At 41.7% G+C, this 123,860-nt stretch overlaps 1 protein-coding gene across 1 annotated transcript; it reads right to left on the bottom strand.

Moving 5' to 3' along the window:
* Window positions 1-8,433: 8,433 nt before the first annotated feature.
* On the bottom strand, window positions 8,434-82,155 carry cntln (centlein, centrosomal protein; the record flags this gene model as incomplete). Its single annotated transcript, XM_083909380.1, has 26 exons — window positions 8,434-8,544; window positions 18,421-18,495; window positions 21,855-22,052; window positions 26,298-26,483; window positions 27,065-27,199; window positions 27,331-27,481; window positions 30,233-30,330; window positions 31,669-31,887; window positions 36,076-36,341; window positions 36,690-36,762; window positions 37,824-37,905; window positions 40,626-41,155; window positions 42,295-42,392; window positions 44,866-44,966; window positions 52,943-53,059; window positions 56,296-56,417; window positions 59,169-59,288; window positions 64,039-64,179; window positions 70,292-70,528; window positions 70,639-70,801; window positions 71,682-71,815; window positions 73,221-73,400; window positions 74,320-74,442; window positions 77,005-77,089; window positions 78,568-78,656; window positions 82,069-82,155. The coding sequence occupies 26 exons, from the start codon at window positions 82,153-82,155 to the stop codon at window positions 8,434-8,436; spliced, it is 3,921 nt and encodes a 1,306-aa protein (XP_083765506.1).
* Window positions 82,156-123,860: the final 41,705 nt, after the last annotated feature.

Here is a 123,860-nt window from a genome sequence, read left to right as displayed (position 1 = left end):
CCTCCTCTTTACTGGACTAAACAGGAGGCTGAGATTCTTCTAATCTGAAGAACGAGAAGACTAGAGGCAGGGTTTCTTTCTCTCCATATTTGAACGTAAATCTGACACCGAGAAAGAACATTCTAGGCCACTACGATCATCATCATCAGTCTGTGGGTCTGATAGAGGCTAAAAGACAGCGTCAACAAAGAAACAAACAAAGACATCCTTAGTAGTGCGCTCATAACACATATCAGCACCCTGGACAGCGCCCACCAACGAGAGAACACCAACACAGACATTTACACAACTGCTCTTAATTTTAATGACAGTGTGGAGGAACCAGGTAACAATAATTTTGAAACTACATGCAATATGTGTGTGTTTTATTAGTAAAACAGATTATAAACAAAATATACTAAAAGGAAACTGAACCACAAAATAAGCCTCCAGCTCTCAGGTTACCTGTAGTGTTAGGATTGGGGTTAGACTAGGGTTAGACTGAAACGTAAGTGAACTAGAGAAGGATTTTGTTGTCTGTTAAAAATGACTAATACTGGAGATCAGGGCTTATAAACATAATCATCTGCTGCACCCTACGAGTAAATGTAACATGTTTAACTTGCTTATACTGAAATAATTTAAGGGAAATGCAATAGAATTCAACCCCAAACCTCAAGTGACCAATCAAAGACTTGAGTAACAATAGCATCAGTGGTTTGGATGATGGCTTGACCAGAAACACAGAACATTGTGGCCACCACAGCTCTGGTCAAAGACTCTTAACGATCACCAAAAAAGGCTCTTAAATGCAAACATTTCACATGACCATGTTACACCAAGAGCACGGTGCACGATGTAGACAGAATTCACAAGCTTTTCACCAACATCTTTCTTCCCATCCTTAACGTAACTTTTCTTTATCTGATCATTGTAACTCAGAAAATGACATGCCCGGCCTCCTCAGAAGGTGAACACGTAGAACACATGAGGTTTGAGTGGATATCAAAGTACGTGCACGTGTCTGTGCACTCTAAAATTCTACTGTGAGCTAAACTTGTTTTCCAGACTTTCGCAAGGCTTTCAAGACCTTTGCAAGCTCCCTGTTAAAGTGAACAGTCATGTGCTGGCTGGAGGCTGGTATCACGTTTTTGAAAGTCTCCTCAACAATTTATGTGCAGTTAATATTCCCACTGGGTATCAGCACTGAGCTTTGATTAATGTAACATCTCACTTTGGTTTTCTTTTAATACTGAGACAAATGAGTAACTTCACACGAAGAAGCTTAAGAATAATAGAGATTATTTATCACATTAATTGACCGTTAAACACGCCGTTTTAAGCAGGCTGTTGGAGAAAAGAAATATCAAAAATAATGTCAAAAATGTCCTATATTTTCTGCCTCTAGGAAGGAATCATACTTTTTGGCATGAAAATGTTATGAAACTACATATGAATCAAAACACATATAGACAGACATCTACACAGCATATTAAGAGTTTTTGCTGTGAAACATGACACAAAATTCCACCTGGTGAATGTTAGGTGGCATTTTTAAACGGCTGTTTGTCACTTCATTCTTTTTCAACTTTTTCTGTCACTTTTTCTATTTACTCAGTTGCACGTATATTTGCAATTATGCACATATATTTTAAATCTCTGCACTTTACAAACTTGTCTGAGCCAAATTTCGTTCTGTATACACCCTGTGAATACCGGAATGACAATAAAGTATGTCTAGTCTAAGTCTAATTTGGTAGCATCTATACCACACCTTCTTCCAGTAACCGGAGGTCAACCGTAAATATTATAAGTATGGAATGCACAAATTGCCAAATCAGAAAAATATTTTTAAGAAGTAGAGTAAATCTTCAGCCCTGATGAGGAGAAAACTGCAATTGTAACACTTTTCTTCTTCTTTGTTTGACTTTAATGTGTTATTGTGTTCATATAAACATGTAGGCTACTGAACATCATGTATATGCATCTTCATGTTATCATTATTTCATAAATATACACATAAATATAAAGATTTTAGCTTTAATGCGGCCAGAATGATATAAATATGAATATCATGGAAACAAATGAATAACAATGTAACCTCAGCTCTTGCAAAATCGTGTGGTTGCTGGTAAATATAAAAAAATAAAAGATAAAGGAATCTTTATGTTAGTGGCGCCATCATGTGGTGAATTTCAGAACATGCATTTAGGCAGAAGGAAAAGGAAAAACACGGTCATCTAGTCAAATAAACAGAAACATGTGGCGCCATCGTGTGGTAAATTAATGAACATGCATTCAAACATAAGGAAGGGAATTGTAGCCCAATTTTCAAAACTACTTATAAAATTAAAAAAAGGTAGCAATAAAAATGCCTTAATTTGTGTGTATTCTTTTATATTTGTATGCGTTTTAGGGCAGATACAACATTCATCTTATTCTGTGAATATTCTGTCCTCTGTTGGCTGTTTGTTGTCTCTGTCATCGTGTGTATTGTTCGTGTGTAGATTAAAGCAAGGAGAAAATGTCCCTGTGGGAACAATAAATATACTTCATTTGACAGATTTTCAATGATCTGTATATTTCTGTGTGTCCACAGCTGAGTAAAGAACTATGATATTTTGCTACCATCTAGTGGTGAGAAATGATGCGGCAGTGTTAGACACAATAAGCTGTGTTATTAGAGGAATGTGCTCAATGTGGCTGTGAAACAAAACAGCTGTGTGAAACTGAGATGGTCAATGTTTGCATTCTCTGAGTGCTTTCTCTGGTTCTCATAATTTATTCTTCATTTTTTAATATTTACCTCACTTTAACGATGGTAGTTTGAAGTCTTCCGATGCTCTGGTGCACCTGCTCTGCTCTGACTGTTGGTAACGTCGGTTGTCTGCATCTGTAAAACATAATGAACCACAATCTCCTGCTTGTTTCTACCACCCTTGAGGCAAAAAAACCCAACAACCCCATAACAGACTTCATTTTTTATGTTAATATTTGAAACATTGGCAAATGTTCATGTTTATACTTCACCGTGAATAACAAAACATTTGAACAAAAACAGTGTTTGTAAGACTAGAGGAAACTCCAGGATGTGCAGGGGTCATTTGTCACACATATGCCAGTCATGTCACAGGAGACAAACACCACACCAGACCAGGGGTCGTGTGGTTGCGTTTCATAAGGCCGACCAATTCCCACGCCGTTCTGACTCCACTCAAACATGCTAATATACCTGTGCTCTGCTCTAATTGGTCCCAGTGATGCTCGCCCTGCTCCACCTGTGTTCACGGGAGGCCTCCAGTCAGTCCCGCAGTCAGGGCCCCCGCCACTGCGTGCAAGTGCGCAGTGCTAATATTATGCAAACAAACACTTCTTTGTTGTTTTGCACTTCCCGCACCAACCGCCACTGTGGAAGAAAGGGAGAGTCAGTGCAGAGAAAAGGAGACAAGGATGAGGGGTGGGCAATGAGTGTGTGTGTGTGTGTGGGGGGGGTTCTTGAATTCATTAGTGTGATTACCTGAGGTGTGCTACTTTATAGGGGGTAATCTGCCAGCCTGCTTCATACCCTCCAAACTTCAGCCAGTCCGCTAATGAATGCCTGGAAAAGTTAGTCAAGGTGGAGAGGTGCATGGAGGAGCTATACACCATAGACTGGGGTAATATTGTATATGCTGGAACAAAAAACAAAGGATGAGTGTTTTATAACAGCAAGTTCCAACATACATAAGTACAGTTGCAATCAGAATTATTCAACCCCCCCTTAAAAGACATTATAGTGACGTGGTATGATAATGACGATAAATTACCAAAAAAAATATTGATAGGATAGGAGTTCAACACAAGTTGACTTAACTTTAAAGTTACATTGAAAATTGTAACTCTTTTAAACAGCAGTATTATTCAACTCCCAGCTTCAGTATTTTGTGGTGCACACTTTAGCTTTTATAACCCATTCTTCATGTGCAAAAGCTTCTAGCTCAGGGATGTTTCACGGCTTCCCTGTTGCAACTGCCTTCTTTAAGATTTTCAATTTAATTTTTTTAATTTTAAAATCTGGTGACTGAGAAAGCCATTCCAGGATTTGGTCGACTTGGAGGTGTGCTTGGAATCATCGTCTTGCTGGAAAGTCCAATGATCACTAAGGCTCAATTTGTTAACAGAAGGCATCACCGTTCCTCTTTAAAATGGCCTGGTATTTCTGGGAATCCGATGCCAGGTACACGATCAAGATTACCAGGAAAAACAGCCCCACGTCATCAATGACTCACCTCCATGCTTGACCGTGGGGATGGTATTCTTCTGGTCATGAGCATGGCCTTTCAGAGACCGCTGGTTGATATGTCCAAACAGTTCCAGTTTGGTTTCGTCAGTCCACGGCACTGTGTCCCTCGTGCATCATGAAGTCCTTGTTTATTCAGTGCACATCTTATAGTTGCCACTGTTGCACTTGTACCAGCCTTCACCAGGTCATCCTGTAGGTCTCTTGCAGTCACACAGGGGTTTTCTTAGTTGTTCTGACTAAGTTTCTAAGGGCCCTTGATGAAATGCTGGGCCTCCTTTCATGGCCATGCAACTGTTCCATAAGTCTTAAACCTCCTTAAAATTCTCCCAATGGTGTCTCTTGGAATATTACAATATTACATATTGCAAAATCACCTTGAATAACTTAATGGGTGGGGTTTTACGTATACATCACAGCTGAAGCGAATGAAGGCTCATTATAGAGTTTCCAAAGTCTTAACTTCACTTTAGGCCATAAGAACTGTAAGACAGCATTGACAACAACAGTATTATATAGGGGTTGAATAATTATGACATGGCTATTTCATTAAAATATACTGTTAAACACAAATAGTACATCATGCATTTTCTCTGTTGAACTCATAAAGAAGTAATTTAAGAAGCAGAATCTAGCTCTCTTCAGAAAAATGTAACTGATAAATCCTTGAAAAATCTTTGGGACTGTACATATATATATCAAATACACACGTGTGAGTATATTTGAATGCAAGTGTCTTAAAAAAATATCATTCAGTAATGTTTTTTACACCATTTGAGACAATATCCCAGATTAGTCATCAGGACACCAGAGGGTTCCGGCAGTCACATTCAAAGAGGAGTCGCAGTTTCCCTCCTATGCTTTTTAAGAAGAGGTGGATTAGAGGCCAGATCAACCTCTCTCTCATTCTCCCTTTTTCTCCCCGGGAGCTCAGGCCATGGCTTTAGAGAGTCAGATACCATGAGCAAGGCTTAGGACAGTCCACGGGGACGGAGAAGGTGGTGAGTGTGTCAAAGAACAACAGAAGTGCAGGACAGGACAAATATGTGAGAGGAAGCGAGGAAAAATCCAAAAAGGTATACGAATGTAGCAATATTTATATTTGAACACAAACACGTTGTGGCAGTAGGGTCTGAATTTCTGAGCCCACAGATATATGCTGTAATAACTTTCACCTTCTTCTCACTCCATGCCTCTGCTTTATCACAAAGCATCAAAACATAGCTTTAGTCCCCAGAGTGACTGGCCTTTTTATCTGTTCCCTAGCTTCCCACGGCACGGCCGCATCCACCCCATAATCTGCTGCCGTTTCATGTCTGGAGTGCTGTAGAAGAGGATAAGGGACTTGTTCAAGTGAAGATCAATGAGGTTGTATACACAGCACATGTGCGTCACGAGAGATGGATTCCTTTTTTCCTTCTTCTTAAGGTGGCATCTGATCTAATGAAAAAGTACATTATACATGGGGCTTCTTGCAAAGCCGAGTCTAAGAAACTAAAATTTTCCCTATAATGTGTAATTCACACCAAAGTCGTGACAGACAAAAGCATAATAAGACTTCTGTCATAAACAGTGTCGACTTTTTTGTTACTTCAAAACATGATGCATTATACATTTGTCAAAAACACATTTGGCTGTATGTCACAAGCACCTTGTTATTTAAGACAGTGCCAAGTGTCTGTGCCTGGAAATCAAAGCAGGCTGAGTGTATTGGCAGCGATAGCCAGGGAGTGTAACTGTGTCAGAAACGGAGGGAAATCACCAGAGGCAGCTCTGAGAGTCTGCAACGACTAATTGTGCATCACTTGGAGGCAGCAGCGATGATCAATTGACCATTCTTTGTACTGGGCAACTCCTCGTCCCACCCAAGTGGCACAGTCTCACAGAAGAACCTTAAACTGCCTTGGGGTCACACACACACAACACAAACAACAAATCACCCAGGACTCTGACCTCCTCTACGCAGACAGGAACAATCAACAGCGGGAATCTGCTGGAAGAAAATATAGGCGGAAACAAAATGACACTGAGATGATTGTGCTGGAATGAATAAAGGGAAAGGGAGGAAAACTTTGAATTTTGGAACTACTGATCAAAGCTATTCCCACAGGAAACCCCTTTTAATGAGAGCTGTGCACGAAGAGAAGGATGGAAGACGAGGAGGGAAAGAGAAGAAATGAAGGGTATGGCACGTCATTCCTAAACAGGAAAAAAAAAAAAACCCCAGGATGAATCATATACAGTACCTAGTGGAAAACGTGTGTGTGTGTGTGTTGGTGTGTGTGGATGTTTGAAGGGTGTTTTCAAGATCGTTTTAACGTCTTCACTGAGGGAGCGTCAAAGGCAAGGCCAGGTTAATTAAACCCAAGGGAGAACCAGCTGAGGGGGGCCCGCATTTGAATATGTCATAGAAATAGCGCGAGTGTGTCAGCCGAGGCCGGATGGCAGGGCAAACATGTTGACTATGCACTACACACTAAAAGGGAAGAGAGAGAGCAACATAGACGGTTAGACAGTGGAGGGTGGGGGGCTCCCAGATAATTTGCGTGCGTCTCCTCTATACCCGCTGCGCCACCGGATTTCTCTGAGTTATTAATGTTTGTCATTAGCTGCATTACGCTGGAGGACAGTGACTGGGAAAAAAAATGCAAGAATTTATATGGGACAAATATTGACAAAAGCTGGCTCTTGGGTATTGGAGGAGAAGAAAAGATGCAAACTATGTTAATGAATGGTAATTAACCACCAGGGTTTGTCTCTCCTGGATCCCGGCTAAATTGGTCCCCGAGTTGCAGCGAGAGACAGTCCTGGCCTAATCCTTTATTATAAAAAGATAAAGGAAAACGACATCATTAGCATATAGTTGAGATGGGAGGGGGATTAAAAAGTGGAATTATTTCCTTTTAATTCCTGAATGGAGGAGTCTTCACACCACAGTTAATTATACATAATAAAAAAGAAAAATGGAAAGCGGTAAAAGAGCAAAACAAAAGCAGAAGAGGTAAAGAAAGGAGTGGGGAAAAAAAGGTTGATATACAGTAAGGGGAGGAGAGTGATGTCTCTAGTGTAGGAAGCCAACTCAAGGACAGAGGAGACCGGGACTGTGGTTTAATATTCACAGTGAATAATAAGGGAGGATGGAGAGGGGAAATAGATAAAAGCATTGGAGGTAGATATGTCAAGGATGGAACTTTCCCTGTGATACACGCCTGTGCTCTGCTCTGCTGTGCTGTGTGAGTGCTCATGTGGACCCTTGTTAATGATGTCAACAGCAGGGGTCACTTGTTACAGACAGGAACCATGCCAACAGTCAGCTGTCAATCACGAGAGAGGTGCAAGAACCCTGCTGTCCGCCAGAGCAGCCTCAGTCACCATCGCACTCCTGACTGACAGTCCTTTGATCTGCTGCAAGAGAGAAAAAAGAAAAACATACAAGAGAGCATTTAACGAGAAACAAGACCACAAGATTCCATCGAAGAACAAAACACAGACGGAAAATAAGAGAGATTTTTTTTATTTAGAAAGTGTGGGATTTAAAAAAAAAAAAAAAAAACTATTATGATCAGAACACATTTGTGCAGGGTGGAAACAATTAATACAAGTTTAACTACCTCAAGCAGGGTTTATTTACTTCAGAAATAAATACTGAGCTCCAATCGAGAGCAGCGCAATCAAGTCTAATAAATACATCTAACGTCTTACAGTGAATATTCTGCTCTTGATTTTCTGTTGACTTGGCATTAATAGGTCAAGTCCTTGCACCCTGAGGTCCCTGAGTTGCCAAATAAATTGGGGGAGAGGTAAGAGAGTTAAAAAAAAAACCTCCAACTTAAACATTAGCGTAAGCATTTGCCTTATCACCGCAGGTCTGTGTTGAGAGTGGGGGAAGAGTGGCTGCACTGTAAATTACCTTGGCGCTAAAGGGCGCTGTCTAATAGACATAGTGCATTGAGGGCTAACACAGATGTCGAGGGCTCATTTACAAAAGCCAGGCTGCTGTGTTGCACCAGTGGCCCAGAGTGAGTTGACAGCGCTTTTCTCACAAATATTGGTTCTGCTGCCCCGGCTCAGCTTGGCTCAGTCCAGCTCCCACAGAGCAGGAACTAGTGAGGGAGAGAAGGAGGGAGGGAGGAAAAAGAAGAGGATGACAGTTTTCCCAGCCTCAGCCCTGGGAGTCAGGCTTTTTCGCTGACTGGTGTTGTGAGCGTGGCCAGCTCTTCTGTCAGCACTTTCCTCTCCTTCATCTTCACACGCACAGCCTCTATTAGCTGGCCGGCAGAGGGGATCTGCAGGGGAGGGGAAGGAGAGAAAAGGGTGGTACGGGGTGGTGGTAAGAAATGAGTGAAAATGAGTGAAACACAAAACAAACACCACTATTTTTTAAAAAAAGGTCAGTTTTTTGACACCTGGCAGGTTTTCAGAGAGAGCTTGTGTATTGTTTCAGGAAACAAGAGCCCCTCAATTAGGGCCTGAGGACTTGTGAAACTTTTGGGGGACAATTCACAGTGAGTTTTTTGACAAAGCACAAATTCACATGTTTTTTAGGACATTCCAGCTGTCTGCTATATTTATTTTCCCTTGGAAATTGTGGTTGGAGTGACCACGTGTCTTCCTCTCGAGTCTCGAGATCAGTTTTTTTTTTACCTGAAAGCTATTTGATTTTGTGACACACAATATTTCATCCCCCTCCCTCTGATTTATAATGTGTACATATTTCGCTTGCAGTACAATACCCATTTTTTTTCTCCCTCCCTGTTATCGCTTATTAACTTTGCGGAGAAACGTGCCATATACGAGTTTTTATTATTATAATTATAATGAAAGAGATGGGGGACAAAATTCACAGTCCTCGTTCTCGGCTTCAGATAAAGCTCTTATGAGGCATCAGTTAGATTAATCGAGGGAGTGTCTATAAAGTTACAGCCTTCTGTTACTATCCACTCACTGCAGCTCAACAAGGGAACACTTAACATGTAAACAAAAGAGGGTATTTTCTACTAAGATACCTGTAAGATCCCTGCATTATTCTGTGACGACAGAGTGCCACATATAATCTTACCATAATTTGAATGTACACATACAATGATTTTGTCTATGATTGTTTCAATAACAAGTGCTTAAGAAGAGGAAACGCTGTCCCATGCTCCACATCTCACATTGGATTTTAGATCCATCTGAAAAGGATCCTCTTCATGCACAAGAGGAATGATTACGGCATCCAAAAGTGGTGATTTAAAGCAAAAAGATACAAATATAAACCACTCATTCGAGTAAAGGATTAGAGACAACTATTGTTTTCATGAAGCTCAAGGCACACACATAACAATTAAAGAAAGGGTAAAGAGGATGCGTCCAGTTAATCACACAGGAACACAACGTTGATTATATAGGTGCTTTAATACAAAGGTAGGACTATAAAGGTACTCTCTGTGTGTGTTTTCTAATTGTTGTCATGCAAATGCGAGAAAGGTGAATATAAAGGGATGGGCAGTCTCTCTCCTTAGATTTCAGGCTAATTTTGTTTTTCCTCTGATCCAAGACAAGGATTTTATGGTCATTAGGACGCCTGATCAAAGACGACGTTCACGATATCACCCATAAATATTCAATCCAGGTTACGAGCCTTTTAAAGAGAGGGGAAAGAAAATACTTTCCCTGAGCAATTTTCCCAGGCACATGACCTCAGATGAGAGGTGGATGGGCTAAAACGAAAATAGTGACTCCAAATGTTTTCATCTTTGGGCGTTTCCCTCTTTATCTCATAATAAATATAAGCCACAGACAAAGGACACGTGCTGGCTTGTCCAAAATACTGTAACATACTTTACTGTGTAATATCACAGTGGGACGGAAGGAAAGGGAGACGCGAGCTATCTTGTTGCTCTGAAGCGATTAACACACTCTCACAACCCATATTGGAATTAGGTCTGTAGCTGACATGTTTTAAGGACACAGAAAAGCACTATGATGTGATTTGAAACCATCCTCTTATCAATTTCCGATGCATTTGCAGAATGAGAGCCCCAGAAACTCTCCTGTGCGCACACACACACACATAAACACAGGCCCCCTGCCCCATGACACCTCTGTCTTCTTCATTAAAGGAAACAGGAGCTGGGAACACAAGGCCCCATGTGATGGGAAGTGTGTGTGAAAGAGTATGTGCACGCTTAAGTGTGTGTTGTACAGTGGGGAGTCAGTTCCAGCAGCACTGGATGCATCAAACGTACAGCACTAACCCACCAGAGAACCACTAGTCTGAAGTAACTGCTGAGATATCTCCCTCTGCCTTGGTCCTTCAGGGAAATCTCACCATTTCTGTCTCTCTCGCGCACACACACACACACACATACACACTTTCCTGATCAGCTACTTGCACTTAGAGACACTTACTATGCAAACAACCACCACTAAAGTAGAGACACAGCCATGACCTGCAGGTCCATGGAACAACAACATTTGGAGATTGAATAATCAAAATACAGATGAAAATAGGTAAACACAATGAAATCTAACATTGATATGACACAAACGTGCTAAAACTACATAGAAAGATAGAAAACCATCTACATTTAGTGTCTATTTTCCACAAGTATTTTAATGTCAAACTGGGTATGTTGCATTGTGTTGTGATAGTGCCTGAAACCAGAATCCAAAAGTCATTGAATAAGTGGACTAATGGACTCTATGAAGATGTTTCACCCCTTATCCAAGAGGCTTCTTCAGTTCTCAAGTGCACTTTTAAATTAACAACAGATCAAAATATGTGAGCAGACACACAGCTGCATCAATATCTTTGTATAGCTTCATTAAAGTCAATCTATGTCACCAAGTACAGTGAGAGAACACTTTAGTCTTACTGTATCGCTCAAAGATAAAAAAATGCTTCTTGTTCAGATTCATCTCATCACATCAACATTAGGAAGACGCTGGCACAAGGAAACACATTCACACAAACAAAAATGTCCAAAGCAGGACTACCATTCTCTTTCATCCAAGTGCCACATTTGCTGGATACCAATATCCTACAGGGTGGTTGGAGGTAAGCTGCGGTGCAGCTGCTCTACTGGATCCCCTGGGCTGCTTAAGGCAGTGTTAGGAACTGGCAGTAATGTTATGCAACAGTTGATTTAGTCAGGCCCCTGTCCCCTTCAGCAGACCTCGCCAGAATCAGTGCTGAGCAACATGACCACTATTGTGCAAGAGGCCCCCTGTCCCCCTCGGCAACATTGAAATAGTTGGTGTAGCATTAAGCCGTGCTAACTCACAGCCATTACTATTCAACAGGCCCCGCAGAGCAGACCTTTTGTCTAGGTATGATGTTTGAGAAGTGAACAAATGTGCAAAGCCACAGTCACTGAGAAGTCTGCATGTGTGTGCATGTGCTCATTTTTGTTATGTCTTCAGGACCCTTTCTGGTAAAAAAAACTAGTTTACAGGCATATGTAAATTGTGGTTACGGTTAAGGTTAGTGATACATTTTTGGTTTGACTATACAAATGAATGAAATACATTATTGTCCTTGCAAGAATAGCTGCACAAACCTGTGTGTGTGTGTGCGCACGTGTACCAAAAGACAAGGACAGGAGCTGCAAGCAAAAGGTGTTTTTATGAGCCAATTAAATGACATTGCTATTCTATAGCCTGGGGCAAACCTCAAGGCAAGGAGCAGCTCAAAGATACAGCACTCCAGTGACCATTGTCTGGTAGTGGCATTACATACTCCAACTTTTTTTCTCTTCAAAGATCGATCATTCAAGCTCTTTTGTCTTCTCCCTTGGAAGGGGTTAGCGCACGGCTCCAGTTAGTGAGTAGCAGCAGAGATTGTGTCAGGCTGTTGGATATCTAAATGAGTCAGAATGAGGAGGGAGGGAGGGAGGGAGGGGGGGATTCAGTAAGCCTGAAACAGATGTAAGGGGTGAACATGTTCCAAATGTCTGCGTGCACTCAGGAAATATCTACTTTCTTAGTTATTCACCACCTTATCAATATAAAAATACGATATTAGCCTCATAGTATATACTTAGGTAGATGATGCCGGTGTTCTCACACTGTCAAAAAACATTGTCTATAAAGATAGAGGTAGAGTACTACTTTCATAATAACTATACAAACATTTTTTTTTTTCCAAAGTGAGAGGATCACTGTTTTAAATCCTTGTCCCTGGCTAGTGAGTGGTTTCCCAATCTAGGCCACTTTTCAAGGTAAGGGAGAGGTAGTTTTACACTAGTTTTACCACAGAGGGGGAAAACAGCTCTTTGATCTTTGATCTTCTCACTTTTGTTTGAAAATCAAATTTATGATACAGGGGAATAACAACAACAACAACAAGATAAATAGATTAAAAAAAGCCCATGCACAAAGGCACCCTCTTGCATTTGATTATCTTCGATAATGAATATGTCACATTTGCAAAAGAAAAAAAAAGGGGGCTCAGGTAAGAAAAGCACTTTAAGCACCGACATGTCTATTCTCACCCTCTCCTTTGTAATTACCTTCCCCTGCAGTGGAACAGATCCCTCTCTTTTCTCCCTTTAGGCCACTAGAGACTGATATGAAAGGGAATTGGACACTTGGGGCCCAAATACTGTAATTAAAAATCTCTCCTTTTCTTGATAAGTTGTTTGGAAACATCATTCCAGTGCGCAACATGCATTTGTTAGGGATCTGACCTAAATACACCCTAGATTAAACACAGAAAAGCACCGGGTCTTTGTTTCAGGTTCCTACTCATTAGGTGTGGAAAATTAGGTGATTCGGAAACAACTGGGGTATAAATATAGAAAGGTGATATCCATACAAAACAGATGCAACCTTTAGGTAGAATTCAACAATCAAGAACACACCAGTGATAAAAAACACCGTGACTCATTGGCTGAGGTAATGCACTGAGAAGCAGCGACAATCAGCAAAAGTGGTGGTGCCCATGCAGCAAACTGTCCTGGACAGAACTATAGATGTAGGTAAACTGATTGACTTCCAGTGTTTGTCAGAGACATAAGGGAATTTAACACTTGTAGCCATTTATTCAGCAAGGACATGTCCACACTTTCATCATCAGTTCTCTTTGCTGAGAGTCCACTTCGCTCCCAAGTACGACCCTTGGGTGCAATCAGACTGGCAGTAACCTTAAAGCTCCAGAATACCATTGTACCTCAAGAATAATAATGTTTTTCATCTGGCTTATTCAAACCAATCTTAACCCTGCAGTAAACTGCCTTTTTAAAGCGGACCTAGACCGGAAGTTCCAATTATCACCGTTTTTTTTGTGTTTATCTGTGTCATTACCTTGTTTACGAAGCCCTGAAGTTTCGAAACAAATAGTTCAGCCATTCGTGAGAACGCTGTGTATTATTATTATATTATTATATTATATTAACAGCAGATCCTCCTAGTCCGGGCACAAGTCCGGGTACATCCAGTTGCGTACATTGAACCGCAGAAGAAGAATAACGTCCGTTGTGGAGGTGTTTCACGAGCGACAGTGTCTTCTGACTCTGGGTCTGACACCGTGTCAAAGTCATAAAAGGAACTGCGGCGGGGAGTTGCGACAAAGCTATTTTTAAACACTGTTAAAACAATGTTTTGATAATGAGTAGCAGTGCATCCACCGTTCCAGAGGGGGGAGCTGCGCCTCTGAGAGCGGGTGTGCTGAATATGTAATTTCCGGGTATTGGCCAATCACAAGACAGTTGGGAAGGCTCTACTCTGGCTGGCCAATCACAACACACTCTATCTTCTGGAGGTGAGATTTATGTCTGAAATATCGCGGCTCAGCACAGCGTCAGAAAAGCAGGATTTCTATCAGCTCGTTTACAGCAACTAGGAGGTTTTTGACCATAAAAACAAGTTAATGTATGTAAGTAGACTTCCATAACTAACATATATCTGCAACAGGACCACTCTATGTGACCTTTAAGCAATGATCTCAACTCCTTAAAAAGTAAAACCAACAGCACCAAACAAACTAATAAAAACTACATATACTGTTTCTATTCATGTAAAATGAAAGCTGAATAAACCGAGTAAGACACAGAGTGTGTGCTATGGTATTAACAACTTTAACACCAGTCTCCTCCAGGGAAACCCCCTCATGGCCCCCACCACTGTTCCAGTGACATATTTACAGTACAAAGGCTCAGCTCGAGTCCTCTCCGCACACATACAAACACACTCACAGAGACACAAAAAAAGAGCGGCTGATTTAATTAGCTCAATCATTAAATGAGGCTTAATTAGAGTCACTTTCCTTCAGAGAGAAGTGTGGGACTCAGAGCTGTTCCTTGTCATTACAGAGGCATAATGAGCCACACAACACAACACACCACCCCTCACCCTCACAGCACCGACAACAGAAAACTTTCTCCGTGCATTAATATTGTACAGCAGAGTACGGAGCCTTTGTTCTTTTTTTAATACGGAGGGTTAATGATGTAAGAGCCAATATGGCGAGAAGCGTTGTCAAGAAATGACATAAATAAAGTCGGGTATTTAACGCCATAAAAATAATGTCCTTTATTGTAGCAACGAGCAACATCAACCTCTCCCGAGTTCGATAAGGTGCGAGAAAAGAATAATTTCAGCCCCGTAGTCCATCCATAAACACCTTTGATGTTTTATAACGTGTCCAGTCAAGATTGGTCCAGCATGTCTCTACTACTGTCTTAATGTAATGTTTGCCTGCTTGTTATAGTTTAGAGGCTGATAAGAAGTGATGCTTGTACGTTTCCCTCGGGTGTGATTGGGAGGTAAATATTAGCGGGCCCACGGCGCCACCCCATACTAGTAAACCAAACCACTGTCCTGTCATAAAGAAATCAACAGAGTCAATGACTTTTTAAATGTTATTATGCTGTCATGAGGCTTGAGATGGGTATGTGTGTGTTCAAAATGAGTCTGAAAAATGATCTGGAGGGAATGTGTGTGCTTTTCGTGCATGTGCAGACACTTGCATGCACATGCTCCTCCTGTTCATTATTGGCCAGCAGCAGAAGCCAGTCATTTCCCTGTCTTCATAAAGACTTGGCCCATTAAATTCTACCTCCAGTCAATAATTAGGACTCCACAAATAAACCAAAGGCAATTAAATCAATGCTTCCCCGGGTCGGTGCCTGGACCCTACGGCCCACATGGACACTCCATCTTCTCTGCTGGCCTTATTCATGGTGGGTTGCTGTGGAGCCATACAGTGCACCCCCTGGCCTGCTCATGATTATTAGATAGCACCGTCCCTTGATCCTGGCTATGGAGCGCTGCTTATGGTGGCTCTCTACTGAGAGGCATAGGGTTTGATTTCATTAACTCACCAGTGGAGGTAAGAGACAAGGAAATGAATGCAATGTTTCATTTGGTTTTGAGTGGACATATGGGGCAGCGGTGAGGGTCCTCCTGAAGTCTATGCCACTTTGTTTGCATGAAAGGAGCAGTAACTCAACATATACAGCCACAGCACTGTTTGCTAATGTGTTATGGATGTCCCTCTTTCTTGTTACTTTGACATGTGGCAGTGCATGACAGTGATGTCAAACAACACACGGACACACACAAGTCATTCCACATGTGCTCTTACACAAGCACACAAATTTGCGGGGATACAACTCAGAGTGAGTGATGGGTTAGCTATTGACAGGGCCACTGAGATAATAAAGTGCTGTCCCACTGGCAGCTCCATTAGGCACTGACAGTGACAAGATGAGGCTGTGGCGAGCGTGCACATGCACAAATGGGTACAGATACCCACACATACACACACGGACGGACACAACCTCATCCTCTTTCAGTGACAGGCAGCCAGTTAAGGACATAGATCTCTCTCTCATCTTTCCTTTCGCTGCGTCTATTTCCGTCTCTGTCTTTTTATCCAACAAAGTGTGTGAGAGTGCAGCTCTGGGGTAAGATCATATCATTATTAGGAGAGTGTGTTATTACTGTCACAGGCAGGGTGTCAGAGCAGGCCATTCCACTTCACAGATGTTCTGCTTGGTGAGCCTTTCATAAGCTATGACAGGGAGTAGAGAAATCAACGGAGTACAGTATGATAGTTTTTGAAGTGTGTTCCCTTAATCAGAAAATGCTGGCTTCTCAGCTTTAGAAGACGCATCGGCCGGACACATATTCATAGCAGTTACACAAATGTCACAGTGGAAGATGAACTGAAGGCCTGAGCACACGGATGCATTTTTTCCACAGCAGCAACAACATTTCACTGAGCAATATTTTAGACCAAGGCCAATTTTTTTCCAAAGTTTCAGAATGGTGATGGTCTGAAATAATAATAAATAAAAAAATTCTAATAAATAAATGCAACTGGACCATCCCTTAATCTTCAAACTGACAGAAATGGTCAAATTCAAGCTCTCCTCTCTTCTTCTAACTCCTCACAACTCACGCGAACAGAGAAGGTTCATTGAAATTCACCTTCTAATTATTCAAAAACGTGTGCCGTTTATTCACATCGCTGTAGATTCGCAAAGGCCTTATGGAGGGAAAAGATCCGAATTCACTTCAAAAATCAGAGCAAGAGGAAACTGCGAGTTAAGAGAGGAGAAGTAGAGCGATAAATAAATAAATAAAAATACGAAAGAAAAAAAAAACAGAACAAGATGGACTTGAAAGGGGATAGAAAAAGTCAGTTTTAGTGAGGGGGGGGATGACTGTGGTAGTCCCAGTGGTCCCCACAGGGACCTGGGGGCAAGTCTCAGCCTTGTCATACTCCGCACTTCTCCACCTCCACGCCCCACACCAGCTCAAGCACCCCCCACCCCCCCACGTCCTCCACCACCACCCCTGTTCTGCCCACGGAAAATGTCGATAGCAGGCTGCTGGTGCCGAGGTCTCTGGTGGACACTAGCTCATTCTCCCGGCATCGACAGGCCCGCCAAATCAATATTTAGTTCCCCACTAACAAGCTGCCTCGGGGTCTGAGAGAGAGAGAGAGAGAGAGTGAGAGGGAGTGAGAGAGAGGAAGAGAGAAAGGAATGCGGGACAGTGGAGGATGGCAGAGAGACAGAACAGGGACTGAGAGCTGTCCAGCTAGAAGGGAAAAACATGGATTGTGTAGTGTTTTGTGTGCGTGCGTATATGCGCATATGTGTGTGTGTGCGCACGCATTAGTGTGGGGGGGGGGGAAGAGGAGGAGGAGGTGGAAAGGTCAGAAGAAGATCTGGGGAACAAGAGAACAGTGTCTGGTGTGTGTCGTGGTGCGGAGGCGACGCATGAGTGCCTGCGGCAGCCGCTGACATGAACACAGACAAGACACACACACACACACACACACACTCGACACACTCTCAATCATACACATATCACAGCGAGCAGACGTTGACAGCACTCCAGTAAAGCTCCAGCAGAGCACTCACAGATGAGTGGCTGTGCACACAAAGACTCACACATAGCGAGGATGTAGTTGCTTTCCTTTGTTTTATCTTTTGTATCATCGTTTTCGGAGCCTGGAGCAGGACACTTTTGAGTGGGAACTTAAAAAGTCATCCTCCATTTGCTAAATTTGAGTAAAAATTGGAATCAGGTTGTTGCTACGCAGACTGACAATGCAAAATACCTGCCGTAGTAGGCTGAAATAGTTGGTTGGACAAGTACTGAGACAGAAAAACAAGCACAAGCAATAGAGTTTGAAGAAGATATTTTGCACTAGAATTTCTTTAAGTCCTTGATATTATAATAATTTCTACTTAAATACATACTCTTTTCAATTCCAGTTCATGACAACTTGTAGGATTAGCATGCATATTATTAATTAAAAGTAAAACAGGGGAAAAAACACTAAATTTAACAGAATGATATTCAGTATAGAAAACAAACATCCTCCCGTCAGAGAAGCGTACATTTTTTTATGATGAAATAAGTCAAGCAGTGTTGCATCTTATATTAGACTGTGCAGGGTATGCTCTTATGGCCACAGCTGGTAGTTTTAAAATTATTAAATAGTTTAATTAAAACTGAAACCGCTCTTTGAGTATTACTTTGAGTGTATTTTCCCTGTTATCTTCTGACACCCCAGTCAACACTTCTACTAATCTAACCCCAGCTAAGAGCTATGATCAATTATTTTACCATGAAGGGAGGTTGCTAGTATTTCGCACAAGACTTCATATGACTGAGCCTGTTAAAGAATGAGCAACGATTTGCAGACTGGTGAGCCTCACCTTTTGTTGCAAGATGTGGTCCAGTTGGTCCAACCACTCCTGGTCTGCTGGAGTCTGGGAACGAGCTTCTGTTCCCTGCAAACACAACGGCGAATATGAAAATATGCATGGTGAGGGACTTTATGCCTATGTATTGACAGAATATTTAGTATTAAAAGTCAACATGCCCTGCATACTTGGTGTTTTTTTTAGAGACAACCTGCCACTATATCTTAACACTTGCCTCTGTGAGTCTCCTGCTTTAGGGTGGATACGTAACATCACACCAGCCAGGACCTTGAAGCAGTTCTCTGGAGACTCAGTGGCAGCGTATGCCAGTATATGTTTTCATGCTACTCATGTATAAAGACCGAACAGAGTGGTAGCCTTGTTAGTGCTAATGAACAGGGTGGAGAGCGACTGTGTGGCCATGTACACCTCAGCACTAATGTGCTCCGTCTTCACTTTGTGCCCCAGGTGTTGCTGCTCGAAATGATGTGACGGGCCTTGCACTGGCTCACAGGGACATGGGGAAGGGGGGGGGGGGGGGGGGGGGGTGTGAGGGGGGGGGGAAAGTGCGTTTGTATGAGCAGCTGAATTTTAAAGCTCCTGCACTTGAAGCCTGGCGAACCAAACCGACAGTCTCGTGAAGTCCAGAGTGGCAGGGTGCTGTCGAAAAGCCACGAGTCCACATGGCAGCTCATGTATTCTTTATGTGATCTTTGATAGAGACTTCTTCAGGTGCTAACATCACAAGTGTGATGCAATGATAACACATATAATAATATCAATATGAGTCGGACAATCTAATTTTTCAGATTAATAAATATCTAACCAAGGGCATCCTCCTTGTAAATGCTAAGGAAGTTCATGGGAAGTGTTAGTTTACATATCAAACACATCATGTATGTGCACGATTTTGCTGTCCAGCAGCTGACAGCTGCACATGGAAAATAAAATTCAGAATTCCTTTCATAGCATGAGCTTTACAGACACACTATGCCATAGTGTGTATGGCCAAAGTGTAGTATGTCTGGAGTGATATCTGAATTAAATGTGTTTTACCTTTGGAGTTCCCAGCTTCCTGGTACCCTCAGTGTGTGATAGTGGTGATAGAACAGTGGCTGGGCTAATTTCAGTGTACGCCTAATTAGTGAGGGGTGCTTAGACAAACTGAGAAGTCGCTGGGGGGGTGGGGGAAGGTGGGGTTAGAGGGGGGAAAAAAAAAGTCTTCTTGTGACTGCTTCCTTCAAGTCTCCCGCAGGGTTGAACATGGTGTGTGAAAGCGTGTATGTGTGCGAGAGTCAGTCAGTGTGCTTGCTTGTCCACCCTTGGTAGATATATATTAGAGCACAGACCCTTCATCTAACATTAGGTGCAAAACAAACTGGTCAGGCAATTATAGCATTATTACATCTGGATCATTAGCTCCAAAACTAGTTGTCCAGGGAGCCTGGAGCTGCTTGGCTCTCTGAATATCAGTTCAGCATGCTATGGATAGAGAGGCAAATGACTGCAGCATGTGTAGTTTAGGTAAATGCACATGCAGAACAACAGAGCACTGATTCTGGTGGTGTTTCATGTCTTAGTTGGTATGACGGCAGCTACATATTTAATTATATTTTCAAAAGGCTTGAAAATCAATTCATAAATTAGAGCTACATAAAAACAACAAAAAAGAACAAACAAAGACCGTGGAGAGAAGAAAATATATAACCTTTGGAAGATGATGGTAATTACACAGAGGATATTTGTTGCCAAAATCCTCAGAAATATAACCACATCCAGGAATAATGCATTTAAACATTATGTTATGCCAGAAACTCAAAAAGTGCATTGATTTTCACACCGTGTACCAATACCAATGCCTTAAAATGTCAAAACCACCTGCAGAGATTGTTGACTGGAGAAATCTTCACAAACTCAAGAAAAGTAGCAATGAAGTATTGTCATTTAAAAAATCGCACACCTATTGAATAAATTCATGCACTTCATTTAAAGACTAACTAGGACATTCCAATAACCTGATGATGAACTGCTTGGTTTGGTTAAGGCTGGTTTGAGAAGGCTGCACTTGATTTACCTCTATATAAAGACACATACTAACATTTGGCTCTGTGAGTGAGTCCATTTGGAGTTTCGGTAGGAAAACGTGAAATGGCCCTTATTTCTCCATAAAAAAAACAGCTCAATCGCACGTTCAGATCTGCATACAGACACTTACCATTTCTCCTGGGGTCCATTTCTGACACAATGAGTAACACATGCAAAAAAAACCTAATTGGTTAACCTCACTCTGTGACACCACCATTACAATTACTTTGTGAGCGTATGCACGTTGTGATCTATTAATGTTCAATTAACAGGAAAAATGCTCACCATGTTAAGGCACCTAGTAGCCATTAACCACCCATAACTGGGCAAAGAAAGAAAAAACACACCGAGGAGAAGAGAATGACTTAATCCACAGAGGTTTCAGCACTGATGAGGGGGACTTTTTGTCAAGTGAGAAACTGTTCCCTGTCATCTACTGGGTGGAGCTGGGCTGCAAAGGGCTAAAATTGGTTTCAAGTGTGAGTAAGTGCCTGGTGTGCCGTCTCTCATCTTGTGATAGATGAGAGGAAGTCCCCAAGGAAGGGAGGTTGATTGTAACATGGAGTTGCTAATTGCCTACACAGCTGGGCATGATCTATGGTGGTGAAACCATTCGCAAAAGTTGGAAAAGAGTGCAAAACTCAGACCTTTGCAAGCTGAAACAGTCAATAGCAGGAAACTTCTCTTCAACAACAGATTTCACCAATGAGAAAACACTTGTACTTACTCAACTTGTGCCATAAAACATCTTGTATCAAGTTGACAGGTGCTGTAGGTGTTGACAGACTTTTGATCATGTTGAGGGCAAGAACCCCACCTTCATACATGAGGACCCATTCCTCTCCATTGCATAGCAACTTCCCACTTTACAAGGGTCATGCCTCGGTGTGTGGTTCACCTTTACAAAACATTACTTGTCCAAATCTATCTACAAAATATGAGAAGATCAGACAGAAACAAAAAGAAAAATTCTAGGAAGGCTAAATATTGTTCGACACAGGTGAAATGAAGTGAGAACAGGCTCCAGATTCTCCACATTTCCTCCTCTCTCCACCTACACTAATATTAAGCACTTGTTACCAGAGGTTAGGCCAAACTTAGTGTAGCTCCTTGCCATTCATTTATTCTCAACTGACAAAAACATACCAGACGCTAACGATTAATATCAATGATATTATGTCTTTCTAATTCCTCTGGGCAATCACTTCGCAAAACCCTGACAATCCTAACACGTTTCAAAATTTTAGAAAGCAGAAAATCTATTAGAGGTATGTTGAGTGCTGTGGGCATAATCTAGGCTTCATAAAGATCCTCAAGTTAATATTAGTAGACAATCTTGACCCATTGTCCCTTGGCCTTACCTGATCAGTGTCCATTATGTCTGCAAGATCATTCTCTGACATATTGAGGATGGAGGCTGCGATGGACTTGGCTTTGATCATAGACTTGGCTGAGAGGCCGCCCTTTCCTGCCACAGCGTTGGCCTGCCTCAACCTCCTCCTCTTCATCAACTGCTGCTTGACCTCTTGAACGTCTAAAAGAATTTCACTGGCCAAGACCTGAAGGGGGAAAGAGAAAAAGGAATGAAAAAAAAGAAGAAAATGATGAAATGGATATGGAAAAACAAGAGGGATAGCTCTGCCTGACAGATGAATAAATGAAATTGATCAAGCATGCGCCAGTGAGGCCTAGTACATTATGGAGGAATATTGAGTTTGACACACTCAGATTCTCTTCAGTTTCGCCTCACGCTCCCTTGTAGGAATATGGACCTGAGGGTTTGTTGCCCTGTCGATTGAAAGCGGAGGGAACAGAGCTTTGATATCAAACATACCCCAAGTTCTGCTAAAATCTGCACAAACAGAGAATCGTGCATCAGAGAGCGAAAGACATGGAGCTACTGAAAATACAGCCATTCATTTATTTATTTGCTTTCTGAGTGTCTCACAGTGCAACAGGGCAGCATAACGCAGTTAATAATTAAGCTACGAGGGGCTGTTTCAAATGGTGCCCAAGTGCATGGCAAGTGAGACGAGGAAGGCCTAGGATGGCACACTTGTCTGGCACTAAATGGGAGTTTGCTCTAAATACAGAGAGACAATTAAATGTTAAAACTGCCACTGTACACGAGAAAGTCAATAAAGTAAACTCCCCTTTGCTTCATTTTGTGCTTATTGATCGAGGCAATAATCTTCTGTATCATTCCCTTGTAAGCTTGCTGAAAAGCTGACCTTGGAATAGATGGTCAGAGGAGGGAAAGCTGGATACAGGAGAACTTGCAGTACACAAAAACAAAACAATACAACTTACTGTTGGAAACAATATAACCGAGCAAGCAAGATGTACAGTACATTGTGTAAAAACACATACACATAAAAAACACAAGGAACTACCCCTTAATTTCGTACAGGTGGTTGAAATGCAGTTTAGTGGATATTCTCAGAGGAGTTTTATCATTATTATTATCAAACTTGCGTAGAAACATGCGCAGATACAGGTGTAAAAACCACCCTATACGCCAAGTCTTGCATATGCCACCCGATCCTGGTGTAGGCCTGATCAAATTATATGAATACCACATCCCATATATTCATTGTTTCGAGTCTCTGAGATGCGGAATACGGCCAAGAAGATACGCTTGAAAAAAGCTGAAAATCAGCATCATAATGTCGTAAGCGGGTTCAAAGGAAGTCAGAAGGCAACAGCACGGAGAGAAATCACCAAGACGATCAACAGCGATCGTGTTGACAAGCTGAGTTTTTAATATTTAATTCATAAAATTGCAAAAGTCATCATATATTAAAGCTTGATCGGACCTATAAATATAGTAGTAGACTGGCCTATAATCGCCACAGAGCCAGGAAAAATTTGTTTTATCTTAGTTTCATTAGTTAAGGTCTAAGTGACCTTCTATTTCAGAAAATAAAGAGAACAGCACCGAATAAAGAGGAGTAGAAGTAGAAATTATAATCTTTATCCATTTCATGATGAACGAAGGCAGCTTTAGCTCTTTCTGCGGATCTGAGAGCTGTGTTTACCCTTAAGGAATACACAACTCATTAACCAACAGTCAAGGTATCCTATTCTTTTTCTTTTACAGCCTAATAGATATTCACTGTCACTCGTCAAGGGTTGCATTCAATTGACCTAACCCTGCATTTGGAATAATCCAGACAGAGATTAAGGGGTGCATTTATCACTCATTTTCTGCCCTAGACGAGACAAAATGAGGAAGGGGGTGTGTAACCACACGCACATGTGTGAGGGTGTGTGTTAAGTGCTCTTAGCCTGGCTAGTATGGCAATCACTACAGCCAGAGGGCTAATTTGGAGAGGATGAGGATGGGGTATGTAGATGGGGATCAAATGAGCAACTAAAAGACATTCGATTTAATAACTAGCTACCTCTGAACCTGTTCACAGTCAGGATGACACAAAGGGCCATTAAAACAGGAGGGAAAGGAGGAAAAAAAATACTTAAATGTAAGATTACACAGTCACTCCTGTAAAAACAAAGTCCATATGCCCTTTAAAGTTGAGTGACTATGCAACTAAGCAAGGGTATATGAGAATTATACAATATACTGTAAGGTAATCACACACAGCAGCTGAAACACCCGCAGCAAGTCAAAGTGATTAAAACACTCATACAATTAATGCAGAAAAAAAAACTATTCCTTAATCTGTGCACAACCTGTGCTTTTCTGCAGGGATGACAAGTGAAAATAATCAGTTTAAGAAAGCTACCTTCAGTGTGTGTGTGTGTGTGAGAGAGGTAGTCACTACATGCAGCGCCACTGTTTAGCAGTTCAACAGCAGTGCTTACAGCCCGGGGCGTGTGGAGGGGCCAAAAGGGTTTGCTGGCACACAATAAAAAAAAAAATCCCCACTCACAAATACACACACATTGCACATACAAGCACAAAGAACAACAACAAAAAAACAAGCTCATAAAGACACACACAGACACATTTATACACACACACATGTGCAGCCCTGCGGTCCTGATCAATACACGACAAGAGTAAATCTCCTCTGGACATCAGGCAGTCCAATCAAAGGGCTTGGTGTTCTTATAGGGGATCACAAGAGCTATGGGGAGACAAACAATGATGTGAATCCTCAACAATAACACAATGGCCCCACCAGCCTAAGGTTATGGGAATGGAGGAAAGGAGCAATATAAGTGTAAACACCATGTGTGTGTGTGTGTGTTTCTGAACGTAAAGTAACTTCTATTTTGGGTTATATGTTGATTTGCGTTTTGATTTGCATGATCTCTTTCACACGACCAAAGGTTTAGATGTGTGAAAGACATGTCATGCAAAGTGAGCCAAACAAGAATAACTGTGTCCGTTACCTGTAATATTTCTGCTTTAGGAAGAGAAAGCAATAAAAAAAAATGGCAAATAAACTGTGTCGTAATCTTTCACTTGATTTATGTGCGTGTGCAAATACACAGCTCCCACTATCTATCTCTGCCAAGCCCTTTCCTGCTTTGACAGACAGCCGTCAACTGAACTGAGTTGATGGAAAAGTCTTTATCAGTCTCTGCCAGACTGATACAACACACCTCAGGGTGATGGATTAGGTCGGCACAAAGACAATAGTGCCCGTTCCCACTGGGCACACAGTAGATGCAGAGTGACGTCCCATGCACTGTAACAAACTGCACCATCTTTAAGGCACATGCACATAATCCATCCACCAAAGGGCTGAGGTAAGAGACTAAGCAAGGTTGTGCCAACGTCGGTCCTACTAGCCACATACCCACGATGCTCTGCTCGATCCTGAGGTTCGCTCAGGCCTGGTGGGATGTGTGTTTTGTCTCCTCCCAGAGAAGAAGTCGGACTAACAGTTCCAGATAGTGTGATTAGGAGTCTAATTACTATTGCATGTATCACATTCATCTCAAAAACACTCAGTTGCTTTATGCATGCTCCACAGATCTCACCCACAGGCTTTCACCTGGAAATAGTAGAGGAAATGGTACACAGAAGAAAACAGATGCTATCCTACCAACTGGTCACCAGCGAGTGTTTTTTCCTGTGACGTTATAGGTCACCCAAAAAAAAAAAAGCTAACAGGCACCTAGCCTAGTGGCATTGGACAAAATTCACTCAATAAATTGATTCTGTGCTGGTGCTTGTGTTCTGGGACAAGCACAGTGGTCTAATTAAATGGCACGTTGAGGTAAAACCGTAGCAGGGTGTTCTCTTTTCCTTGAGTTATTGAGTGGATGCCTTGAGATTATGCAACCTCACTGCAACAACTAAGAGCAGCCACCTCTGAAACCTACACTGGAGACAAGGATCCTAAATGTTTTATGACCACAACCTAAACCTGGACACAACTGGTTCAGTGGTGTGAAGTAGAGTAGAAGGAGGTCTCATCCACACATTCCCAGTTTAACTGGCCAGTTGACAGATCCGCTCTTTTGTATTATGCTTAACACATACAGCTGTAGAGGTTGTTGTAGATCTGTGCTAACAGGTGTTACACAGTGTTATTGAGAGAACCCAACCAGACGTCCAAGGAGAGCTTATTTTAAACTGTCTTTGTGTTTAGAGCAAGCTCGAAGAACAGCTCAATCCCATTCATTCAATTCCCTGAAAAAAGCACCAGCATTAGACTGCACCACTGCTTTAGCCTCTCTTGGAACTCATATTGCATATGATGCACCTACACAGTATCACAGGTGAAGAACTTGTAGGCCAGTTCACATCATAACAGTTTAATGTGAGTTAAATGATTTGACCATCTGAACTCTGGACTATGGTCTTCCATCTCGAGCCTTTTTTGTACCTTGATGAAAGAATGAAGCTGCTCCAGCTGGGAGTAGGCAAAGCCTAGCTGTCTCTGAAGCTTCTCCATGGCACGTGAACTCTTCTGGGTCAACCCTTCCATTTGCTCTGTGGCGGTCTGTTCCAGCGCAGCCAAAGTCTTCTTACAGTCTCCTATGCGTGCCTGTAAGGTATGTATGCGCTGATCCTGAAAAAAATAATAATAATTTATATATGAAAAATTATTGTGTAACTAGTTGGCTGTTACATGGCATACATTGGCTGTGAACATATATATCTCAACCTCATTTTGTAGTAGTTGTTTTCCATAGATTCACTGCTTGCCATGTAAGTGCCAAAAATTCCATTAAATCATATAGAAAAAATTTTTGCCTCAAAAAATGTAACATAACCTTCTCCAACTACAATAAATATTAATTACCTGGAAGGTGGTAAAATGTTCTCTATTAACTATGTACAGGGAGAACAGCTGGAACTGTAACGATTACTGCATGCAAATTACACTTTCTTAAATCTCGAAATGAAACCATTTCCAACCACATCTCATTTCAATTCAATTACACACTGCGCCAATATATATATATATATATATATATATATATATATATACGTATATATATATATATATATATACGTATGTATATGTATATGTATATGTATATGTATACATATATATATATACAGTAGAGTTAATTGTATACAGCAGATAATAAAAACAATTATCAGACACCTTAAATCTTCCATATCATATAACCTGCGGTTTCCAACCTTTTTCCCGAGGTCCTCCTTCAGTTTTGCACAGGAGGTTTCGTGCTGCTTTTTCTCTGTCGTTGCTACGTTCAGTCGTCTCTTTAGAGATTCAATGAGGGCCTCCCTGTTGGTGGCCTCTTCTAATGTTTTCACCTGGAATGAGGTGAAGAGGAATTGTGAATGTTAAAAAAAAAAAACATTATGATACCTAATTATTAACATCATTCTGTCAAAGCGTAGCAGTTTAATTTAAATGTCATGAAGACGGCATTAGCTGTGTGTACCTTCTTCTTCTCCATCTCCTCCAACAGTTCCTTGTGACTTTTCTCCATGTCCTGAAAGAACTTAAGATTCCTCTTCAGGTCCTCATTTAGCTGCCTTTTTGTCTTCAGGTCCTCATCCAGCTGCCTTTTCATCTTCACTGTGTGATTTACCCTGTAAACATGTTTAAAAACACACAAATACGGTATAAATGACAAGAATAAATCCCACACATTCACAGACAGACTCGCATAAAAGCACTCACACACACACACACACACACACACAAAGCTGGCAGACACAGTGTCCCCATGCAGTGCATCAGGCATGACAGCTCATTATGACAACTAAATACACTGGCATGCTGTTTGGGTGAGTGGAGGGGGGGTGAAATAAGGATGCATATATAATTCTAACTGGCATGTATTAGAACAAGTGCTCTTGTGAGGAATGCCGCACTAAGTGTGACTGGGGAGTCCTTTTTGACAAACGACATTTCAAATCAGCATCGACACAACTTGAAACTCTATGATCAAGTATTTAAATGTTTATTATTTTCAGCTCCGCTCTGCACCAGTCACACATAAAAATAAATCAGCGGGGGGAATTGGCTTGGGAGAGACGGATGATGAAGGGAATAAGCTCTAAAAAAGTGTTGCTCTGTTTCGTTCTGTGTGGATAATACTTCCCTAAACACAGACAAGGTTGTATTGCAAACTGCTCCATGTCTGATGCGTTGCAAACACACACAGCACACGTCACTTCTTGCATTGATAACCTGCTGTATTGACATGTTTAATATTCCAGCATTCTGCAAAACCATATTATAGAAACGCCTCTCTTTTAAATTGGCTCAGTACGTTAGCATGTTTTATTCTGTTTTCATAAAAGGCAAATATGAGGCATTTCTATACTTTGGGGAATTAGAACAAATAGAATAAAGATCATAAGGATGCACTTAATTAAATGGTTCTTATTTTTTTTTTATTTCAAAGATGCAGTGGATTTTTTTTTTCTTAATCTCCTACATGCATCATGGTTTGTGTGTTTTAAATAAACAGATGACGCAACGCAAGAGCAAATGCTTTCGTGTAAGTAAATGTCCCCGTCTCCCTAGGTGGATGAATGCTTGAGGGCAGACTGGCTAAATAAATGTGAGCTTGTCCTATTGGAGTGACATTAAATTAAATGAGAGAGGAGTCTAGCCTGGGGACTTTGGGGGGGAAGTAGCGCTGGTTGGTTACCCCATGGATTTGGCCATTAATGAGAAAACCCATATTGAACCTTTCAGATGACTGTCTGGATTTGACTTAAAGACAGAGGGTGGCAATAAGAGGCCCAGCAGCTCCCTTTGCCCCAGTGCTAATGGCAATTAAATCGACAACATTTATTTTAGATGTTCTCTTCTTCTGCACCCCAAAAAGAATAGAGGATAAAAAAGAATGAAGGATATATGGTGCTGCTGCTGGAGCGTGTGATCTCTATTTATGAGTGTTAGTGGAAGGAGAGAAAGAACTCAAACTTTATCCCCATCACTCACACGTTTGTTCCCTTTGTTCTGAGCTTGTTGGCAATATTGTTCATCAGACATGCGTGTATTGTAATGATAACAGTCAGTGGTCTGAACTGTGTGTGTGTGCGTGAGAGAGCGCGAACGAGAGCACACATTTCTGTGTATGTTGTTAAGAATGAAGTACGGGAGGACGTTTCATGTGGCTGATAGACAACAGTGCTAAAGATGAAAGAAGCAGCTTCATAAATAAGGCAGGGCCATAGTGCCGGATATTGACTGAGGACATGCCGGTGTACTTTGAAATTCATTTCTTTTTTTTTTCCCTCTTCTCTTCTTTAAGGCGAAGCAGCCCTGCTCCCTGTGTGTGTGCTGAGATGTATATTTCAGAGACGTCTAGACATGCCTTTCATTCTGAGAAGGGGTCCCTCCATGGAGGCAAATGGAGTGGTAGGCTAGAAGAGGTTGTGAGTTATGCGTGTGTGATGTGTGTGTGAGTGTGTGAGTGTGCGCGTGTGTGTAAGAGTGTGACAAGTGCCCAAGGAGAGGCTGAAGCTGTCGTGGAAACTGAGCTCAGGGATGTTCACTCTGTCTGACTGTGATCCACTAGTTTTGGTCACACACAAACACATACCCACTGTGATTGTACACATGCCCTGGATGCATTATTGAGAATGGCAAGCAGAGGACACAGCAAACAAGACAAAGAGAACAGGAGGGGAAAAAAAAAAAAGCCAAGTTGTTCTTTGTACCTTTCCTTCATTTGAAAAACGAGATCCTAATGCAGAATAATGATCTATATGCCTTGCGCTCCCCGTTCAATTCTTGACAGTTTCCTTGAGTACATTGTTTACAGCTATACATTCTGACTGTGTAATACAGCAAGTGCTACAGTAGGTGAACCGTGTAACTCATTAGGGCTTGTGGCCCACAGGCCAGAGCGATGCTGTGTGGGTTTTAGTGTCATGGGCCAAAATGGTCCCTCCTGCGGCACAGAAACAATCAATAGACTGCTTTGATCAGCGCTCCATATCAGCTACCCACATATGCAACACCACACTGCGTGACACACAAGACACCCACATGCACACGTATGCATGCACACTAATTCCTTTAGTTGTTTTTTTTTTTTTACACTCACTCATGAGCGCATGCATAATTTGACCAAATGATTCATACAGAGCAGAAGCATGCATAAATGGAGTGCAGCAGACAAGAGTGCTGCCACAGGGTGGAATCAAACACTACAGATGAGAGCTGAACAGAATGTGCAAACATGCAGACAAAGTGAGATGGAGACACAAAGACTGTGAGAGATGCGTGCCAAATAAGGTGTAGTAAGAGCTGTACGGCAGAGGAAGAGACCGCATAGAGAAAGGGAGTAACAGACATGACGAGGGAGGTGTGAAACTAACTTGTCCTGCAGCTGGCGGAGCGTGTCCTCTTTCTCCTGGAGTTGGCCTCGCAGGGCTTTGTTAGCTGCCACATGCCTTGTGACCTCTGCACTTGCACTCTGGGGGGGAGGGCACACGGCACGCGTGTTTGTTAATGCGTTGGAGTGGGAGCGATAGGGGGTGGGAAAGGTTTTTTTTTTACGACACCGCTGATGATGACAGGTCATGCACAGCATGCCTCCTAATTATAGCTACAGTGAGAGGGTGGAAGGTGCTAAAAGAGGTTAAGGGGAAAATATATATTTTTAAAGTGGATGAGATAAGGGAAGTAATTAGGAAATATAATCGTTGAACTATAGAACTTAATTTATTTCAAAGAGGCTGTATGAAGCATTTCAAATATTAAGATTCATACATTTCTGTACATTAATGTACAGAACATTTTATTTATACAGATGATTTTGCTGTATTTAAACAAGTGATGTGAGATTTTTTTTTACAGTACATCACCTTTTGCTTTGCTTCATGTGTAAAAGAGGCATGTGTCTCAGTGTGAAGGGTTGGCTTCTGATCATGAACCTGACGGATATTTGAAAGTGCATGTTCACTTTGGTTTAAAGGGGCCCACGTCCCTTATGGGATGTGCGCTGGTACACGCTTTTGACAATGCGTGCACCCCCACGGTGCATCCCTCACCTCTCCCTTTTGGTGTCACCTGACATGACTTCCGAGGCTGCGTGTAACGACAGCAGCAATCTGCTTAGTGACACTGACGAGCTGGCTGTGAAGAGGGTGATAACGCCGGTGGTACCGCTCGCACCTCACTCCCTGTGATGTAGGGCATGTCTCTGCTGATATTGCTCATTTCTCATCTCTCTGACAGGTGCTCAGTAATAAGATCGAATGATAAGAAAACCAAATTCATGTAGAGATCACATGCAATTTCAGGTGATGAAGTATAAATAAAAAGGCTCAGGAATACACTTTTTTTTTTTTACCCATCGTGATTTTAAAGTAAAACCTACGAAGCACTTCTCTCAGAGTTTCTAAACTCCCTAAGGAATGTGGGGCTTTCATACCAGAGAGAGATTAAAGTGACTGAATATTGATGTTTGAAAAATGCAAGGGGAATGGTTTTTCAGACTCAAAAACATAACATAATAACATAAATACATGTGTGATCAACATCTGTTTAGAAGAGCATAGTAAATGGCAGAAAATACAGTTTAAACTCTGTAAATAAAAAAAAGGCAGTCTCTCTTAATGTAATGAACCAGACAGAATTAACACTAATAATTAATTAATGCCAGTGCTATGTACTGTATGGTAGCTTCATAGTGCAAAAAAGAAAAATTAATGTATATATCTCATAAGGTGTGCTCTCTGTGTAGGACAATGCATTGAAATGTGTTACATTTGGAGCACTGTACTTAAAGAAAAGTCTTACAGCAACTAACCTTAAGTTTGGCTTGAAGTTGTTTGACCTCTGCCTCCAGGGCTTGGAGTGCAGAGTTAGGAGGGGAGGGCATGGTTCTGCACCGACAGGAGCACTCTGCGTTTACAGGTGCTGCTGGTGGTGCGGGATGCTGAGGGAAAGTGATCTGCCTCCACTGCTCCAGCTCCATCTGCAGAACCTTTTTCTGCTGCTCCACACCAGCCAGGTCAGAGGTCAGCTTCTGCAGATTGACCAAAAAAGAAGAATTGGCGAGCTAGGCTACTGCTGACGATGATAGCACGGCACAAAACAAAAAAGTTTTCTCTCCTGTTATTAAACCGAGGAAACATAGATTTGTTACAGGATGCTGACTGATGGGAGATATGATGCGGTACAGTGCATGACTTGACATCCACTTAAAGAAGTTGGAGTCAAACCAAAACACAGCGATCTGGTTACTGGTGTAAAAAGAAAAACAAATCCGACTTGCACAAGTCATTACACGAACAAGATAAACACAGAGAAATGGTGTGTGTTAACCATAGGAGAGCTATGGGTTCTGCTTTAATATCACATTAGAGGAAAAAAAAACTCCTTTTTATGCTAATTACGAAACATATGATGCTGTTGTTCTGTCAATAGGGTCTAATTTTCACAGTGATTGGCATACATAATAAAGCCATCCCACAGAAACAGGGAGCACTTTGGGACAGTGGGGATTTGAGCATTTGGTGAGTGGTTAGCTTTAGAGTGATGAATGGTAACGGCACCAGCCGATCATAGACGACGTACAGTGTATCAGTGATAGAACACATACGCATCTGAGGTGAACAACTTTGACCACACAAGTGTGGTTGAGTTAAAAAAAACAAAAAACCTTCCTTGTTTATGAAGAAAATGTGGAGCAGAAACAAATCTCTGCGTTTGGTTCAATACCACCACAATTAGCTGAGATGGTATCATATCAAACATGACGGATGCTTAATGGCACAAATAGGAGACATGATACATGAAGATGTATGCCACACACATGGGGTAAATACTGGAACACACACAGAACCGCACAAACACACACACACACACACACACACACACACACACACTAGTGTAACCGCAGATTCCCTGGGGTTTGCTCTCTACTCTGCATACATGGAGGTTATTGATATCTGGTTGCTGGCTGACACCTTTTAATAGAATCCCTCTTGTTTTAGGTTTCCTGTGTTCTGCTGAAGACGCACATGCTATATCCCCCAGGGAGGGGGTGAGAGGGAGAGGAGTAGGAGTGATAGAGGGAGAGAGAGAGAGAGAGAGAGAGGGAGGGAGGTGTAGAGAATGAAAAGTGAGGCGATGGCTGCAGTGGCAGTGGTGAACGAATTAAGAGTGGCATTGATGACACTTCCTGTAAGACAGGGTTTGATTTTGTAGGCCATTTTAAGCTCCAGTGAGAGATGACACTGACATGGACTGATACAGTGGTGGTCCATTAGGCTGGAAGACAAGACAGCTCTCTCTCACACACACACACACTCTCTCAGCTCTCTAACAATCTCTCTATTTTCCAGCAGAACAACAGCTTAGTCTTGTCTCACACATTAATGTAGTATCTTATAATAGTATAACTTTGTGGAAAAAAATTGGTCACAGTCAGACCCAGTGAGGCCCAGACAGGAACTAATAAAGTTAAATTGTGTTGTGTGAGTGTGGTTGCATGGACGGATTTTTACCACATGAGGTGGGATCATTAGTTGGGAGGATATCGCCCAAACTTTTGGAACTAATCAGCTGAAGGTCAAGGTCAACAAAAATATAGTTGAGGAAAATACTGGCTGTATATTTAATAACCTAGTTTATCTCAAGTTTACAGTATATTGATCAGAAAATGATATCCCATCTAGTGAAACAAGGAAGTCGCTAAGATGTCAAATAATGCATACAGCAGTTTAATAATGCATGTTCCAATGCATGTTTGCATCTTGTAGGACTACAGATAAGATCTGAAGCGTGTAAAAAAACACACACACACACCAGTTGCGTTGGTGTGTGTGTGTGTTTTTTTTTTTTTTTTACTTTTAACAAGCTCATCAAAACATCCCTCAGATCTTTTCATCTCATAAAGATGCTGAGATGCTCATTCATATTTTTATTACCACCCATTTAGAATGCTGTAATTCAATTTTTGCTGGATCAACTGAAATGTCTATAAGAAAACTTTAATGACATTTTATGTCCAAGCAATATGTCCCTGGCTAGACTTTTACCTTGGTTAACTAATTGTTCCCCCTTTATTCATTCATTTTTTACTTGGAATTATTTTCGAATGAATGTTGCCATGTATGACAAATACTGTTAATAAAATAATTGTGATTACAATGTAAATAGTCTGAAGCTTTAATCATGTGATAATCCCAGCCCTTAGATGTTAGAGGGAGGCAATACATTCCACACTTAAAGAGATTAAAAGACAATGTCACAGTGCACTGTGGAAATAAATGGGGAAATATTGATAATGAATGGGCAGATAATGGGCGACCAAATGGGCCAGTATTTAGAAGATATGCATGACTAGCGAATTTTGTGAAGAGCAAAATTTGGTAGGACTGGGTGGAGAAGCTTCACCTGACATCTGACCTGTTTAAGCCTAGTATGACACATTAATGTATGACACAGCCTATTAAATGCAGTAAGTAAGACATTTGTACACACATAATCCAAATTGTGAAAGAACACAAGGTGAAGAAAATAAAAAGTAACATTCGGGAACCAAGTATGACAAAGGGATGACCTGGTGCAATACTGAAATACCAATTGTGCTTCACATAGGCTTTAAAGTGGGATGTGCACCACCATCATGTGACCAAAAGTGAGGTGAACGTCTGCTCTGCTGCAGTAATCACATCAGCAGTTTGGACTCATTTTAAGATAAAGCAATAAAACAAAAAATAGCTGAGAGTAATTTTGTTTCTAAGAATAAAAATAAATAAATGTACTTAAAAATACAGAAACTGAGCGTTGTTGTGGGCTAACTATTTCTGCCTTTATGGGAATAAAATATTTGTTACACAGTTGGAGCATTATGTTTTTGAAATGACTATTTATGACTATGCGGGGAATACATCAGCAGGCAGTTGAGTTGTTTAAAAAAGGTAGATACGATATCTGAATCAGGGGATACCAAAGGCTGTGATATCAGCATCAGACATGAAAAAGTAGTACAGAGCCACACCGAGTAAAAAAAAAAAAGGAAGGGAATAAAGAAATAAGGCAAAAAATGAAGCAACAATTGGAGGACATAAGGGCCAGAGGATCAGGAGACACTGCAACACAAACAAGTTTCTGTGAAACTGCCATGCTATTTTTCACATGATGGCCCCTGTGGAGGCTGTCCTAAGCCAATAACAAGCAGGGAGTTTTAGTTAGAGAGTTGGGCAGGACTGACTGGAACAAGCCCAAAGTCCATCACCTCTTGCCCTTTCCAGAGAGGGCAACAAGACCTGGCTTTGGCCAGTCAGTTGGCTGCAACTTTCTCTGGAGGAGTGGCATTAATACTGCACAAGGAAAGAGGAAACAAACAGGAAGACAATAATTCCCTCTCTGTCCATTCATTCACACAACTGGCTGTGTTGTGTATGTGTACGTGTGCCTTGACTGCTGTGTCTGTGTCTAAGGTCTCATTGGGCCTCAACACTCAGAAACCTGGGTAGGAGCATGAGGGCCACTTCCTCGGCAGCAACACTACGAGGGCTGCACTCTGACCTGTGTGTACAAGTACTGTATTGGTATGTTTTCACACAGTAAATATACAGACACATGCACCTAATCAGGTGTCCAGTGCTCCTTCCCTGGCTGCTGCCATGTCTGAAACCCACAGAAGAAGTCTCCTGCCTGTCAGATTAACGACTGTGCCTGTCTCGGTGTCGGGTTGTGTATGTTTATATGTCTATGTGTGTGTGTGTATACATTTGTTGGTGTGCACGAAGAGGCCCTGACAGGAAAGATACTGTTTAGGGGCAAAGTGCTTGGTGTTTTATTTATAATCTATACCAAGTCTAAGAGTTTCCTACCTGGAGGCAGGTGCTAAATAACTCAGTGGGTGTATGGCACTGGACTCAGTCACATTGTAGTTGAAGGTGCACACAAGAGCAAGTATTTGATGAAATGAAACTGCTAGTGACACAGAATGTTGTGAAGAACAGACTTACTAAAACATTCAACAGGATGAGACAATAGTCGAAGAGAAAACGAGAGGTTCTCCTCTCTTCTGCTCCACAGTGCAGACCTGTACGGGCAGAAGTCGTCCTGACAGCCACACTTATTAGGCACAATAAAATAAAGCCGCTGCACTTTGAGCTCTGAGCAAATACAAAAGAACAACTAAGATAAAGACAAACAAGAAAACTTCTGCTCAGTTTATAACTGTCTTTCACGTTACCTGAGTGAGCTGTTTGCTGCTACTGAGTTTCTCAGTGAGGGAGCCGAGCTGTGCTGTGATCTTCTCGTTGGCCCTTCGCAGCTCTTTGGCTGAAAGCACAGCGTCTTTCCTGGCACTTTGCAGTATTTCAACGTGACGCTGTAGGGACTCGACACGCTGCTGCAGCGAGGCGGAGGAGCAACGCTGGGTCTTCATCAGCATCCTCTTCCTCCACCTCCTTTTCTCTCCTTTCGCCCCTCGCTCCCAGGGCTCATGCTGTTTATCGTCTAACAGGAGGAAGAACATGCAGGCACCTCTGAGTAGTGGCAAGAGCACAGGAGAGCTCCTTGTTTAGAAGCTACTGCTGGGATTTAACAGGCATATGTGAAAGTGTCTTTGTGTATGCACAAGTGAAAGCTGAGATATATTTAACAACAGTGAATGATTAACATTTTCCATTTATACTCAAATATTGAGTGTTGACTTCTTGTAGGAAAAAAAAGAGCTCGTCAACTTTGGAAATACTTGTTTTTGATTGACAACATGTACATTCATTTTCCCTGCTTCAATTAATAGTCGATAACACCTTATTTTTTGTAGTTTTGCACTGAACAAAAAGGAAAAATGTGTGTTACCTTGAGCCAGAACACGGAGTTGTTTTCTGAGAGATTCTGCATGTGGTGCTTTTGTATTTGTGATCAGTGAGTACTAAAAAAAAAGAAAAGAAAAAACATCAGACAGTTATGAAAGGTGACTGTAACACAACCAGTTTACATGTGCTTCCTGAGACATGGCTCGTAATGACACTGTGATCACAGTGTGTGCACAGTTTAACACGACAAATCACCATCTGCTTTAATAATTCACCCGCGCTCAACTGACGTTAACTTGAACGCTGCTCAGCAATACGTATTACTTCTGACAGATGGTTGCGAACGGCGCCTTTATTCAATCACTGTCAAACTGTACGGTATGATTCAATTGTACACAATGACGAGCGTGAGTGTTAAGTCATTTGCACACATAAGTGCCTACATGTGACAACTTCAAACTCCACAGTTGTTTGTAGTAACATCAAAGAACGAAGCCTCCCCCTCCTTCACTGCCTGTTTCCTTTGTACAGGGGTCAGGTAGGATTTGATCAGTGCTTGGTTTGATCACCCTGCACAGAAGGAAAAAGGGAAGAAAACCATGTTGCTTGTGACATAGCACACCGTAAGGGCCAGGGGGTGTTATGACAGTGGTCCCCGTGGAGCTGATGGGCACATTTAGCAGATCTGGAATAGGGAAATGTGAAACTTGGATAGCTCCCGAGCTACATGTGTACACTCTCTCATCCTCTGCAGCTTCTACCTTGCTCACTTCCTTTAGAATGGGGGAAAAACGTTTTTTTTTCTCATCTCATGTCTTCACAGACATATCTCTTTGGGGGTTGGAGCTGCCATGTCTTGATGTGATGTAGAAAGATATAATATACAGGAATATTAAGTGTAGATTGCTGTATTAGGAAGAACAAAAACCTTTGCATGGATTTAGTGGTCAATGTTAGTGGAGCGGTATTATTATTCCTACCCATTTTTTTGTCATATTACTTTGTTAAAGTTTCTCAACAGATGCTTGTTTTAAAATATGGTACACTATATTCCAAATAAAGACTATTACATTATAAATTGTTGGTATCAAGGACATATCCAGGATTTAGATGATCACACTATGCAGATACAGTTCATGATTATATAACAGATATTAAAGGATGACGGCAAACCGACCTTTCTGTTAGCATGCTGTCTGTGAGGTGCCTTCCTTGAGGGCACACTGTTGAGACTGTCTGAATACTCCTCACCACTGTCACTGTACAGAAAGGTGAGAATGGTTATTACCGGCCAGAAGTTGAGCCGTTGAAGTTGAACACTCGTTCTAAAAAGTACCACCCTTGAACAAAAAAAAAAATTATAATAATAACAATTTACAATTTATGGTTGATTCAGTTGACATCAAGCAAAAATATGTGCATTTTGCCCCCTATCCGTCCAACAGAAAATCAATGTTCCATCCAATTTCTGAGCTGGAAGTGTAAATGTGGGTGTAAATTAAGTGAAAAGCTGCAGTGTGGGGTGCTGATGGTGAATGCATCAACATGTATGAGAGTGGCTGTGGCCTTCATTAGCCCTCTGTGTGTGACAGACGTGTGTGCGCGAGAGGCACGGCTGAGCGGAGCCAAGCAAAGTTGCATCTGATGGACACACGGTAAGAGGTTCCTAAGACACACACACACACACAGGTTTATTGACAGTGACCTTTGATGTGAAGGTGGAAGCCAGTGACATTTACACTGGCGGGTTTATTAAGGTGGGGCCTGGGAGAAGCAGCAGAGGTAAAGACCACAGAGAGGGGATCTAACGGGAACCTGACAAGACTGGGGGCTAGTTAGGGTTAAACCTAGTTTAGAGGGGGCACAAGGACTCGCTGAGGATCACTAATCGCCACCACTAAGACCCGGGTTACATACAGTATATTTATAAAAAAATTCCTTCCTTTTTTTAAATCATGATCAATATTTCATTTCAATATGTACCATATGGAGATTAAAACGACATTCAACATGAAGCCAATCAGTCATAAAAAATTACTATAAACTATATCCACCAACTATTAAAGCTGACTCCTGCATGCTCTTAGATAAATAACATAATTAGGATTGCTCTGCCTGCATTTAGCGTGATACATCTGGGGATTTTTGTGCAGTGCATTTTTGTATATAGACACATTTGTGTACACAGGCTAGAAGAACTGAAGGAATAAACTGATATGAAAATGACTGGAGACACAAATGAATGCAGATGCTTGGTTATTGGTGGGGAAATTAAAAATAAATGGACAGAAGGCGGCGAGGAATGAACCACAGACAGGGATAATGCACAACCCACAGAGCAACGGCTAAACCCAACATAAACATTTGGAACGGTGGTCTACGATCTGTCCGCATAACGCTGCATTGAAAGCGTTCTAGAAATGTCACCCGTATGTAATGTAGTGACATCTAGCGCAACAAAAACATATTATTTATACCAATAAACCTACATTTTCATACTGTTGTATTGCTCCTGACCAACAAGCATGGCTACTGTAAACTCAAAAGTGCAAGATAAGGGTAGCGGGAAAAAGAAGTGGAAAAAACACGGCTTGGCAGTAGCCTTAACGAGTCGGACATCTTTATTTGACACCATTAGGGCCAAAGCTCCTTAGGCAGAAACACAATTTCCGGTAGCGCCTACCAGGCATACTGCTGAAGAAGACCCCTGTGAGATAAAAGACACAGAAGGCTTTAGAGTAACAAATCAGTTGACAGGTGCCTTAAATAAGACAACATCTCAGTTTAGACCCTTTCTTTACAAATCCGCTTAGATCCTCCTCGCAGGTAAAGCGTATATTAGACTGCTGCTTATTAGCTACATGGAGCGGCATTAGGAAAGCAGGGCATAGCTGCGCCCGGTCCCTGTTAAACAGCCTCACGTGGATAAAGCATGGGATTAGAGTGCGATGAATTAGTTGGGGAAGAGATGGCAAGTTAGGTAGGACAGAGCAAAAGAGAGCGGATAGAGAGAGCCATATAGGGAGAGAGAGTGAAGGGAAATAAATATCAGCAGTAGCTGAGTGTTTGAAATGAAATCATTCCGACCATCACTCAATAAATGTTGGCTCAGTGGCTTTTTTGCATAAAACATACATGAAATAATTACTGTCGATGGTTCTTAATTTAGAGGGTGTTAAACAGCTTGTAGACATCTGGTACTGAGCCGAGTAGGGTCATTCAAAATGAATCTAACTAAATTAAAGCACGGAGATGAGAGAGGAGGGCGGGTAAGGAGTGTGTGTGTGCACGCGCGTGTGTGTGCTGGGATGGCTGGAAGAAAAAAGTGAAGCGCACACACACTTGACATGACACAAGATAACCAACAAAATGAGACATGGAGGCATTGGCTTCGTGCGTGTGTGGCTGTGGGTAGAGGAAGTAGGTGGGGGGGGGGGGGGGCTGGTACTTGCAGGGGGATCCTTAGTGCTGTCAAGGGGGGGTTAGTGAAAGCACAGGTCCAGTAAATTAAATCAAACTGCCAAACTGTCAATTTCAAGATAGCAAGACTAGTGCATGAAAATGGCATCACTGGAAGGTATCAAGGCTTTGGCGGTCTCCTTATCCCTGGGCTTTTCTGGCACTGGTTCAACTTTGTGTGGAGAGGTGGCTAATTTTGCATGCAAATTTCAGTCAATAAGCTCCAAGCAAGGCATCCCAGGATATTTCAAAGGATCTGACAGTAGTTCCCCCACCCCTCCTCTCTCCTTCTCTCTATCATTCTTGCTCTCATTCTTCTTTTGGCTCCTGAATACCAACTAGACAGACTATGAAATTCAATCACCCATTTGCTTATGCTTTGCATATGCACGTTGTCCCCTCGATGCAGCGTGGCCCCCCCACAATTGAGTTGAGCCATCCACTCCACTCCCACCTAAAAATAATGAGGTGGGAGGCACAAGGAAGAAGTGCTTCCATGTGTGTGTATGTGTATCATTACCTGTCTATACTCATGTCCTCCCACTCGTCCTTCGTGGGACTGGAGGTCCGGCCTTGCCAGGTGATGGCTTGATCGGGGTTGACTGCTCGGTGGCTGCTCTGGCGTAGTGGACCTCTGAGCCTTGTTGTTTTGAATTTAACCTTGCTGCTAATGTTACTTGCAATCCCACCTGCCCGCGCCGGTCCTGCTACACGGTTCCTATAGAAGTCCCGGGCTGCTCTGAGAATCCCCACCTCTTGTCTCAGCTTCAGCAACTGCTGATGAAGTTTGGTAGCCTCTTTCTGAAAAGCAGCCAGCTGAGCTTCAAGAGCCATGATCTCATTGCAATGTTGCTCCCTTTGGACCAGGGCCTGTGCCTGGGCTGCCTCTCCACGTACGGCTTCCTGGGTTCGCAGGGAATCCAATGAGGCTTGGAGTCTGCGGCATTTGAGGGCCAAGTCTTTGTTGTCCTGCAGTAACTGTTCTCTCTCCTCCCTCAGCCTCTCCGTCTCCTTGTTTAGAGACATAATCCCCCACTCCAGCTGCTGAATCTGAAAGAACCAGAGACATGGGACTTCAGGTTTTTCTTCCTTTGCACCTTTCATTTGTACAAAAAATACACATAACTTACTCACTTAACTTAAAACAATATCCTCGCCGCAATTTACCATGTTGCAAAAGCATTAGTGACATCTAATGGTGAGACAGTAGTGTATAACGAATGGAGGACTCCTACACTGGCTAGTTTGTCCATTCTGGCTGCTGTAGAAACATGGCAGTCTTTTATATGTAATTTAAGCCCTTGCCTAAAGTACAAAATGCTTATGGCATATACACTTAAATATAATAATGGGTAATATATTCTAATATACTAAATTAAAATTCATGCCAATAGACCCTCATAAAAACAACAGTGGATCTTTAGAAATGTAATAAGAAAGGCATAAATTGACCTGGCCATAGGTAGCATGAACACAGTGGCTTCCCTCTTTACTGACTATGGTTGGACGGGTGAAGGAGTCAGCCAACACTCATCACTGCACCACAGCCTGGCAAGATTAGGGTCATCTGAGTGACACCTCTTTACCCTGATCACCCCTAACTAGACAGCAACCAAGAGCACTTAGCCTATTTGTTAGATCTTTGGTGGAGACTACTAAAGAGAACAGTTGATGCCTGCTGGGTTTGTGCCTCCAGGCAGTTTTTCCCCTTTTATTTGGTTCTCAGTCTGCCTGCTGGTAAAGCCTGGTACCTTTCAAACCAAATTAGATGGGGTTTCTCTACTCTTGATGATTCACTGGGGGGGGGGGGGGGATTTTAAGTCATATAAGCAGGGGTTTTAAAAACACGCGTGCACAAACACGGGTAAACTACTAAACCAAAGTAACCAAAAAAAAAAGTGAATTCTCAGATAACTTAGTACTAGTTCCTCTCGTCCACCACCACAGTTATGAGTGGTAGTTATTCCCAGAACTGCTTTTAACTGTAAGAAAAGAAAATAGTGACTAAGTTGACACTTGACTTGGAAATTAATGCATGACGGATCCCTCTGAGAGTGCGAACACTTTGAAATTGTGCGTGATAGAGCAAAACTAAATCCTCTGAGAGGCATTGTGCCGTCGTTACGGCTCTGTCGAGTTTCTTTTATTGGCAATGACAAAGAACACTTAGTGATGGCATAGTGCTGTACCTTTTTAAATGACTGTTCCATTTGCTCTGAAGAAACAGACGGCTTTTTCGGAGTGCTGCTCTTGACCTGGTGTTCCTCTGCCATATTGTGAAGCAATTCTGCAAAGTGGAACAAAGCTCATTATTGTGACACGATTTGTCAAACTCGAGTTGCTCGATCAATAGAATGATAATAAAGATAGTACATTAAATCAATTAGCATTAGAAATGTGTAATTTCCATCCAAAGGTGCAGTTTCTTTTTCTTCTTTTATGAGTCGACTCAGAAAGAACACCGAACCACTAATGGTGACAGGTGTTGAAAGCTAAAAAACCCACCTGCTGTTTATAAAAAAAAAAAACTCATCAAATAATTTTCTTCCACCTGATTAACAGAAAGGCTTTTTGTTTAGTATCCAAAAAGGAAACACGTGTGCACACACACATCTGTACATGCAATGTGCAACCTCCCTCTAGAGATCTTAAACAAATGAAGTGAAGTGCTTGAATCCCTTATGAACACAAAGCCCCAGGCTGCACTGCTTTGTAGTCCACTATGTTTACTCAGTGGACTACTCATCTCAGCACACTAGATATGCTGCTTTATTGTGAGAACTTCCAATCGTGGCCTATGCAAACATGTGATTTAGGTTTTATGATAACAAAATACATGCAGGAGTCAAAGTGGTTTGGTGATTTGATACACATATAAAAGTATTCAAGTGTGCAAACACAATCCAATAGGTGTCATTGTTGCTGTTTGACACAGAGGGGATAAACCATAGCATAGAAGTTTGAATATATTTCCTGCTCACCTAGATGCAAAGGGCAACACAAAATAATATAAAACTTTCTGCCTTTCATTTGCTCCTGTTAAACATTCATGCCGGTACAACCAAAATAATTTGTACAATGAGGCTGGAAACATAAAATATTCAGGACCTTCCTTGACTTTTCAGGTCAGTTGATCTTTTGGAGAGCGAGTTGGAAAAAAGGGGCCTTAGAAGGAGAGAGTAAAAAGATAGAGGGGTTATGTTGTGAGAAGCTGCACCTTCTTTGCTTTTCATTTGACGCCTTTGCCCAGGGAATTTTGTTACTGTGAATTAGGCTGTTCTTTTGTCTTTCCAGCATGTCACAGTCAATCAAACAGAGCACCAAATAGGACATGAGGGCTGCCGTGTTCGCTGGGTACATAACCAGGTTGGAAGACAATTATCAAGCTCTGGCGCCGGTGGCTTGGGAGTTGGCACCTCAGCACTATCTTGATAAGAAGACACGGTGGCTCCCTAGTCACCCACCGTTGGAGGAGGTCCTGGCACTGCAGAATATATTACTGTCCCTCCCACGTCTCCTCATGGGCTGCAGCACAAAGGCCCCGGTCCTTTCATCTGCTGCCATTCGTTAGTGTGATTCCAGTGTGAGCAATCAACCCACTGTCTCTTTGATCGGGTCACAGAGGTTTTCAGAAGTTAACGTTGTGGCCATGAACAGTTTTTGTTTATATTGTTGAGGATAATGCGTTGACTTTCTACGACAGCCCGACTTATTATATTGTCAAAAATACATAATTAAAACTTTTTAAAATCACAATTGATACAATTTACCAATAGATATACCAAATATCCAACTGCGTATACATACAGTATGTGCCTATTTGGCGAGTAGTGAAAAAGGGTCAGTTATTATATGAAGCTGTGCCATTATGATATTGAATGAATGAAATTAATTATCATCCCACATACACAGTATTAGAACAAAAACACCACATACTGGAAAGATCACTGTTAAAACTGATTGAGTGCAGTTGTCAGATATCACCATGGTATCAAGAATGTAAAACCAGGCATTCACTTCTGTAAATCTAAACATATAAAGTGTTAGCCTTTCAACAAAAATGAATTTTTACTGGATTGATGCTGCAAAGCAGATACTCAGGCCTTTGTGAAACATGTCTATTTCAAGATAATTTGTTTGACAAGATTTTAAAACTAAGAAAGTCGTTTCCGAGGAGCTTATTTCCTTGTATTACTGACTTGATTGTCAATAGCAAAGGATCCACTCTTTTAATTAGTGCCACCCTTTAAATCACACGCTTGCAACGCCGACTGACACCATCATTGGTGGTGAAGAAAATTAAAGTGATCAAGGACAGATTTGTTATTGAACAACTTAATTAAGGCCACCGATCGCAGTGGTCAGTGTCTGACAAAAGGATGCAGTTTCGATTTAAAGCAATGCGCCTTTTAACTTTGGGAATGATACATTCAGACAAGATGAACATCACTTGATCTCTCAATCAATTTGCAAGGAGTTGATCAAGTCTTAATTGAGTTGTCCTATCCCACTGGGAGTTGTCTTGTTAATTCTGCTCACTAACACACATGTCCACGTAAGGAAGGTGCCGTTATGGTAAACCAGAATGCTTTATCACTTTTACACTTTGTTCTAGGGGCTTTTTTCGTTTTTATTCATCCCTGAGGCAACATATATGGGTGACAACAAACAGAAGGCAAAATGTGTATGTAAAATAAAATGTAGGCTGAAAGAAGCGGTTATTTCCATTGGAATAGAAAGTGGGGGGAAACGAAGCTCACCTTGGTGTTTATCAGCAAGACACAGGTGGAGTTCCTTCACTGTAGCCCGGTCCATTGCTGCCTGGACTCGCAACATGTCCAGCTGCTCTTCTACGGCAGCTCTACAGTCACACAAATAATAAAAAAAACAGTTAAATCTGAAGTGAATAATTAAAAACTGTGTAAGCATCTTTTGAAATCTCCACAAATATCAGTCTGGTATCCACTAAAGCTGAAACAATTACTCGATTAATCGATTATTAATCGATTACTAAATTAATTGTCAACTACATTGATAATCGATTAATTGTTTTGAAGATTTCTAACTGTTTCAGCTTCTTAAATGTGAATATTTTCTTAATTTCTTTGCTCCACATAACAAAGAAATCTTAAAAATCATTTTGGTTTGTGGACAAAACATCATCAATTCCAGGTTTGACAAACATTTTTTAAAGTTTTCTGACATTTTACGGACCAAACGATTACTCAATGAATTAGTGAAAATAATCGACAGATTAATCGATTTTGAAAATAATCATTAGTGGCAGCTCTAGTATCCACCGTTTGTTTATTTTGGACATCCAAAGAAAAAAGAAACCGAATAAAGTAACATCAAATAATAACAGAAAATCTGTTATTGTAGAAACCTGTTGTTTGTTTTTTTACATTCTAGTGAATTCTCGCTTCCTGACAGAAAAGACGACATAGTGAGAAAATCAACTAATTATTAATATGGTTTTGATGCATCTGAAAATCAAAGTGACAAGCAACATGAAAGGCCAAGGTAGGAAAGTATAGTGTGCAACGGTGTGTGCATCATAACAGACAAAAAGACTGGAAAGGGTGCCCAATTACCTCAATGCAATTAGCTTGATTTCTGCTAAAGGCTAATTACGTGGAGCCATGCTTGAGACTTTGCACTTTCAAGTTATTATTAGGACCCCAACTGAAGTCTACTGAGGATACACACAAGCCCAGGGAGACAACAACACCTGAAACACACACCTCATCTCCCTCCCCTCTGCTCCGCAGACTCGGAGAGAAACACTAGAAACAAGTTGCTGCTACTGTAGTGGCATTCTTCCCTCAGCTAACCTCATTACAACACTAGGTCTTCATTCTGACTGACTTCTCAAAGACCCTGTAAAGCAAAAGCATAGTTCCACCTCCACGCACATTATGTGAGGAAATAATGGCTGAGAGCATATGAAGTGGAGCAAAGAATTAAACTGTAAAATCTGAAAACAGTTATTCTTTGATCTTCTGTTGTGGATTTCTTTGGCGTGTCTAAAAATATGGCTCAGGAGCCATCATGAGATTGGAACTGTAGTTAAACCAGCTCCAATGGTAGAAATGTCACTTCTCCTAAAAATCTTTTTGTTATGTTTCTGTAACGGTTAATAATACACCAGTATGTATTTTTTAATGCAAACATATAATTATTATTGTTATCCATCAATTCTCAAATTTACTGTTTTACAAAAAAAAAAGAAACTGAACAATTAACACAATATTATTTCTTGATTTGGATGTCAAATTATAGTTATTTACTTGCATTCCTGAACAGAAAAATGTGTTTAAGTGGTTGAATATTATGCTCAATAACTTAAGCTTCCCACAAATGTGACTAGAACAGAATGAGTGTGTGCAGCGTCTCATGATTTCAAACTTAAATCTTTGATCATTTAAATGTGGTAAGGTGGTTCGTAACATGTTTTTCTGTGGGGAGACAAAGTAAGAGGAGATATTTGTATTACTTTGCAGTAAAGAGAAGATGTGGTGAGTGAGTACAACATGCATGCTACACTCTGAACCATATGAAAGGTTTTTTACCATACATTCGCCATAGCACAGGGAAGGAAAGCAATTAGCTGTTTGAGCCCACACAGTCCAGCAGAGGCCTGGTCTAATGGCTGACCGCAGCTTAAATAAGTACACAAATGAATCTCCCTAAGGGTGGCTGAGGAAGCAGATGGATACGTGTCGCTCCTGTATGGATTTCCCTCCATAAATGAACTCAAGTCGATGAAGCAGCGGCAGTGCCTTAGGTGTGGAGGATGTTAATGGGACAAACAAACTGAAATATGCAATATGTGGTAGGAGTCCGTTCCTTCTCATGTTTCTCTTTTATGCCTTTTTGGATGCTGATATCGACGCTAATCCAAAGTTCACATGTAAAACATTTGTTATGGTGAAGGATAAGCATATTTTCTTGGACGAAGACGGGATTGGGTTGCAGAGGAAGTTCTGTGGCCCGAGGGCCTCCAGTTTCACATTATTCACAACATTCAGCTACATCCTGGTACGGTAACATGGTTGTTGAAACGGGGGCTTGTTTTTGTCACTGACTAAATATTAACAGGTCTAGATGAAGGAATGTTTCAAGAGCAATAATCCAAATACTAATAACAATGACAATTGTGGAGTTAGTTTGTTATATGTCAATACTCTAAGTTAATATGATCACCAATTTAACATTCTCATTTAAACGATCCATTAAATAGAAAAATATATATCTTTCCGCAGTCAGTGCTGCCTTCGCACTTTTCCTTGGGTGACAAATTAAAACATATTTCATGTAAACAGTTTCATTCTTCACTGCACAAAACGGTTGCCTTGGATGTTTTATGTTCATGCGTTCATATCTTTCCTTACAGTCTCACCTCCTCGCACATTGCTTCCTCATGCGAGTACATCATTTGATAAACAGATGCTTACTATTTGTCAGCCCACTGGGGTCCTGATGATGGGAAAAGAGCAGTCTTGAGTATCCGAAAGGATGTTGAGGCAACACTGTAAGGCTGTGGTTGCGCAGAGCTAAATCCCTACCACAAGGAGTTGCCTTTTTGATCTGCATCAGACTATAGCCACCTCCAAATGAAACAAATTCCTCTCTCTTTCCTTGCATTAGACTATAAGTCCAGTAACCTGCAGTTTATATGAGATGAAAACATTTTCTGTCAGCACAGTGGGAGAAGTGTTCTCTACAGCTTTATCTCCTATAGCGTGTTCCAAATCTTTCCTTTTTTTTTTTTATCTGAATGACAAATTAAAATGGAAATAGCCGGACCATTTTCAATTCCCGCTCAACTTACTGCTTTACCTAAGGCAGAATAACAGTCTTAGAGAAAACCCCAAGTAAAGGCAATAGAGAGGTGTTACGTTTGGTAATGATGTGGTGCGCAATTGTAAGTCTATGTCCCCTGCTGTGTTTTTGGCCCTTGTTTTTAAAAACATTTGCACATTTGAACTTCAGCCGTGAGCTATCCACTCCATGTCATTTGATCTTATTTCAACCTGTGCTGCACCAACCACAGCTTAAAGCACTAACTGCCAGCCTTCATCCACAAGGGTGAACAACATAACATCATCCACAGCCATTGTGCTTTCAAATGCCAACATCCTCTTAGTTTGGTCCTCGGCACATACAAATACACAGGAAGAACAGGGAATAGGGCGAGAAAGCAAAAACACCTCTGGCATTTTTTATCACAGGGGAAGGAATCTTGTTTTTTTTTTTTTTGGTGTGTGTTTGCGGGTATGCAACTGAAGGGAGGGGGTGTTCCCTTATGACTCCAGTCAAGCTAGAGGGCTGTACATTCATGGAGGGAGTTTGGGTGGGTAAGCCACTGCTGTCAGCAGAAACGGTGACTGGTGGCGTATACACGACTCTGTGCTGTATTTTAGCTGTGTGCACTGTAGTGCCGGCAGCAACAGGGAGTCTTTTAAATGTAAGGTTCACAAGGCACTGATACGCGAGGTAAATGGTCACTCATGTAATAAAACCACTGGTCGAGGCAATCTGCAGTGTCCATAATGTTCTCCGTTTAATACGCTTGTCGATGCTGCTATAGATACTGTGTATTTATTAAACATGAGGGGAAAAGTCATTTAATACTTCCGTCATCAATGACTACTTCAATATAAGAGAGAGGTGGCATTGTACACTCTCTTTTCTACAAACATCATTTGTGATGTGTTCCCTCCTTTGAAATAACTAACTATGTTGAAATAAGTAATTTAATTATGCATTCTTTGTATTCTCATTATTTGATCTTGTTATGAGACCAACTACGACTTGATGGTGCACTTGCATCGAAATTACTAAGTGTTAAGCTATGTTTTGTACACAATAATTAATTTGCCAAATAATTAATGAAGGAAAGTCCTTACATGTCTGATTTAAATACATGCATAAAACATCTTCTCTGTGTGTGTGTGTGTTATTTTTTTTTTTTTTTGAGCAAATGTGTCCCTCCTCCAAATAAGCCCTGGTCCGGGGGGGGCAAAAGAGTCTAATTAATTCTAATACCTTTTAGCAAATCAAGATGAAACTTAAAAAGGAGCGACGAATGCAAGAAACATCAGGGTAAACTTTATTAAACTGAATTAATGTCAACGTCGCTTACTGGGGAGGTTCACTTTCATAATGGTCACCCTCTGCAGAAACAGCTGCTGCGGAGCAAATGATCTCAAAGGCTTTTTCCACAGTAATCGCTGGATAATTCATGCTTTGATGTTGTCTGAGTGTAGCGTCTTAAATCTGAGGATGCTCTGCATGTGTTTATTTTGTTTATTAGGCCTAAATAAACCCTGCCTCTTTTTCACCAACAGACCTTTAACAACAATTAACAAGTCGGGACATGGAGGGCTGAAGACAGATGCATAATGTGGGAGGTAAAGATCTCACCGTGGATTTTCCTGCCCACCATGCACATCGTTGTTGACCAGGAAATCTCAATCAAAATCATTCTTGATGTCAACCAGTTTTTATAATTTCTCTGTCCCATGACCTAACTGGCATGCACCTGAGATCTGTTCTTAAACAGTTTGTGAGTCTCTATTGCTTAAAGGGGTTGACAGTTGTAATAAAGGATTTCGGTGAATGAATGATGAAATTATAAATATTGCAGCCCCATATTATTACAAACACTCCCAAAATGCATTGCCCAGTATCAATACATAAAATCTAATGTACGTTTTACACTATACATACAGTAGAAAACAAATGCACTGGGGAGTGATCAACCTTCTTTCACAGAGCTGACCATTGCAGTCTGATGTGCTTAATGTTCTTTGCATGTTTAACTGTTTCATTAAATCCGTAAGTTACATTTCTGCCATGCTACATTTGACTAACTTGCTCAGTTAGCAGTCAGCTTAGTAGTGAAGTGGCGGAACGTGCAAGCTCACAGGAGCACTTCAACACATAAAACATGTTTGTCCACCTGAGTATTAGTTCATGCTGTTGATATAATGATGTAATTTACAAGTAAAAGTTCACAAAGAATAAACAATCCATTGTATGCCGAGTCCTTATAGGTCATGAAATTGAGCCACGGGGAGCCAGTAAATCATATAAAAGAGCAGAGAAACCAACCTCTTTCACCTTCCTTCACAACACCTTATTTAGTACAGAGATCATGGGGGGTACTGGGCTTGATAACCTTCTCTCTGAACAGAACACTGTGGGGACCCACTGAGCTGGAGTTAACCCGGCAATATTCATTTTGGGAAATGGTCATTTGGGCCTAAATACACTGTTTTACACGTGCTGTTTTTGGAGGAGGTGATAGGTAGCATCTGTGCACAATCTCATGACAATGGGGAAGTGAAAATGAGAGACAGAGTTTAAACAGAGTCTCTCCTCTTAAGCCTGCCACTAGGTATTTAAAGCTTTATAAAGGGTCTTTATTTGGCCCTAAATTCTTCAGCTGCCAGGCATTAATTAGCCATTAGTGGATCATTGCTAACACTTATCTAGCATAACCTTCACAAGCACAATCATTATAAAACGGTCAACGGAACAACGAGTTGTAACTGCTTGCCCCAAGAGTTTCCTGGCCGTTATGCTCTTGTTGTTGTTATACTATCATATACCCACTTTAGCCCTCTCCATTGCTGCTGCACAGAAATTTGAATTGCAGGAATGTAAAGCTTCATCCATAGTCCAAACAACCCTGTGTGTGGAAGAAAGCAGGGCTGTGTGATACGGACCAAATGTTATATCTCGATATGTTTTAGTTGAATGGAGATATAAGATATACAGTATATCTCAATATATATTTTCAGTTAAGTAAAAACAAAAAGACAGTTCTAAGTCAAAGTCACTTGTACAGCAGACAGTCTTTTGAATAAAAATGTTCTATGAATAAAATAAAATAAAGTATGCTATTGTCCTGTATGACGAAATATATATAAAGACAGAGAGACGCATATGTGAGAGTGAGAGAGAGAGTGCTATGTGCTGAATGCAAAGTCAAAATAAACTTGGAGCAGTGAATCAGACACTGAATCCTTCCACAGCAGTTACCATGTAGAAAAGGATGAGTTTTAGTGTAAATACGTGAAGTGAGTCAAGTGCATCTTCTGCTCACTTCTGTGAGTGAGATTCCATCTGCCACTGACGCTTCCTCAGTGTGCAGCCCCTCACCGGAGGTTTGACCGCCGTATGTGTCTGTATGTCGCCATGTGGTCGTTACATGCAGGACTTGAATGGTGACTGGGAAAAGGGTCGATTGTGCCAACTGATCAGATTCGAGAACAAAGCAGGAAAAAGGTGGCACGGCGTGAAGTTGAGTGAGAACCACTGGTGTTGGCTCTGAGTATTATTTTAATGCAACATAAACAATATCGATATCACAATATTGTCTCCTTCTGTATCTCATACGAAAATATATCGATTTTTCTTAAAAACTTGATATACTGCCCAGTCCTAGAAGAAAGTGTGTTAAAAAGAGAGGAGCTGTAACAGCAAAGATCCCATATCCCATGTTTACTTAGCATCAGCCACCCAGGTAAGGTGGGAATAGAGGAGATGAGGTGGGGCTGCTGAGGGGCACATGAAGGGGATCAGCATTAACCTCAATGGACATGCCAGTTACACAGCTAGGAACGAGGCCAGCTACTTACTATCCCTTGCGGTTTCCCTCACAGGTCAGTTCCAAGGACCCTGCATGCTCACTACAGTCTGCTAACCCCCCCCCCCCCCACTGCACACCCCAACCCCACTTTCCGACCATCTAGTACTCCACTCTGCTCAGCTGTAGTTGTGGCCGGGCATGCGGGCAGGCAGGCGGATGGACATCCCTTAACAGGCAGCATCGGCAGCACTGGGGCTGCTAGCCTGTAATTAGCTCGGACAGCTCAGGCTTGGAGAGAGGCAGCCGGGCTATATCATAATGAGCTCAGCTGGGATTAGGAGGACAGGGGGGGGTGGGGGCGGTAGACGTAGAGGGGGTGGGGGCAAGTACCAGAATTCTGGCCTCAGCCTACTGCAGCATCACAGAGGGCCGGAGGGAGGCAACTGGGAAGACAAGAAGTGAGAGAAGAGGACGGCACAGAGGTATAGGATAGAGGAGGGAAGAGGTGAGGAGAGGTGAAGGCTAGTGGAGACAGGGGAGAGGAAGAATGTGGCTTTAGGCCAAGCTCTGTGTAGCATCATACTGGGTCAGTGTTCGCAGTACTGTTACAGGGGTTTCTCTGGATCAAACAAGACAATGGCTATACAACACCCAGAAACAAACCAACACATATGGACAGGAGGACAGAAAAACAAACAAGACAAAGAGTGAAATAAAATAGGCACTCTGTGCAGACAGGTCATACTGGAATTAAAGTAGTCACTAAATTCACATCTTATTGACCGAGCATGCAAATTATCTTCTTCTGACACTTCTGACACTTTAGCATCAGCACTATAGTCGAGCATAAATGTTCTATTAATAATGCAATTATTTCACAAAGACACAGCCAGGGATTCTGATAATGTGATTTTACTTCCTCCACTTTTATGTGTGAATTTTTGGGCAGCCAATTTTACAAATGAGAACAGAGTCTAATGATCTTGCTTTGGCCCCTGCTGGCTGGTAATGATGTGGAGGGCTAGGTGGATGCTGTGAGGCTGGGAAGGGCACACTCAAATTTCAACACCCACAAACAAGAGGGGACAGAGGGAGGGAGACAGGGAGGGAGGGAGTATACAGTACTTGCACACATGTGAAGGAGTGAAAGTAAGATAGTTTTCCTTTGCATACTCAAATGTCCAAAGTGGGTGTTATCTGTGTGGGCCTGGCAATTGTGACAGCAGGTGACTTACTTTTCAGTGGAGAGTTTTCTGGTGAGGTTTTTCAAGTAGGTCAGTTCATTCCACACTGCATCACTGTTCTCTTGTCTCAGCTGCCATGGCTCTGCGCGCTGCATCCTTCCACCTGGCCTGGAGACACAAACACACACGTAAATTTAACAGACAGCCACACACATATACATACATGGAAAACAAACACGCTCACCAGGGAGAACGCTTGGAACTGTACATCACCTTGCTCCTTCTGGCTAGCTCACATGGGGTAACGAGGCCCCTTAGTCTCACTCTGTTTCTGTTATTCAGCCATCTTAAGCAGTATTCAAATGAAGAGCCTTGACTTTGACATTTCAGTGGCGAATCATGTACACAGGTATGCATGTTTGTTAAAGCCCAGGGCACTGCCCGTGTGGCAGGGCATTGGACCATTCCCTGTGTGGCATGCAAATGTAAAAAAACACGATCACAAACGAGTTCATTCAAATGTCTACACCTTACTTATGAATACTTAATGACATTTTGCGCTCAGTAGCAGCTCCCTCTATTCAACGATCCCTTTAAGACACACACACACACACAGCCCCACACAGCATCTCCACACACTACTCAACTCATCAATCAGTCTATGACCAACGCATTCAATTCCAATTAGCCTTTCATTTGCAAACTAAAACAGCTCTTAGTGAGAAATCCACAGATGGCAAAACTCCATTTTTGTCTCTCTCACATACACATAGAGACAAACGCTTCAGTTTCTCATTTTCACTCAATCAATGAGGTAGAGGTGTGGAAATGGATTGTGTGGGTCACTGCTATTGTGAAGGACTCCTTTTCCTGTGGTCATTATTGGCAACGTAGACGCCGCCATGCTACACTAATACTAGTTAAACCCTTATGCCTGGGATTTGGAGGCTACTGAGGAACGGCAAATGTTTTCATTTAATACGGCTAATGCCTCTGTGAGCAATTTGGAGTCCTTGAACTTCTTCACAGTGTATGTATGTGGGAGTGTATGTGTGTGCAATCGGTGGGCTTGGGTTTCCCAGAGTGCAGGGCTACTTAAAAGATAATCTCACTGTAGTCACAGAGTTTGATACTTATTCTGCTGCAACACAGAGAAAATTCAGTCTGAACAATCTTAACACTACCTGGAGCTCTAATCGTACCTGATAATTTACCCATAGCTCTGTCTTAATTCTCTCTGTGTGATTTTTAGGTATGCAGCGTATCAACTGCATTTCTTACGAAGGGTGCATGCAGCTTTATTAAGTCACAGTAAAGCTTTATACATTTTAATTTGTTTACCGTGGGTCTAAAAGCTGTTGAACATGGAGCCATGAGAGAGCTATCTACTTTAGGCCTCAGTGCTTCCTTCCCTGTGGTATCCGAGTTTCCATTATTAAGCAGGAGGAAATAGAAAGAACTTTTCCACGCCGCTACGGCTAATTGCTCTGATTCAGGGGGAATCTGTTTATGGGCGCAACTTTGATCAGAGTACGGATGCTTTAATAACCTTTAATTTTATTTGCTCACCCCATCATCCCCAGTCTGATTAAAAAACTTTTTCCCTTCTCTAATATAAATAAGAAGTTGGATTTTTTTTCCCCCCTCTCCTTCATGCCATTTTGAGAAAATATGTTGGTAATGGTGAATGGCAGGATAGTTTCACTGGGACTGGCCAACTGTGCACCACCTGCATGCTAATGAGCCGATGGAACCTTTGTCCAGTTTGTGATTGGTTGCTATTTCTATCTTGGGTGGAGCATGTTATTACACACATGGGTGACGTCACTCAGCAGCTGGCAACACAAACAACAACCAATTGTCTGTTCAATACTTTTTTTCTGCTGATGAAAGAATAATTGAAAATGAAACCTGAATGGTATTGAAGAATGATGTTAGTGTATTACCCTAATGTATATGAGTATACAGTTTATACAATGTATAATACAGACATGTGATACAGTATGTCTGTTTGTATATCAGGTAAGGAGGTTCATGTGCTGCTTTATGGTTTTGTCCTGCATACAAAGGGGGGACAGAAACGACCCCCCGCATACTTCCAAAAAGGCAACAACACAGCATGGAAGCTACAGTGAAATCCCTAACAAGCTCAAAATGCAATGAGACTCAACGCCTATCCCCACTGACTTGTTAGGGCCCTGATTTCCCAGCACTAATGGGAGTATTTAAGTCATCTTCTATTGTCTCCGCATTCAGACTGGCATTACCCCCGTGGGTTAAACTGCTATTTAAGGACGGGGCTTAATGCCAAATGAATGCCAGGATCATAACATTGAGTGACTGGCTGATGCCATGGAGGGCAGTGAAAAGGCCAAAGCTGCCGATTGCATCAATTTCATGTCAAATCATTCATGAAATACAGATACAGTAAGAAGACAAACCCTTGCTCTAGATCATCTTAGGTCTTTGCTCATAACTACAACCTGCTTTGTCTATTTATAGAAACACACATTTCCTTCTGTGACAAAAACATGCGAACATTTCTTTGATAACCTGCTAAAATGTCTAACAGAGGCACCACTAGATTTCTCTCTCTCTCTCTATAGCGCTCTGTCTTTGTTCCCACCGTCTTAGACACATGCTGTTGAGCCACACTGAGCTGACATGAGCCGAGCCGAGCTGAGCCTAGCGCTGAACACACTCTCACACTCGCCCGACTTTCACACGAGCTCATATTGCACTGCTGTTTTCTTTAATTAACCCTGAGAGAAAACAGCTGACGGGGTCAACACTTTTCTCCCGCATGGCCACCAAACATATGCACCTTTAGCTACAATTTGAAATGCCCTCAAAGATGCTGCTGGGGAGAGTAAACAGACAGAATAAGTGGGAAAAGACTGAAGACAACAAAGGAGAGAAGACCTTTATATTAAGGTTTGTGTAAAAATCCTGTGGTTCCTGGGGAGTTGGTTTCTCACATCCTAATGAACACTAAGGGAAAAGCGACGCAGAAGCACACACATACACACAACGGCTCAAATTGACTAGGCTTAAAATGAGTGAGCTTTTCAAAGGCAGAGGAATTTTACTCATTTTGCCCACATCCAGCACTCGGGTCTGGTCAGACAACATGTGGTGAACGATGAAGCCTTGGGACTCTTGTGAGACTGTTGGTGAGCAGTTTCAGTAGGAGGAGTTGCAGCAGTGAGCAGAGTTTTTAACACATAGCAAGGTGAGTTACAGTGCATACTTTGAAATATCTCACACTGTTGCTGAAAAGAAGTGGAAGTTTCTTTATGTATGCAGAAGGAGAGGTTTTAAGGATCTTTTGTTTGGACACCAGCAGGTCCATTACACCGTGTTTTTGTGTCATATTTTCAATATGTGTGCGATTGTGAACTCACCTGCCATTTGATTTTTCCAACTCTTTCAGCTGGTCTCTGACAGTCTTGTAGTTAGTTTGAATCAGACACAGGCGTTCACGGCGTTTATCATGAGCCCTCCTCAGCTCCTCATTCTCCTCCACCTGTGAGGCACAGTGAGTTGCACATGCCAAATGAAACATAACATAACTGTGGAAGGGGGTCGGCTTCATGTACAGAACTGAGAAAAGCCCCTCTGTGTCTACATATTTAAACTGGTCTACAGCTGGAACACCATTGCCTGATAAAAAACCAGCAGGTCCACCATCTTTTTCCTTTCCTCCTCTCTCCCTGACAAGTGCTTCGACTTCTACTCTCACTGGACAACTGAGACACCATTAAAGGATGACATTAACATGAGTCAATGGGGCCACAGAACACCAAGCGCGCATACATGCACGCACGCACACACTGTGTGAGTTACCACCTGATGACCAGTATTTGTTGTGCTGGTGGGGGTTGTAGCAGTGGGTTTGTTGCTGACACTGTTGTTGACAGCTATTAAAACACAGCAAGATTGGGCTCCTGCTTTAAAGAAAGAGTAAGAGAAGACAACATATAGATTTTTCTTGTCAGAGGCACCCCTCCTCCTCATCACACTGACCTTAACAGTGAGGGCGATAGAGAAAACACTTTCAACAGGCAGGACAAACAGAGGTGGAAAGAGAGCAAAGGAAGAGAGGGAGGCAGCTGATGTAAACAGGAGGAAAGAAAAAGAGAGAGAACACAGAAATTATAAAGAGGAGAAAGTGAAAAAGAGAAGCAAAATGGAAAGTGAAAAGAAGAGCGCCGGACAGGTTTCTGCTTGAGTGGCCAGGGCTAGGGAGAGTTGTCGAGTGCTTTCTGAAGGGAAGGAGCTTGTTTACTGCTGATATGACACTGCTGCCCTGCAGAGAGGGAAATGCGAGCCCTCAGCCCTGTTATTATTAACAAGGACAAAGAGTACAGAGACAGCACACAAACATGCACCAGACCCACAATGGGTGTGCACAGACACGATACACATCCACATTGCCAATGTGACAAGTATGGATTTTCCCTTGTGCAGATTATTCACAGAGGACATCTGCAAGACATCCTCAGCCCCTTCAAGCAGCCCCCAACCTCGCAAAGAGAAAGCTTTAATGAAAGGGGCCAAACCAGGGCAGGGTGGTGTTAACTGGTAGAGCTAGGAGCTGGGGGGGGGACACACACACAGAAGAGTTGAGGCTGACTGATGGAGGGGCTGGATGGAGCAAGTGGCAGGCATTAGCCACATCATGGCTTCCCAGGCTCCTTATAGATCTTCCCCTGGGCAGCTCAACTCTGGTCATCAGGCCACAGACCCTTGCCCACAGATCAATACACCCCCCATACTCAGCCAGCATACACATCTGTGGATGTTCTCAAGCTGAAAAATAATTACACTGCAACAGCTACTGTTTACTTGAAAGTGTGTGGAAGAGGGAAAAAAGAGGCCATTATTATGACAATGTTTGTTTGTCTGCTGCTACTATCTGCTAAGGTCAACATGTCAATGGTACAGGCGAGCGTATCCCAATTTGAAAGGCATTCTGTTGGAAAGAATTGGGATTGGATCAACTGAAGAACAAACTAGATGCAATGAAATATTGTACTGAAAGACGCTGGAGGTGAGGTCTCAAATACAGCTGGTCAAGGGAACATTGCTCTGTGCTGCAATGTGCAGCACAGAGCAATGTGCTCAAACAAAGGACATAACTACCAAATAAGAATGCCCTCATTACTGGGGTCACAGATGTGAGTTAGCAATTATGGTTTTCCTGTGCATACCTTTACTAAACGCCCCTCAACTGGCAGACACGTAAATGGCACCATTAACTAAGACAGTCATGCGTGCCGTCTGAATCTATGTTGAGCATTAAAGCCTGACTAGGTGTCTGCCAGTGATGTAATTCTGACACTTTCAGACAAGAAAATGATGTCTAATGTGTTTCCAGGACTGTGTTCAAAGGAAGATGACCTTTGCATAATCACTCCCTCACTGGTCAGCCTAAAAATGGAAAGGATAAAGGGCAACAAGCTTATAAGTAAAAAAAAAAAAAATGAAAGCAATAGCAGTAAAAAAATAATTTTCATTTTGGAGACAATAAAAGTTAAATACAATAATGAATTTAGCTAGCAGTTAATATGAGGGACAAAAGTCAGAAAGAGATGTGACAGAGAATGATACATTTAAAAGACAAATAGAGGTTAATCCTTTCAGGTGAAAACATAGGTTGCATCCATTTTCAATGGAGCACTTTCTCTCCTGCTGCTTCTGTTTTTGTCAGTTTTTATTTTGTTGCCTCTATCAAAGATGTTTTTGCGTACAATCACCAACCTTGATAGGACCAAAAGTCCTCATGGGTACCTATTGAGCAGAATGCAATTCTAATGTTGTCGTGAAGGTTTAGGATAGGATGATGTGAATTGTGTGTGCAACTGTAAAAGAAAGTCATGGAGGAGGCATTGGCAGCCGTAGAGCAACTGAGTCCTTTGGAGACCATGTTACAGTGCTGCTGCTGCTGCTGCTGCTGCTGCTACTGCCCAGCAGCTGGCAGCAGCAATCATTTGTGAGATAGTGGCCACAACAACAAGTGGCTCCATTAGGGCTGTCCAGTGCTCCAAACTATCATCTGGACACTACTGAGCCATTCAGCAAACAATAACTTTGAGTATTAAAAAGTCCCTGGCAAAACTGAGACCGAAGACTAAGACTGAAAAGGCAAAGAAAGTGTTATTGGTGGAAGAATAACAGACAAGCATTTAACAAAAGTGAGGGATACGTGATGACATATATACCAGAGAACAGGGGAGAATTATATATATATAAATAAACTGTATCTAGTACTTGCCTTCAGTTTCAGTAGCTCCTCGAGGTCTTGAATCCTCTGTTCTGCACGTCTTTTCCTCCCGCTTCTCAATTCCACACTGCTGGCTGGGGACAGAGACCTGGACCGCTGAACAGGTGCATCCTGGGACAGGTGAGCAGAGAAGCACCAGGGGTGAGAACTTGTGCACACAACAATCAACATCTGTAGAAACACTGAGCGAATGCCAACAGTGGGACTAACCGTGTTCATTCCATTCCCCCCTGACCTTGAGGAAAACATGCACAGTATCTATTGTAGTACACACACATATGCACATTCAAACAAACACGCTATCAGAGGAATAAGGCAGGCTGGAGCAGCAGGCTGCAGAAGCTGATGGGGAAAAGGAAACGCTTTACTATGTGTGTGTGTGTGTGCGGGCTTAGAAGCGGGAGTTGCAAACTGAGAACGGCAAAGGTTTCTCCCTGCGACTAGCTAATGAGTATGTTCATTTCCATTTACATTGTTTCTTTGACAATAATGATGTCCCATTAGGGGAGACTAAAGGGGCTATAGATTCCAGTATGTGCTGGGCTTCATTACAAGAGGTGGGCAGGGAGGCCGCTCTAATTGCTCTACTAGGGGCCTCCAGGTTACACTTGATAGGACAACTGGAAGAGGTGCCGATTAGGAGGGGGGGTTTGCAGTGTGCTAGCCAGCTTCTTCTGATGAAATAAATAAAGAAGTAGAGAAATGCCAGGGCCACACTTTAGAAAAGCAATGGGAACAATATGCTAGTGGAATATGAAAATGAGAGGATAGGAGGCCCCCTGTGGTGCCAGGCAGGGCTGACCAGATGGCAGGCTAAAATATGCAATACGACTACACACACAGCAGTCCTTGGCCTGGATCGGGAGAAGAGTGCAAGAGGAGGAGGAGGAGGAGGAGGAGGAGGAGGGAGAGGTGGGAAGTTTATGATATGATGGTGAATCAATAAGCCCTTTATGTACATTAAAGTTATAAAAACCAAATACTTCAGCAGCAGCTGATTTGACAGCAGCTTTAGACTGATGGCAGAGGTGTTTTGTTTATATATATATATATATATATATATATAATACAGATTCAGGTGTATATGTAACAATGGTGGCCTGTTGTGTCAAAAATGCAACAAAGAGCAACATATTTGTTTACACTGCACACAAACTCTAGACTCCTCCACATCCCTCCAGACATGTGTAAACTTTAAGAGAATTTATTTTTATAGTATCCACGTATTTAATCATATCAAAGTGATTTAATTATTGGGAAGTCACCAATCGTTCAAGAAGATCATCTTTGACATCCAGAACATCCAAGTCTGCAGGACCATAACAATTATTTCTGTCAAAATAGCACTGAACATGTGAAATGCATGCAAGGGACAGCAGAATCCTGCTAGACAAAGGTGGACAAAACCATTAACAGTGATCGTCTGTACAAAGAGGCAGCTGCAAAATGCTGACAATGTACATTAAACAGCACTGGCAGAATTTGTTATATTTTAAAAATGTTAAAATGATACGTTTTAATTAATCCATGCATGTGTTTCAGACCAATGACAGCATTCTTTTTAATTTTTTCACGACAACATGTATATATGTATGTATGTATTCATGTATAATTTGTCTGTGACAAAAATGTAGATGTGTGGAAGTGTGTTTGGGATATGCCCTCAGGCTACAGTTGACTCCAGTGACCTGATTTGCCCAGCTCTGTTATCATGCCTGCATGTGCGCCAACCATGTGTTCTAACTCAGCCTTAATGACTCTGTGTAACTAATTAACAGATTGATCTGCATATTCCTGATGAGTGGCAGGCCAACTGGCTTAGCCTGTGTGTACATGGGGGAAACACAGAGGCCAAAATGGGAGAATCCAAATCAACTGAAATGGCCAAGAATTAAAGTGAAGATAACAAACTATGAAGTATTTACTTATCTGGGATACATTCTATGAAGGAACATGGAAAATATTCGTGAATGAGCTGAAGCACTGTTCTTCTCTATGTTAGAAGAACCAGAGTACAGAATCTGTGTTTTGTCTGACAGGGTTAGGAGGAAGATGACATGGTGACACTGACAAACGACTGAGATCTGCTGCAGATGTTTGCTCTGGTCCTATCACAGGTCCAGAAGACACATGAATGCCTTCTGTTTGTGTGGGAAGCTATGTATTATGACATCGTAGCTAATGCTTCACAAGACAGGCGTGAAAGCAGAGAACACAAGGCAAAGAAAGATGTGCCCGCTGTCTACCTCAGCTCGGCAGCTGGTTGGCAGCCATGACCTGACCTGCACATCACACCCCATAATGACTCTGTAAACATGATCGTGTGATGCAGATGGAGGGGCGAAGGGCATGTAGTAAGAGGGAAATGACGAGAGAGGCAGAGTATGTATGTAAGCAAGAGTAAAGCTCTTATTTACTGAAGGGTCAGTGTCACTGGCTGTGTACCAAAGAAGAGACATTTCATCGACTGCCTCCCTCCATCCCTGCTTTCACCTCTCCTTCATCCTCCCTCACCATCTCCCAGAGAGAGAGAGGTCACTGTCATCAATAAGCTTCTTTATGATTGCAGCAGCGCGTCATGTTTGTGTCTGGATCTCACAAAGCTGAACTTGTTCAGGTTCCCGCGGGTGAATAGGAATGTTGTTCACAGGCACTCAAGCACAGGACAAGATGCATAGAGTGTAAATAGACAAGAGATACACGTACACATAAACACAATGATGCACATGAAGCAAATGTAAACCAGATGTATCAAACATACAAACAATTCGACTAAAAGGGGCACAAACATTCAAAAGACTAAAAAGACATTGAATGATGTAGGTAAATAACTTTGTGTAAAGTTCCCACAAGAAGGCAAGCTCACAAACACCATGCAAACTCGAAAACTGCACTAAATCATGCTATTTTGAGTAAACCACTGAAGTAAATTAAAATGGTTAAAAATTTGAATTAGTGATAAATGTATATGTTAATGAACCATTATCAATTAACATTCTTCTCTCAAAAACAGAAATACACTTTTGTTTTTTACTGTATTTAGCAGCAACCTGAGCTATGTACCACTGTGGCCGTTTGTCACCAGCCAATAATCACAGTTCCCTTAGTGGTAGCAGCCTGAACTCAACAGCATTTGACCTGTGTGCAATGAAGCAATATTAGTGGAATCATCATGTTTGGATACTGAGGAGCAACAACTACTGCTCAAAACATCCATCCATTGTCTACTGCTTTATCCTCCACATGAGGGTCGCAGGGTGGCTGGGGCTCAAAAACATTCCTGTTTTAATAAAAGGAAGAGAGCGTGTGTGCATAAATGTTGGCCAAGCTGTTCATGCAGTAGTAACTTTTAAATAGTAAATGTGCAGTATAGCATGTATACAATTGATGTATGTCCATATATAGTGTATATGTACACTATATTGATGTGGGGAAAACAAACTACAGCATCACATCAAGTAAAGTGTAAGCCTGTTAAGATGGAGGAGGGATGGCCTTATAAGCTCAAAAAGAAGAAAGACAGATAATGACGTTTCCTCATTTATGCACAAAAAAGGTATGAAAGGTGCGACAGTAGTTCAAAAATTAAAAAAGAAAAAAAAAATCTACAGAGGCATGTTGTATTCACTTGGAAAAAACTTGATTTGCCTCTGTTTTTCTGAATTAATCAGATCATTTTTTCTGCTTTTTCTTTCCAGGCGCAATTTTTCTGATTTAATGAGATATGTAAGAAATGTGTCCCAGTTACTTTGCTTTGGGTTTGAGACATTGGGAGATTCTCCTGTCTTTAAATCACAGCCCATTCAGATCTGCTGGACGTTGCAATGTTTCTCCAAGATCATTTAAATAAATATGGCATGCCAGGCTTGTGTCACGTGGTGACACAAGAAACAATCAGGAGATTGTTAGGAAATACTGGATCCCCAGGTGGTGCAAACGAGGTACTTGAATCCTTTGTTGACTCCTGAATCCTGAATCCTGGCCTGAACTTTTTTGTGGCATGTAGATTCATACGATAAACTCAAACCATATGGAATATACATCAATGACGCAATACATGGATACACCGGATACTTTGTTGATGAGCTGTCATCGACTAATCATAAAAAAGTAACTGTAATCATAATATAATTACTTTGGAAATCATAATTATATACGAAGAAATTAAGAAAATACTCATTAGTATGGTGAAGTTATGAAAAATGTATTGAGTGGAAAAATGATAACAGACCCACTCAGAGATAAAAGTTTTGCCACCAGTATAACAATGTACAAACAATTTGTGTGGGTGTGTGTGTGCGTATCCTAGGGCAATGTACAAGGGCCTCGAAAAGAAGACGTGCATCTAATGATATTAACGCTATTTATCTATTGATTTGGGAGAAAATAATTACATTACACATGTAAACTGCCAGAATAGAAGCACGTTCGTTCGCTGAGGCTATGAGGACAGTGTTGTTAATCAAACAATGAGCTGTATTTTGAGTGAGGCCATCTACAGTACAAACATGTCCTGGCAATCTCATGAGTGGGATACACTGAGAAGATCAAAAGGTTCTTTTTTTGTTCTTAATGTACTGCTGAAGAAGTAAATTAGCCAGTGCCTGAGCCCAAGGCATGCGTGAAACCAACAGCACACATTGGCCTGGTCGCAGTAGGAGGGGAGACTGTGTGTGTGTGTGTGTGTGTGTGTGTTGTGGAGTTCAGAACAAAAGTTGGCAAAGGCAGTGTCTGATGAATCACATGATTCTCAACTAACTATTTCTCTCATATCCCCCTCTTTGTGGCTTTGAAGTAATAGATAACTGCAGGTATGTAATACCCACATTCTGTCTTTGGCATATGATGTATGCTGATCTACCTGCTGTCTTCTGATGGAGCCGCTGGCTCTGCATTGAAGAGTTTTCTCCTCTGGCCTGGGACCTGTGCTTTGGGTGGACGTCTCATCAGATTCAGGGCTGGAATTCTTCAGTGCAGCATCACTCAGCTCTGACACCACCACCTGTAAGAAGGGAAACATTAAAAAAAAGTGTCAAATTGTGTCTGTATGTGTTAATTTTTTAAAGAGGTCAAGACGTGATCCATAACTTGTGACATGACAAAGTTTCAAATAACACAGATTTACAACACCAAAAATATTCTAAACGTTATACAGGAAGGATGAGAGTGAGGTGCAGTTTGTGATTTTTGGTTTTTTTGGGGGGATGATACTCGGTCTCTTTTGACGTTTGACATTTACACTCTCACTTCAGCACCTTCCAGTATATTCACTGCCATCTTTACTTAATTCCTTGATTTAAAAGGTGTGAAATACAAAAAAAAATAAAAAAATAGCTTCACCTGCTGCTCTCAAGTACACTTCTGACAAACAGAGGCATTCACACGTGTTCTGTGCTGCGAGGCCAGGTAGTGAACAAAATCGCACAGGATGTCATCACCTTTTTTTCCCCAGCAAGTCCTGATTGCATTATCAGAAACCTGGCATCTGGGCGTGACCTTGTTAACTGCCAGGGTAATCAACTTTAACCAAAGGGGAGGAGAGGGGATGATAAATTATTAGTGAGGAAGATTTTGTTCATGTTTTATTAAATTGGCCTGTCAAACAGGGTTGGTCAAATTATCTGGGGCCTCGTTTATTGGAGGCCGGCCATATTGGCGCATCTGTTACAATTATTTATAATTTCCAGGCAGTCAGGAGGACGAGCTGGGTTTTTCGGCATCAGCCACATAAAGCAATTTAGAAATAATCTGATGTGGGAGTGTCTGAGTTTTTTTTTCCTCTCACAATTTCTCTCATCACCATCAAGATTTTATACAGCCAAAATAAAAACTGAAAAGGAAAAAAAAAAAGAATGTGACAGTAATGTACAAAAGGTCTAGGAGATTTAATGTTAACATTTTAAAAGGAGCTAAGTGAATGCAACAGACGAGGAGAGTGAATGAGACTGAAAGAGGAGAGAAGGCAGGTGCAGTGAAAAAAAGAGCAAGTGATTGGAAGGCGAGGGTGAGTGAGGGAGGGAAGGAGGGGGAAAAAAAAAAGAGAAAAAAAAAAACGGTCTTGGTAATTACTGAACACGATTAGGTTCTTGGGGGAACTTGTCTGGCACTCGTGGCCCTTGTTGGTGAGGCTGCGGCAGGCAGGACCATATGGAGTGAGGCTTGTGATTGTGCTCCCTGAAGCTTGTGACCCGTCTGCTGCCGAGCCCTTGAGCTGAATGTGAAATGAGACTTGCCAGGCCTAATGTTCTACACATGCACCATTTATGCCACAAAACAAATCTGATCACTGTTAATTATGGAGCAGCTATAATCAGGAGGGGCTCCTGAAACACACATGCACACATACAGAGAGAGAGAGAGAGCTGGATACAATACAAATACACAATCACACTTACATCTGAAGAGGGACAAGATTTGTTGAAGTGATTGAATGGATTTGCATGATACCACTTTTTAATTGTCTGATAATGACGTCAATATCATCATCATCCTGACGATCTACCAATACTGATTTCAGTCGGATACTGTTGTTATAATCTAGCCATAACCAGTATTTTCAAAAACAAATTGCTGCAACAGTATAACATGTGATCTGCTCCTGTAAATAAGACATTTTACAGGAATTTTCTATTTCAGACATCCGATCCAGTGATTTTGACCAATATTGATACTGCCTATTGTATCGGCTCCCTTTTATCAAAACTGCACTTTGTATTCAAGATGATAGTTCTTAAAAAAGAAAAGTGTGTGTGTGTGTGTATAGGCATGTGTGTTGACTGATAGCAGGGTGAAAAGGGACTAAAAGAAGGACAATGCAAAGGGTGTCGGATGTAGAATGTGTGTGCTTTTTTGTTTTGTCTTATTTGTTACTTTTTTTGTTTGTGTGTGTATGCATTTGTGAGTGTGTGTGTGTGTAGTGCCCCGAGTCTTCCCACACAGTGTGTTCCAACCGGGTATGTGTGCTTGAGCAAGCGAGTGCGTGGATCTGCAGCGGCACATGGCTGTGCTTCATTAATGAGGCGAACTGAGCTACGCAGAGGTTCTCAACTAATGAGAGCACTTGAGCTGGTAAAACACACCACTGGAGTCCATGTCATTAGCATGTTTCTGGCCCTGGACATGGCCCAGCTCCAAACACACACTCATGCACAAAACAGTGTTGACAAAACTATTTACTTACAGACTCGGCTTATGCAAAAACAAAAAACAAAAAAAAGAGTTGAATTTATAACCGTGGCATGATAATTCACATAAGGAGGCTTACAGATGCATCTGAAGGGAAGAGGTGTATTTAAATACAAGCAGCTGGTTGTTATACATATTTAACATGCTTTTAGAGAGTTCCTGACAAGCTCAGCTGATGGTGTGGCATTCCAAATGGAAAATAAATGAAGGTAGCAACCAAAAGTCAAAACATGATCGATGCGAAGGCAAGTCAGAAATACCATTTAGACGCTTTTCATCACATTATGTTGAGCATTAGCAGGAAGCTAAAGTACAGTGATGTTCAGTCAAGGTAAACGTCATTAACCGGCTGAAATCCATACTGCTTTCTACTGGAAGTTCCTCTAGCCTACTGTTCTGAGGTCATGGACACTAAATGATTGACTTGTTTTAAGTTCACAAGTGAACTTTAAAAATGTAAATGAATTTCCATGTGTCTCTGTAGCATTATGACTTCACTTGATGGTTGCTATTAATGGAGAAGAACAAAAGAAACCCCCCCCACCTCAGCCATATGTGACCTGACAAAAACAGTGGGTGTGTTTTTGTGCACATACAAGTATAACTAGCACTTTAATTATACATATAAAACGGTTTATACTCTTTAATGTAAATAACAAGCCAGAGGCAGATGTTCAAAATGATCAGAGCAAGCTGAGGGAGATGAACCACAGTCAACTTCTATCAATTTACTTTAAAGGAAATGAGAAAAAATAGCTTTGTCTTCTTGGGAATTGTATTATGCTTAAGGGTCTAACCATTTGAGGGACTTGTATACAGTATGTTGTCAGGATTTTTGCATATCATATTTGTAAAATTGGATAAAATCAATGTAATCATCCTCATGATAAGAATGAGTGGAAAAAATAAAAAACATGCTGAAGGTCTTTAAAGAAAACGGACAACACGGATTGTACTTGCAACATTAATTGCACATCTATATTTTAAGTGCCCCTGTAAGACAGAACAAAAACAATAGGACCCTGGACCTGATTGCATTGAATAAATTCTATATCTACACCTGTACAAATGTCTGCTAAAATCTATAGTCCACGAACATTCATAATTTTCCCTTTCCAGTGATGATGACGGACTAACTGGGGCTTTGAACGACTGCCCACACCATTAACAACTTACCACTCATTTACAACAGTGAACGTTCCAGAAAGCCTGAGGTCAGCTATGGATTTAATGTTGGTCTTAAATCACAGCACAGCTCTGTCAGTAGCCAAACACTAGACTACTATAAAACACAACAACGCAGTTAGGGAACAAATCATAAATGATTAAACGTTCAATCGAGTTCACTTTTTTTTTTGTCCACTAATGAGGCTCTTTGCTGCCTCTAGATTGTAATGTGATCGCACAACCTGGTCGTTTGTTGATGAGGTGTCACTGTCACATGATGTGTGGGGTCACCCAGGTGTTTGATGAGAACATGAGGCTGTTTACAGACTCTTTTTCGTACAAACATGCAGGGACAAACACATACTACGGAACTAAACTAAAAGAAATTGAGTGCATATAGAGTTGAAAGTAAAGTTATTAGTTACCTAGTAATTAGTGTTATGTTATGTTATGTATCCAATTTATTCAGGAAAAAATTATGAAAATGTTGCCTGTGATGGGCATTTTTTTCCTACTGTGTATCCATCACACACTGCCAGCACAGCCACCAGGCAATTTGGGATTAAGTGTGCTGGCCAGGGACACATGAGTCAAACAGCTGGAATACAACTCAGTCTACCCATTGATCAATAAATGATGCTCAAGATTAAATCCATCGTAAAAAACATCATTCGATACAACGTAGGAACAGAAATAATGTTTTCTGTGTGGAATTTTTGAGAAACAAAAGCAGTATATTGATGTAATGTAGCCCCGTTGAGGGTTGCTTATAGAATAACACTATCAAAAACAACGTTTTGTTCATATTAACAGACAGAACAGTTTTGGTTACACCCATCATTGTTCACATATGTTAAATCCTTTGTAAAGAAGCTTCCGGTAAAGAATTAACTTGGCATGAGACCGGAGAGAACCGACAGTCAATCTTAGTGCACAGCGTGAAGTATACACACAATGGGTGTTATTCCTCTCACCCCACCCACCCCCCCAAAAAAAACCACTGCAGGAGGGGTGTTCAAAGCCGTCGCTCTTGTCCATATTCAAATGAGCACTGCGTCTTTCCCCTGTTCTCCCGTAGCGATCAGCACTTTGATCACCTCCGATGGAAACTTCCATCCAAACATTTAAAATTAAAATCAAATCTGCCGTAACAACCTGAGCATTAGAATTTAACAGGTGTTCGGCAGGAAGTTGTTACAGAATTTGCGATTATGCGCTCAGAAAAACACACCTTTAGTCAAACACAGACACGCGCAAACACACATACCCACAACCTGTCAGTGAAATTACAGAGTGGGAAACAGAAAGCCCTCCTGACTGAGCGCTATACCTTGGGATACTTGATCTGTTCACTTTGATGTGAAAGAAAGTTAAAAGTTAAGGCAACAAAACAGCCAGACAGCAGCTACATGTTCAGTAAACAAAGGTTAATATTAATTCTTATTATAGACATATATACACATATTTGTGTAATTGCATTTCAAGTCTTAAAATGTTGCAATAGTGCAATAAAAGAAACACACATGGTACTGCATATATATGCTTGTTTTCTACATGCACACATGCATGCATACATGCATGCTCACACTCTACACACATCTTCTCTAAATGCAGTATTAATTACTGGGGGAACACTGCAGTACTGTATTTAATTACAGACTAAATGATCCATTTATACTTCACCGCTGGTTAAATTAACAGGGTTAAGTGAGACAGGGCGATTGTAACTCACTTAACATTTGAGCTGATAACTTTTAGCTTCCATAGTCTGGGGACAGCACTGTCAGAAAAAATCAACTAATCAAATTAAACAGTTGCACTCTGAGATGAAAAGGAGAAAAAAATAGCATCTACTCCAGTTATTTTTTCTGAAATAGAACACAGTACAGTATATGCTATGTGAAAGTCATGCTGCAGAAGAAATTGAGAGACTTAAAACAAATACAGTGCTCTATAAAGCTGATGGAATGGAGCAGTGCATAAGATACACGCACCTGTTAATATTCGCAACTGAGTCTTTGACATTGTGTGGTCCAAGAAACACCTATCGCTATGTTATTAGAACGTATAAAAGGTCACTTAAATTGTGGCTGTACCATTACATTTATACTACACCCTGTACTGCCTTGGGGTGACAGTTTAAAGGTAGTGAACTGAAGCCGACCCCCCTTCTGACTGACAGATGTAACACTGTAACTCAAACAGCATCTTCAAGAACATTATTGGGCTCCAATTAAATCCCCTCGCTCCACCTCTTATCCGTCTTAACTGCTATGTGACTGGAGTGTGTTAAAAGGACTTCCAGGTTCTTGAGTGGGAGTCGAGGACAGAGACAGATAAACTAAGTAAGTCAGTAAGTGCATGTGTGCGCCTAGAACTGGGAACGAGAGAAGATCAGACACCTGACATGAAAGACACTGTTGCTAAAAGAGATGGATAGATCAAGGGTGAACTAGAGTGATATCAAGAGAGTGATTCTTAGTTAAAGACACCACCACAGGCTATGGTGGGGCACAGGGAGTTATTGCTGGGCCTACTAATCTACTGATGTGTAGCAGTTGCTGTAGATTAGTGCAATTAGACACCAGCTCTCGACAGGTGTTTGAAAGAGACATTGTAATATAGAAGTGTGTATTATGCAAGAAAATTAATATATTTGCCCATACCTATACAAGTGCATATCAAACACTTATTCGCCAAGAGATGTGATGCAGTAGAAAGCCAGTGTAGAAGAGATGGTCCAGAATGAGAAGAGCGCTTACCTTAAAGTTGGTTTGTCTGTTGGATGAAGGAAAACTTGTTTGCTGAGCCATTAGCTTCTGCTGCTGCTGCTGCTCTTGCTGTCGCTGCTGCTGCTCCTGCTGTTGTAGCTGGGCCTGGAGTTCTGTGATGCGTTGGTCTCTCTGAGCCACCTGGCTGCTGAGCTCCTGGTAACTCTGACGGAGGTTGGCCTCACTAGATGTGAGGGTCTGGTAGCACTGACTCAACTCTGTGTACAGCTGTCAGCAGACGCAAATAACACCGTAAGATATAGAGACAGCAAAGGTCTGACAGTGAAAGAGTCAAACATATAGTAAGTTTTTAACTGTAGTGTGTGTATGGTATGTACCCTTTGATAGGAGGTGGTGTCAGCAGTATGTGCCTCTTCCTGGTTCCTCAGGACTCTCTGTGTGTCTAGATTGAGTCTTTCCAGTTGCTTGATAAGATGACTCTGGTCCGCTGCATGTTCTGTGCTCTGCCTGTACAGAGTCTGCACCTCTGCAAGCTCACGTCTACACACACAAACAAAAGCATGACACATTCATATTGCATGTGCACAGAAAACAAACTTAACCCTGTCGATAGTTGCATTTGTATATAAAAAAATTAGTCATTAGTCATTTAGACACGCCTAAAAAAAATTGAAAAGACTGAAAGATTGAAAGATTATTTTCTTTTTTAACTCGACAATCCTTTACTCTACACGTGTAATATTTTTCACATGGATTTTTAAAGGAATCTCTGGAGCTGGTTAGCATCTCTGTTCATGAGTCAACCAAACACAAATTGTAGGGCATAGTTGCACTGACCATTGCAAATGTATATTGATTTATATGGCTAAAGCAAAATGTGTCATTTCCCACAACATGCATTAGGTTTAAGGTGGATTTTTCCTGAAATCTGTTTTAGGTTCCATTGAATTGGCCACAGAGTGCATTCTAACGTAGGAGCACATCTTTAATCACCTCACTAAAACCTTAAGAATGATCTCTATACCCAGTGTGACTGACATGTCAGAGTGCCTCTGGTGTTAAAACAGAAAAGTAGTTAAAAAAGGCTGAGATTACCACTAAGGCTCCGACGGTTCTCACAGTTTTTATCATATCGACTAAAGCTTAGTCAAAGCCTTCCGTTTCCCCTTTTCTCCCTCTTTTAAAGTACACCCACTATGCAGGGCTTATCAAGTGGCTTTATGGGAGCCAGAATGGAAGAAATCTGTGTCACCCTCAAGCCTCATAGTGTGCAGCAATGGACTAGATGTTGCACACAGCAACCAACATCAGGCAATGCATACACAACTTTCAACCGAAGACAGAATGATACTTTCTATTGAGATTACCCCCACCAACAAAAAATAACTTATAGAGAGGCACTTCATTTGACAGGACTCACCTGAGTTGACCGAGTTGTCCCTCTTTTGTTGCCATCCAGCTCTCTTTGGTCGAAAGCTGGCCTGCCAGACTGCCACTGTAGCTCTGCAAGCTAGACAACTCCTGCCAGGCATTTTGTACTTTTTCCTCCAGCTCCTGTTAAACAATTTACCCTCAGATTTAAAGCACATTCAAGAAGGTTAAGGACACTTTTTAAATTTTCACACATACTACAGTTCAAGAGGAACAGAAATGTTTTCATTTTGTAACACAAGACGTCTCTTTAAGTGCCACAATTTCAATTTACATTAATGCACATCAGGCTTTGAGCGCTGCCAAAACACAGACAGCAGCACTGTGCCTACACAGACAAGCTGAAGATAGACGCAAGACTGGAGCTGCTGCTTTTGTGCTGCTCTCGTGCAGGTGAAGACAAGGTGTGTGACAGCTTTTCCTCAGTAAGAAAAAAAAACAAACATAAATGTTGGGCAGATTGTGTGGCATAAAATACACAAAGGTCTCCAAACCTAGATGTTTTACTTTTAATTGGAAACTGTGATTTTACAATGCCAGAATTAAAAAAAAACAGCAACTGTTTGTCAAGGGTGTTGCAATAAAATAAATATTGAGGTTTTGATCAAATATGGTGGTCATGTATTTATCCTATTTAGTACAAAGATGACGCTAATGCTGTAGGGTCATTATATTATCAGGAACTCTCACCATTAAGTCCAAGATCTGTAGTTAAAAAAACAAACACACATCGTAACTATATATTAGTGTACCTTATGTATCCATGTGCCATGTCAAACAAATTGACATGATGAATCCACTGCACAACACATATTCTCCATCTCCATATTTCAAATCAGTGCAGGATACTAAAAATGAGGAACAGGTGGAGTGTCTCCAGCTTTGATGGATGTGCATACAGCGCACTAGTTGCTCCATCCCGTCCAAGCGCAATTACTCTCCAGTCCTGACTTATACAACACTTTCTGTCGGAGTCTATTCGACTAGAGTAGCAATATGTTTCATAATGATTAGTCTATTAGGACAGACAGAATGTGAGGTCCTCCTTTAGCTCCAGTGTCCCGAGACTCTGGTATTGAGTGAAACTGAGAAGGGAATTGTAAGGATTTAATAACAGGAGGGACGTTGTGTGAATGAAACCTCTTCAATGACTGTAATATGATTCTGATTTGATATGGTGTGTAAACAAATACAACACTGTCAATGTCTTATCACTATATTTCTCATGTCCTCTTCAATAGGGAGTGTGGCTAATAAATAACGATGAGTGGAATAATGTATGGAGTTTGGAAGTTTTGAGTCTACAGTTGTGGTCACCATGTGAATGAAAAAGATCCCCCTCCCCTGTGTTAAATCATTATTTTTTCCTTCCTTTGAATATAGACTCCACATATTTAAATTATGTACTCTTGCTACAGACGAGAAGAAAGGGTGTGAGGGATTACAGAGTTCAAATTGCGCCCCAGATTAAGGAGAGGGCCGTTCCTGTACAACTTTGTGTGTGGGTGTGTTTCTAACGTGTTCCTACCTTGACTCTCGCCTGGGCAGCATCCCTCTGGTCTCGTTGGCTGTTGACCTGCCTTTCTTTCTCCTCCAGGTCAGCTTGTAGGGCAGCACAGCGGGAAGTTAATCCCTCTCTCTCCTTCTCTAGAGCCTGCACCACCTGCTGCTCCTCCTCTCCTTTCTTCCGACACTCCGTCTTCATTTCCTGGATAAGAGAGGGGGATGCGTATAAAGAGAAGAGCGGGAGGTCATGAGGGCCAAATAGACAACGGCGACGAAAGGAAAGAAACAGAAAACGTAGCGATTCAAACTGAGAAAATCAAAAAAAAAAGGAAGACAGAGAGTGATGCAAAAAAGAGAAGCGACCCATGGGGTTGAGGCTGAAATGAATATGGAAGCAGTGGAGCAGTTTTGCAGCGGGAGCCCCCTGCATGGGCCACTGATTGGCCAAGGTCACCTGTACTGTATGACTGGGCCCATGCGGCCAAAAGTTGGCTGCTGGGAGTCGAATCGTGCTGCAAGTGCTGGGCTCATGCAGGTACAGGGGCAAGTCTGTCAGCTTTAATGACAGGCTTCTAATGAGAATAGTGCTTGCTGCAAGACCCATTAGACTCAACCCAGGTCTCCTTTGATGCTGTCCCCCACGATTTCTCGCCATGAGACCTCACCAAGCCTGTGTAAGGACCATTCCTTTATCAATTAATCATAGCCGGGTCCCATCTAAGCATAATTAGGGATAAGCCACACCATCACATGCACAGTTTTCACTTTCCCCCACTGAACCGGTCATTAAGTATTTATCTTAACCTAAGTTAACAACCTGCTTTCCCTCTTCTCTGCCTCTTTCCCTCTCACACTCTCCAGCTGTTAAGAATTCTCCGTTGTCAGAGGCAAGAAAGAAAATTTTTTAAAAACAAGAAAGGGGCGAAAAAGAGAGAGGTTGAAAAGCAAGAGAGGAAGAAACAAACAGATTGTGATGAGGAGGGCTGTGCAATCCTCCTGCCGCTCTAAATGATTCAAACGGCTGTGGACTTTAGTCACGGGAGACTTATCGCGTTCAGTAGCACACAAAAGAGACTTTTTGACTCAGGCCCACACTGCCAATGAAGATTTGTCCCACAGACCTTAAGTTCGGAATCCTTATCGAGCAGTTGCTCACGCAGCGCCGTCAGCTCCTTCTTCATTAGGGTGCTGTCCTCATTCACTGGTGTCCTCTTCTGCACCTCGTGCTGCTGCCCTGACGCTTTCTGTGGCAGATGGTGAAGAAAAACAAAAGAGAAAGAGCCACAGGTTACATTATGGATGCATTTGAATTGTGTCAATAAAATACATTATCAACAACTTTTAATTAACAAGGTATTAAACCGTGATTGCTCAAAACGGTAAGGGAAAATTTTGCAAACATTTAAAAAAAAATATTAACTGGAAGGACAGCAGAAATGGTACAATAATCTTAATTACTACCAACTTTTCCCTTTTTTTTTGGCAGTCTTTGCCGCCTTAGTAAGCGGAGGCTGGCCTCCTAACACTGCATCAGCTGGGGTTTGGCATTGGCTGGTGTGCTCTGGGATGCAATTAATTGCCATGTTGAGGGAAATCACTCAGATATATCCAGATAGTGGATTTAGCATTCCTTGCTACTCCTAGCTGGTCGTGCTAAGAACAGAGGGGCTTTAATAGAGATTTAAACTGGAGAGAAGACAATAAATTCAAACGTTGATAATGAGGTAGGCGAGAACAATTTGAAATCCAGTAGTGCTCAATTGATAGGAGCAGAAAAAAGGGGGCTTCCGCCAAGTTAAGAGGTCTAGGACATAAAGATTAGCATCTCAAATCCCCAATGCAGTTCAAAAAATGAAAGCTAATTATGTTACAAAAAATGGAAAAGGAGCAGTGAGGGAAGACATATAAGGAAAGAGGTGTAAGTTAAATAAAATAAAATGAAGAGGGTGGAAAAAAACATTATCAATGTTGTAGAGCTGAAGACATTAAGAGTGGACTCAGCAGACCATCACATCTCTATAAAAAAGGAAAAATGAATCATTATTAAAGTATGTATGGCTCAAAACTGGGGGGTGACAGAGTGTTTAATTAACTTAAAAATAGGTTGCAAGTTCCATTACCAATCGTTAAACTAAATTAATTTAAAATTAAATTGAGTAGCTAGTCCGATCCCTATTTATTTTAACGTATGCAATGACAATAATTATAACCCAAATTACAACATATGCTGATTAAGGGGTCATGAACAATGACATTCATAGATAATCCTAAAAGGCATCTACAGCATCATAGTCTTAGTTGTCTTCTATGAAGCAGAAGGATGTGCTTTTTCTATAGACACAAAATAAGCCATCATTTTAATTCACCTTACAATCTTGTCTTATAAATAATGTATGATCTACTGTTAGTATATTATATAATTGTCTCGTTATTTGGTAGAGTAACTTTATTCTCTGCAATTTCATTGCTTTGCCAGCACATTCACCTCCAGAGGTTATACAAATAAAGCGTGGAAGATTTGCTTCATGGCTTCATTGGCTGTCATGGACACTGATGCATCAGTCAGACTTAAAAACTTACTGAAGCACAAAGGCACAACATACCACATTATGCTATAGTACACACAGTAAAGAGCCTCTGCACTTAAGGGATGTTTCATTCCTATTTTGCTTGAAACCTGTGTGATTGTATAATTTTACGAGCCCCAACCTAGCGCTGAAATAATGTTTGATTTACCCACACGTGAGCTCCTAAAATGACTGCCGTTCTGACTGTGATCAGTGTAAGGATGGCTGAGGCGTGCAACATAAAAAAAAAAAAAAAAAAAGACACTGGGAAGTTGATGGCTCCATTACAGCCAGTCTCATTAGGAACAAACACGATTCTGGATGAGAGACGTTAATGAAGGGGACTGACAGATGCTTCGGTGAAAGGAAGATGATTTGAGGTAAATTACATTAGTGATGTCATTATCGTTAGCCATCATACCATCAAGAAATATTACTCAAGGGGTGTTGCAAAAGAAACCAGGTAAGAGAGAGAAATAGATTATCAAAGAGATTCTGTTTACTTGTTTTTGTAATATTTTTGTAAAATGTGACAATCAGTGACAAATGTTTGGCATAAAATACATATATGTATTTGTGTAAGCATGTTCTTAAAATGTTATAAAACAAGGTGAAGGACAAAGGAAAAATGCCCCTAATCAAATTTGGTCAAGATTTAACTCCCAGTTTAGCCATTTTTCATGCTGTTAATGCACAAAATCTGCAATCAAAGTTCATCAGACCAGGCTACATTTTCCAGGGTTTGCCTGTCTGGTTTGGTGAGGCTGTGTTCACTGCAGAACGTGGAACCCGATGCGGTCTTCTGCTGTTGATGCCTACCTGAAAATTCAACGTGTTGAGCATTCTGAGATTCCAGAAAAAATAGTTGTTATCTGCAGCCTTTCTTTCCGATTCAGCCACACTGACCAATCTGTGCTGGTTTCTCTCATCAATAAGGCATTGCCATCTCAGGAACTAATGTTCACCATTTTTTTGTTTCCGTGTAAACTTCGGAGATTGTTGTGCATGAAAAAGTCAAGTAAATCTAAGTCACCTGAATAATATTTTGAACTTTGAACTGTGTCTTTATAAATTGATTTATAAAATTAAATAATTTCATGAATATTCAGGTTTACTGGTGTTCCTACCTGGGTACCTGGCAGTGCATTTCTGACCTGGTTGAATGACTACCCTCTATTAATATAATATAATATGTTAAACACAGAACGTCACACACCTCTGGACCAAACTGTACTGTACCTGTTCCAGCTCCTGTATCTTGTCGTCTTTGATCTGGAGGATCTCCAAAACTTTCCTGTCCTTCATTTCGGCTTTGTGCTTCTCACTAGACATAAAGATGAGAAAAACATAATAACCATGTGGCCATAGTCTGTAACAATCAAGTGACTTCAACCTATAGGGAATTGAGGAATACCACAGTTGCAGTAACTCAGGTTATTATTTTTATCAAATGGTAGATGGAGCTGATATGATTAAGCAGCATTGTGTGAACTTATTTGACGATGGTCTGAATCTGAACCACATTTGTTTATAGTTGCACAAAGAGTCGGAACGGAATAATCAATGATTCACTTCGCTTTTATACAGCACAGCACAACCAAACTGAACTTTTGTCTCAAGTCTGCTTACGACAAAAACGTCAATGGGGGACCAGTTTGTTTCAACCACTTTGGGCCACAAGGGGCCCTCCATTCTCCACGCACATCACTTGTTTCGTCTTCTACACCCCTCATCTTCAGGGCCTTTTCCCTCTCATCTCTGTATCTTCTTCTGAGCAGCCCTCTCCCCAGGTAGACACCGAAATAAGTATCTGGTGTCCCTGGAGAAGGTGGAACGCAGGCCGGTCTTGCTACAGCTCCTTGTATATCGGGCCGTGTTCGCCGTGTCCTGAGCAACCAACCAATCACTCGACAAGATTCTCACAGGATGGAAAAAGAGGAGGGTGAACGGCGATTCCCAGTGGGCACTAGCGCTTGACTGAAGTCGACACAATTACCATGTCAATATTCTCCTGCGCATCAGGTGATACAATACACATACACTCTGTGGATGCATGTTCCCCCACTTGACTCAGCAGAGCAACATACTTTGATGGGTTTCCTAAGGGGCTGAAGACGATGTGGAGAAGGAATAAGCAGCAACGATGCTCAGGGACTGTTTTACCTCTATTAAGGGTTTAGCAACAACTGACAGACCTAAAAAAGTATGTAATGTAATGTAGAAAATATCATTATAATGGATCCCTAAATGAAAAAAGTTAAAAACTTAAGTGAATTTCACTTCAGTAAGAAAAAAACAATCAAGCTGGTTTTAAGACACTTGTATTATAAAGATTTTAATGTCAAATAGTTTAACCTAATCTGGAGAAATACATTTCATTTACTCAGGTAGGCATCATCAGACAAAAAAGGCTTCAACCTCTTTCTGTCTTTTCTGAAAGTTCCCATGCAACCATTTTCCATATAGCTTAGCCACCCTGCGAAAGAGGTCATATACAAGCTCACAATTTATCCGATAAAGACAAGTATTTGGCAGGAGTATTTCAACTGTCCAAGACGGGGAGCAGCAGAGAAGAGTATTTTCATTAAAAGGGTTTCCATGGCTGAACTGCTAGACCGGGGATAAGAGGGCTTAAATCAGCATCTGCACAAGATTCCATCATAACCCCAGTAGAATGGCCAAGGTGCCTTAAACACCCCTTGAATGACTTTCACACATATTTTTCCTTCACTTGTGAGATAAAGGAATTTTCAGCTGTTGAGCTTCCCAGGTAGCACTTTAAAAAAAAATTAATCTACTCACCGCTCAACCACCAAACTGACAGCCTGGGTCAAGTCTGGATTAGCCACTTGCAGGCGTTTCCATAGGGACCACACAAACTCCTTATCTGCCTGTGGAAATAAAAGGATTCAGCGAGTCAACAGCTATTCTTCCTAAATGAGATTTTAATAAATATATCTAAAGTGCAGCCATGTCTACAAGCAAAGACACGGCACAGCTACGCTTTCCTTGAAACAAAAAAAAGAAAAAGGATGCTCAGCGACATTAGCATACGACAGAAGGGTTAGTCGATCAATAATTTAAATATCTTGTACAAAACAGTTTTTGATCTGGACTGCCCTCTCTAATCATGAGCCCCCTTAACAGGAATCTCCATGGCTGAGATGTGACCTTCGACTCAAGGGGAGCAAACATTGACACTTGTCATTATGCACTATTTATGACTGGGGAGAGCTGGGATCCAAATCAAAACACAGCAGTACAGCTTGCATTTTCTTTATTAATCAATTGCTCGCCGGATATGTTTTCCACCACAACTCCAAAGTAACTAGCCCCAAAGAAACTCAAAGCTGATGACAGAGAGAGTCATCTTCAAGTAGAAAAACCCAGCCTGCCCCTGACACATTTCCAATTCAAATTGTCTTGCTGGTTTTTCAAACATTTTTAAGCTACATTACATTTAATGAGGGACATCTAAAAAGTACATTTTCTGACATTAAAAGACAGAATTATACCAAATCGACTTAATATAAAATTATCTGATAAATTATGTTCGCATCATCATAAGATAAAAGTCATCCCTCCCACTGGAATCTACTGGTCTCCAATTAGTATATGAATTTTAACCCCCTTTTCAAAAGTGTCTCATCAATTATTTACTAAAAATGGCAGAAACAGACCTTGATAAGACCATGAGCTGAACATATAAAGTGGAAGAACTGTGTATATCTGTCTCTGTATGCATTTGCATGTAAGTATGTGTGCGTGTGTGTGAATACATGGTGGGAGTAGGGTAAAAGGGTGATCGAGATCTCACCACATCAACTCGCCAATGCAGGTAACGATGAAATTAAGCAGCATGGTTTGCTTGAGACAGGTTGTCTCCCTCTGCCTGGCCTTTGGCTGCCATTAGCCAATGCACGGACAAGTGTTCAATCAGAACCCTCATCAAGAGCTCTCCTCTGCCGTATGTGTATGCATTGAATGTGTGTTTGATGATCACTGAATTATTCATTCTGTATCCAGACACTGAAACACCATGGACTTAACATACCAAAAAGGACCACTGAAATTCAGTCACATATTAATAAAATTAGCATTGGTCTAGTAGGAACATTTGCTGGCCGACAGATGAAACTCTTTGTAGTTAATGTCTGTCCTGAAGTACATCTTGCCAGAGAGTTAAGACATCAATGGTATTCTAATGTCACAACTTAAATGGTACATTGCACAACTAAAGGTCCCCATTAGAAAGACAGAATCACTGATGTTCTGCTCGAGACAAGACCACCGTGGATGGTTTCCATGTCATTCTCATGAGGAGCAACAGAAACTGGCAGAGAGAAGTGTACGCATTTGTAAACCTATGGGACTATTATGTAGACCTTTATTTTATTTATTTAAAAAAATAAATAAATAAAATAAAGCAATTAAAGTGAGGCCAGTTTAGTGATACTCAAAGCATTTTCTAGGCTCTCAAAAAAATGTTCAGCAAGATATAGTGTGATATGCGATTTGAAAATATTCCACTGACAAAGTCGATTTTTCTATGGCTGATGCCAATCTTAATAAATCAGTTTTTTAAAGCCATTTTTTGGGGATAAATGTTGAAAAATAACAGTTTGACAATATAGAATGATACACAAAACTGTCCCCAATCAGCATTTTGTGGCTGCACTGCAATCTATGAGTCTATTTTAAATAAAAAATAATGTATAAGCTTAATATTAAATACATGAAATAAATGATCAGCAGCATAGTTGCTGGGAACAATCTGCAATCTGCATCGGCATACATAGAGTTTACAAAAAAAATTGTAATTCATTATCATTTATAAGGCAATTATAAGGGGGAAAACTCCCAGAAACAGGCCTCTTTCAAAGCCCTGATGAAAACATGCATATTAGACAAAGCTGACATTTGCATTTAGGATTGCAGCTATCACATTTTCATACCCACTGTAAATGAAAAAGAAGCTATCATCAAATTAAAAAGGCACAAACACTGATTGGTACCACGAGTGGCTTATATTTGTGGTTCCTAGGAATTATGTAAATGAGGCCTGAAATGTATTTTTCCGGGCAATTTTAGAAAATTAACTTTAAAAAGACTGAATTTGAATTTGAAACACAGCAGGATCGCAAAGGCAACAGGCACAAACAGTCAAGTAGCACCACAACACAGAGGTTTCTGCTCCATGTGTTAGGTTGTATTTATGTTCTAATAACAACATCATCTGTTGAACCCCACAGCTGTCTCCCTACCTGTAAGGTATTGTGGATATGCAAAATGGGAGCTGCTGTGTTCACTTCACTCATGTTATTAGGCACCACCTGGTGGTGAGTATGCAAGGACACCCTCTCTCAGTCATTAACTTGCAAAGTGAAGATGTAAGATTATCATAGCTGCACTTCATCATAACCACTATCTGTATCTAAACAAATACTTATGGAAGGAGGATAGTTTATTGGTACACATGACTAAATTAGTTATTAAATTAGCTGAACATTCAACCAAGATGGGTGAGTATGTATAAATAATTGGAGCAAGGAAGTAATGAAAATAAAAAATAGTGTTTTTTAATGCAATTTAGCAAAATGGGTTTATGGCTTTGGGTTTAAAATGTGCAGAGGTGAAACAGACACAGGTGACAGATGTACTCCCTGACATGCACTATGATCTCATCAGAAAGCTCTGCAATAATGGTAGAATCAGAAGATATGCATGTAGCTTAGGTGAGTCACACAGGCCTTTGATCTACTGAGAATAAGGATAATTAACAACGGTCATTGTCTAGGGAGAGCGGAGGAAATTTTTTACAGAAATAATGTTTCACTCATTGCTTTATCAGGCCCATTAAAATGTTATCAGACTCAAGAGTTGTACATGTACTGTATTAGTGCACAGTCAGAGACATAGAATAGAGATTGTATTGAGGCACTCGCATAATCTTAACAGAAAATCTGACAACCTTAACTGGTAAGGGTTGAAAGAAGGAAAACATTAGTTCCTTAGGATTTGGACAAATTTGAAACATTTGGACACGTTTTGCTATTTTCTGTGATTTTTTTTAGAAGACAGATTTGTTGCGTGTTGTGTGCTTTGTATTGCAGCACAGTAAACATTAGTTTCTATTATTTGCTCCACAACATTTATATCATTAGGTTATATGCTGCTCTCTATACCTATATATACCTCTCAAATGCAATTTTAAACATTATTACATTATGATTTTTTTTTTAGCTGTAACCAGGTGTACCTAATAAACTGCATCTCGTCGTGTTTGCATGCATTCACACATACCTGACATTGCATTAACTCATCTGACAAACTCTTCACTTGCTCCTCCAGAACCAGGACACGAGTGTCGCTGTTGTCTTCGGAGGACATGTTGAGACTGAAAATGAGGCAAAATAACAACATGAATAACACTTTTAACAGAGGCTGGAAAGTTAGCTCAGATGACAACATGTTAATTCATGTGTTACACTGTAATAAACACACAATGGGCTAACTAATTTGTGTTTACAACCTTACGTTAGCTTTTATAGCACACTCCTGACATGTTACAGCTCACCGGGTGACTGTTTTGACAAAATGGAACAAAGTTGTTACCTGTTGATTTGACGAACCAAGTAAGAACCCTGTTAGCAGCTGGCAGCGCTACTGGAGCTAACTTTGCTAAGTGTAGCCACCAAACAAACAGTCATACTTTCGTTACGTTTCTTGTCAGCTAACACCAGGACATGTTTTCCCCCCCGAGCATATTTAACCATCCGCTAACACGCTTTTCGTTTCACCATTTCACCACACAAAGCCACAACAAGCACAACCCAACCAAATCACACGGTTGCTAATAACGACACAGACGCTTCCTCCCTTTTCAAACAAGCCCGCTGTTTCCCGTTTCACGTCATTTTACTACAGTTGCGGCTCATGTACGGCATTATGACCCAGTGCGTTGATTTGACCAACTTTAAAAACAACAACAGCTGAAACAAAGTGCTGTACATCAGAGACATGGATGTATAATATGATAATAATATATTTATATATATATATATATATATATATATATGTGTGTGTGTATATAATACATCCATGATCAGAGATAACTGTATAACTCATCTGCATAGGTTGATCATATTATTAATCTTGTGTGTTATTCTGGAATATGGTGAAATAAATGTGAATTAAAATGATGTTAATGCTTGGTTTTCATTTAATTTACATTTTATTTCATTTTTGATACAAGTACTGCTGCAGTAAAGAAAACAAATGAATGAAAATATGTAAATAAAGCATTAATTTACCACAGTTGATAAAGTCTAGGTTCAGATAAATTCAGTTAAAACATTTTATAATATAAAAAAAAGTAATTTTATGTATTGATATTGAATATTAGTCATTCAGATATACTTAATGTCTTATTTGCTCAATTTATTTATTTATTTATTATTATTGTCAGAGTTATGATATTTCCACATGTGGGATTATGTCGTTTAAAATGTTGGTCTTTGTGTCCTTGGCTTGTAGCCGACCTAATCATACATTTACAGTAACTACTAAAACCATGGCCTAAGTATGTTATGAAGAGGGACAAGTTGGTATTCAAAGATATTCACATAATATTTTCTTCACAACAGGAACCCCCCTGACTTGATATGCATAGCTCACTGAGCCTCGCCAAAGGATTTAACACATCCACACAGCCGTGTTCTGTATCCTTTGCTCGGCAATCCCCCTGAATTGCTGTGGTCGTGACTTCTTGAATCAACTCGTGTCTCCCACTGGGCTTTCATCAGAAGCACATTTTAGCTGACTATAAACTAAGATCAAGAGCAACTTGAGCAACGACTCCCAAGTCCAGACCACCATGGGTCAGTTCTGTTGCTTCTGAATTATATATATGAAAGAATTACTAATCATTCAATGCGTTGGATGTGGGTGAAGAGTTTGGGGAATTTGCCACCTTATCACAGAGCTTTGTTTATTTTTGTACATCACATTTTTGTAACTCTTTGATTTGTTGTTTATTGCGTACATTTGCTAATTAGATGCTAAACTGCAGTACACTCCTAGAAATAAAAGTGCTTAGTAGAACCATATAAGGTTCTTCGGCTTGTCTTCATAGGAGAACCCTTTTTGGCTCGAGGTAGAACCTTTTTTATTAAGGTTCCACCTGAGACCCTTTTGGAGGGTTCCAGCAAGAACCCTTTTAAAACCCTTTATTCAGGAAAGGGGTTTTAAAAGGTTCTCTGGATCAAAATGGTTCTTACTGGAACCATTAGTGTTACCAAGAACCCTTGAAAAACCCTTTCTCTTTCATCAACCACATTGATGACACATATGTATTTGGTTTAAAGGTGCCATATGTAAGAATGACGCCAAAAACGGTTACTACATTCAAATTCAAAATAACGAGGTCTTTTAGGTTTCGTTTTCTGACGTAACTGGCAACCCGTGGTTGCTCGGCAGCCGAGACTCTACTTACTGCAATGATTGGTAGACGGCGGTAGGTGGCGCCACATGCCAAAACATGATTTTAAAACATAAACATGATTTGCAGTCTGCAAAATATTTTTTGAAATGCAAATATTTTGTCTGTACTGTTGTTGTTGGTGAGTTCAGTTTGTTAGTTTGCTTAGTTTTTCACACTTTGGCGACTGGTAGGACCTCCAGAGTCCCAAATATAACTATTAAAATGATTAAAAAGTTGATTTTGCATAATATGGACCCTTACATTTGACTCACACATCTCACACACACAATTTTGATTCTTGACTTCTTGACACAGTGACTGGCGAACTGTCCAGGGTGTAATGGATGGATGGATGGATGGACTTGACAGTGTAAATTTCGAGACATGTATGGTAGCAAAAGAAAATGAACAAAGACGTATATTATACATATTTGACATCTGTTTTCCTGCTGAGACAAGACAACTCCATATTGTGCAGCTAATGTAGTTACGTGTCCAGCCAGATTTGGAGCAGTTATATGAAGACATATGAGGACTGGCAGTCTGTTTCAGTCACACAAATGTTGGTTCATCTGCTCACTGGCTCAACCTCTCTTGAAACCAATGTCTCTCTCTCTCTCACACACACACACACACATGCACACGAAGAGAAAACATGCAATTGACTTAGTCCAATTAGGTTGCTCCTTGACCCACGGACACTGCCACTCATTAAGATCCTCATTTGCAGAGCAATTTTGGAGGCAGTAAACTGGTACATAATGCACAACATCTGCCTGTGCAAACAAACACAAAAATGACAAGAGCCTCTTTCTCTCTCTCTCTCTCTTCCTGATCCCTTCAGATGCAGATCCACCTTTTTCTGAAGCCAACATTCAAAAGGGAAAACGAGCTAAACATCGGCTTGTAACTCGAGGAAATCACCTTCAAAGTGTTCCCACTTTCATAATCAAATGCACATCGTTCGGCGGCAGACACTCTTTAGTCGCCCTCGTGTTCCACACAGGCGTGTTCCACCATGTTTTGACAGTGTCTGCATGCACGTGCCTCCTCCTTGTTTGTTGTCTGTGCCACTAATGACAGATTGATCAAGGTCTGAGAACATTTGAGGGCAAATCTCAAACAAGCACACCATCATATTTCCAAAAGATGTGACTCCAGTGTGTGTATTCTGAATTATGATTTAAAGCGGACCTAGACCGGAAGTTCCAATTAACGCTGTTTTTTTAGTGTGTATCTGCATCATTACCTTGTTTAAGAAGCCCTGAAGGTTCAAAACAAACAGTTCAGCCACTGCTGAGAACGCTGTGTTTTATTGTAATCTCGGGCTCAGCGAGATCTCTGAAAAAACCTGGTCCGGTTACGTAAACAACGGTTCTCCTGAACAGCAGATCTCCACGCAAATGCTTCACGTTCCTCATCTTGACACAGGTTGCAGCTGGAATAATAATTATGATTTATTCTCATAATATTACGACTTTATTCTTGAAAAATTAAAAAAAATATGGTTTTGTGACTGAAAAGAAAAAGTGCGCCCTGCAAGATTCATATTTATTTCCAACTTTAACAGAAAAAAAGTCAGCATAACTGAAAGGATTATTAAAGCTAAGTATTTTTATTATGTAGACAGTGTGCTTCAGAGTCCACGTCTCCTGTGCAACCGAGCAAAAATAAGCTGCAGCCTGCAAACAGTGCATCTTTACCGTTCGCCACAGGATATACCTGGCTCAGACGTACTGCGGTAAATGTAAAGTGAACATTGTTTGAAGTTGTCTTTGTCGGCCACTCGTGTCTAATTGCCCAACTGTTAAAAAGGCGAGGTGCCACCCCTTGAAACAAGACAGCTCTTGCATCGACAATCCCAATAAGCATGCTCGTCTCACTCCAGCTCTGCCTCGGCGGCGCCCTGGGGAAGTTCATGTGACTCAGAATTGTGATCATGCAAATTTACCTGCATGAAAAATTCAAGAATCAAATGACAAGCCGTGGTGTGCCAGTGCTGACAGAGGAAGGAAGAGTGTTGGGGGTGGGGGGGGGGGACAAAAACATGACACTCCATGGAGAATTGGGAAAGAACATTCTCCGCCTGCCGCCTCAGGTAAGTAGGGATATTGTCTGCATTAATGTGGCCTAGCTTTGATGCTGAGGGAAGGAAAGAACCTGAAAACTGTGGGAGATGACAACAGACACTAAAGCGCACTAAAGCACAAGTCCCCATGCTTTGAAGGAACATTGATTGTACAAATGCCAGCTGGGATGTCAAACCTGCACAGTGTTTAGTAGAACATCACTCCCCCTGCATGGAAATGAAACAGGCTCCGACATGTGAGAGTTGCAGTGAGTCTTTGAACACAGTCACTTTGTAGTGTCGCTGATGGCTCTATTTGTTCGGTGTAATGTTTTCTTATTGAATCGGATTAGATAATAATAAGCTTTTGTCACAATGGGAGGGGGGGGGGGTATTGTAAAAAAAAATGAAATTGGCCATAAAGCTTTGGAATGGCTCACCAAGTTCTTGTTCAGGTTGCTGATATTTTACAGCTGCTTTGCACACAATTTTCTATTCAAGTGATGCCCCGAGGAGGGATGTTACATCTCTCAGCAGAGTCTGTGGGAGAATCATCAGCCTCTCTTGACCTCAAGCATGAGGATGGCTCATGCTGAATCCTGTGAGACCTTGGACTGTCTTACAAAACCCCAGGACAGAGACACCATTGATTACCGCTTCTCTTCCCACTCTCCAGCTTTCATATTATCCGTGTGCACCTATACCACACGATTCAAGCTCAAAACCCTTCACTCACTCCGTGTCATGTGCATATCCCACTCCGCCCCCCACCCCCTGCACGCTCACGTGCTGTGTGTACGCGATGCGCTCCCCCCTTGTTCGTGTCCTAACCCCGGCAACGATGACATGGTGTTTGACTCCCATCTGATGACCTTCTGGTCCGTATCCTCAACAGACAAGGGGGCCCTCATAAAGGAGGAATTGATCCACACGAGACGCAGCAGCAGCAGCAGCAGAGCAAATGTGTATTTGTGCGGATCCATGGTGCCGCGAACCTCAGGGCCACATTCCCTCAGAGATAACCCCAACTCGCGTGGCATCCCCAACCCCAGTAAGCCCCCACTAGATGTGTGGGAACAATGCGTCGGTCTATTTCCCTCGGGCTCTTGCGAGGAAAAGCTTGTCCTTTGCTTTTTCAATGGGTAAATTAAGGTGGTAAAAGGAGGTTTAAGTTCATATTTCCCTTGAGTGTGAGAGAGGAGACCAAAGACGCGGGACATCGATCATCTTGGGTAAATGTCGTCCAGTCAGAAAACAACTTTTAGATGAGATAAATATTTGTCTTGTTTTCCCTGTGAGGGAATTCATGTAAAGTTGACGATTTTAAGGCCTTTAATTAATCTAAGCATGACATGACATTTGTTACATATGAAGCTACCAAGTGTGCGCCTCTTATCTGCCATGAGAAACTGGTAGCTAATAAATAAAGAAACATCCTTGGAGCCATTAACTGTCTCCTGATTGGTGGAGAACTTACAGTACGAGCCAGTCCTTTGAAAAAAAAAAAAAAAAAAAAAAAGTCTTCTGGGTTCTTGGGTATGGCCAGAATGACCTTTGTGGACCTTTCTATGGTTCGGTAGAGACTGGAACTTAATGAACAGGAGCCCCTCTGTGGATGTGATGGATCCACGAGCGCGGCGCGAGCAGCTGATGGCCGTCCCAGGAGGCAGAGCACTTCAGTAGCGGGTTCAATAGCTCATTATCATCCGTCCCGCTGGGTAATTAGTGAACAGTGGGATCCCGTCACAGGGACAAATAAACACATACTGTTTTCCCCAATCAGGCTGCCTTTGCTTGCGTGTGTCTTCTTCACAGAATATATAGACCATCTAATACCAGACTTTAATAAATGTTTCAGTTAGAAATAGTGTCTTAAATTCTCTGTGCTCTGTGATACGCAATTTATATGGTTTTTGTGTCTCTAACACTGGAGTTTTAGGATATAAACCCTGCCAGCGGCCATGTTGTGTCATGCAGCATTCTCCTCCGTGTGCCCCTATGGCAAGGTATTGTTCTCAAAATCGCTACAGGAAACATCAACAACTTCTTAAAGAACGCTCATGTTGACAGTTTTACGATAAGATTTGGATCATGCAACCACAAAGTCCTAATACATCACTATGTCACTATGGCCGAGTAAAAAATGGTCTAAATCACATCTTTAACAGCAACTGCAAAGTTCTGTTGTGTCAATTTGAATTTGCACTATGACAGATTAATAGCAGTACAAGAAAGCGGTTGACTTGGTCCATTTATTTAAGATCATCCTCCTCTTCCTCTCATATACTTCAGACACTGGTATAGTGAAATTAGACTGAGATGGAGCGAGAGATAAGGTGACGCTAAAGATATTTGTTTCATTTTCTACACGCTCCAAGTACCACCAGAGGAAGCTTGCGTAACACAGGTGCCGCAGTTTGAGAACCATGGGGGTTACCGGGCCGCTCCTGCAACCGAGTCTCTCCAAGGTCTTATTGACATAACACTAATTTATTTCCCCCAAAATACATTTAGAAGAACTTAAACTAATTTGGAATGCACGATGTCAGTGAAGTCATTTCTAAGTCCACTCGTACGCTTCCGCGACAATAAGCTCAAGGACCATCCATCAACATGGGTGATTAAAGGTGCCATATGTAAGAATGTGGCCAAAAACGGTTACTACATTCAAATTCAAAATACCGAGGTCATTAAGGTTTCGTTTTTCTGACTTAACTGGCCACCCGTGGTTGCTCGGCAGCTGAGACTCTACTGACTGCAATCACTGGTAGATGGCGGTAGGTGGCGCCACATGCCAAAAACATGATTTCAAAACATAAACATGATTTGCAGTCTGCAAAATATTTTTTAATGCAAATATTTTGGATGTTCTGTTGTTGTTGGTGAGTTCAGTTTGTTATATGAACATTATTCCTGAGTCTCTGTGACATATTAGGAGGATTTTATGGCCAGTTGCTTTAGATTTATTACATAATGCACCTTTAACTGTTTCTGTGATTGTGTACTCCTTATTTGTATTATTTTTTTTTAAATAAATGTTTATATTGCTATGTTAATATGTCTAGTTTGTTCTTTTTTTGCTATATTTTCATTCCATTGGGTTGTCATAGTCTTGTGTGTAATTCTGCTGCTACACCAAAAGGAAGTCCACCTATCTATCTATCTATCTATCTATCTATCTATCTATCTATCTATCTATCTATCTATCTATCTATCTATCTATCTATCTATCTATCTATCTATCTATCTATCTATCTATCTATCTTGGATTGGCAATGTTAACAGCAAAGACAAAAAGGCCATGTTATGCTTTAATATGCAGCACATGTCATATTTTTCATCCCTAGCTCCACCGGTGACTGCATAACACTTTCTGACACTTCCAATACAAACAGCATCAAAGTGTTGGAAGGAGACACACAATCTTTTTTTTTTTTTTAAGGCTTTTTTTGTTTTGTTGCTCACATAAGTATGTAATATCTCATTTAATTAGCAATCTAAGCCCTCTGACAAACAAGCATATGGTCCAGGCTCTCCCACGGCCTAGGCCAAGGAATGAATATGCATATCCTGGGACCTCAGTAGCTTGTTACCCCGGAATGAATTCTGCACAAGCCTAATCCCTGATCTATTATTTACCCCTTGACCAAACATGCAAGTGGGGCTTCCAGACGCTTGACTTGATAGAAATGACTGCTCAGGGATTCGGCTGCCTCTCTCACCCCAGTGGAGGAGCCAGGCTGAGGCAGGCAGGCAGTCACTCTGAGGAGCGCGTATGTCTCTCTCTCTCTCTTTCTCTTCCTCTCTCTGCTCCACTTTTCCCTCAAACAGACAGTCACTCAGCCAAGATACGCAGTACGCACAAAACCCACGCGCTTTCATCCCTTCACTCTTTGAGTTGCTGAGCAAATCCTCAATTAAAAAAAAAGAAAAAAAAGTGACACTTTAAAGAATCAGCTTTGAGGGACATAATTAAAGAAATGAGTGTCACATGACATCCCTGCAATACACAGAAGAAGCATTAACTATCTCTACAACACGTGTGCGCGCAGTGGCGTGCGTGCCATGTGTGCCAACGGTGAAAAGTTGGCTCAATGGAAAAACGTTCACGTACAGAAATGACATGGACATTAAACGTATGTGGATTCACCTTGTCCACATTATGGTGACACAATAAAAATACAAATACGAAAGGGGGGGAAATGATCACAGAACAGTCGCGCGTCTGTGCCGATTTCAGGGACTTTTTGGCACATAGATGCGACTTTTTCATCCTGACATAACATCGCAATTTTCGGGGAAAAAAAAAATAAAGTCACTCGGGTTACAGTCACACACACGCACACACACACACGGCGTGTGAAAAATCACTCGTGTGAGTTCGACTTGAACCGTCTCTCCAGCCCGGACCGTCCGCAGCTCTCCTCGGCGCACGGTGCGCGCTGACTCTGCAGAAGGAAATCACCGTGGGAGCGAAGGAAGGCGTTTTTTTTTTTTTTTTTTGAGTTTATCCTCGAGGTAGGACAAGCAGTCACAGCCCAGGTTCTGACTGTCTCACCCGTCTTCATTTTGAGGGAAAGAAGAGGGGACAGGGAGTCTTCAGTCGTGCGCGTTTCCTTCTCCGAGGAGACCGACGCGTTTCCAAAATAACGCCTTGAGGCGCGTGTTTCTCAGCTCGGCAGCGCGGACGCAGTCATTCTCCGGATGAAAAAAAAAAAAAAAAGTAGTGATTGCAAGCTGTAAAAGTGTCATAAAACGGCGGCGATAAGTTTGTGAAAAGAGCACCTCGCCGCGAATCACCTCACACAAGCGCGCACGGCGGCACTGAAGAGGAGAAAGTTCCCCACTTGAGGGCGAAATCAGACTTTTTTGAGGACGCCAAGTTTGAAAAAAGTGCCTGGAACCTCGAGGTCTGTGAGAGACAACATGCAGCAATGGTAAATATGAGCTTTTCTAACACATACACACACACACAGTGGAATTAACTGTAAAAACTGTGACTTTTCATCCAAAGTCATTAGAACAGATAAAAAGTATGGGTCTCTATGAATAATGTATTTCCTGTACTTCTCTTTTTAATCCTTACTTTGAAGGAAAATGATTTATTTTTTGTTTGTTTTGATTTTTCTATCAGCAGTGACCTCTGTACATACATGCACATAAGATCTGTGAGAGTGAACAAAACATTACTTCATAGAATTTTACACTTTTGACATCAAAATGTCACCCACCTCTCTCTCTCTCTCTGCTCTCCACAGCAGCAATAACAAACATTTACATGAGGTCTGAGACTCAGCTTGTTAACTTCAGCTGGAATGCAAAGATTTACTCTTTTTATATATTTGTTTTGTCATTTGTTTACACACTATTTACGTCTCCTTAAGCCGCCTCAGGTTTTGGACTTTCATATTTTTTTGCAAAGTCGAGCGAGGCCAGTGAATGTTGTAATTCAGAGCTGTTACGTTACACACACACACAAGGCTGATAAAATTTGCAATTTCCCAAAGTTGTTTTTGAGGCCTAAAAATCTCTGTGCTCAAAATCTCACCTCATCGTCCCGCAGATGTTTCTCCACCCTTTTTTCACTGATTTCAGTTGATGATACAACATATTTAACCCGGACGCCAGTGCAAACAAAGCTCTAGATAATTTTTAATAGTTGATTTTCATATATATTGGAGCTGAGCGACGCTGCGACCGACAGTGTCAGCTCCTTCCTTTTCAAAACACACTCGCCTTGCAGTGTCACACACAGATTTGTGCGTGTTTATGTGTCTCTGTGTGTTCACAGTTCACCTCTTAGTAGAAAGCTCAGTGAGCGAGTCGCCCGTATATTTGACTGCTTCAGGGGACGGAAAACAGATTGAGATGAATGGCTTAACTTAAAAAAATAAAAGTGCCCACAAATGTACTTTCACACTTTCATCAGCCGCATGTGTGTGTAGATTAATGTCGAGCAGAGTATTTTGGCTTGGACTGGAGTGTGTGTGTGTGTATGTGGATGTTTCCTGATGAGCCTGATGCTGGTGCTGCTATGGTAAAGAATTCCAATTTACATTCCACAAGTGTCATTTCATTACTTTTATCTCCATGTTGCTCTTTTCCCTGTCGGAGCAACGACACACACAAGTTAAAATGCTGCTGTGTTTCTGTCTCTCTCTCCCTCACGTATCACATATTATCCTTATTAAATCTCAGAGTTACCGACGGAGGATCATTTCTGGTGGTCTGCTGTATACAACTCACAAAATATGTGTATAAATATATATAAAAAGCACGATTGGAGGACAAAAGTCGACATTAAATAATACAGAAAATGTAGAGGTAATGTCCTCCTCCTGCACCAATGCTCTTGTTAAGCCTACAGCACTGCTATACGTGAGGTTAAAGAAAAAAGTTAAAGTTGTCAGCGAGGCTGCAGCGAGGTCGTGATTCCTCTGGGTCCGCAGGAATCAGAGAGGAGAGAGCGCGTGAGAGTGTGTGCACACAGGGTGGGAGCCACTGGTTAGCCGGTTCAATAATCTGCTGGACAGGTAGGCCGATGACGCCCCCCCTTAGAGAGGCTGCTAATGAAGAGAAAGACTGCTTAGTGGTGCTCTGCTCTGACCCCACCAACCCTCCCTGTCCCCCCTGCTGGTTTCCTCTGATTACTGCTCACATACAGAACTCTTTCCCTCTCTTCAGCCTCTAATCCATCCTCTCTTTTCCCTCCCCTCCTCTGCTCCTCTTACTTTTGTGTTTATTTGAAAAAAGAATGGGTGCTGTGTGCATCCATGTATTATTCATATAGCTTCATATATTTTTTTTGCGGTGTTCTGTATTTGTTTGCTTTCCTCGTTTTTTTTTTTCCCGTTACACTCTGTGATTAATTCAGGGGACTAATCACTTCTTGACCTCCTCGTTCCTCCCCATTTTCTGTGCAATTTTAGCTATAATGAGACTGCTCTGGAAATTAAAGAGCTTAACCTCCGAGGTTCACTAAGTGTGGAGCAGGAAGAGGGGAGAAAAAAACAACAACAACAAATAAACACAATTTACTTTAGATCAGGGGTCTCAAACTGGTGGCCCCCCAATCGATTACATGCGGCCCCCTATTTAATATCATGTTATAATGACCACGACCTCTCCGTCTTTTAAACACAGTGTGTAGCTGAGGCACAGGTGATAGAATATAATATGTTTGCTCGCAATGTTTTTATAACAGTAATAATAAGATATTTGGTCATAATTATCCCATTATTAAATGTAACATATACAACATTCAATTACATATATACATACGTTTGTTAGGGCCCGAGCCACGACTGGAAGTGGCCGAAACGGCTCCTGGTACGAATTTTAATTACAGTTGTCCACACTATTATTTATGTAATTTAAAATAAATGTCTATTTTTTTATACTAATACATTCATTTTGCATCATAAATAGTATTATTAAAGGTGCATTATGTAATAAATCTAAAGCAACTGGCCATAAAATCCTCCTAATATGTCACAGAGACTCAGGAATAATGTTCATATAACAAACTGAACTCACCAACAACAACAGTGCAGCCAAAATATTTGCATTAAAAAAAAATATTTTGCAGACTGCAAATCATGTTTATGTTTTGAAATCATGTTTTGTCATGTGGCGCCACCTACCGCCGTCTACCAATCATTGCAGTCAGTAGAGTCTCAGCTGCCGAGCAACCGCGGGTTGCCAGTTACGTCAGAAAACGCAACCTAAAAGACCTCGGTATTTTGAATTTGAATGTAGTAACCGTTTTTGGCCACATTCTTAGATATGGCACCTTTAAGTATACGTGTGATATCATGATGCAATATTGTGAACAGTTGTTTTTTGTTCTTTTTTCCACTCTTTGTTCTCTAGGCCGGCCCCCTCTTGACCACAATAGATGTGCATTGTCCCCCAGGTCATTTGAGTTTGAGACCCCTGCTTTAGATCAAGGGAAATACTTTTACATATTCGCACACATAACAGTTAAATATTTGCAGAAATGCTGACTGAGCAGTTTCTCTCTCTCTCTTTCTTTCTATGCAAAACATCAAAACAACACTATCGCAGTGTTATTTATTGAAAACGTGGGTATAGATACATTTCTGTATGATATAGCCCCTCACAATCTCACAATTGATTGATAATCTGTCTTGGTAAGTGACAGAAAAAGTCACATTTTGAACAGCGGGGTCACCTGAGATGACAATCTGTGAAAAGACACAGTAAGATATGGGATTTTCTCAGCAATACAACGTCAGAAAACTATGTACAGTTTGTGTGATTGGTCGCTGATGTACTGTAAACAGTTGAAGATAAGGACACGGGGGTTAGCAGTTGTTATGACTTGAGAATTCAAGGTGTGTTTTTTTTTTTTTTTCCGCCTTTTACGGTCTCACAGATTGAGATCTCCGAGCGTTAACGTCTCTCCCCACTCGCTTTTAGGCGATAGATCACAAAATTGAAGCGGCAAGTTGATCAGATTAAAATCAGGCGCGGCGCACAGAGCGGTGTTTAAACTGTAAACTGATGCTTGTACTTACATGTGTTAAAAAATGCGTGTGTGTGTGTGTGTGTGTGTGTGTGTGTGTGTGTGTGTGTCCTTTCTACTTGACAGGCTTCATTTCACATGCTAATCCAAACATCATCATATTCCTTTAGGAAGGAATCAGGAAAAACTTTGGTCTCAGTGCATGAACACACCCAGTGTGTGCAGAGGACACACACACACGAAGACACACACACACACACTCTCTATTTGTTTAAAATGAAAAATGATTGAACACATTTATTTCGCACAACTCAGCTTTGAGGGACTGCAACCCTGCCACATTTTTCTGTCTGGGCCTGCGATTCCGACATTTTCTGCCGTAATCTGGGGTGGCCTTTAAGTGATTCGGCCCAGAACTACAGTAATTACTGGCAACTGCGTAAAATAAACACTTCAGTGTCACTGGGTGGCAACGGTCCGATCGGTAGGGAAATTACATTTCACTTGTAATCCATACGTTTTTCAGCAGGGCAGGAGTATAATTCATGTCGACGCTACGAGCCTATGTAACAAACAGGAGTATAGTTGTAACCAAATGGCTCAGTTGGGACATATAGGGTTATGTGGTATAATTTATATTTTATAGCTCCCTCCTGCACCGACAGCGCTCCAGAATAAAGTTGTTCGATTTTGTTCCACGATACAGTGGAGTGAGAAAATCTGGGATCTCGCTTGTGATGGAAACTCCAGACACCACTTTGTTCCTTTCTTTCTTTTTGTATTTTTTTTTTTTTTATTATTTTCCTGTTGAGTCTCATTTCTTGCATTCAGGTAAAAAAAAAATACACCAACAACTGCTGCTGTTTCTGCTGCACAGTGGATGTTTGTACAACTCTCTCTCTGTTTGTGTGTGTGTGTGTGCACATTAGTGGCCCATGCCCCAGTGACTCCAAAGAAATGGAAAGATCTCCTCAGGCCATACAGAGTGATTTGATTAGAAGAGAATAATTTGCCCTAAAGATGTCTTTTTTTTTCTTACTCCCCCCCCCAAAAAAAAAGCTGGTGGAAGAAATCTGATATGACAAGATAAGTGGTGGCTCATGAAATATTCCCGAGGACGGAGATGCAGCATGTTGACTTTGGAATTATTGCCTTGAGTGTCAACGTCTTTGGAATTAACTTGCTGACAATGTTACTTTTACCTGAGAGTTACTCAAACCAGTCATTTCATTGCATTTTTTGGGCCCTTTTTTTTTGGCTGCTCGTGTCTTTATTGGTATGGTATCACTTACTGTAATTCTATACTGTTTAATAACAGTTCAGCGACTACTTATTGAGAGAAACGGTTCACGGTGGCTCGTCCATTTACTGGAGCAATGCGGCGTGCTGTAAATTTTGCATGTACCTTCGCTTTCGGCCAATAACAAAAGCGCCAGGAACCCTCCCTTTAATTTTTGACTGCATCTAAAGCAACGTGATAAAGTAGATGACTGCCTGTGGTTAAGGTTTCCTGATGCAACGCTGCACTTATTGCCCTGTTTTCAAAATGTGCCTTCGCTTCTAATTCCACTGCTCCCACTGTCGGTCAGTCCGTCCAGTCATCTTGAAGCAGACTTTTGTTGCTCTACAACAGCGTCGTCTGACTTCCTTGTTTGCTTGCGTCACAGTTATGAAGTTCAGTGTGTTTAACCTAGATCTGAGGGGGAAACTGAGGTGAAAGTGAGCAAAAATTGTGCGATCGATGCAGGGAAAATAAACAGTCGATGGCACTGTTGCTGCTTCGGACGAATGTGTGAAACCTGGGGAGGTTACAGACACATACTTATTTTTTACCCAGTTGTTAAAGTATGTGTGCTTGTACCCTAACCAGTCCTTCACCACGAGCATCGTCCTTAACGCATTTATTTTTCCAGCAGTGATTTTTAACGATTTGGAAAGCACTGGTAAATAGACTGTGTCCTGTTGTTAGGATCATATTGGGAATTTGAGCACATTTGGAGGTCAGACACTTAATCATTCAAATTCAATAGGTGTTGCCAACCGTGGGCCACTGCAAACCAGCTAGCAATCCACTCAACATAGTGAACATCTAAATTCATATTGTTTGCAATGGGTTTGAACCTTAAAGGTGCAATATTACGCAAAATCAACTTTTTAAACCACGTTTTTGTGGTCCTCCTCAGTCTAAGTACAGCAGATAAAACACACACGATGTTGACTTCCGCGCTCACTGGGACGTCACAATACGCTAAATTCCTGGAATTGTTGTCTCGCGGAGCTACGCTTTGTCCGTAAAACACGTGAAAAACCGAAAAGTTCTATTCTTGGCTCCACAGTGCAGCACAGAGTTCTACACAATCTTCCAGCCTCAGAGGATTTATCTGTCCAGTGCATACATGTTATATATGACGGCAATGTGCCTGCTAGAGCCTGCAAATGATCACTTTTCCCAAATGCGAACTGCTGTTAGCTCCCAGTAGCCTCTGTGGCTGATGTCATTTCCTGTCCCTTAAGTTTCGTTTTACTACTAAACAGAGCGTTCTGAACAGGGCTGTTGATTGAACTGCTGTGGTGCTTCATCCATGTCACAGACATGTTCATTAGGACACCAGGGAACTAGTTTAACTTGGAGAAATAGGGTATAACATAGGACCTTTAACTCTATAGAATGTCCCGACGAATGTTTTAATACTGAATTCCCCATCTGCATCTCAATCCTTCTTAAATTAATAATTTTCTCTCCATTGAACAGTTCCGCGCCACACACACCAGACCACCACCACCACAAACCTGGATGACACGTTTGAAGTCCTACCCTGTGATTTTTTGGTGACAGAGGTGCTTTTTACAGTGATAATCACAGTAATTAAGCAGTCTAAGCGCAGGATTTTCAGTTTCTTTTTTTTTTCTGAGTTCACTTTCCTGTTTGAGGGGGAAACTTAAAGCTCATAAACGGCGCGTGAAGAGCACATCTGTATGTGTTTGTGTGCCCACGTAGTACATGCGAGTGTGTGTGTGTGTTTTGAGGGGGAGGGCTTAGGCAAAATCTGCTGACAGGTAGTATGTCGGGAGAGGGGGGGGACAGTGGCGCTTTTGAGACAAGAGACACAAGAGACGAGTCTCAGAGAGAGAGAGAGAGAGAGAGAGGGCCTCTTTCATGTGACTCCGCATTCCACTAAGACACAGGCAGGGAGAGGCACAAGACGAGACATGCGTCCCCCCCCCTCGTCACTCCCTCTGCACCCGCCAGTGACCTTAACATTTATCAAAGAACCCCATGCTGGAATTCCTCTTCAGCATCTGTGTCCTGGAGAGAGAGAGTCAGACACACACTCACACATAAAGTTCACACACACACACACACGCACACACACATGCACACACAAACGTGTTGCAGACCGATCTGTTTTGAATATTGCGGCGCTGCGGAGAGAGGCCGTCCTTGTTGTTCCCCCCGAGTTTCAGGGAGGCCGGTCCTGTAGAGACACTCGCACACAGAGACGCGGACACATGCTCGCGCGCACATTCTCTCTCCAACCTCCTTGTCTCTTTATTGTACCTCCTGTCACTTTGTCCTATTCATTTAACCTTTCATTAGAGCCAGCAGACAGCACTATGTGTGTCTGCACAGCCCCAGGAACAATGCCAAAAAAAGCCCCACTGTCACAGTTATTAGATTCCTCTGGCCCCCTCTTACCCTGGCAACTCAATATTAAGAGAGCGAGAGTGAAAGAAAGAAAGAGGGGAAGCAGGATGAGGGAGGGGGAAAAAAAAAAAAAGGGGGCACATGGTTGACATTGCTGCCCAAAATCCTATGGTGAAGGATCCTCTCGACTTGTCAAGGACATGTGCCACATGTTGATAGTAGACAAGTCTCAGACGGGGGGGGAATGTTAGCCATGGTGGAGAAGAGGGACGAGAGTCAGAGAGTGTAGCGTGACTGTCTTGTGCTGTGGCAAGCAGCAGCCTGGAGGAGTTCAGAGTGAAAACACCAGCAGTTTGTGGAGGAAATCTGTTTTCAAAGGTCAGCTGCGTAGGAATTAGTGACATCTAATGGCGAGACCACAGATTGCCAAGCGTATCAGGGTAATACGGTGGCCTTCATGTACCAGACGATGGTCAAGCAATACAGACTCATTTTTGATGCTATAAAAAGCAAACAATTTTGAATTTATATACCATATGTGTACATTCATTTTCTGCCAATAAATCCTCTTAAATGTTAAACATTGGACATTTAATGGGGAACGAGGGAGAGAGCAAGGGAGAGACCAGTCTGTCTCTTGCTTGTACTATAAAACATAACGTAGATAATCTTTTATGACCTCTGAGAGTGTGTGTGTGTGTGTGTGTGTGTGTGTGTGTGTGTGTGTGTGTGTGTGTGTGTGTGTGTGTGTGTGTGTGTGTGTGTGTGTGTGTGTGTGTTTGTCCAAAACAGATCACGTTTTCTGAGGTTAAAGGTGCATTATGTAATAAATCCAAAGCAACTGAGTCTCAGGAATAATGTTCATATAACAAACTGAACTCACCAACAACAACAGTACAGCCAAAATATTTGCATTGCACATGTTTTGGCATGTGGCGCCACCTACCGCCGTCTACCAACCATTGCAGTCAGTAGAGTCCCAGCTGCCGAGCAACCACGGGTTGCCAGTTACGTCAGAAAACGAAACCTAAAAGACCTCGGTATTTTGAATTTGATTGTAGTAACCGTTTTTGGCCACATTCTTACATATGGCGCCTTTAAGTTTAGCAGGAATATTATTTAGGGACAACACTTTGTTGTTGTTGGCTGTTGAAATGAAGTCAATGCAGTGTCCTAAGGAGAATATAAAAGTGTGTGTGTGCGTGTTTTGGTCTTAATTGGCTCTCAAAAACAATTAGCCCCTTTGCATTTTAAATGAAGACAAAACCATGTTGGCTGATTCATTTTCTTATTTTAAGATCTATCAAAGCATTAAAATTGCACAGATGAAAACACACTCGCATCATCCAGAGAACCATAACCATGCTGAGTATAGTGGATTAGTACATTTCAATGCCAGACACTTGCAAATCATCATTATCACCACTGACAGGTGCAATAGCATAACTGTAATGTTGTATAACTGTGAATCCATCCGTCCAGTGAACACGCTATGGATGTCTCATTTCTGCTCCATTGTGGACACATTGTGAAAAAATGTGCCCAGAATGGAAAAGTGTGAACACATAGCACTTTATCCTCCACATGAGGGTCGCTGGTGCCAATCCCAGCTGACATGGGCGAGAGGCAGGAAACACCCTGGACAGGTCGCCAGTCCATCACAGGGACGCATAGAGACAAACTCAAAATCAGGTATCAAAATCTATATGTGTTAAAGGTGCATTATGTAATAAATCTAAAGCAATTGGCCATAAAATCCTCCTAATATGTCACAGAGACTCAGGAATAATGTTCATATAACAAACTGAACTCACCAACAACAACAGTACAGACAAAATATTTGCATTAAAAAAACTATTTTGCAGACTGCAAATCATGTTTATGTTTTGAAATCATGTTTTTGGCATGTGGCGCCACCTACCGCCATCTACCAATCATTGCAGTCAGTGGAGTCTCAGCTAACGAGCAACCACGGGTTGCCAGTTAAGTCAAAAAAACGCAACCTAAAAGACCTTGGTATTTTGAATTTGAATGTAGTAACTGTTTTTGGCCACATTCTTACATATGGCACCTTTAAAGAAGGCAGAAAGTTTTTCTGACAGTATTATTAGGGCCTGTTAATTAAAGGTGTCAGTAGGAAACTTTGTCAGGTCCAGGGTTCAATCCCCTGATCTTAACAGCATGTTTTTGATCTGCTTCCTTCCACAAAGACTACGCTGCCGCTCGTATCACAAGCCCAGTGCAGTCCAGTAAAGCCTGGCGAGGCAGTGTTTAGGGTCAGTCCCTGCCCAGTCAGCAGAGAGAGAGTGGACAGCGATGCTCCTCCAGTAATACATTAGCTGAAATAGATCAGGGGCCCCGGAATTGAAAGGCATTGGTCACTCTAGTGAGGGGCAATGAATCGCTCAGCTGTCACTGAAGATTGAACCAGCACACACACACACACACACACAGGTCCCCCTGCCCTGAAGACAGAGGGGCAGAAATGGAGCAGCGCTCTGAACTCCGGACCATCGGGCAGCAGTCTTGATGAAGTCCATCTCTCACTTCTGTCATCCTCTGCACCCCAACACCCCCCCCCCCCCCCCCGACCCCTCTGAGGCCACCACTCACTCTGTGTGACTGACTCTTTATTATCCTCATCCCGTCACTTAGTTAGAGCAGTGACCAGCCGTCGCTTTCTCTTCTGTCCTCTCTGTCATCCCCATTTGCAGCCTCTGGCTGTGCCTGGAGGCTGTCGATCCACCTATCTGGCCCACATCTCTCTCTAATTCTCTGACTGGACTCTCTTGTTCCCCCCTCTCAGTGCTATAATTGATGGTGGGGTTATTGTGCCCACTGCTCTGGCCTTAAAGCTGCTCCTGCAGGTCAACACTACTGCACCATTTAAGACATGCTGGGAATAGGATGGACTCCAAAGAACCTTTTTGTGTGTGTGTGTGTGTGTGTGTGTGTGTGTGTCTTTCTCTCTGTGTGTGTGCATGTTTTTATACATGTGCAAAAAAAAAATGTGTTAACCATTCAATTTCCTCAGAACTATGTGTTCCCGTGTAGTATTAGCCCTTTTCTTCATCGTGGCGTAAAACACAGTGTTAAAAACCGTTTTAATTTTAATTCCTTATTAATTTCTAACGCCTGTAATAAATCAAGGTCCCTCTCCTTTTTTTCTTCTTCTTACTTTTTATTTGCTCTCACGTGATTTAAATAATAATGATGTTGTAGTATTTTCTGACAGATTTACAAGGATAAACTGGACCTGGGGCTGAATGATTCAGTGCCAGCAGATACTGTACACGCACATTTCCACACTGATGTTGACAGCAGACGTATAGCTTTTCCTTTGCAAAATAAGAGTTCTTAAGTATCCTCTAAGCCGCTTTGCTCTCTTTTTTTCCTTGTCCCCGTCTCTGTCTTTCTTCCTTCCTCTCTAACTCTACGCTCGGAGTCCCTCCTCAGCATGGACCTTGTATTTATTACCCTCTAAGTAATCACTTTGCTTTCTCTTTTGATAGACTGTTATTGCTCTAACTAGCTGAGGTCCCTATAGGTATTTGGAGGCTTTCCAGTTTTATTAGACAAAGGCCTCATTATTCAAGGCCAGCATTAAGACTACCATTAGATCCATTTGCCCCCCTAGCCACATGTATCCAGTTGCAGACAATTCATATTACAGGCCCTGCACACTTAGTATTTACATCACAAACATACTCGTTCCCCGTTGTCAAATTTAAATAAAGATAATATTCAGATAGCAGCTTTGCCACTTCTTGAGAGGTCGCTGTGTACGGTTCACAATAATCTTCAGTACATCGTGGATATTATTGTCAGCATACTCCAGATGTGAATGTCACATTCAAGCCAACTCTGCTAGGATATGTCTGACTGATCCTGTACAGAACATTATTCCCTTTTCCCCTCAACCAACAGCTACTTTTCCACATTTAACTTAATATTCTATTGTTTGACTTAAACACCCACCGATAATACAGATATCACAAACTCGATCAAACTCGAAATCAGTCATTTTAGACCATTTATGGGACTATGAGTCCATAAAGGCACAATTCTCCAACTGTATAACAAATATTCTTCTCCCAGAGAGAAGAAATAAAGAGCCCAAACATTACTCAGCTAAAATGACAGTCTGTGCATACACTCTTAGAAATAAGGTTTCCAAAAGGGTTCTTCTCCAAGGGCTGATGTTCTACCTGGAACCATTTGCTTCTGTAAAACCCTTTTCCCAAAGAAAGGGTTTTTCAAGGGTTCTTGGTGGAACCCTCCAAAAGGGTTCTCCTATGAGGACAAGCCAAAGAACCTTATATGGTTCTACTTAGCACTTTTATTTCCAAGAGTGTAGTGAAGCATTCAATATATATATATGGATTATATCCAAATTTACATTTTTATCTGTCCAATATCCGATCCAGTCATTTTGACCAGTATCGGACCGATAGCGATTCCCATCGATACGAACAATGCAATCATTGAAACATGTTTCTCCGTTCTTTTCAACAGGTCAACAATTTAAGCTGCCTGTTAAAAAGAGAATCTGAAGAATATAACCTTTGTGAAGGCATGACTTAGTGTTTTATAACATTGCCTTAGGTTTAGCGGAATGTGTACCGTATAAATTGACTTTAAATTCAAATTTAAAATACATTAAAATTGGTTTGCAGATTACAGTACGATCATCGTTCATTTTCTTGATTTACTATGAATGAAAACTGATGGTTATCATTCCAAGTATATTTGTTAATTACCCTAATTAAGAAAATAAATAAAACACAATAGATAATCTCACCCCTTCCTCGACTATCTTCAGGTCGAAACGCTTGGAGCAGCATCTCTTCAATACAGTGAAGAAAATGGCAAAGAGAATGGGAAAATGATGTCACTAAACTTCCCCTGAAATAAAAAGAAAAAGAAAAGATTTATATCCGCAGCCTGGGATCACTTTGGACATACAAAAAACAAACATGAGATTGCAGAAAAAAAAGTGACTGCCAAAGAGGAAACATTAAATATGTTTGCTCATATATTAGAACATCATCCCCGACTAGATCAAAGTGTGCGTCCCATTTATAACTTTAATCCTTCAATTATTATAATGATGTTTTTCAGTATTGGGTTCACTGAAGCTATTGAAGGGTCTTATCAATGTCATCTATAGCAGGGATTCCAAACACAAACAAAGACAACAGACCCTCAACTTGTGGCAAACTCCATTTTTGATTTCTTCCCTTTCTTTGTTGCAGGGGTTTTTTAATTTCTTTGTAGCCACCTATATGTCCAATATAGTTCTCATCCTTCCTAATCAATGGCCCCTTATTGGGTTTCTGCGTTTGGTCGAATATCTCATCGCTCTGTGGCCCCTCAGGCAACAGGCTCCGAACTAATAAGAAATCTCCTCAGTCTCTCGGGCTGCGTGTACAGATGAAAAAAAAAAAAAAATGATTAGTGCTCAGATCGTATGTATCTGTGACTGAAAGCAGATTTTTTTTCAGAGAAGTTCGCAAACTTCAAACTAAACAAAGAAACAAACAATTTGATGTTTACAGCTCTTGAAGAGGATGTTCAGTCCATGTTCACGCGAAGCCGAATTTTTAAAACAGTTCTGTCCGAACTCGAGAGTTATTCAAAAAAAAAAGAAACACAATTCTTGTGCAAAAAACCTAACACCCCTGTGAGTGGAAAAGCAATATTTTCTAACAATACCACAACACCTTATTGTTGTCAATACAGTGATCAAACAATGATATAACAACCATTCCAGTTGTTGCGTATACAAGTTGACAGTAAAACTAAAATTTTATTGACTTTATTGACTTACATTCATTTCCCAGAGACTTACTCTAACCTCAACCATAGCTAACTGTGCACAAGCACGGCAGAGATTTGAGGTCGTCCAAACAGTGGGGTGACCAAGACTTTTTCACAACATATACACTATATTTATATATATATACACATATATATATGATAATGTCCTTAGAAAGTCAGACAAAGAGAGAGCAAAAGCACAGTCAGCCAAGGTTACCAAACAGAAGTCTCCGGGCAGCTGCCATCATATTACGGGCACTATCTGTGCCTAGAGTGGTTCGATTGCTATTTATTTTCCACTCACGCATCTGTTTTTTTTTTTTTTGTGACCGTGAAGGCAAAGGATCGCAACTTCCAGTCACTGTCAATCAAAAACTGGGCACGAGGTTAACGTACGTTAACGCACGAAGCGTTTCCAGTGAACTGACCGGAAAAAGATATCACAACGATTCCAGTTGTTGCGTGTACAAGTTTACGGTAAAACTAACATTTTATTGACTTTATTGACTTACATTCATTTCCCAGAGACTTACTCTAACCTCAACCATAGCTAACTGTTCACAAGCACGGCAGAGATTTGAGGTCGTCCAAACAGTGGGGTGACCAAGACTGTTCAGACTTCCACCCTGAGATTACAAAAGTGACATTCACAATCTCTGAATCTATTTAAAACTGCACAATTTATACCTGTACTGTACGTGAACAGATAGTGTGTTGTTTTGGGGGGGGGGGGGGGGGGGGGTACCACTTTGGAGTAAAGCTGTCATTACTCTGGCTTGCACACTCCCTCATAAATACTGATAATGAGATGCTTTCAGCAGCCTAATCATTTGCCAATGTAGCAGGAGGTAATGTAAGGGGAACGCTCGCTTTCCTCTACTTGTGCCTGGAGATGACAATCCAGATTCTATGCAGTCATTATCACAGCTATCCTTACATAGAGAGAAGTGTAGGGAAACAGTAGATAAAAAAAAAAAAAAAAGTTGCAAAAAGAGTCCATCCACTTTGACTCAGAATGTGCAGGTTTTTTAATGCATTTTTAAAAGCTACAGTTTTAACCCTTAATACTGAGTGTATGGCAGACGACAGGTTTGCGCGAGCGCACATTGCATTATCGTAATTACGCGTCAGTTTGGGCTATCGGGAAAATTCCAACGGTTTCTGACGTCAACATGTGGTGATTACGGTAATTTCACTCACACTGTTGCAGAAAGCCAGCAAATCACAGTCTTTGTCACCAGTGAGGAGAGAGTTGAGAGAGAAAAAAAAGCCTGTACATAAGTTGCCTTTATTTGGCCTGTGTAAAAGTTATTTTAAATATGTTTTACACTGTTCAAATTTCAAATTTTATGATGTTCCTGTAAAGTGTTTTTTCAAAATAAAACTTTTTTTGTGTGTTTTTCTTCATTTATAATAGGTAATACACTATTTTAACATGCAGTGAATTGTAAATTTGCTGGTCCTTTTATGGTTAAAATAAGCAAAACAAAAAGTCCGGACAGAAATTTAGAGGCTTCGGTGTTAAAGGGTTAAAACACATTTTGTATATGTTTTTTTTTATTATTATTTAGAATTGGCAGAATTTACTATTTGCTCATTCAACTTTTCATCAAACTGAACAGAAAGTTGTTTGAAACATTGATTAGTCATGACCTGATGTGACAACAACACAAAATTGTGTTGCAATATAGTTTTTAACATCTCATGTAGGTGGAATCACACGAGCTGTTTCGAAAGGCAGTGACAAACAGCCTTTTCTTTTAAGGTTTGAGGGCTTGTGTCGTTAAAGCCTCACCTCCCACAGGATTTTTGTTGGCGTCTGGAGTTGGATGTCAGCACATTTGTCACCGAGGAAGTTTTGTGACACACCTAAGGTTTACATGTCCAAACATCACGTCTCTAAAACACAGTTGCGTCTTGCACAAGTGCCTGTTCGGGTGTAGGTGTGTGTGTATATGTCTCGCAACATTTTGTGCCAACAGGTTCATGTTGTGCATGCTTGTTTCCTTCCACTTTAAAGGAGTCTGATGCCTCTTTGCTCTTGCCCCTTGGAGGTGAGATTTCTGGAGGCATTCAGAATAAAATATACATTGTACTGAAACATATACACTATTTTTATATATATATACACATATATATATGATAATGTCCTTAGAAAGTCAGACAAAGAGAGAGGGAGAGTGAAAGCACAGTCAGCCAAGGTTACCAAACGGAAAGTCTCCAGGCAGCTGCCAGCATATTACGGGCACTATCTGTGCCTAGAGTGGTTCGTTTGCCACTTTTTTCCCACTTGAGCATCTGTTTTTTTTTTTTGTGACAATGAAGGCAAAGGATCGCAACTTCCAGTCACTGTCAATCAAAAATTGTGCCGTGGGCACCCAGTTAGTTGCAAGGCAAGTGACTGTTTCGCGTGGATAATTCCCGCCTGTAATGTCGGAGGTCAGCTGTATTAATTGCAATTATTAACGCTGTACATTTTACAGCCCTAATTTATATATATATATATATGTAAATCTGTATATATATATATTAGTGCTGGGCACTAGGTTAACGTACGTTAACGCATGGTGCGTTTCCATGACGACTGACCGGAAAAAGACTCGCGCGACGTCATGTTTAAGTGCCGCGACGCAGGCGTCCAGACCCCGTTTACCAGTTAACTCCGTTAGCTGCATTAGCTCGTTTAGCGCTGTTAGCACGCCTACAGTCGAACTGTTCTGGTCTGTTTATGAAACAGAAAGAGCAGCGCTACAAATAACCAGCGTACGTGCATGCTGCGTATGTGTGCCTCTGTTTTTAAAGTTTAGCGTTAATTTAGAGTTTCATTTTAACAATCCGGAGTCACGTAAACATGACGTCACACACGTCTTTTTCCGGTCAGTCGTCACGGAAACGCGCCATGCGTTAACGCGCCATGCGTTAACGCGCCATGCGTTAACGCGCGTTAATGTTGACGCCGTTAACCGCCACTAACGCGCCCAGCACTAATATATATATATATATATACTTTAATGGGTATGCCCTAGGAAGCACTTTTAAAAAAACGGCATGTCATCTTCTGCTGCCTGTCTTCCACTGGCCATTAACCAGCATCCCTGATAATTTTAATAGTCCCTTTATACTGGATCTCTCCGACTTTACACTGATTGGACAAACACTGGTGTCCCCAGTGATATGGGGAGAATACATTGAGGAGCTATTGTGGTTTTCCTGGGTCTCCCTTTGTATTGTTTACTGGGTCTGCTTGATTGCCCTCTGTCCAAATCAGAGGGTACAGGAAGGCAGGGCAGGGGTCTACAGGGACACACTGTGTTGTGGACTGTCCCAACGTGCGAAGAATATTCACTCAACCCGTGGCTCTGGGGGGGGGGGACACATGCAGCCATAGCTCAGTAAACGCATACAAACACAAACACAGAGCGGGAGTCATACATTTGTGCACCAGGGACCATATGGCTATGCATAAATGTTATGGTGTCTATTTGTGTGTGTGTGTGTGTTAGGAAGCCATGTCTGTCTCCACGTCACAGATAATTACCCCCTTTGTGACTTTGCTTTTCACAGTGGGAAAACACAAGCAGACCCTCATCACTTGACAGTGGCACATACAACTCCAAAAATAATACCAACCATGTGCATGGCAACTGGCTCGATATGGGCATAGTTTGAATAATAAATATATATGTACATATTTCCCTCTGGTCTGGGCTTTTCTTCGCTTCATTTTTTTTTTAATGACTATTTTCATCATCTCCCACCATCGGGCCACATAGCTCCATCGCTTGTGGCGGCCGGTCCAGTGATTGGAGAGCAAAAAGCTGCTTTTCTCCTCTGTAATCTTCACCCACCTCTGATTTTTTTATCTGTTAATCCCTCATTCAAAACTCATAATTAAGCTAATTAGACACTATCTTAGTGTCTAACTGCCCCTTAATGGAAAGATAGTCGGACTATGAAAAGAGCAAGGTTACATCTCGGAGTTAAAAACTCGATAAATGCTAAAGGCCAACACAGTCATTCAAGCTTTAAATAGTTAGTAGATGGACCCATCACACACACACACACACACACACACACATACAGACACACACACATACACACAGGCTTAATCTGCTGTGTAGTTATTTCCAGAGAAGTTCTTTAGAGGTGGAATTCATATTTCATGGTCATCGGTTCAGAGAAGGTCTTCAATGCCGACTCGGTTAAACTTGCTTAGCACGGATGTAACATTAGCGCGCACGTCTTATCAAAGCGTCTTTTTTTTTGTTTTTAAGAAACAACTATGAAAGAATTAAGGAAAGCCAAAACATTGTCAACAACTTTCTTGTGTATGAAAGAAACCAAAGAAACATCAGGAAATGTTTGGAACGTTTGTCCTTCTTGATTTAATCAATGTGCGCTTGTTTGTGTACGAATATATTTGTATTTCAAGTAAAACTGCAGCCATTACTTACATCGTTGCCTCGTCCCAGAGACACTATAGATACACGACTTTATTTTGAATAGAAAAGTTGCCCCTGATGGAGGACGAAGACACGTCTCACCTCTTTCTCTCAGAAGCGATCAGTTTCGTTACCAAACATAGAAGCAGAGGTTATAAAGACAGCATTACATAAACATACATAGTGAGAAATCCTTTCCCCTCAATGAACGCATAGGAGAACCTTCAGTTTAGGGCTGCGATGATTACTCGATTAATTGATTTTCTGGGTTTTTCTTTGCTCCATATCACAAATGAGTCATTAAAACTGAGTCATTTTTGGTTTGTGGACAAAACAAAATACTTCAGAACATCATCATCATCAAAAAAAGTTACAAACACAAGTACCTGATTAATAGGCACATTGATCGATTATGAAAACTAGAAGCCAAGGCAGCTCAGCGCCTCAAAAATACACCCTGCCTGGGCGCGCCTGGGTCAGACAGCGAGAGCTGCAACCAACGATAACGTTATGGTCAGACAACGAGTGTAGCGTCTACGGATCGCGCCCAAAATGTAATCATTTGTTTCGTGGTCCCATTGCGAACATTTCCTGAAAATCTCATCCAAATCCGTCCGCGACTTTTCGAGTTATCTTGCTAACAGACAGACGGACAAACAAACGCCGGCGAAAACATGTACCTCCTGGTGGAGGTCAATAATCTTAAATTGCAGCCCTACTTCAGGTATCATTAAAACTCAAAATATGTTAAGTTTGTCCAACATGGCAACATGACACACTCAAAGTGAAGTTATAGCCTTATACCTCATCGTTCTGATAGAAACGTCTGCCCCGGAGGCTTTTCCCACATGACAGAAGAGTGGCATGACTCCGCTAATCCCATCTGTGAGTTGAGCACTCCTTGTGTTACCCCTGCGAGTCTGCACATTAGTAACTCTGCCATCTTGTTGTGATTCACATTACTGTATATTGTGATGGTTACTGCACAACACGTTGCCGGGGAGTTTTGACAGCCCCGGTCATTCGCTGTCAACACAGCTGCTGAGAATCAGCAGGTGTTGATATAACATGGACAAAAAAGTAACGTCTGGTGGGAGTCTGTGTTAATTTTAGTTCCACTTTTGGAGCAAAGTGCAAACATAAGCCTAGTGGGTCCTATGAATGAATGAATGTTAATAACATTTAAGCCCATAGACAACATCTATAATTGTGTATCGGCTTTGTAAAGCTACAACATGCTCCTCGTTCAAACAGGAGTTGATAGTGCGCTGTCTCATAACACCAGCCCTCTAATGTGAGTCAATTGCTATTGGAAAAGTCCACTCTGAGGCTTGAAGGTCAAAAACACTTTCGGCGTGTCCTACGTCAGCTTGATAAATTCAAAAGAAATACGATAGGCCGGCAGCAACATGAAATAATAACAATGACACAGGGGAGTGACACTGATTTTAAAGGTGCATTATGTAATAAATTTAAAGCAACTAGCTATAAAATCCTCCTAATATGTCACAGAGACTCAGGAATAATGTTCATATAACAAACTGAACTCACCAACAACAACAGTACAGACAAAATATTTGCATTAAAAAAAAATATTTTGCAGACTGCAAATCATGTTTATGTTTTGAAATCATGTTTTGGCATGTGGCGCCACCTACCGCCATCTACCAATCATTGCAGTCAGTAGAGTCGAGCAACGACGGGTTGCCAGTTACGTCAGAAAACGAAACCTAAAAGACCTCGGTATTTTGAATTTGAATGTAGTAACCGTTTTTGGCCACATTCTTACATATGGCACCTTTAATGTTACCACTTTTAGCACAACTTACATCTGCTGTAAGGTACTGGAAAAGCTTTTAAAAAATGACCTTGAAAGTCCTTGAAAACTGCTTGAATTTGACCACTGGAGAAGTGTCTGATGCTGCCATCTGCCTCCTGCATTTGCAGAAGCTGAGTGAAATAAAATTAGAATCTAACAGAAAGATGTTCGGAGCATTTTTGCGCGCGTAAAAAGTTAAGTTTTGACCCCCCTCTCTGAGGACTGCAGTGACTTGATGTTGTTTAGACTCATCTCCCTGCCTTCACACCCCCCCCCCCCATGAGACCTGTCTTTGTAGCAATCCCAGCATTCTGTTCACTGCTCCGCTGCATCCATATCGCACTAATGATCATGGGAGTGGACAGCTTCTTAATGCAGTAGTGTCATCGCTGCTGCTTTCTGATAGCAGCTCCATTGCACTTGACGGGACTCACATATATCTGCTCCTCACAACAACCCACCTCCTCCTCCCCCGCTCAGATCGACTAATACGGCTTTGGAACAGCCCCGGTGAAGGTGTATTATATATGTGCCATATCACATTTTCAATCTATGATTACAAGACACGTCGTTTTTCATTGGTCTTGATCAATTAAATCATTCTCAGAAGAATTCAGATCGTGGAATGACAAACTGTGAGGGGGAACTTTAACCCTTAGTGCTCACGCGGCACGGATCTGTTCCGCAGGTGCACACATGGTAATTTGCACAACTCCTTATATGGACATCCTGGGGGGGGGGGGGGGGGCGTGTTTATAGGTCACATATTCAGGCTTTAATAACTGTGTTGTTGAGTCAATGTTATGATTCATTTTAGTACTGATATAAATGAGGAATAATTGTGCAGAAGTCACAAAATAGAAGAAAATATATATATATTTTTTTAACTTTTTTGAACTCTGGCTCTGGCAAATTTTACAAATTCAATGCGATTTTAAACATTTTGAGTACTTTTTGCTCAGATGTGTTCATTTAGTTTGTGAATTGTTTTTTTGCCTAGGTTGTGCTCTATGTTGCACATTCTTATAGCCTCTTTATATACTGTACGTTTTAATATAGTAGCGAAACGGCGAATATGCTGTGTTCTAAGGGTTAATGTGGTAAAATGACGAGGTGAATTATTTTAAATTGCTCCATTTGCTGTCGTGCAGTTAAATTTAAATACATTCTACAAAATGATCAAATTGTTCGTATGTAAACTTATAGAAAGTCTGAAATCCGCCTTTTGATAAATTGAGGGAAGAGTAATTAGAAGCATCAAAATTTACTATCGTCTGAGATGAAAAACAGAAACCGCTGACCTGGATCTACTACCTTGATCATGCGTCTTGACCAGTGATGGTCACCTGACCACAGTGTACGCAGTCATCCAATCATGTCTGCTCTCTCACGCTCTGCTGGAGCGCTCCCATCCGGTGCAGCTACAGTAGCTGCACAGCGGTTTGGAATAACACTGAGGAAAAGCAGAAGCGCTCAAGGTGAACATGTGACGTATGTGGCTGATTGCTCCACTCACATTTATATATATATATATATATATATATATATATATGTGTGTGAGTGATTGAGTCTAAGTTGACCTAAAAGGGCCAGTTCACTCAAATCAAACATATTTCATGATCTCTCTATTCCAGAAAAGTGACTTGAAACACAACACGTTACTGACCTAGACTGAGACAGGTCCCAGTACAGTTTGTACACATTTATTAACATTTAAATATGAAAATCAGTGCTTTTATTCACTGAAGGTTTGAGTTATAGGCAGCAAAATAAATAGTCTCAATAAAACTTTTTATCGTGTGGCTGATGGATTATTTAGTACAGCAAGGAGACTAAATAAGGAGTTTCTGGAAAGAGATTATTGTTTTCTTCTTTTGTTGGAGCACCACAAAGAAATGTGATGGAGGCTGGAATCTGTGTTCCTCCCACAACAAACGAAAAACTATTTACATGGCAAGATAATCCCAAAGATAAAAATGATTATTATTATTTTTTTGGTCATTTGGATAATCCATCCATTTAAATCTGCCAGAGAGTGAACGGGAGAGATTATGCATATTTATGTGAAGACATCTGGGGGATGGTCCATCACAACTCCACTGGTCTCAGTGCCTCTGACTTTTTTTTTTTTCTTCTTCCTTTCCCCACTCTTCCTTTCTTTCTCTCCGTCTCTCCTCCCATCCTCCATTCTTGCAGTTCATATTTCAGTTTGCTCCCAGGAGCTCGCAAGTCTGTGCCAGACGGAAATTCGCTGAGGCTGCAGGAGCCCCCTCGGAGGCCACATGGAGGAGGGACAGGAGGGGAACAATCAAGCCCAGTCCTCCCTTGCTATCCCTCCCTCTCCTTCTCTCCCATGTTTTTTTTCTCTTTTCTCCCATGCACTCCTTTCTCCCCCCCCACCCCTCCTGTCTTCCACCGTCTCTTCTGTATCCAGCCTGCCAGGCTACACAGGTCCTCAGGGTGACTTGCTCTTGGCTCATGTCCCTCAGCTCAGAGCCCTCTCCTCTCCTTCTTCACCCACCACTTCCCTCCAACACACACACACACACACACACACACACACACACACTCTGCTCCTTCCTTTTCCAGCTCTCTCTCCCCGGGGGGAAGACGGTGAGGCCATCCAGTCCCGAGCTGTCCATCAGCGATGGTGTTTACTTGCAGCGTGACAGGCCGACACATCTGGAGCACATATTCACTAGTGTTCACACTTCTTTCTTCCTCTCACTCTTAGCTGGCCCTCTCTATATATCCCTAAGTCTGCCACCAGACACATTCCTCCAGCTCATTTTAGGGCCCTTTGTCATCGTCATGGCGAGCCCACCTCTAACTTTTCTGCTCTCTCGGTCTCTTTCGCACACACACACACACATGCAAAGATTTGTTTTCATCCATTTTCCTCTTCCTTTCCAGTGGTTTTTCATTTGCATGAGAGAAATTGAAGTTAACCACCAGCAAGGGGGTTTGGGAGTATGCGGAGGGCAGTGGGGTTGAGAGTGGAGCAGTGATGGGGATGGAGGGGCCAAAAGTCAGACTAAACCCACCCAATTTTCTTTCTCTGTCTCTCTCTTTCTTCCGCTATCCGTGTCTCTATCTCTTCGCCGGTTCCCCTTTTTCTACTTTTCAGTGAAGGGAAACTAATTACGGCAGCTCCTCTGCTCCCTTTTGGATACCCATGGCTACAGGTCTAAAGATGTGACACCCCCCCCCCCCACCACCACCTCCTTCCAGACACTCAGTTATCCTTCAACCCTCACCTCCCACCCTGCATCCCACCCACCCACCCATCCAGTCTGTTTTCCCAACATTCCTTTGCTGGTGTGTGACTGTGATGGCTTGTCATCTCGCAGGAATGTCCTGCTCTCCCACCTCGTCCCCCTGATTTGGCGTGAAGCATTTGCTCCTGGTTTCCGACTCTGCACATGTACACACACACACTTGAAATGCTGGCTTTTGAGAAAAAAAAAAAAAAAAAAAAAATGTGTTCATGCAGATGGTGTCCATTGGGCCACATACCAACCCTTGGCATGAGGCCACAACAAGCACAGCCATTCTTGATAGTCCCCAGCTTGTTTTTCAACTGTAAAAAGTGTGCACAAAGTTATTTTATCTTACGTTGCCCGTGGTAAAAAGAGCAATTTAGTATGAATGGCAAACCCCGACGACTTCGCCGATGACTAAAAACAGTCTTTTACGAGGGGAAGACGACAAGAAAAACACCACTTGTTTCATACATAAACTTTGCAGCTAATAAACAACATTGTGCAAACTTCATAAAAGGGCGCCAAGTGCACAAAAATAGTAACATTTTATTTAATTCTTGAAAAAATTAGCGTGGCTTTAGTTTTGGGTGGCCTTCCGTACAGGTAAATAGAACAGATCCGGTGAATATGACGCACGTGCGACATGTTAGGACAAGACTCAAGTTTGGATAATGACTTTCCTTCGAGTCCATGCATGTTTTATATGGTGTGGACTAATCAGAGGGCCTACTGGCACACAGGAACATGCTATAGTTAATGACCCGAGGGAGCACTTTCATTGGAAGGCAATAAGGAAGAATACATGGGTGTGTGTGTGTGTGTGTGTGTGTGTGTGTGTGTGTGTGTGTGTGTGTGTGTGTGTGTGTGTGTGTGTGTGTGTATGTGCCTGTGACATAGTCTTCTGATTGGCATCATCCTTTTGGAGCAAGTCTGGCTCCTTCTAGATCCGGATGCTATGTGTGTGCATGTGTGTGATTGTTTGTGTGTGTGTGTGTGTGTATGTGTGAGTGTGTGTGTGTGCATGAGCATGTAGGAGATATCACCAGGCTCTCATGTTTATTCAGTGCAACGCCTGGATGACCAGGACTTATCCGCTGTCCTGATTACCCTGCCTGGCCTGCCACCATTAATCCTTCAGAGACCCCAGACCCCTTAAACAGCCCAACCTTCCACACACACACATATACACCACACACATTTTCAGTATATAAATCAAGGACATATATATATATATATATATATGCACACACATTAAATAAAGCGGTACTTTTCTCGTGTTTCTCTCGTTTTCCCTCTCTCAGGGCAGAGTGTCTGTGTGCATGGCTTTACGGTTTGTCATTTGGGCCACCGGGAACCTTCCAGGCCTCTCTCAAGGTCCTTTGTCCTTTCAAAATCTCGGTGAAATTCTGAGTGTGTTCACATGCATGTGCTGCACTATTTTCTTTATCAGCTCTTGAAAAGTCTCTTTGAATTCCCACATAATTATGTTTTATGTCGAGTAAAAAAAAAAAAAAAATGACCGTATTGTAGTTCTTTTCCCATAACAACCATATTTTTCTTTGGAGGCACATGGTTTTTCTGGTAAGGGGCCTGTTGGAGCAAACGGACTGTGGAAGCATGTGTGCAAGTACACTACGAGTACATGTGTACTCAGGGCACCGGGGGTTCTTCTCAGTATTAGCCACTGTGCCAAGAGAAAATATTGACCGTGGCCGCGTTCCCTATTCTGGTTTTGCCCATAATAAATGATGCAGATTAGAAAAGTAGAAACACATTGGGTTGATAAGTAGCCTTTGGAGCGCACTTGCTATGCCATTGAGGTGGGAGGGGGGGCTCTCTTGTCTCACTTTTCCTAAACTCTTTAGAAGAGCGGTGACTCAAGGGCAGTGTGTGTGTGTGTGTGTGTGTGTGTGTGTGTGTGTGTGTGGGGTGTGTGTGTGTGCTATTGTAAGTTTTATCTGTGGTCTGTGTACATTCAGAGAGCGGTGAGGGTGTTTGGACTCTGATGGAATGACAATGGTGTGGGTTGCCAAGTTCCATTTGAATATACAACACACAGTAGGGAACCCTCTCATTATAAACAGAAGCTCATACTCGTGGGTGTGCAGGAGTGCACACACACACACATCTGCACAAACGCGCACTCCCTCACAAACCTAGTTGACGATGGGGACACAGCTGGGATGGGAGCATGACTAGTTTGGTATCTAGAGGTTAAGGAAACTAAGTTAAAGTTGAAAAGTGGGTGTATGTGCGGGCTGGATCGTCACTGTGAGAGATTTGTCCGTTTAAACTTTCATATTTTTTCTTTCTCCTTCGTCTGAGGACAAACTCTCAGAGCGAAATTCTACGACGTCACCACACACAATCAGCAACGGCGCAGCAAGTGCAGTTTTTGTAGGGTTCACAACATCCGGTGATCAAAAAACACTTTGCAGTTAATCAACAAGTCCCTGGAGACAGGAATACATCAGCTATGTTGGAAATCCATGTGTGGATGGACAGACGGACAGATTTATGTACTGTAGTGACTGCACACACACACAGCTATGACACTGCATTTAATTCACCTTCATCAGGACAGCCTAAACCTAACCATAACCAGTCAATGCCTAACCCTAACCGAGTTACACACGCACTTGTACTTGAGTCATCTTCTCTGACTCTTCCCTCTCCTCTCCTCTCACATCGTTCCCTCTCTCCCCTCCTGTCCCTGTCTTCTCCTTTTTCCCATAACAAATAACAGCGCAAAATTCCCCTCGCTTCTCTCCTGGGGAATTTTCATTACCGCCCAGTCCCCCTGCCCAGAAGGACTCCCCGCCTTGAACTGTTCAACAGCTGTGGTGTGGACACTCTCTTCCAAAACAGGCCCACTGTTCACAAACACCCGCTGGACTCAAGGGTGGGGACACTGTGTCAACTTCCACAGCTCCAGAGACTGAGCTTCCATCGCATGTGGCCCACCTCGGGGGCCCCCTTTCGCCTGGGGGGGAGAGTCAGAGCTGAGGCTGGGCCCTCACCTCTTCTGGTATTAGTTTCAGCACAACAACATTTTCTAATCAGCTGGTGTACAGGAGAGCAAAGAAGAGTCATTCCTGTTTACTGCAACTTCAGCCTTATGTTGTTTTAACTTTCGTCCAATATATGCTATTGAATATGAAAGCAGGACTGCATAAGTAGAAGCACATGGTGCTACTAAAGCCAAACTGCACTTTTGGGCCCATATGGGAACATAAGAAATGTTCAACTTTACAAGCGGCAACACAAGGATTGTCCAATCAAATCATGTCATACAACTGTTCCAACACAGGCTCTAGCCAATCACATCACCTTATCACACAAGGACAAGACTGTTCTACCTGTTGCCAGTGCACCCAACAACGACACATATCACTATGCTATTAGCTTAGCAACATTAGCAGATCTTGCTATGAAGTTGACCATGAAAGACTCTTCAGACATTTCTGAAAGGTGCTTCCAGCATCAGGTGTGGTGCGTTATTTGGCACTGGAGTATGGACTACTAACCCTAACCATATCCCGATTTGCTGCAAAATTAGCATGTCCAGCTAACTAGCATATAGTTTGACTCACCAGAAGTAAGTCTGATATGAGGACGTCCCCTCCAAACGTGGGAGTCAAACCTGAGTCAAAGTGCAATGCTTTAATCACTCAGCAAACTGCTGGTGGAAACCTCATCGGAGCTACTTGATGACGACACTTCCGATGTACCAGATTGCTGTTTCTTATCCTACCACTAGGGGCTCCTATTTTAAAATCTTACTTATAGGTTGTTATTCCTGCATACACTCTTAGAAATAAGGGTTCCAAAAGTGTCCTTCTACAAGGGCTGAGGTTCTACCTGGAACCATTTGCTTCCGAAAAACCCTTTCCCGAAGAAAGGGATTTTCTAAGGTTCTTGGTAACACTAATGGTTCCTATGAGGAAGGTTCTACTAATGTTTAAATATATCAAAAACAAACTCCAACTCTAACATTCGTGTGCACTGGTGGATGATGGGAAAACAGCAATGCGGTGGATTTTGCGTTACATCTGGATGGAAATCTGCAATCTGCTGATGAAATAAGTAAAGCATTGTTTGACAGCTCAAAAACATTATATATATATATATATATTTGTTGTGCTACAGTGATGTTCTCCACATTGCATGGATGGTCGTAGCTGTAAAAATATGGACTTAGTGATTTGGAGAAAATCAAAACATGGAAAGGTTATTCATGGTTTCATTGTGCGTCTTAAAGCTTCAGAGGGTTTTTGACTGTCATGGTGAGAGGAGAAGTAATGAGAACAATTACAGCGTTTCTATTTTGCACGGAACCATCCCTTAAGGTACACAAATGAACTGTGACACCAGTGTTAAATGGGAACAAGCTGTGTTCTTGTGGTCAAGTATTGTCTGCTCCTTAATAATCTCTTTTTTTTTTTTTTTTTTCTTCGTATATGAACAAAATACCTCCCACACACTGATCCCATCTCAGCTCCAGCACATGCAAATGGGCCGTTTCCTCCGTGCAAGGACACACACTTACACGCACACGCACAGCAGGCAGGACTGTGGCCAAGTGCTGGGGACTTCCACTGTCGTTGCTGCCAAGTGTTTCCGAACTTCTTCCAAAGAAGACTTGAGATCAGAGTTACGCACACACACACATACACACACACACACAGCAGAGGTCTAAGGGAAGCCAACAAATGCACTGCCACCTCTATGAAAGCCCCCCTCCGGCCGGCGAATCGCGTTCTGCTGATCCAACGGAAATACGCGTCGCCAAGTGGGAATACAAGGCGACTCATCTCCCATGTAGTTTTCATCTATTTAAATGAAGTGTGTTTTAAATTAAGCTGCTTTGCATTTGACTGTGGGGCGTCACAGCATGAGATGAGTAATCTCTTTTGATTATGGCACCTCATCTTGCTCTTGCTATGGGCAGAGAATCTATCCATCTATATATTTATCTATTTATCTTTCTATCTATCTCTGTCCATCTGTCCATCTGTCCATCATATTGTTTGTTGGATTGGTGATGGAGCACAAATGTCGATGAGGAGAAGACTCATTAAACTGAGGTTGGGGTTGAGTTAATTGGACTCCTCCAATGAAATGTGACTATGGGTCGTACACTCTTCTAAATAAAGGTGCTAAGTAGAACCATATAAGGTTCTTCGGCTTGTCCTCGGCTTTGGAGGGTTCCACCAAGAACCCTTTTAAAACCCTTTATTCAGGAAAGGGGTTTTAAAGGGTTCTCTGGATCAAAATTGTTCTTACTCGAACCATTAGTGTTACCAAGAACCCTTGAAAAAACCCTTTCTTTGGATAAGGGTTTTTCAGAAGCAAATGGTAGAACCTCAGCCCTTGCAGAAGGAGCCTTTTGGAACCCTTATTTCTAAGAGTGTAAGGTTCCATAAAAGAGAAAGTGTCATAGAAACAAAGACGGTCTGTCAGTCTAGAACTGTAACTCATCCTATTAATCTTAACCAAGAGCTCGTTTGCAGACAAAAGGATGAACTCTAGTCTAGTGTACAGGGTGATTTTCAGTAGCCGGTGGGAGGTACAGTCACATAGTGCAGGGGTTTATTTGGTTGGGAGACACCTGGCCTGAATGGAGGGACTCGTAACATTATAAGGCTGCTCCTCCTGACCTCTCTCCCTCCTCCTCCTCCTCCTCCTCTCTGCATCCACCCTCTTTCACCTCTCTTCTCTCCACTCCACTTGCTGCACCCCCCCCCCCCTCCACCAACCCCTTGTCTGTCCACATTCCATTCACCAGGATACCTCTCCATCCTGTCCCAAAGGACTGTGTCCATCTTTGCGTCTGTGTGTGTGTGTGTGTGTGTGTGTGTGTTGAAGGATGTGTCCTACAGGCCTTGCCTCTGGTCACTTTATTAAAGTGTGTTTTAATTTACTCCTGTGCTCCTGCGAGCTGCTGTATCCTGACACACACACACACACACACACACGCACACACACACACGAAGCAGCCCCCTCTTGGGACATGGCTTATTAACTCCACTCCTGCCTGTCAGAGAGTTGGTGGTGGTGGTGGTGGTGGTGGTGATGGTGATGGTGGGGGGGCAATACTTGTGTACCACATTCCTCAGTGTGGTCTAGCCGTGTTGATTTATAAAAAAAAAAAAAAAAAAAAATCTTATTAATGCAATAAACACTGCCAGACAGACTGACAAAACGCAGCTTAAGTATGCATACCGTATATTGTTATAGTGATATACACAGACACACTTAACACCGTAAACAGGCATATATAGATATATGGCCCTCAATGGAGTCTTTATGGCGTAAGCACCAGGGTTATTTATTTTTAATAACCTTACAACTGATTATCACTTAGCAATAATCACTATTATATTTAGACGATACAGGCCTCAGATGATTGATCAAATTGTTTGTTTTTTTTGTTTTCTTTCGTATTTTATAAGTGACAAAGACTCCCCATGACATGGTTGTATCCACGGTGCTGTATATATCTCTATATCCCATTCCTTCTATAATTCATGTGACTCAAAGCCCCCCCCCCCACCACCACCACCCTACCCTGTACATTATTCCCTGTTTCTCCTCTGTATCAGTATTAAATATAAAGGGAGGAGCAGCAGTCTGTCTCAAAGGAAGGGAGAGAAGTCATGTTGGGCTATCCTGAGGTCCTGGTGTGTGATGCCGGGGCCTCAGGCCCCTCAGCCGAGTCCTCACAGCAGACACTTCAGGGCACAGCCAGAGGGGATTTTCTGTGTACATTCGCAGCTGTGTGTATGAGTGTGTGTGTGTCACTGTGTTTTCCATCTACCAGGGACATAAGCAGCATAAAAAAAATAGTGTGTGCACTTTGTGTGAACATATTTGTGTATGTGTGTGTGTGTGTCACCGTGACGACACACACCCGTCCTTTGCATGCAGAGTGACTGAAACGGCCTGCTTTACATGTGTCACTTGTGAAAAATGTATTAAGAGCATGGAAGGACCAGCTGGGGTAAGGAAGGACCAGGGGGATGAGGTTGGGGCAGGAAGGAGGGGAGGGGAGGGGAGGGGAGGGGAGGGGAGGGGAATCAGGGAGTAAGGGGCACAGCTGTAGGGGATTAATGCCCAGAGTGGAGGAGCTGGAGCCCAGGAATGTTCCCCAGTGCACCGTCAAGAGGGAGGTGAAAAAAGGGAGGGAGTGCACGGGAAAGGCAAGGGCACAGGCCTCGTGTGTCCTGCCGCTGCACAATCTTTGTGAATGTTTGTCTGAGCAGAGGAGGGGGGACAATATTTCATCCTTGTCAGTCTTATCCGCGATCTCAATCTAGCCTCGCGCACCTCTCCAACCCCACCCACTCCTCCTCAGGCACTTTGGCAGTGATCGGGCCCTATAGTTCGAGAGACTTCTCCTCTGCGCAGCCTTCTCCTCCCTGCCTGCCGCTGTCCGCGTCACATTCTTTGTCTTGTGAGTGCAGTGATTTATTGATGGACACAGGAAGCAGTGTGTGTGTATCTGTGTGTGTGTGTAATTGTACGGTTATGGCCAAGTGTGAAGAGAACGGCATCTATCAGATCATCGCTGTGTTGTCACTAAAATAATCGATCAACCCCCCACTCTCCATCATCGTTTTGCTCTGTCCACCACACCCTGAATGGCAGCCTAAAACTAAAAGGTCTAAATGAAATAATAAACAGGTGAGGCATGGCTTCAAGCAATAAAGTCTTCTTGTCTTTTATTTTTTCCAAACCTTCTGGGGAGTTTTTTAGAGGGCTTTCTTACATGTGACCACAAACTCAAAGCTGTGTTTCCTTACTTCATAGTACCCAGTCTTGCCACCATCACTAACAGCCATAATTCCATACTACCACTATTAGTATTGTGCATTTATTACTATGATACTGTGTATACATTATCATACAGTATTATCATTATATAATTTTTTTCTGTTAAAATGTTGTTTTAAAGGTGCATTACGTAATAAATCTAAAGCAACTGGCCATAAAATCCTCCTAATATGTCACAGAGACTCAGGAATAATGTTCATATAACAAACTGAACTCACCAACAACAACAGTACCACCAAAATATTTGCATTAAAAAAAATATTTTGCAGACCTGAAATCATGTTTTGGCATGTGGCGCCACCTACCGCCGCCTACCAATCATTGCAGTCAGTAGAGTCTCAGCTGCCGAGCAACCACAGGTTGCCAGTTACGTCAGAAAACGAAAAAACCTAAAACCTTTTGATTTTGAATGTAGTAACCGTTTTTGGCCAATTTCTTACATATGGCGCCTTTACAGAGTTGTTTCTTCCACAAACTATAGACACCACAGTGTTTTTGGCACCACTGTGCCCTCCACCTCACACCTCCCTGCTCAAATCAGTCCCCTCTTTGCCGCCTGTCACTCCATCCACATTTCGAGTGTTGACAGTCGTCGGGGGGCAAACCGCTCATTTCCCCCCCGTGACGTGTTCAATGGGGCTGCACTGATCCCCCACTGACGACTCCGAAGAAGTGACCGTGGCACCCCGGACGAGCGCCTGTCGCGGTGACTATAAACCTGTCCGTCCGTCCTCATATGCTTGCTCACCCATGTGTCTTTTCCTCCTATTTGGAAACCACTCCACCTGGTTCGGACAATTACCTCATATCCACTTGTCTCCCGTTTGCAGCCTTAACTCAGCTTTCAGCCACTTAAGTTGTGATGGACTAAAAGGGATACTTCAGCCACCGCCTGGCCCCAGCACTGTTATTAGATGCTCAGAGTTTTGTTGACAGCTCATAAAAAAAAGAAAGGCCGTACCCTCTTATTGTGTGTCTATGTGTGTAAAAAGGGTACTAAAAACCATACTCTGTCCCAGTGGAATTTAACACAACTCCTAGGTGTCCATTAATGCCTCTGCATGTGTTTAAGCCCTTCAGATCTGTCTTTTCTGATAAGCGCTTCCTGTTTGGAGTTATTCGGATGACTAAAGGAGAACGGGAAAGCGTCAATGTAAGCCACTGTCCCACCCTGTACACCTTGTCCTGCCACCAAGTACAAGCTCAGATAGTATTCCCAGTCTGCACTAAAGGGTGGGGTGAGACGGCAGGCCAGCCAGCCAGCCAGCCAGCCAGGAAGGAACTTGGTCTTACAGGGATGCAGGTCTCAACACATCACCTCCCAGACACTGACGCTAACACTAACACTCAATTCCCAAAGACCTGATACACTTCAGGTAGAGAGCACACATTTACGTCAAACAATATTTTTTTTCCAGCGTACCCACGCACATAAACACAAAGTTCTGCTTCCTCTCACTGTCATTAGTCGGAAAAGAGAGTCTTGGAACGTCAGGTGATATCATCATAGTCAGCCCAGGGAACAAACAGAGCAATTCCCTTAATCTTCACATGACTTCTCAGCACTATAGATGATGCTTAATTACCAGGGAAAGTTCAAACATCTGCTTTTATTCAATATAGCCTTTATTAGCATGACTCACCCTTTTTTTTTTTTTTGCTACTGCCAGCCACTTTCTGCACTCGGCATCACATTAAAAAGAAAAGAAAACAACACAAAATAACTAAATAAGGTACAAGCCAGGCTTTCACGGGTACTTAGTCTTTGAAGACTGGGATTTGATAATTCCAAAGGGAAAAAAAAACAGTGTAGAACAAGGGGAGTGAAAGGAGGCATGCTGTTGTATTTAAAAGTGGAAGTGCAATATGAAAGGTAGGAGGGAGGCGATCGGTGCTTGGTGGTCCTGCAGGAGCAATGAATGGTCTTCCTTTGTAACTTAGTCCAACTTGTTTCACTAACGCGCCGCAGTAATTTGCACCGTGAATTAAATTCCCAAAGTGTCGGCGACGCTTTTCTCATATTTTGAATACATTTGAATTACACTGTCCTCAATTACTTTACATAATCCAGTGGCACTTATAAGAGCCATTCCCCAAAATGTCAGGGATTCAAACTGTGCGGAAGGCGCTGATAAACTGTTAATGGTCTCAATAGGGATCTGTAATTACTTTCTCCTATAAACCTGAAGATGGAATGATAAGACTTTGCTTAACTCTTTCACTGCCATTGA

The sequence above is a fragment of the Microchirus variegatus genome, assembly GCF_963457635.1.
Source record: "Microchirus variegatus genome assembly, chromosome: 23".
In the NCBI taxonomy this organism is placed as follows: domain Eukaryota; kingdom Metazoa; phylum Chordata; class Actinopteri; order Pleuronectiformes; family Soleidae; genus Microchirus; species Microchirus variegatus.
The sequence above is the reverse complement of the archived record's forward strand: the minus strand, read 5'-3'. Positions and strand labels throughout refer to the sequence as shown.